This window comes from Coturnix japonica, chromosome 2, assembly GCF_001577835.2.
Source record: "Coturnix japonica isolate 7356 chromosome 2, Coturnix japonica 2.1, whole genome shotgun sequence".
NCBI lineage: Eukaryota > Metazoa > Chordata > Aves > Galliformes > Phasianidae > Coturnix > Coturnix japonica.
The window spans coordinates 5,065,774-5,209,952 of NC_029517.1; the positions used below are offsets into that span (position 1 = coordinate 5,065,774).

Genomic DNA, 144,179 nt, shown 5'->3' on the forward strand with positions numbered 1-144,179 from the left:
AGAAGTGCCACTCTGCTACACAGAGGCTCAAATCCCGGGGGGTTGGACTCGATGATCTCTAAGGTCCCTTCCAACCCGCACGAGACTATGATACTATGATACTATGATGATACTACTACTAATTTATCCACCTGACAGTGAGCACATTTGTCACCTTCCTCACACGGCTAAAGCAAGAGCTGAAGTTTGAAACCGCCACCAGGTATGAAAAAGATGCATTATCACCACTGTACTTTGATGTGTATAACACATGACTGGCTGAGAAACAAACAAACCAGCCAGACAAAAAAAAAAAACAAACAGAGCAACAAAACAACAAAACCAAAGCTGTGATTTCATCACAGTCAAGGTTATAGATGCGTGGGTGATATATGGGATAGCTTTCAAAGAAAGAAAAACCTAAAAGCGAGCATTAAAAATTAGACTCTTTCCCAACCGTGTTCCAAGCTCAGTCAAACAGCAATCAGCTGTACATTTATACTGGAGAAAGAGTGCCTAAATCTTAGAGCTGAACAAGCCAGCATTAAAATATCAACATCTCTTTCTTTTGCAACTCTCACACGCCTTTGAAACAGGGTTGTTATTTTTTGCTTTTTTTCTTTTTTTTTTTAACAGAAGCAGGCTCATTCATTGCTCCTTAGGGAATGGGCTGGACAGATGTATCACTTGCAAGCTGAGGTTGCTGTTAATCTGAATACTTATTTTCAAGGCAAAGTGTTTTTTCAAGAGGTGTAAAATACTGTATTTATTATTTGCATTACACAAGCTAGCATCTAGCAACTGAAAACAACAATAATATGTCATTACAGTAAGGGCAGAAGAGCGTAGTAAGGTCTTTTTAAAACCTTACTATGCTGAGATCCTTCAGATGCGTGAACACATCCTTATAAAGACTAAATCAAGACAAGTAACAATAAATTCACCTCTCAACATGATAGCCTCTCCTGTTTGTCTGTCAGTGATGGTTTCCAGAGCCCATGCATGATGAAATGCAAATCTTCAGAGTATTCAAAGCAAGTAATAAAAATGGGAAGGTACCATCAGCAGTTACACCGTATTCACCTAACGCCTCCCAGATGAATGAGGTCTTGTAATTGATGCTGATATTCTTAGACGGGTCTCTGCAACTGAGATTTAAAGCGATGTGTATGGGGTATTAACAAGAAGCTGCTTTTGAAACTGTCTTTAGTGGAGCACATGCATCATGTAATCACTGCTAACCCAGCAGCATACATACCTACCTGGTACGTAACACTCTTCTTTCCATCATTACTTGTTTGAGGCAAGGTCAGAGGTCCAGAAACCACCCAAACATCCTCAAATCTTTCCGTCAATTCCCGACAATACATTTCCATTCTGAAACACATTTGTTAAACCATTAGATTATTAGTTCAAATGGTTCTACCACATTACTGCATTGGTGTGATACCCTCAAGGAATCAATGTCCCGCAACAGTTCTTCCTGTAGAATCATAGACTGGCCTGGGTTGAAAAGGACAACAGTGATCATCCAGTTCCAACCCCCTGCTATGTGCAGGGTCGCCAACCAGCAGACCAGGCTGCCCAAAGCCACATCCAGCCTGGCCTTGAATGCCTGCAGGGATAGGGTATTCACAGCCTCCTTGGGCAACCTGTTCCAGTGCGTCACCACCCTCTGTGTGAAAAATTTCCTCTTAATATCCAACCTAAACCTCCTCTGCCTCAATTTTAAACCATTCCCCCTTATCCTATCACTGTCCACTCTCGTAAACAGTCATATCCCCTCCTGTTTATATACTCCCCTCAAATACTGGAAGACCTCAATGAGGTCTCCCTGGAATGTTCTCCAAGCTAAACAAGCCCAGTTCCCTCAATCTTTCCTCACAGGAGAGGTGCTCCAGCCCTTTGATCATCTTAGTGGCCCTCCTCTGGACCTGCTCTTATGAACTTATGAAAACTACAACCTGGCATTTTTTGCTAAGTTTATTTAATGCTCTTTGCATAAAAATGGTTAAAAATTAAGTAGTTTCTCCTGAAATAGTAACATCGTTTTCTAAACCAGCTAATTTATATTATAATTTACAGAATAAAATACTCCTCCAAATAAAGAGGTGTTTCTGGATCACACCTATATTTTACAAAATGGGAGGCTATAGCCTCTCTTTGATCTAACATCCCAAACACTACAGAAGTCACATTAAGAGAGTTTCATCTCCTTCTCCCTCTTGTTCTTCATACCTATCACTTGGGTCACCTTCAGAAGTCCTCATCTGTTCATAACTCTGAGTAAAACCAGATAGTGAGTTAACTGAACTCACACAAAGCAGAATGAGCAGGAATCAGACCTTCCTTCCTTGGTGACAGTGAAGTGCCAAACAGTGATAAGCCAAAGCACTGACCACAAGCTACGTTTTTTCTGCTGTCATCAGCTTTGCTTCCAAACACCCAGCTCTCCTGGCTGCCTAATCACATGGCAATACAAACACCACCCAGAATAAGGAAAGAAGGGGAATAAATGCAACAAGGAAACAGACTGCTGCTAGCAGCAACAGGGACAGAGATCAGACAACAGTAATACAAAAATGCATTCAAGACAGAAAATAACAGTGAAACACCACAACAGAAAGAAATCTCCCTATTGGTAAGAAAAGAATGAGGAGTAACTACTAAGGTGCAGTTAGACAACATCATCAAATGAATCTAACAGCTTACTATCCGATAGCTTCCTGAAAGAGTCCTGCTCTCTCTCCTTTCACACTGCTCCCCTTGCTTGCCCCACCTGAATAGTCCTGCCACACCTTGCACGTTTGCTGTGGCATTCATCTCTCCAGCTGATCCAATCTACTGATCCTGCAGAAAGGTAACCAACCAAACGTGATTCAGCTTAAATGGGTTAGTAAACAGAGTCAACTCACCATAGGCTCAGAGAAGAATCAGAGCTGGAATGAGGAAAAGCAGCAAAAATACATGGCTGGAGGGCAAACACCACTTCAAAAAGCAACAGGCTTAAACTAAGCTGTCTGCACCTCAGAAGACAATTCCAGAAGCAAGGAATTAAAAATAGAGAAAAGAAGGACGTACTAAGGCCAGGAAGGATACAACACATGCACAAAGTATTCTTAAAACCACACAGCATCAAAAAGAGCAACTGGCAAAACAAATGGCAGGAATACCTGTTTTGTGGATTTAAACTGTGAGGATAAGGCACTGATGTTGGCAGAAAGAGCTAACAGCAGCTTAAAATTGTGGGGCTTAAAATTGACAGTGCCAGGGGGGAATTCTGAGACGCTCCCTATTATTTCCTGATCAGGCACTGATTCTGCTCAAGAGAAATAAAGAGTGATTCCAGGCCTAAACTGGCTCAGACACCTAGCTTTGGTATAAGGAAATGTTATGCTCAAATACTCGTGGTGTTAAAATAATACAAAAACATCTCTTAAAATGTTATTGCATTTTATTTGTCTATAAAAATAGTATAACCTTACTGAATGCCTCATATGATTTTATATGCATTCTTGTAAAATCAGAATGCAGTGTGTTGTTGAACAATGATGCATTTTTAATAGACTTCTAGTACAATGCTGCACATAGTTTTTCTAACCTTCCCTTGAGCAAACCTTGTAAAATTCATTGTTTTCCTCTCCTGTTTCCAAGTCTTCTCTTCCTATGTGCTACATGAGAAGCACAGAATGACTTCTAGTTCTATTAGCGTGGGGCGTTTTTTTTCCTGCTCTGGGGAAGGAAAGAATAAAACTCTTACAGAAAGAAAGGTAATATTTATCTTCCACTCACTTCACCTCAAAGCTGATCCAGACAGCATTCACAAGATGCAGAGAATTTTTTTCCTGACAGCCCCTTGGAAGCCAGCATTGTAAGGAACACCTGAGCTGTGACCTCAAGCAGTCACAGCTCGGGAGGGTGCACTCAGTTCTTCTATTCAAAGTGAACAAACATCGTTGTCCTCTGAAGTACTACTTTTGGGGGACAGGGAGGGGAGAGAGATTAAGACTAGATCTAAACAGCTAAACCCCTTCTTCACTTTTACTGAGCTTTCCTTAAGGACAGAGAAGTTAAGTCTGGTAACTTTACCCACATCAGACAGAATAAATTGTATTCTGAATACACAGAGATGGCTGACGTGATCTCTACAGATAGCCCATGAAATGCTTTAGAATACTTTGACATGAGGAAGCTTTATAAACGCAATATTTCAGCCTGACGCTTTTCACTTAGTTCTCTTCTAAGTAACTTCTCACCTGTTCCAAAATCCAGCATTATTTTCATAGTTCTGAGGCACAATGTTAGAGAGATAAAACGTTTCAGCCATCGCTCTCTGCATAAAGAAAGAAAGTAGTATCATTTCATTGAAACACCTGAGCTGTAAATACATCTCAGAAGCTTCTGGATCACAAACCATTTCTATGTAGTTCATTCTTAACAATATTAACATAAAAAAACCTAAGTCAGAATATCTAGAAAAACAGATTTGGATTAAGAGGTACATAACTTAAGTGGCAAAGTAAGGGGGTCCAACAGCTACACACACACACACAAGAAAATATGGGAGAAAACAATCCAAAACCTTAACCCAAAATCTTCATAGGTTCTATATGCTTGTCAGTGCTTTTCAGATACTTCTCCATCCAAGCAAAGGGGCTGACAGAACTGCTTAGAATAACAGGCAAACTCTATCTGCACTGATTGAACTGTGGAATTAGGGTTTTACAACACTGCTCGTATTGGAAAGACTGTATTATATCAATGCACTTCAAAGCAGGAGGAGGATCATCCTGTCCAGTTAGCTCACCTGCTAGAAACCCCAGGTATCACAAATAACCACATAAGGACACTTCCAGAAGGAATAAAACAAGTGGTCCCTTCATCCAACCCAATGCCGCTGTCGCTGTGCCCCAGAGTGCAGAGCAGAAATACAAATTCAAACTGCTACTTAATTGACAAATTGCCTGCATTAGGCACATTTCACAAGAGGATCCAATAAATCCACATTGCTTTGTTCGGCAGCCAAGGCATTAGGGCATGCCTTTCTTACAACTCAAACAAACGGCAGGTGAAGACATTTTATAGACCGAAAGAACTATGGCAAAAGAAGGTTCTAATTTACCTTGTGCACACTGCCAGAAAGGAAAAAGCTTTGTAAATCATCCAGTCAATCCTCTTGCCAATGTGGGATAGTACTTAGCGGTACATTTGCATTGCCCAATCTAGTCTTAAATGCCTCAACACCTGTTGGCCAGAATGAAGTCATCTCTCCGTGTCTCCCTTTAACCTGAGCTTCAGAGCTTTTGTGGTTTGGCTGGTGAATGTTCTCACCTTAGTTACACTGACAATGAGACATTCAAGAGGACTAGAATTGTTCAACACTATACAGTACGAGACATGTATCACCTCTGCCAGACATGCTAACCTAGGTCTGATTCAATGAAGAGAGGTGTGGCAACACAGGACAATCAGGGCACTCAATTTAGACACTCAAAGTACGCTGAGAGCATCCTACAGCACTCAGGTCAAGTAGAGTCCAAGTTGACATCTGTGTTTCAACAAAGAGACCATATTCCATCTCACAACACACAGAACATGATATATCACTCCTAAGGGTCATCTGACCCTTTCTGACCAAAAAAATAAAGGAACCTCAGAGTTTTAAAAATAGTAATAATAATACAAAATTCCTACTGTTGAAAATTTGTTATCTCCTGCTGGTGCCATGTGTCCTCGTGACCACCCACTCCCAAGGTAGTCTTCATTGACAGCACTGAACATCAGAGGGATGTTAGGATCTGGTCGGAATTTACAGTGCCTTCGGTCTGCGTTGCCTAAGGAATAACACATACACAATTGTCATCATTAGGTTAACAACAAACATCTCCCCAAACCACCCACATTTAAGGACTCAACCCATTGAACTGATTCTAAATGAAGTATTTTTCTCCTCAAACACAGAAGAGAAGGAATCTCCTCACAGATCCCTGCTCCGGTTCTACATTCCTCCCCACAGCTCTTCCCTATTTTCCCTGATACAGACTCACTAACATGCTTTCTGCTTTACAGAGATAAGCAAAAGCAAAATAGCCTTATCATAAAGACAGATGAATGCTAAAGGTAAGACCACTAGGGATATAAACCAGTACAGAAACTCTCTTTGGGACCACAAAGACACACAGACCCTCACCAGTTCCAATTTAATGTCTGAACAAACTACAAGCATCTCTTCTTCAAGGTCTAGCCTGGAAATTAAAATGGTTGTGTTTCAAAACAGTTACAGTTGGCAAAAGAAATTAGCCCACTCAAAAGAACATTGTTATTTCTTCCTCACAAGCATAGAACTCAGAAAAGAGCTCTCCTATTCCTCTCCAGGATTCCTGTGATGCCTCTCCAGTTATCTGGATGAAATGCATAAAGATGACTATGCCCGAGCCATTTGATGCCATCTATCTTTTGAGATAGAAGGAAGGAGCTCTCACTTCTTTCTTTTTTTTTTTTTTTCCTCTCTCCCCATCACATAATCTAAAAACGCAATGATTTTGTGGCAAACACAACATCAAGTTATGCCTCAAATCTCAGTTTCAATAGTTATCAAATATAAATCTTGAGCTGAATGCCTCGAGATGTTTAACTTCAATTTGCTGTTTGCTGCACCTGATCACTTGGAAAGCATTTGAACAATTCGACTGTTAAGTCCCACTTGAAAGTAAGCCTGGAATTACTGCTTTCTTCTCAGAAAGAAGTGGAATCGATGCTACTTAGGGGGTGGCCATAAATATTTTCAGGATCACCATTTTAATTTTGAAAGGTAATTTGCAGACAATGATTAAGATATATTTAGAGAGGTACAGCTTTCATAAAACATTTTACAATCACACAGTTATCTCCATTATTAATATCTGCTGCATAAAAACTGAACTAATGCAATAAACTTAATTTACAATGACTGCACGCCATTCATATTTCATTCAGCTCTGACAGCAAAAATCACTGAGCATTTGTCTTGCATAAAGAACGAGGCAGAGCGTATTAGATAATGCACATAAGAAAACACAGCAGAACTGCAGGGAAGTAGGTAATGACTGCAGGGAGTAGATATGCATTATCTGGCTCTGAGCAACTGTAGCTGTTGATGCCCTCGACTCCATTTTCACCTCCTGACCTCCAACCCCCACATCCTCTGGCACAACTTGAAGCCATCACCTGAGAAGAGACTGACCCCCACCTCTTCTTCATGCAACATGAAACACCCTCCCTTCCACATGCAACCCTTGGGCTGAATGTATCTTGTAGGCTTCGGGACTGCGATGTACAATACCAGACTAATGCAAACAAGCAAACGAAGTGCCATATCTCTTTCAATTTCACTAACAACATCAACCTTAACACTGTAAAGTAGCTGACACCCACCCAGTGGCCCACTGCCTCTTGTAGTGGGTAGAAAAATCCATATAACAGAATCACAGAATGACCCAGGTTGGAAGGGACCTCAAGGATCATGTAGTCCCAACCCCCCTGCCTGGCAGGGCCACCAAACATACACCTTTACTAGATCAGGTTGCCCAGGGCCCCGTCCAACCTGGTCTTGAACACCTCCAAGGACGGGGCATCCACAACCTCCCTGGGCAGCCTGTTCCAGGGCCTCACCACTCTCCTAGTGAAGAACTTCCCCCTAACATCCAACCTAAATCTTCCCTCTTTTAACTTAAAACCATTTCCCCGTGTCCTGCTATTGTCAGCCCTAATGATTAGGAAGCAAAAGAAGCATGTGCTTCTTTTGTAAGAAGCACATGCACCAATATCAAGAGATCACTACAGGTTATTTTTTCCTCCCAGCATATTCATGGGCCCACCTACTGTAGGCCGCAAATCTCATTCCAGGCACCATAAATGAAAGGAAATAAAGACCCACGTACCCAGCATCTTCTGCTTTGAAATATGTTCAATCACCCATCTAGGCACACGTTTTGCCTGGTCATAAGACAGTGCGTGATTCGTGTAACACCTGGTCTCAGTTCCAGCTTCAGGGAATCCGTATTTTTCCAGCAGAGACTCTTCTACTGGCTCTAAGGAGAAAAAAATAAACAGAAAGCAACGCAAAGATGATCAGAAACGGGGCAGGAAGGGATGCATCTCCGCGGTTTTAAACATGCTGTACAGGAAACTGCTTGAAATTAATGCCAGAATAACACAAACCCACCCCACCGTACCCACATCCCTCAGTGCCACATCCCCACGGCTCCAGGGACGGTGAGCCCCAACCAGCCGGGTAAGGCCGCTCCGAGGGGAGCGCTGCGGGCTCCCTTCAACCCACAGCTCTTACCCTCGGGCAGGGCTCGCTCGGAGCCCGGTTCCGCTTGGCTCTGACTGCGGAGGAGCCGCCATGCAGCCCAACACGACACAGTAACACCCGCCGCTGCACCGCAGATGAAGCCGCCTAAGAAACGGCGGTGGCGGGGCACGGCCGCCATGATGGAGGGAAGGAGGCAGGCGGTGCTGCGCTGCAGCGACCTCTGTCTGCCCGCCATGGCAGCGTCACCTCAACTCCACCACGACGGGAACGAGTTAAAAAGGGAGTTCCTAGAGAGCTGTAAATAACGCAGAGGAATAACGCAGCAGGAAATTAAACAGATTAGTGATAGGTTTTCCTACTACTACCAGCAGCTCATCCCAATAAGCCAAAAAAAAACCTCAGAAAAAACAATCAGTTTAGAAACGGAAACCACCAATGGCTACGAGCTCCCACCATCGCTTGCCTGAAGGATCATAGAATGGTTTGGTTGGAAGGGGCCTTGAAATGTGCCCAGTTCCAACCCCTGCTGTGTGCTGCCTGCCCACAGCCTGGCCCCGAGCACCTACACCTATTGACAGCAGTGCCTTGCTGCCCCCTCGAGTGAAGCTTTTCCCCCCTGATATCTAACCTAAATTTCCATCTTTTTGTTTAATGCCATTCCCCCTTGTCCTGTTGCTATCAGACTGTGTAAAAAGGTGCTCCCACTCCTGTTTATCAACTCCCTTCAAGTAGTGGAAGGCTGCAATGAGGCCTTGTCTTCTCCATGTTGAACAAGCCCAGCTCCCCCGAACTTAATAGCATAGGTGTTTCTGTGAGCACCCTTGTGGCCTCACAGAATTACAGAATGACCCGGGTTGGAAGGGACCTCAAGGATCATGTAGTTACAACCCCCCTGCCTGGCAGGGACACCAAACATACACATTTACTAGATCAGGTTGCCCAGGGCCCCGTCCAACCTGGTCTCCTCTGAACCCACACCAAAACAGCTCTGTGCCTTTCTTATGCTGAGTGAAGGCCAGCTGTACTTCCATTGGAAGCGTCATACCTTTCTGCCTCGTGTTTTGGGAGTTACATAACTCACCAGACTGAGAGAACATTAAGAAGTTCCGTATTTAATGACTTCTTACAATGTTTTTCGAGATCTAGACACCTCTGTCTAACTCAGACTTCTTGGATGCCCAGAGGTGATGAACAGAAGCTCTGCTCCAGTCTCAGCTCTAATGCTCACCCTTTGCTGAGAGCTGGCAGGAGAGAAGACACTAGAATACAAAGTCCTGGCATTGAGCTTAGCTCCCATCACTGCCAGCTGTAGCTGAACGACTGGGCTTGCTATTGGAACAACTTAGCATGCACATAATACTGTTTGAACTGTTCTTCCCTGGGTATGAAACGCACAGAGCTACAAGCTTAGCTATTATCTTAGCTAATTCCTTCTTCCCTTTGCAAACCATGAGGAGAGGCTGAGGCCTCTACAGTCATTTAGCAACAGACAGCATTGAAACACCAAAAGGTCCTTCTATAAGAAGGAAATTGACATTAACATCCAGCCAGATGTCAACAGTATTACCAAACAGCAGTGCTTTTCTTTTTAACGCCGCACCAACAACAGAAGCAATTATTTGTAATTTATTGTTTATTTTCATATACAAAAAGATAAACTTGAAATAGTTCTTTCTAGTTTTTTTTTCTTTATTTTTTTTCCTTTTTTTTATTTTTTTATTTTTTAATTTTTTTTCCTCCTATCTGTTGGGGTGTAGCTGCTTCACAAAGGGCAAATACTACATTCATACTGGTTTATTCGGACACCCAGTGCAAAGCTGAAGCAGCGAAACTCCAACTTGGCAGATCCAATTTCAAACTTGAGACTCGTTTCTAAAATACCACAGTAAAAAGGAACAAAGATCCACTGCAAATTCATGAACTATGATACAATGTTCTTTCCGAAATGTCTTCATTTCATAACTTCAATACAATGGATGTCTGCGTTAGGCCATTTTATACGTACGTTATATATATATATATCTACACCTATTATTTTGCAGAATATATATATAATATACGTACAAAAATCAGCACACTTCAATCCAAAAAGGGGTTACAGCAATGAGCTTACCTCTCTGTATACTTTTTAACAGGATACTTTAGTATAACTTTTGTTAACTCAGTAGTACAAGCTATCTCTGTTCTACATTTTCATAGCTACAAGAGTGAAATATAACCTACAACATTTACATTTCACATATCTTGGTATACAAACAGTACTTATTGAATTTGAGCCAAGGACCAAAAGACTCTTTAAAAATTATTTCACCATCTGATAGAGCTTCCTGTAATTTACACTCAGTTTTATTCTGCAATCTTCTAGATCATTTACGTAATCTCATAGTTTGAGTTTAAATCCATTCAAACTGGAAATCCTGGAGAAACAGGTTACTGCAAACTCTTATGTATACTCTATATATACAAGTTAAGTAACACAGCGTAATAAGACTTAGCTATTTATCCTAAAACTGATATACACATATTTCACTACGCTAGACAAGTCTTAGGATTTTTATTTCTTTAAATAAAGCACAAATTTAGAAGTAGCTGGTAAAACTTACAATAAGATGGTTTCAAATGGCAAATGGTCAGGGTGAGATTTCTTTCTGCTGGTGCCAAAACATTATCTTGTGAGTTTTGTACTATGCTGTGTTGTTTAACTGTATGTGTCTAATGTTACATGCAGAAAGCTCTTTTTCCACGAGAATTGACATCAAACCGTACTTAGGTCAACTTTACAGTATAAAATTTGTCAAACTTAAGGACGAATGTGAAAATATTAACAGGTGGAAGATCAGGCTTTCAACTCTATCATGAGGATCATGCAGAATTCATAAGCAGATCGTTTGAGTAGATTGACAATGGCATTGTGCAGACTTATGGCATAGAATAGAGGTCAAGAATGTTACTTAGTTTGCAGTAACCACCTCCTTCAACTCTGATCCACTAACTTTGCATCACAGTATTATTCCACTGGAAGGCCAACAGCATTGCAAAAGGTCTTCTTTCTGGGAGATGTTAATATTTTTGTCAATAATTTTCCAAAGTTAATCATAAACCACCAACAGCTGTAGAAGCATTAGACGGTTTTGCCAAAGTAAGTCGTTGCCGTTGAAGGCCTGGTTTTATGAGAAGGCTATTGGGAGAAGGGGGAATAGAAAAAAGAAAGGGCCAGATAAATCCCAGGTCTTGCCAATGCGTTTCCTGCTATTCAATAGATTATGGTCATGCTTAGCACACATTCAGAAGGTACAACTCCTCCAGTGTCCTCCTGCTTACAGCTGTTGGTTTTTATTTGGTTTTGGCAGGGGTTCCAATCCAGAAATGCCAGTGACTACTGAATTAGGATTTTAAATGACCAGGATGGCACTGGTTACAATTGAGTTCCTCAAAACATTGGAAAAGTTGAGTAAAGTTTGACCAGTGCCTTCCCTTTCACCAAAACAAAAGCTAATGAAGTCTTCCCAGAATACACTCAAGTTTTGCAATACTAACCTTACTGGAATGTTATATACCGAGTTTGATTGGTTTTTATAACAATTGGAAAGATTAAGAGGCCTCAGCTTCAAAACTGGCCCCCAAAAAATGCAGATACGGTGTTTTAATCACATCCTCTGCCCCATTAAAATACTGAAATAAAAAGGCTGACAAAGGAAGCACTTTCCAGAGAACACTTTTTCAATACATATCCAGCACAATGCCATTATAGAGCTTCAGAGAAGCCCTTTTGGTTCCGATGTTGAAAAACAAAAGCTTTGCTTTTTTCCTTCAGTCCTTGGGGATCGCTTTCCATTTATATATATCTAACACATACACGCATATATGTATATGATACATATATATAAACACCCATACATTAGCAAGGTTCCTGTTTGTGTGTGTTACAATATTGTAGTATCAAGGAGAATCCAGATAGCAACACTGTTTAACATGAGGTTTGAGGTAATTGGTTCTTGAAATACCTGGATCACAGACTGCATCCAGAAATAACAGCTGGGCAATGAAAAGTGGTTTGTTTGCTTTTTTTTTTTCTTTTTTTTTCTTTTTTTTTTAAGAAAGAAAAAGAAACATAAAAACTAGTTAAAGGGGAAAAACAACAACAACAACAACATCTTACAGCAGTTGCTTTTACATGGAAAAATAAAGGCACAACAGAATAGCATTACATTTCAGAACAGCTGGATGGACGTAACACAAGCATGATCTCTTTCAGTGGACGTGTCCCGACACAAAGGATTACTGAGAGGTTATTACTTCAGTCAGGGAACAGAGCTTCATCCTAAAACTATTGTATTAGAAACGAAGTCCCATATGAGTGAGTGAGAGAGTGAGGGTAATGACCAGGAACACAAACACACTCATGGTCCCACTGAATTAGATGGAAGCTTCCACAGGGCCAGGACTTCACCAAGAACACAGAAGCAGAATTCAGCAATGGCAGGAGCCTGCTTTCAATCACTCAAGCACCAATTTCGGAAGGCATGCTGTCAAAAAAGCTTCCAAGCAGCACAGCACATTGCTTGGTTTTATGTATTCTTCAGTAACTCTTACCCTGCTGACACTGTATCGTCAAGACCAGGAAAGCTAAAGACAAGAGCGGCGTTTAGGTCCAACAGGATAAGTCAGTCCAATTGAAATCATTTGCAGTATTTTTTCTTTAATGTTTTGAGTATACCGTAGTTTGGTTACACAAATTAGGAATGCTCATTTTCTAAGTAGGACTCTGGACACAATAGTGCTCTTTTTTTTTGGTTATTTTTGTTTTTTTTTTTAGTGCTTCCAAGCCAAACAGTGAAATCTGCCATTGGGAACACGTCTGCGTGTCCTGGTGAAGTCTGATTATTTGTGTCACTTCAGAGAGAAGGAACTTCTAGGAAATGCTTTTATCAAGACTTTGCTGGCAACAGCTCCTTACAGATCATATTGTCAATGCAGCAGATGCAGCTGCTATAAACGGATACGGCAGCAAGCAAGATCAGCCTGTTTGGCCTCCACAAATTCCTACCACCCTGCCTTCACAACTCACTGCAGCATCACAGCGTATGTCAAGACATGCCGCTCACACACGGATACCTGCATGAATACACGAAAACACTCTTCCTTGTTATACTGAAGATGGTCATAGGAAAGAAATAAGCATCATTAGCAGAAGGGATGTGACATGCAAGACAACCTGTTAAACATAGTCAGTGCCGCCCTCAAAGAGCGTCCAAGTACATCAAGACTTGCTCCTCACACTAAACTTGTTCTATCCTCTAGAGTTTGATGTAGTGCACATTTAATTTAAACGTTATATATATATATATTTATTCGCTGTGCGTACACACGCCCTTCTCCCTTTTCCCTGCAGAAACATATTAGACGTTACAAAAATAATTTGTGGTATAAAAGAATTCTCACACAATGTAGAATTTTTGTTTGTATATGTAACTAAAATATATATATATATATATCTCCAAAAGTAAAAAAGTCAAAATGTCCTTATTTTCCTCTATCATATAGTCTATTTTATTTACAATGTTACCAAACAATATTCTGTATGTAAAAGTGATAATAGTTTGTGGGACACTTCCTGCTTAGATACTTCTCAAGGGGAGTGTGGCTCATAGAAGGCTGCAACAACAGCACTGTCACAATGCTATCAACCAGCTCCTTCCTCTGCAATAAGAGTTTCTTCTGTACTAAGTGAAACCACATCTTTCACCTGCAGAACAGGAAAATCCTGACAGTCTGCCCAGAAAGCAGCACAGGAGGAACAGAATTTGAGCTCTCCAGTTTCTACGGGGCAATGTTAAGGGAGATCAGTATTCCAAATGGGAAAGGCCTATCCAGCCAACCTGGACGTACCCACCAGCAGCACTGCTGAGCAGACCTAATGCTGCTCCCGATGAAATTAATAACTTTTCGATAGAAACAGCTGTGAATCACAAGACCTAAATAATGCAACAGAGATACTGGGGGATGCTCACATCCCTTTTCTTTGAAACAAATGTAAACACAAAGACATGCCATAGGTGTAACTTGACCTAACATAGCTTATGCTGTATGAGAATTTCAGGCAAAATCAAAAGCACTTTTCTTTTTGTCTTCACTTGAGAAAACTCCATGATCAGGACTAGCTAGAATCCTTCAACAGAAGAGTAAGGCAGATGTCATTTCACTGATGGTTAGACTGGTTTATAACCTTCACTCATCAACATGTTTCAATGCGAGCCACGTACAATTAACAGCCTTGTTGTACTAATGCAACTGCTTTAGCAAGTCACAGTTCTGTCATCTCAAGAAAGCAATTTTAGCTATTTCCAACCTCAAAACATGAGCTCAAACTTCCTTCACCAAGGAAGCCAACACAGGCAGCTCAATAAACTCTTAAACATTAGATCAGAGACAGGAGTATCCTGGCTCCTGAAGTCATGGAAAATTTCTAACATTGACAGAACTGCCCACAGTATTCTAGGTTATTATTTACCTAAACTGCTACACAAGAGAAGGAGGTCAACAGTAAAATCATACAGCCAATTTTCCTTAAAATCTGATCAGGGAGTGAAGTTTATAACATAAGACAGGTTGTACCCATCACGTTCATGGGAGTGTTAAGGGGGAAAGAATCACAACTGCTTATTACTGCCACACCTACAGATGTGCCCAATGCTGGCTGGGGAAAAGCCTCCATGATACTGATCAAAACCAAGATCGTGTTGTCACTGTGAGTTCAAATGCTACATTAGCAGTGAGGAAACTATTTGCTTGACAGCTCAAGTATTGAAAGACCAGTAAGTTCATCAGTGCTTTCCTTCATTAATAAAAATAAATACCAACTGAAAGGACCACTTTAGATAAACTGATAGGATTTCGTAAATAGGCAGAAATTCAGAATACCCCTCTCTGCTGGGGCAGCAAGACGCAAAACCCAACACACATTTAACATGTCTATCTGAGCACACATGCGTTTTGGAAAGTCTTTTAAGAATCAGTTGCTGAATCCTGTTGACAAGATGATCTATAAGGAAGCAGTAGACCAGGGAAGTTGGTAACACAATCAACATTCGGTCAAGCTTTGTATGTTGGCACAGCTCCCCACAATCAGATAAGCCACACGCGAGACTTTTTGTGTATGCTTTCTCAAAAGAGAAGGTTTACGACACCGTCTAATAGGCTATTAAAATCATATGGCACTTTCAATAAATATTTTAAAGCTTCTTAAAGAAATCACGATAAAAAAGCAACTGCTGTAATAAGCCTGTTTTAGCTGTTATACAGAATGCTGAAGGAAAAAAAAGAAATAAAAAAAAATCCAGAACAGCAAACAGATATTGGTAGTTAAAAGACAGTACAGCTTTTTTCTTTCTGCAGCAATGTGAGCAAGCTCCCATTCCTGGGGAACACAGAGCACGCCCACCTCAAAACAAGCATTCGCTCAGTCTTAATTCTGTTCTAGACTCCACCCCACCTTTACATCACTTCACTTCTAAAACATAGTCACATTTTTTTAATATAAATCTCAGTGCAGAAATGTATTAGAATGTGAAAAACGCTGATCCTTGCAAACCTTTACGACCATGCTTAACATGAAGCGAGCAACAAAATGTCATGACAGCAGAAGAGCTCCCTACACGCTTCATGTTCAGCATGGGCATGTTGCAGCACCAGCCCAAAGACATCAGCCCCTCCAGCACCATCAGCTGGGCCCAACCAGTACCGTTCTGTCTGCTTTTGTCACGGTGTTCCGAACAGAATCACATTAAGAAACAGAAACTTCCAAACCTACACACAGAAATACAATTACATGTGTGTACACACTAATATGCAATATACATTCAATAACTTGAAAGAATAGGTTAAGACTTTATTCAGATAGACAAATTAAGGCAACTATCTTAATGTCTCTTCGAGAGAAAGGACCGTGTCCTCATTTGTGATCTCTAGGTTTTAAAGCTATATATATATATTTTTAAAGAGATATATTTCAATTTACATTGTCTCCACGTTTGCTCCAATTAGGGATTTTTGTTTGCTTAATAAATTCCATTGTATGTGCAAGGGTCCACGCTGACAGTTTGGCAGCGATAAAAAAATCCAATTCATATACAGACTTTTTACTTTGCTGTTTGTTTTTTTCCTTTTCAAAGGACGATTAGCTCAGGACTGCATTTTGGCTTAACAGAAGGAGATATCTGAAAGTTCTGGCTGCCCAATGGATATAACTTTGTCAGTCTAGCAAGACACAGAAATCAGGTTAGATTCAAAGATCAACAAAATTCAAACAAAATAACAGTTAAAAAAAATAAAGAAAAAGATGTACTGTCCTTTCACTAAAACAGACAAAATTAAAGATAAAAATAAAACACAGAATGGAAACAGCCTTCACAAATAAGTGTGAATAATGCCCAGGTACCTTAGATAGGCAGTTATTCTACAACTGTATAGTTATTTACAACGGTGCTTTATAAAACAAACAAACAACAACAACAACAATGAAAATAAACCCAACAACAACAACAACGGTAGCATTTCCTAAAAGATTTTGGAACTTTTTTTTTTTTTCTTTTTTTTTCCTTTTTTTAAAACTCCCTTGTCATAAAAGCCAACTTACATTAAAATATACTTACTACAAGACAACACAACTAACAAAATATATAATAAAACTCATACAAGTAGAAAATTCTGAGGTATTTCTGGTTTGAGGTGGTCTGTGGTCATGAAGTTTTTAATTCTTTTCTTTCAGTTTAAGCCTCGGAAGCCACGTAATGTGTGTCTGTGTGTGTGTTGTGTGTGTTTCTTTTTTTTTTTTTCCTCTTTTTTTTCCTTTTTTTTTTTCCTTTTTTTTTAAACATTGCATGTTTTTGCAAATTAAAAAAATATCTCAGTGTTGAATCAGCAGCATTAGGAACATTCACTGACTAGAGCGAGTTTATGGCATAATTAATGGTATTTCAGAATATGCACCACTTTAAGACGAAAAGAGTTTAGTCGTAGAGTATGGAGAAAGCAGCGCCAAAGAAACCAGTCTGAGCCGTGTTGAGGATGCTCAGCTACCTCTGCAAACTGTAACTGGGTGCTACAGGAGCCATCTGCCACTGGTTCAGGTAATTTCCACCTCCCTACAACCCCAAATTAAAGAACAAAGAAAAATTACAGAGCCAGCGTTCACACTTCTCCTCCCTCTGCCATCTGTGCTGGTGGCTGGGCTGGCAGATAATCAACCCCGAGGGCAACATTTCCTCTGCACTGACTCACACTTGAAGAGAGAGATGCAAACGCCTTCCCATCTTCAAGTATTTTCCCTTCTAAGAACACACTTTCCCACCTCTCCCAATTACACTTCTTAAAAAGCATTCTTCCTGTTCCCATATGGATTTGAGAAAAAGGAGGTAATTACAGTTCTGCTTTGTTCTCTTACCACCCCCAAGCACTAGATACTGGAGGGCGAACTAACCAGTGCCTTGCTTGCAACCACTGCTTTCTCCACACGCTGCAGCTGTTAATACNTTTAACACTGCTTTCTCCACACGCTGCAGCTGTTAATACTCTGCCCAGAAATGTCCTTCCCCTCCTCTAATGGTTACCTGAGAAGTAGCTCCATAGCAAATGATGTTTCCCCAAATGCTGCCAAGTCCAACGTCGCTCTCCCCACCCCTATTCTACGCTTTCCCCCTTCAATCCTACCACCAAGAATTAACATTCTCCGCCCGGTTACTTTTTTCCATGTTACAATGACACCCGTTAGATCCGTAAAAGACACATCTGCTGTGTTTTTGTTTGTTTGTTTGTTTGAAGCTCACTTCCAAATAAAATAACCCAACACGGAACAGAACCCAGGAACGAAACAGAATGGGGAAAAAAAAAAATCCTTTTGAGGAAGGTGTAATCTTATGTAACAGTCTTAAGTTTCCTCCAAAGTTTGCAGCATTGCGTTTTCTAAGATGATAGGCGGTTTTCCTTTATGTCACAGATGCTCTGCTCAGAAGACAGACTGATAAAGAGAAACCCAGAAAACTCAATTCAAAAAAGCAACAACAACAACAACAACAACGAAACAACTGAAGTGAGTTTGTTGAGGTTCTGAGGTACCTGCACCTTTTCTGCATTCATTAGTCGGCACCTGAATGCTTGCTGAAATGTCCATTTGTTAATACAGTAGAGCAATGTGCTGGTAAAATTGATCCAATCCAAAAAATAATAATAATAATAATAATAACAATAATAATAAAAAGTCAAGATAAAATAGCAGCTGCATTCATGTGTTTGTTGGATTTTTGTGGTGTTTTTTTTTTTTTTTCTTTTCTTTTTTTTTTAACTTCTTTTTCAAATCCACTGAGTCTGGAAAGACAAAAGCAAACCAGGACTTAGATACTGGACTCTTTGGGTGGCAAGTCCACGTTGGTGACGGACGTCACGATGGAGACAAGGCAGTCCGAGGTAGTGCCGTTTACGGATTTGCGGATCTGAGCAATGCGCTCCTCGACACAGCCTGCTGAGAGCCGAGCCTCTGCGTCGTGGTCCCAGCACTCTTCAATGGTCACGCAGAGCTGCGCCAAGCCCTGCGGGGAGAGAAGGGAATGATAAGCGCCTCATCTCTACAGCGTGCAAACCAGCTCTCTGAGTAACCTGATGGAGCTGCGGGTGTCCCTGTTCGTAGAATCACAGGATCACAGCATGACCTGCATTGAAAAGGATCACTGTGATCATGTGGTTTCACTCCCTCCCACAGGTTGGCAGGTTGGCAGGGTCGCCAACCAGCAGACCAGGTTTGCCTAGAGCCACATCCAGCCTGGCCTTGAATGCCTCCAGGGATGGGGCATCCACAGCCTCCTTGGACAACCTGTTCCAGTGTGTCACCACCCTCCACGTGAAAAACTTCCTCCTAACCTCTAAACTAAATCTCCCCTGTCTTAGTTTAAGACCGTTCCCTCTTGTCCTAGCACTATCCACCCTCATAATGTCAGGGGAGCTGGGACCAGATGGGCCTTAAAGATCTCATCCAACTCGAATGATTCTGTGATTCTATCACAAGATTTGTTTTACAAAGTACTCTCAACAGGTGTGTTTTCAGGTGTTTTGGTTTTTTTTTTTTCTAACTTCCAGTTTCTAAGGCTGAGGGCTTTGCTCACATCTGTCTTTTTTCACAGACCCAAAAGTACTTTTTTTTTTTCCTTCCACATCAAAGTACATCATGAAATTGAGCATTTAAATCTTTAGAAGACAAGACATCAAGTGTTACAATTCCCATGATAAAACCACCAGTGCTGGCAGCACTGTATGAGTTACTATGAAACGGTAGTTTTGTTTGCAATCGCTTCTTTAGCAATCCTCAAAATAACTGAATACAACACTTAGACTAGATGTTAGGAAGAAATTCCTTGCTCTGAGGGTGGTAAGACATTGAACTGGTTGCCCAAGTGAGACTTTGGATGTCCTCTCCCTGGAAGCACTCAAGGCCAGGCTGGATGGGGCTGTGAGCAACCAGGTCTAGAGGGAGGTGTCCTTGCCTGTAGCAGGGGGTTGGAATCAGGTGATCTTAAAGGTTCCTCCCAACCCAAACCATTCTGTGATTCTATGATTGAATGAATACTGCTGGAAAAGTATAGCTCTGTTTGAATCCCACTCACCCAGAAACCACCATAGTTGTCTTTACCTGCACCCAGCAGCTCTCCCTGAATTCCAAGCAATGCATTAGTACACCTGAGTCCAGGCAGGAGGAGTTTGGTCCAAACAGAGGCATTTAGCTTCCTACTGATGCCCTGTGAGATTTCACAATCTGCTCCCTCCAGTCTGAAAAATCAGCTCATTTATTAAAAATGCTCATCTGAAATGAGCTACCTCTGGGAAACCCACGCTGCATATTATTTCATTGTCTGTTTGCCTTCACTTCTAATTAATTTTTCCTGTAGAAATGGTTCAAGTCTTGCATGCTATCTAGCTTGCGAGGAATACGTCTCTGACGGTATGCGCCATTCTCTCCTTCTCAATGAATGGGACTTTCCCTTCCGTTATTTCACCAAATTCAACGAGTCCTGAGAAACAAATGTTCCACGACACATTCCATGTTCATTTGCTCTGGCTGATTTTAATCAGCTGGTTTATCCTCTAAGCACAAAAAGAAACAAAGGGAAAGGGGAAGCGTGAAGATGCAACCCTCATTCCCCGACTCTCCCTCTGTCAAAGTTTGTGCTAGGACAGTACCGGATGGTAGCGAGGACATGAAGGTCACTGTGCAGTTTAGTTTGTGCCTTGAGGCTGCCAGAATCCTAGAACATCATTTTCCTGCAAATTTTCCCTTCTCTCATTCCTATCATGTGGGAAAAAACATTTGCCCATTGACCAAAAGGGACATACAGGGTGTTTCAGCCAGTGATCCTTGAAGACGGGGCGCATCTTCTTGTGAACGACCACTTCTTGTAGGTCCTCAAGGGATGGGTGCTGACCTATTTCTTCTTCAAAAGGCAGCATGTATTCATCCACTGGACCTACAGTGCACGTAGAGAACTGGGTTAGTACAGAAATGGCCGTACAGAATGGCTAGTATAGAAATGGGGCCACAGCCTCCTCAGAGCCGCATGTTCCCCAAGCACAAGCCATGGTTCCTCAATCCATCGCAGCAAAACAACCTAAAGAAAGGTTTTGGCGTGAGCATAATTTCACTTCAGGCACTGACTAGCAAGGTCAAGCATACACAGCACTTGCAATCTCTTTTTGACCTGGCTTGTTCTTAGATTTAAGTCACCTCTTACCAGGTAGAGCCAGATGCACTTGTCCCAGGTACTAGCTCCAAAGTGCAAAATGATTTTGGAATGCTTTAGTTCTACCAGTTATGGCTGTGAACTGCTCTGGGCCAAGAGAATGTGAGAACTGTTATGAGTGTCAGTGCTGACTCCAGACTGCAACAATAACTTCTGCTCATCGAAACGTCATTTGGCCTTTGGCAATGTGTAGATGCCCTCTCAAAAAGCACAGCCCAGCTTAACTGATGGACTTCCTCAGGATGCTTGATTGCATTACTTATGGTTTCTCAGCAGCAAAGAGTGACCTCTTTCAGTAGTGGAGATAATTCAAGGAGACTTTTCCAGACTAAAATCAAAGAGCCAACCACTTTAGCTGGTCATGAACTGTGACACCTAGAAAATGTTTAGGTACTTAAAACGAGGAAAGAAACAAACAAAAAACATCAACAACAAGAAAGCCAGTCACTGAAATATCTTATAGTTGTTCTTGTTGACACTGATGCCAGTCAGTGAAACAAACTGAGATGCTCATTCCAACAGACGGCACAATAATGTCTGTGACCTTCCATTCCTCATCCTCAAAGAGGAATCAAAGCTATAGATGTGTCAGTGATCACATAAACACATATTTAGGTACACATCCTAATCATAAGCAAAGACCTCATGATTAATGCTTGAAGTCCAGGTGAGGTACTATTAATTTATGAGCTTGATATTCTGCGTGGAACACCCATATTGACACAGGAAGTTGCAGCTTCCCTGACCAAGAACAAAATCCTGCAAATGGCAAGGATGGCACCAGAGAACCAATGTGCTACTCAGACAGGAAATAAGTCCCATTTTGCAGCATCATTTTAGGACAAAAACCCTGAGAAAGGGAACACCGCGGTGTTAAAAGAAGCACTTTGAGACTCGAACACTACAAAGATTCTTAACCACAGAGAATAATAGCTTACATTAAGAAACAAGCAAATGAAAAACAACTTAGCTGCCTAATGAAAACACGACATTGATTTTTAATTTATTTTCAACAGAGTCAGGCCATTCTCTGGACCAGCAAACCATGCTGAAACAAAGCCATTCCCCGCGGCAGAGGAGATCTTTATTCTTACCATCAACTGCTCTACATCTGGAGACTAACTCCCACAATACCAGTCCCATTGCGTACATGTCTATTCTCAGGAAGGCGTCTCGTTGGAAGTTGATTGCTCCCTCTAACACTTCAGGAGCCATATACCTCCTTGTTCCCACCTACAGAGAAAGAAACAGCTCGAGTTAAATTCCAGTTGGACCCGTCAGCCTCTGTTGGTCAGAGATGAATGACAGCTGCCTTCATTTTGCCTGTAGGCTACTTCTGCTAAATTTGCACCTTACCTGGAAAGCAACTAAAAGTGGGTTGTGCCTTCTAACATCGATTCGTGTTAGGTTCGCTTCAGTCTAGATGGGCTAACTAAAGGAAAGAGCCAAAGTGCATGACTACGTGTGTGATATACATTCAGTGTATGCCATGGGTCTAATTCAGATGCAGCGAGGCATGGTGAGAGCAGATGAAATCCTCTGCATCCCACTGCATCTTGCTCCAGCAGCACATTCTGCCTGAGAAAACGTTGCCTTTGGAGACATGCACAACACCTCAAGGTCAAGGCAGACTCGGTTATTGAAGTCATGGAAAGTTCAAGCCCCTTTCACTAAAAATATATAAAAGAAGAGTAAAATCGATGTATTCTGAAATGGTAGGAAAAAGTGTAGGCATGAGTGCCATGGATAAAACCAGCCTCCTGCATCCACAGGAATGGTAAAGCACAGACCCTGCAAAGCCCACTCAGCCCTGGTTTGGAAAGGATACCCTCTCTCCACCATCGTGCACATCTGGGTACATTCATTGTAGCTGAAAAGCCATACAGAACTCCTTGGACATGCATGGTGATGTACATGGCAGAACTGCAGGCTGTGATGTAGAGAAGGAAGAGCAGAGTGTGGCAGAAAGCACGTTTTAACCATGGGAATTGAAATGTCTTTTAAAGCTTCTCTTTAGGGATTTCTCATCTGATTTTGCTGTTACCTGGGGAAGTGGGGACAAGCTGTGTGGAAAATGCTAGAAAAATCTAAAGGAAGAGAGCAAAAATGAGGAAAGCTATAAGGAGCTAACCTGGGATGAAGGTGATCTCTCAGCCTCCAGTCTGCACCTGTACAAACCACTCTGATACAGGAGTAGCCATGGCAGGCCTGACTTTTTACAATGTTATTTTGAAAGATAATGATTACCTGTCCATGAGTGTCCCCTGGAGGTTTTCCAGGTTCAAACCGTACAGCAAGACCAAAATCAGCTAGCACTGCTGTTAGGTCGTTCTTCAGCAAGACGTTTTTACTCTTGAAGTCCCTACAGAGAGATAAGAAGCAAGTTTGGGAGGGTTTATTACGGCACAAGGCTGAATCAGAGTGCAGTGCACCACACTGTAATCTCTATGTCTAGCAGCCATGGGTGGATCTGCTTCTTTCTTCCTTCCTCCTCCAGCTGCTCCCTGCTGTTGGTGTCTGTAAGGTGCAAGTGGACAGCCCTGTGCTGCTGGGTTAGGACCCATGTGTGATGTGAAGGTCTGTGCTCCTGCACTTTGCAGCTCACACTGCACATCAGGCACATAAACCCCAAGCATCCTCAAGCCATGCCTACCAGAGGAATGCATTCCAACCCTGTCGAGCTGCCCCTCTCTCAGCTCAGATTGGAACAAGGCACATGGATGGCAAAAGGGCAAAGGATGGAGAGAAAGCACAGCCTTGGGGAGGGACAAAGAGACAGAAGTCCTGGGTAAATTACTCCCAAAACAAAAAACAGATGAGAAGATGGATGGTCAGTGAGTTTCCCACCTGCACTCTGAGTAAGACTTCAAACTACTGGATAACTCTGTATCCCTCCCATCCTCCCCAAAATGTGCCAAAAGAAGTACATGCTAAATAAAAGAAAGGCCTATATATTCATCCCATTCCATTCCAAGTGGGAAAAGGCTGTGGGGTGGCTGCTTTGCAGCCTCCCAGTACCTAAAAGGAGCCTATAAACAGGAGAGGAGTCAGCTCTCTGAAAGGGTAGACAATAGCAGGACAAGGGGAAATAATTTTACGTGGAAGGAGAGGAGATTTAAATCAAATGTCAGGATGAAACTCTTAACAGAAAGAGTGGTGAGGTGCTGGCACAGGCTGCCCAGAGAGGCTGTGGATGCCCCATCCCTGCAGGTGTTCAAGGCCAGGTTGGATGGTGCCCTGGGCAGCCTGGTCTAATATTAAATGTGGAGGTTGGTGGCCCTGCATGTGGTGGGTGGGGTTGGAACTTCATGATCCTTGAGGTCCCTTCCAATCCAAGCCATTCTGTGATTCCATGACATCTTCCTGGAAATTAGCAGATGCTGGTGGGTCTCTGTTCACTCACTGCTCCTACAGACTTCTGCCATTGCCATCTATTATACTTATGTTTTAATTGCTGGATCAAACTGCCCTGAGCTGGAAAGCGAGCAGGGGAGGGGGTGAACCCACACTGAGAAGAGCTGCCAGGATCAGAATTTTTCAGGATTTCTCCTCTGCTAGAGGAGGTGGTGGCTCTGAGCTTGAAGATGGCTATGAAGGGACATTTGTGTCAGCTCTGTGCTACAGCACTGCTATTTCAGGGCAGCTCAGGTGAGCCTGCAGGAGCCAGTGAGGAGGAATAGGATCCCACTGAGATGCCTGACCAGCCCAGCTTCGTTCCTTAGGCTTCCTGCATTTTCATCTCAAAAGGAATTTTTGGTAATATAATTAAATTACAGACCTTAGACAGCAGATGGCAATTGTCCTGTATGCTTAGCATTATAATTTCCCTATCATCAATTCACTCAGTGACCCTGCTGATTGCAGGACATTGCAGGCCTGCATAAAATAATTAACAAGGGCAGATACAATTGTTCCGCACTAGAGCAACCTGTCAGAATTCCTTGGGAAGAGAGAAACTGCTGGACCAGAGAGATGGACTGCTGGCAGCAGCCTTGGATGCCAGTGCAAAGCACCATGTGCTAAAGTCATCTCGTGTCACCCAAGCCTTGTTCTTAGCTTAAAACATCAGAAGAAAGGATTTGCTCATACTGAGCTAAACGTGGCACGATGGGCAGTTCTGGCTTGGGGATTTGCATGGGGGAAGTGGGTTTAGTCCCCTTACAGCTGCGAAGAGAACCCCAGCAAACTGCCTCTTGGGGACATGGGGTTTCTAGGGAAACGGGACGGCCTTTTAGAGCCTGTAAAACATTTGTAGATCTCTGTTGCACATAAAAACACCATTCGCCTAATACGTGTTATCTCAGAGACTGACAGCTTCCATGCTATAGCAGTTTTCCCACAGGCTCAGAAAGCAGCCATCACCTAATGACACGGATAAACGACTTTGCTGGGTCGGCATTAGGGGATTACGCCCTCCAGGATGGTACAGATTGCACTCGAGATTCTTGCAAAGCTGTGGCTCAGCCAGGACCTCACAGAAATGACACAGCACTGCCTGAACCACACCTTTCCCAGGTGAAGTGAAATGGAAGCCAGAATCACTGCACCAACACTTGCTGCTCCTGTCTACCTGCACTGCAGTTAGTTACATGTTGATGCAGAATATGGGGATTTCCCTTTATGCTTCTATTTTTCCTCTCACGGAAACATAGAATCAGAAAGGTTGGAAAAGACCACTGAGATCATCAAGTCCAACCATCAACCCAACCCCACCACTGACCTTCAGTGCCACATTTACCATGTGTCTGGAACACCTTCATGGTGTCCCACTCCATCACCTCCCTGGGCAGCCTGTGCCAGTGCATCACCACTCTTTCTGATTAGATTTTTTTTCCAAACATCGAACCTCATATCTTCAAATTTCCCCAAATTTTCCCTGTTTTCCTTCCTTTCACAACCACTCGAAGCTGGCAAACATGATCTCAACACAAATGTCTCAAGGAGTGGGAGAAAGGCTTGATCCAACCCACACCCATATCGCTAACACCATCTCACTCATTGGAAAGGTTCCTAGAACAGTCAAGGATAAAGGAAAGTGCCCTGAAAATGAGAAAATACCCTTTTCAGCGTCATGCTTCAGTCAAGGGGTGAACGGACAACAAGTAGTTTGTGCGTTAACCCCATTTTGACACTAGAGATTTTATTTTCTATTTCCACGTGGGGGCACTTTAGCACCGAGGAGTGATCCCATAACCTCCTGCTGTGCCGGGGCCACTGTCCTACGAGATTGCTCAAAGTCTGCAAAGCTGCGACTCAGGGAGTCCCACCTGGCCTTCCAGCAACTTTGCACATATTATATTAACCCATTCGATGATATCTCTGGCTATGAAAAGCATTCTGTGTTGTGCTTTTGGTTTTTTGGATTGTTTTTGGTGGCTTTTTTAATGCAAAAGAGTGGGGTAATCCAAGGGAAATCCACTATATCCTGAAATCCCCCTTCTGTAGGTATGTGCTCAGCTCACTGAGTATCCCATTCTCCATCTTTTGTCATTTTCTAAATGGATGGGGACTAATGAGCACGATCTGTTGCTTTAAAGCCTTTCTGCAGCTTTTCACCACTCCCCACCCTCAGGAATTTTTCTGCATACACCGCTGCCTTTATTTCATGGGGACAAATGTCAGGGGCACAGGGTCAGCCCCAGGAGCAGCGCAGAGGCAGCTGCAGGCAACCAGCTTTCACAGCTCCCATCAACCTCGAGGTCCTGGGTGAGGGGGGGAACATATGCAGGGACACCCTTGCCAAAACAAGGATTATCTCGCCTTATAGGAAGATGGCCCCACTCAATGGGATGCAAATTCCTGCATCTGGGCATGGGGTTTCAGTCCTTCCTCAAGGCAAGAGAAGGATGCAGGGTTACAGAGGGCTACAACAAGCACGGTTGCAGTGAGGATGGAGTTATCAGTCTTACAAACATAGGAAATAACATACTCCGTAAATACATGTATTGGTTGCCCAGTGAAGTTGTCAGGTTGCTCGAAGAAGCTGTGGATGCCCACTCCCTGGTGGTGCTCAAGGCCAGGCTGGATGGGGCCCTGGGCACTGATGTGGTGAGTGGCAACCCTGTCAATGGCAGTGGGGATGGAACCAGATATCCTTAAGTTGTTCTGTGATTCTACGTTGTGATTTATGAAGCACAGCCCCTTCCAAGGGAGGTTCTGCAGCAACCAGGTTCCCCTCTCCAACACATATCAAGACAGCGTGAGGGCCGAGAGAAGTCCCCACCCTTCAGATGTGTGCCATAAACCACCACCAGCCACACTTAGTATTTCACAGGCAAAACACTGATTACTAGCCCTTTTCCATTTCAGATGTGGGTAAAAAACCCTCCTGTCTTAGCACAGGATTTGTTTGGATAAAAGGCATTTACTTCCCCAAAGCACAACCTCCTTCTCTATTCCACAGCATCGTTTCAAAGAGGTCATAAACATTTGAACACGGCACCTGAAAAGCATTAAGGAAAGAGGCTGTACCTGTGTGCTATAGCAGGTTTGTGTCCTTCACCCTTGCACCATGGGACGTCCTCATGGAGGTAAGACAAGCCACGGGCCATGGTTTCTGCAACATGGCAGAGCTCGTTCCAGCTGATGATATTGCCCTTCAGGTAATCCGTGAGAGAGCCCTGCAAAACAGGACATTGTACATTCTTAATCACAGCCATTGCTATGTGACAGATGTGCAGACTCATCGGTTTCATTTAGTTTTAATGAGTGCTTGAGAAATGTGAACCTTCATTTAACAGGCAAAAAATATAACTAGCAAATGTTAAAAAAAAAAAAGAAAGAAAAAGAAGAATTAAAACCCAGAAGCATTCATGAGTCCTTGGCCCGCGACAGCACAAAAAGTATATGGATATCTAAACTGTGTCCCAATCCATTCATCTGCTTGGGAGGCTGGTGAAGGAAGGGACAAAGTCATCACAAAAAGAGCAAGTCATACAAGCTAGAAAAGAAGAAATATCTGCATGCAAGAAGATGTTGCATCATATCAACTGGTAGTGGAAATGATTGACTCAGTAGACCTTGGATTAAATAGAGGGATAATGCTGCCGGCTCAACCCCTGGTTTGTGTGTGTTTGTTTTATTTTGAGCCTTAGTCATGTTTGATAACTAAAGCAATTCAAGACAGAGGAGGTATGCCCTGAGCTTCAAAAACAAACACGGAGCCTATCTGCAAGGGCTGGGTTGGGAATGCAGTGGCCCCAGCCTCCAGCTCTCCCTGGCTCATCTCCACATGTTATGAGATGGCAAGCACAGCATACGTGAGCTGTGTGCAGCCTATTGCGCCACCTCCCTCTCCCCAGGTCCCACCTTTCTTAATCCAATGTTTGTGCAGGAAAGCCTTGAAGGCTAAAGGAAGGGCCATTGCTGAAGGGGAGACCAACTGGGGGAGCTTCTGGGAGAATATCAGCCACCAAATACTGTGCTTCATAGCCAGCCACCCCTGTGCCACCCCCAAATGAATGTGCAACGATATGTTACCTTGTCGTGGAATGCTGTGATCAGCCAGAGCTCTGTCTCTAGGTTTGTTCCTCTTTTCTCTGCTGCGATAAATTGCAAAAGGTTTTCATGCTTCATGCCAGGAGTATTGAAAATCTCCCTCTCACTCTGCCAAGATTGCTTATCCTAAAGCAGAGAGAAACACACCATCGAAGATCACACTTCCCTTTAAAGCAAACAGCTCCTTCAGCTGCTTGCATCCCTCTCAATACATCCCTCAGCCTTAAGATGTGATGCTCCCCTTTGAAATGAGGCTATTTTCCTACAGGGTAGATGCTAGAAGAAGAAGAATGGAAGTCATTGTTCCCAATCTCCCTTCTCCAAAATTCTCCTAAAGCTCATGTTTGGGCAGGGGGGAGGGATCCAAACCCAACCTCACTGAGAAATAAGCTTTCTCAAGATTTTCTAAGAAAGCAGTCAGGAATAAAGCCTGTGCACACAGCAAATTGTTACGACTGCAAATCCAATCTAGACTGTATTGAATATTTACTAGTAGGTCACAGCTGGCACGGACAGAAGATGTGCAAATCTCCTTTAGCAATGCTATGACAACAAATACAGGGAGAAAAAAATTAACGAATAAGGAGACTGCGGAAGAGCACAAAGATGTTTCAGTCATTCCGCTCTCATTTGACTTTTGATTGCTCAACTCCTTTTATTTGCAATTCCTAAAGAGTCAAGCCAGGAGCATTCAAAGGTTTTTTGAAGTAGAAGATTTGAGCTGACAGACACACTGAAGTGCAGTGAGCTTGCACAGCACCGGGGTTACATCTCTGTGAGTAATAAAGTGTTTGCTAGGTTGGGGGGTCTGGGTTTACAGCCTTCCTGGATAGGACACACAAGGCTGAGCATTTGGTCCTCTGTGTGCACTTCAAGCACTGCAGTCCGATTTCTGACAGCACTGTTTGCAGCAGTGTTAAAAACTTGAAGATTCAAAATGTGCTTGTTTGCCCTTCTTGCAACAACTACTTCAGGAAGCATTTGGTAATGAGATATCACATAGAAAAGGATAGGCGAGGTCCTTAACTATTGCCTCCAGTCTTTGTAATAGTAATGACAACACCTCCATGGGCACTCAGAGCATCTCAACACTGGCACGGCAACCCTGTGAGTGAGCCTGAGGGTGATGCCCTTCTCACCTGAATTGGGAAGATTTTCACTGCTACGTAGTCATTCATCAGCTGAGCCTTCCACACGCAGCCGAAGCGTCCCCTGGCTTTGATCTCCAGGAGCTGTAAAGGTTTTAGGCCAACCAAAGGAGAAGGAGGTGGTGGGCCGGGGTCCTGCACAGAAGAACAACAGTCATAAGCTGTAGCAGGACCATAAAACAAAGCAGGGGAATCAAAGAATCACAGAATTACTTGGGTTGGAAGGGACTTCAAGGATCATGAAGCTCCAACTTCCCTGCCACAATGCAGGGCCACCAACCTCCACATTCAATATTAGACCAGGCTGCCCAGGGCCTTGAACATCTCCAGGGATGGGACATCCACAACCTCTCTAGGCACCTTGTTCCAGCATCTCACCACTCCTTCTGTAAAGAACTTCATCCTGATATCCAACCTAAACCTCCCCACCTTCAACTTAAAACCATTTTCCCTTTTCCTACTATTATCTACCCTTGTAAAGAGCTGGCTCCCCTCCTGTTTGTAGGCTCCCTTGTACTGGGAGGCTGCAATGGGGTCACCTGGCAACCTTCTCTTCTGCAGGCTGAACAAGCCCAGCTACCTCAGCCTGTATTTATAGGGGAATGAAGAGGTGGTGTGTGGCAAAAAGTGCAAAGGATTATGGAATATCCCAAGTTGGATGGGACCAACAAGAATCATTGAGTCCAGCTCCTGGATCCACACAGGACAAACCAAAATCCAAACCCTATGTCTGAGAGTGCTCTTTATGTCCCTCAGGGAAGGGAGCAAGGTCACCATACTGTTAATCACAAATTATTGATATGCAGCTCACAGTGAGAGCAGCACAAAATTCCCTGTTTTGCTTTGTGAGGTATTTGTATGGAACATATATAACAGTCTATGCCTCCAAGTGTCACTTTGTGTGTCAAACTTCTGCCTGTCATCCTCTGGCAAAACCTGAATTCTCTACTGTTTTCAAAGCAAGAGCTATTTAAGGCTGTAAAACATTGATGACCTCAAGGCTGCCTCCTGCCAAAAGTAGAAATATTTTGATCTTTGAGAACCAACAACAAAATACACCTAAAACCTCCAGCTGCTTTGCACTTCATCAGCAGTGTTTACCATAGCCCTAGCAATGGGCAGTAAACAGGTCTATCAGCGTAATAAAGATAGCATCTGCTTAAACTCTGCATTTGAATGGGAGAACAACACAATTCCTACCTACACCTGGTCATGGAGCTCTCTCCTATCTGCTTGCAATTTGAAAGGCTCACAGTATGGTCCCTAAAAGGTGGAAGGATGGCAGTGGTATCTTCTGGTCCCCTCTCAAGAGACCAGAAGGCTCAAGGCACAGCAGAGCCAGTAAAGACCAGTTCTTAATAGCTTTGGGTTGTAAGGATGACCTTCTGCATGCATTCTCTGATGACTCATAAAAGCTGAGCTTCAATAGGGAAAACATCTCCTCTCACCCCATAAAACTGGTAGGAACTTACTTATCTCTACAATTTCCATTCCTCTGCAAAGTTAGCTGAAATTAGGCAATGGGTTTGACAGTTTTGAGGAAAGAGTAATCGCCAAGCAGGGTTGTGTAACTCAAACCTTTAGAAATTACGATAACCTGGTCAGAAAACCCTTCAGCCTCATAACACTGCCTGCTGTAGCACTGACTTCAAAAAAGTGGAGAAGAATAGTTAAGCCACTTGAAAAGTGTTCATTGTAAAGGAATTTATCCTTACGGGGTTGGTGAAGCAGTGGGACAGGCTGCCCAGAGAGGTTGTGGATTCCCCATCCCTAGATGTTCTCAAGGCCAGGTTGGATGTGGCTTTGGACAACATGGTCTACTGGAAGTCCCTGCCTATGGCAAGTAGATGATCTTTAGCATCCCTTCCAGACCACACCACTTTATAGTTCTGTGACAAACTCCTCCATAAAGTCCAAACAGAAGGGATCAAGTTGGAGAACCCAGAGCTTTCTTCCTCACCTCATTGATATCGACGTGCCCGTAGGGAGGCTTGCGGTGCCGATACATCCAGAAGGCCAAGAGGATGGCCACTGACAGGACAGCGATGGGCAGCAGAGAGTACACCAGGATGTTAAGCAGAGAGGGTGTTGGTGGTGGAGGCTCATATATGACTGTAAGGAAAGAACAGGGTAAACGAGGGGAAGGACTTCTTAGGTGTGCTAACACAACATCAGCTACTTGTCCAAATATAACGAAACACTGTCCTTTCTTCTACTCCAAAGTCTTTAAGGCTCAATGGTATGTCTCACATAATTTACTCTTTTCCACATTGCTATTACAAATGATCCAATGGTCCAAATCATACTCTTTGGACTGAGCTTCCCTCTGACCTTTATTTAAGATAGGCATTTATTCTGGCATACTTAAAGCCATAAGATTTCCTTCTCTTAACCCTTCTGAAGATATTAAGCAAACACGAAATCCCTCACAGTGCTGCTTTGCCTTGTACAGTGATTGACAAGATGTCAGTTTTTAGCAAAATGCTGCAGGAGCCACAATCAAATGCACTATTCCCACAGTAGTTCTCGTTCCAAATTACATCAGTGCAGTTGAGATACAAACAATGGGAATACTAAATGGAGCCATGTTGCTATGTTGGAGACAGAGAAGGAAAAAATAGCAAGACTTGCCAAATAAAACAAAAAAACTATGAGAGAAAGAATATTTGCTACTAGGTTGCTACGGGTACGTTAATAACAGGAGATAATAAAAATCATGTAAACAATTAAAAAGCTAACAGGAAAGCCCAGGAAAATCTGATAATGGTCTATGGGGATATCTCGGTATATGCAGGTAGTTGATAGCAAAAGAAATCATCCTAAGGAAAAGATACACCTGCTTTAATAATTTTCATTGAAAGATACCTCTGTGAGCCTACAGCAAAAGGAATAATCATTTTTCTATTAGCCTCAAAAGAAGAACCTGCTATGACTATTTCTTGAAACATATCCAAAAATACCCATTTCCTTTTAATTCCCAGACCAATAAAGTGCTGCATTTTAGCCAATAAAACAAGGTTTTCGGTGTTTGTGAAATGAAAATTATTGAAGGTGTCAGAATGCCTTTATGAGTTTGTGTCTTGATCTACCTTGTCTAAGTTACACTGCTCTCTTCCTTGTGTGCTTGCTTTTGCTAAGAGCCCACTGCAAACCAAGGGAACCGAATCCTCTCTGCTGACGCACGAGATGGTGGTACAATACACTTCAACCAGAGCGAAACGACATTAAAAAGCTATTCTTAAGGAACCTCAGAATATGGGGCTGCATAACCAACTGACCACCTGTGTGCTGTCAGATACGTGTTTGTGATTAACATCCTGCAACCTACAGTCATCGCTAATCAGGTCAAGATGAAGAGTCTCCCATCATCTTATCATCCACAGCACACCTCACCTTCTGGGCCGGTTACTTCAGGCAAGTGGGTGAATTTCTCATTGCAGTAGTTGCCCTCGCAGCAGCAGAAAAACACTTGAGGGTTTTCTTCTGTGGCTACGCACTCCTGCCTGCGTCACACACAGCAGCAAAGGGTAGAGAAAAAACAACGTCAGTCAACTCATGTTTGGGAGCAAATGAAGAGTTCCCCCCTAATTGTCTTCTCCATGTCCCCTTCCACTAGCACAGCCCCACAGGCTCTGCTTGCAGGAAAGTTGGCACTTAAATACCCCAGTGAATAGCAAGGACCCTCGAAAAAGCCATAAAGGAAACAAATGCTTCCATATGTACTGAAGGCATTAGATGGCAAGTAATAAATAACAGCAGGCTCCGCTAAGTGAATGAGAAACAGAAAAGCAATGAAGAGATGCCTCGTTCTCTGAGCTGTGTTGTTCCTGCAGTCTGCACGCATGCTGCCGAGGGCAAAGGGAATTTAGGCATGCTGTAAAGCTGGTGCCATAAAGCACATACGAAGAGGGCTGTGTGAAGGCTGCTCTCACAGGCAGGAGCATCCCCAGCTCCCTAACTGCACACACTACAAGGGTACCAGACACCAGCCGCATCTCTGATTGCTGAAGGCAGATGGGAGGCTGCAGGGCTTTTAGATTCCGTGTTTATATTTCCTTCTGAGTTTAATCTACAGTGCCACCTCCTTCTCCTTTAAAAAACAACCCTCCCGCACAAAGGCCTGTAAGGAATTCAGGCTGCAGCTCTCCTGTTTCTCATTTACCCATTCTCCAGGTAGCTCTCTTAGCACTGAGGTTTCCCTCTGTACTTCCACACGTCCTCCCTCTCCCGCAGATCGATGCAGTGATTTCTGCAGTACACTGGCAGTAATTTCTTTCTGCTTCTTAAGCACCCGCTTCCCTTCCCTGTCACTTTTTGCCAGCTTGCCCTCTGCTTTTGGTTATTTCTCTCCCTCCACAGAGAGCTGTATCAAACTATTTCCTGAAGACCGGCTAAATTATATGCATGACTTCCTTCCTTCAACCACTCGGAGGAAGCAGCAAAACAATCATATGTGTTTGACATTATTACTCATTTATGAACCCACGCCAAGCCTCCCTTTCTGTGTTATCAGTGACATAATGCCATGAGAAGAATGGAAAGGGTTTTCTCTCCAATCATTACGCAGGGTCTCTGTCAGGAACATTTTTTAGGGGGGCAAATGAAGCAGCTTTAGCTAAAATGGCTCACACCCCAGCTGGGAAGCACTTGGTGGGCTTGGGGGGGGGCTTTTTCTACTTCAGCTTCAAAGAAGAAAGCAGCTACTTGAGTCATTCAAATGGACAAAGATATTTCAACAAGTTAAGCAGCGCTTCCAGATGCTTTTCCTGAAATCAGATAACAAGCCTTTCGGATTTCACCGCATCAGTATCGGAGCCTTCAATAGCAAAGACATCCTTTGCTAAATCTGTTGCTTCAGAAATCAAGCTAATGAATGAAAACAGCCTGCTCTGCATCTGCAGTTCATTATCCCTGTCCTTCAGTTGGTGTGCGCTCAGGGCAGCCATCCAGGTACATATGACATGTTATACTTAGCAAATATTAAAAACGATACTGTGGGAGAGAATGCAACATTACTCTGTGGCAGTGAGCACACGTTTTGGAGCAGTTCAAGTGGTCTTGAAAGGAACGTGAACACAACCTCTCCCATGTACATAAATGAACAGCGCACGGTTGATGTTTAAACAGTCCCTTTTTCCCTGTAAAATCTGAGGAAGGAGCCATCACCCTCGGCATCCCAACTGTTGCATTCCTGCATTTGTCACCTTTCTGTGACAAGATGGAGCAGCTGGCACATCTCACCAAGTGATGCTGATGCACTCAGCCCAGCAATGCTGTGGGAAGACAGAGCAGGGCCACGTCCTAACAGCTCCAGGAGCATCACCCAAGGAGCTCAGCATCCCACACAGTCGTACTCTGGGTAAAAGGCATCAACACATCACCGCTGATTGCAAAAATCAACTTTTAAGCTGTTATTGCCATCTTGGGATACAACACTACCTGCACGGCTGGAGAAGGCACTCAAGGGAAAAAAAAGAAGAAAGAAAAAGGAATCAATTTAAACCGCCTTTATTTAATTAAAGCTAACCTTTATTTCAAATGCTGCTTTCAACATTCGCACCGTTTCCTAATTCTCAGATCTTTTTGCTTTGCCCTCAACTGTGACTTTGAAGAATCAGGCTGTGGGATAATGGATGCTCAACCCCACGGTTGTAAAAAGGCTGGTGAGAAGCCCTGGAAACATTGCACCGTTATAACAGAGCAACATGTTATGACAAAGATTAAGAAGCACTACAGCCCCGTGCAGAGACACTCAGTGACAATACAAGTGTCACTGCGTTACGAGAGCAGGCACTGAAAGGAGAAATCTGTTTACAGTAAACACTTCTGCTTGCAAGTAGGGAACTGGAGCGACCTTCTGTTCTCAGAAGGATTGACATTAAGATGACTAATAGGCCAAGAAGGATTGATTTATCAGGAAAGAATAAAAGTTTCACTATATATAGAGCTCAACCATACAACTGGCAAGGGAATAGGTGTGGTGGGAAAGTAACCCTGGCGCTAGTAAGAGAAGGAAGAGGACAAACTACTCACAGGCAGAACAAGCCAACAGGCACAAAACCAGGGCTGGTGCACAATGACTAAGGGAAACTTACAGCCTTTGGACAAAGCTGGTCTCAGTTTAAGTCCCATGACTCAAGACCTGATGTCCTAAAACATTTGGAATCAGAATGTGCAGTGGTGGCTGACTGATTGGGAAGGACGCTGCAATTGGACAAAGGCAACAGCATCTTATACTGTTGTGACACCAAGGTAAACCCTTGAATGTTACGTTCTATTAAGCCTTACTGATGGGGTTGGGTTTTGTTTGGTTGGTGTTTGTTGTTTTGTTTTTCTTTTAGCAAAAGCCCCTGGCTGAGCCCAGAACCACCGAGCATTGTCCTTTTGAACCACGAAACTTCACAGGGCCATTTTCTATAGAGCAGTTATTTCCCCTCTGTAGAACTGCATCAAGGGGAGTGAGAAAAGACTGGTTTATTCTCCCAGCTATTTAATGAGGCTGGAGGCCTCACACTACAAAGCTTCTTTCCTTCTCAACTCACTACAGGCAGCAACACACAAACACACGTTTTGCTTTCACTGCCCCATTCTTTCTCCCTGCTTGTCTCTTAACTCAGCCGAAAAACAGCAAAACTTTTTGCAACATCACAAATGCCAGAATATCTCAACCTCTAAAATACCCCCAGATATCTGTGTGTTTTGTGTGCTTTTTTTTTTTTTTTTTTCTAGAGAGCTCCAAATGATTCCAAGTTTTCCTTTGTATCGCCAAATGCTCTTGGAAGAACATATTGCTCTTCATTTGATGGTACAGGACACGTTTTTCACAGCATGCCAGAATTATCAAAGCTTGCTAAGGGAAAAAATAAAATGGAAAAACACAACAAAACTAAAACTGCATTTTGCAGCTTTTATTTAGAAAGTAATGTGACAATTCTGAGAGCTGCATTAGCAACAGAGGTAATTACTGGGAATGAATGGGCCAATTGACTTGGACTCGCTTTCGTTTCCTCCATGCAAAAACCATGAGCCTCTGCACATAGAGGAACAATTAAAACTGCTTTCAGATAAACCAGTTAGGCTATTACCTGTCATAACAGTTGAAGTCATCTAACCAGCAGCCTTTCTTCACCAGCTCAATGGATCCCGAGTTGTTTCTCCAGGAGGCGTAGCAGTGGAGCCGCTTGTCCTTCTCCCCCTCGCAGCGCTCCACACCACTCTGGTTGGTCTTCTCCAGCTCCCAGTTGGCGTTGTAGTAAATGCATTCCCTTGTCTCTGCCTCCCCGTGACCTGGTCCTGAAGCAAAATTCAAAGCCTAAGTACGTTCAAGCAACATCATTAACAGATCTCAGAAGACACAGCTCCAAGGGGCTTGGCTTTGGGTGATGCGCATGTTAGTATTGCTCCCTCCCCTGGATAAAATAAGCGTCTCACAGATGTAAGCTTCAGCACAGGGTGTCCTCCTTTGCCAGTGGATGTGAAGAACAGAGATCAGGTTTGCCTTAGTTCACACCAGGACCTTGTGAAGAAGCCAAGAGCCCGACAGAGATTCATAGGTCTCCTCTGGCCCAAGCAATGCACAGAACCCTAGCACAGGAGGGTACAAGGTAACCCATACCTGTTGTGTTTTAACCACAGAAATCCTGTTTAGGAACAACAACCTCCCAGCTTGCTGCTTGCTGGGCTGTCATACAATGCAGTTACACACTCTCTCTCCAACCCTATTTCAGGAAGCACCGCCTAAAAATAAACAGTTTATTATGCAGATAGGACGTAACTGGGAATAGATAATATTCAACCTGCAGATGAGAGCCAGACCAATGCTTATTCCTCACTCCGATCCTGTTTCAAGCTTATTTTAGTAAAGCGCTGCTAAATGCCACATTTTAAGTTGCAGTTGCCATGGCTCATGCCCCTTTCTACCCAAGCAAGATCTTAAGCAAACGCAACTCTGTTCCCTGAACAACTTTGTCCACACCAATGGACCTTTAGCCACCACAGACCAGAGACTCTCCAAAGCCTTTTCTTTGTGCTAACCATGTACCAAGAAGTTCTTCAGGCCCCCCAGGTGAAGGAATTCCTTCACGGCCACCAGGCTGCACAGCACAAATACAATTACAGATATTAGCAGCTTGAAAAAGGAAACAAGCAAGAGAACGCTGGTATCTCCCTGTGAAATATTTTGTCTTAAGTCTTAGAAATTCTCCCTTCATTTGGAAATACTCTGCGTTGTGACATTTTGATGATTTGTTTAAAATGAGAAGAAGGGACCCAAACACGTGAGTTGGAATAGGATGCCCTGAAACATCACCATGAAGCCAATGACTTTGTGAATCCTGAGGTCCCCTGCAGCCATCTCTCTTTGGCATTGCCCAACCCAAGGCAAGGTCAGACCTGGCCATTATATTGATGGATTGCAGTCACTGAAAATGTAGGTATCTCAATGGAACGTGTTGACAAGTGGGTAAAAAGCATGATTGGCTCCAGCAGGATGGCAAAATGAAAGTGCTAAGCTCCAAAAAGAGCCAGACCTTTACAAAACACGGAACTACTTTTCTGGCATGATAATTTTTTAGTACTTCCTTGACTCTGCTTTCTACAAAGGTATGCAATGTTCAGTGCTGAGATTAAAGCAGCCAGGGCCATGTCTGGACAATCTAAATGCAAACTTCTCTGATTACTGCTCAACACAGCAAAGCAGGCATTTCGGAAAGGTCTCTAAAAGATGGTTGATTCAGTCTGGCCTTCAGGAAACACCAAGTAATGAGAGAATACTCAGTCTAGGACTGGGAACCAGCTCCTAGCCCTGAACTCTGTAGCATTAGTCGTTCTATCTGAGCACTCATCTACCACCAATTTAAGTACACTCACAATACCCAGCCAGAGAAGGAAGCACTACTCTAAGCCCGAGAGCTGAAGCATGAGGACTAAAGGACTTGTTCCAAGTGAACAGGGAGGAAGCCTGACCTGTCTGCACTTTCTGAAGCCACTACATCTCCAAACTGTTCCCAGAATCAGCTTTCAGTTTTGCAGGGATCAGAAGTGTGCAGAGCACCTTGGAGATGCCACTTGAGCTAAAGAATGTACTCAAGCTACTGTATGCAGCCCCATCTACTGCACCAGTTTTCAGCTGTCAAGAAGCAGCTAGGAAAGATGTGCACCATGGATCACAGGATCCTTAAGGTTGAAAATACCTTCAAGACCATCAAGTCCAATGTGGTTACTGAATGGGCTGGGGGTGATGTGCCCAACCTGCTCCTGGTGCCAACACCTGGCCTCAGTGATGGGTAACTCATGGTATGGAACAAAGACATCAGACTAGAAAGGTCTCTTTGCCTTCTGAAGAGGTATTAGATTCCTCAATAACTCTTTTTCAGGAAGAATGTTTCATCTGCATCGTGGGAGAGACTGGAAGGGAGGAGGGGTAGGAGCAAGTCATAAAGCTGGTTTCAGAAACTGGAAATTATATTCAAAGCACACACGAACAAGAGCTCAATTTCAATAGCACCTGCAGGTTTTATCGGCGCTCGCAAAGCTCCATCTGAGTTTTCCTCTGACAAGTTGCTTACTATAATAAAACCAACCTACCAATATCCCTCAACACGGAACAGTGTCAATATTGACACTCCTTGTTAAAGCCTTGATATTTGTTCTGCTGATACTTACACCACGCTTTGTTAGGGCAGATTAGGGGTTTTTGCTAAATAAGAGTTAAATCAGCAGGAAAGCAAGGGAGCATTGTCTTGTGTGCATGGGGAAGTGGTATCTTTTTATTTATAAAGGCATAAGTAAATATCTTAGCTTCATTGTAATACTTAACATGGCTTCCAGCTGATACCTAACACTCACTATCGCCTTCTGGTTCATTCCTTGAAGCACATTTTCTAATATCATTTCCATCAGCCCAAACCAAATCCTGCTTCAGCACTAGATGGAAATTTCCTCTCCCTCTCCCAACCAAATCTCCCAGAAAGGAAGGGATTTAATGAACCGTTTGCCTGGGAAGCAGCCCCAAAACCTAATCCCAGCTCAGCTACCTCCATCTGTAACCTCAAGCAATATTGGGCAGGCTCTGCTTTCTTCACCTGAGATGAGGGCTGATGCAATGCACAAAGCTGTGAGGAGAATTGAGGTTTCCACTGTGCTTTGAAAAGAGAAATTTCAGCCTGCTAAATCCTGAGCTCAGCCCAGGCTCCCTTCCCCCAAGACAGTTGTCTTTTCTGGAACAAGTTTCAGATTAAGAGTAAGATCTGCTTGCAAACACACAAAAACCCAACTCTACAAACAGCAACCACGCCAAGAAAACGGCCTTTCACAGTCTTTTCCCACTATCAAAGTTGAACAAAAGCAAGCACAAAGTTTTGGATGACTAGTACATGTCTGTTTTCCTTAACACCACTCCCAAGGATGCTTGCCTTCAGGAGACACTTGATGCGCCTGCGTGTTTCCTACCCGCTTTCCAATCTTTTTAGCGTATCTTTTGGTGAGCATCCCCAGCCTGCTGGGTGTCCAGAGCTGCAGGAAACCCTTCTGCTTGTGCTCAAATGGCCTCAGAAGAAAAGAGCAGGACTCTGCTTGCCTCTTTTTCCCTCACTGGGTTATGGGGACATACGTGCCCATTACAGAACAGCCCCATGAGGTCTGCAAGAAGAATTGGATGGGATTGCCCCAAAATGGGCACAGGAAGCACTTTTCTCCTTCCACTCACACACATCTAATGAATTAATGCAACAAGGGTTGGCTCGGAGCAGAGTGGGTGTCCCTCCATGCATAGCAGCAACAACTGGTTCTAATCCAATGACTCACTCATTTCAGGAATAAAGACTCAAGCAATCTGACTTCTGGGTCATCCTGTGTAGAGTCGGGAGCTGGACTTGATCATCTTTATGGGTCCCTTCCAATTCAGCATATTCTTTGATTCCAAATCCTTCTTGAAATCAAAGAAGAATTAAGGCTTCACAAGAGCAGCTGTGCTTTTGACATCCCACTGCATGAAGCATGAGCTTTAAGGATGCTGCGGAGCAACACTCAGTATCCCAACATAATGATGACAGAGGGAAGCCACCCACCACCAGCTTCTTGAACTCAGCCCAGAGAAGCTGTTGTGAGGTTGGTTCCCTTGGGTCCAAGTCTGCTTCAAAAGAGTGTAGCATCACAAAGGTTTTGCCGGGCAGGACCAGCACCCATCAAGGCAGGTAATGATGGGAAGAGGACTGAAGCACTGTACAACCTCTCCTGCACCTGGGAGCTGCAAGCACAGAGGAAGCTCATTAAAAAGGGTCCTCTTGAACCACAGGACTCCAGCCTTGGGACCTTGCTGTTGATCTGAGACTCAAACTCTGCTCTCCTAACGTAGAGCTGCCAACAGATCAGCGGGGCTGTGTCATTATCCGACATCTGCTAAATTATAGCCGGGATCCAAGGTAGCAGCTCTGGGTCTAGGTGTTAGCAGTTGCTGAGCTCCTAGCTCATAATTAGATACGCAGGGAATATCTTCCCCAAGGCTGAAGGCTGCTATAAATCTCGGCTTTTTATCTCTGCCTATCCCCTTTTTAAAAACTAAAATGAAAGTATATACAAGAAGATGGGATATGTCAAAATAGTCTGCATAAACACGGCGTGATTTCCCAGACAGCCTGTTTGCCTAACTGTCAAAACCACCGGGCTTTATACACAAAACTGTGTATGCAACTGAAGTTATTTGCAAACACTTGGTTATGTCCCTATATAGCTATTTGTACATGTAATTTTATAATATAAAATGACAGAGATTGTACACTGAATTGGGGTAATTGCCCTCTAATTTGGAGGGTAATTGCATGTAGCAATTAAGCAACTGCAGATGCATTCTTGCATGTGTGATTATGAAAGTCGGGCCCTTTGTTTGAGGTTTGGTTTTGTTTTCAAGAACTATCCCTCAAACCACAGTAGCATTCGGATGGGCTGGGGAAGGAAAGGCAGCTGGTGCTCACCTGGCCAAGCAGCACCCACTGGCCACATGCCTGCAGGGACACTCAGCTCGTCCCACCCCACTGGCCCAAAAGTTACATGCAAGACTGCAGCTTACAGAGATTCAAGTTGTTGTTGATAGCATTTCAGATCACAAAATCAAGCCAGAGGAAGGCTCACAACTGGGAAAGTTTGGGAAACGTTGCTCTAGAGAGACCACCCAGTTGCATCTCTGCAAAGCCTATAATGAATCCACAATTAGTACGTGTTGCTCAAGCGCTTATTCCCCAAGCACAATGATTTCATTTCTGCTGTACTTAAATAATAAGCCTAAATACATTTTTAGGCAAGGCATCAAACCAGCGATGACATCTGCGGTTAAGTACATAACTGTGCATGAGGATTTAAAAACTCACTGCTTATATCCCTGGCTCTTTCACAAAGCTTTGAAGCAGCACAACCCCAGGTACCAGAAATGAGCTGCTCCAGCCAAAATTTCACTGCACCTTTGGGTTGACAGACCATCCACATCGCCATGGACACTCAGGCGCAAACCTCAGGCTCATCCCTTCTGGCTACATGGGTGTGGGAGATCCTTTAGGGCAGGAAAGGGCAGCCCCCCAGCTAATTAAATATCCTGGTTAAAAAAAATAATAATCATCAACTTTTTCCAAAATGTTTTGGCTTTTAAGCCCGATCAGGTAAAACCAGTCCATGAAGAACTGAGAACATCACGCCAAGGGAGGATATTACTTTGAATTCTGTTTTCTGTCAATAGATTTGGCATATCCCACGATAAAAGAGCTTGGAGTTTTCTAGTCAATCAATGGTTGTTAATCTATTATCTCAGCATCTATTGCCATGGTAACCTGCAATGATGCCATTGACAACCAGTCTCAAAAGGACAGGAGGCTTTAAGTCATTTTCTTTTAAAATTAAAAAAGGAACTTTAATATTAAGAAATACATCCTCCCAGCTCACCAGGGATGACAGCTCAGGGCTTCTATATTCACACCATGACTCACGTTTCACAGCTTCCACGGACATCTGTGTAGCAATCCCCTTCCCATATATCTCTTTTTCAACTTGGGCTTAAGTCGGTTAAAAGATAACAAGGAAATAATTTCAAAGAATTATGTCTTTGTTGCAATTTTCCTCCAAATTGCTAGTGCTGTGAAGCAGAGGAGGGTGGTGGAGTCACTGACCCTGGAAATATTCAAGGAACATATAGAGGTTGTGTTGACGGACATGGTTTAGTGAGAGCTATTGGTGATGGGTGGACAGTTGGACTGGATGATCTTATAGGTCTTTTCCAACGTTGGTGATTCTATGATAGAGTGTTTTGCGAGTCATTCCCACCAACCTGGGGAAAGGATGCAGTAAAGATTTAATTCTTCTGAATAGTTTCCCTGGTACTTTAGATTGAATAGGATGGATAGAAAAAGGTTCTGTAAATCATTTCTCTGGCCAAGAGGGATCCAAGGAGGTTTGGCCAGGACAGGGGCAGGGCTTGCATGCAGTAGGACAGAAACACCACCAGCAGTTAATCAATTTTTGGAAGTAGTGTATTTTCTTTTTTTCACTAGAACACAGATGGTCATTCTTATATATTTTATCTAAAGAATAGATATTTTAGCTAGCCATTAGAAAAATCCTATTTTGTATCATTTCAGTTAAGGACAAAGCCAAAATGTAATTAGATTTCTCCCTTTGCATTGCTAACTGTATTTGTCTCCCCCAAAATGTTTTAGTTCTTTAATAAAGCCATCAGGGAGATCAATCAGAAGCATTTAATGCCATGGTGCTTCTGCAGTTCATGTTTAAATGCACTCTGGGTCACAAATGAGGCAATTTGGGCAGCAGCGCTCAAATCGGATTAGTAACAATATACAAAAAAGGCCCTTTTTAAAAAAAATTATATATATAGAGAGAGAGAGAGAGACATGCACACATTACTCTGCTATGCCCAAGAGGATAAAAACAAAATCACAGGATCACTTGAATTGGAAAGGACCCTTAAAGGCCATGTAAGCCAACTCCCTTGCAATGAACAGGGACACCTACAGCTCTATCATGAAAATGAAGCCATCCTCAATCAACACGGAGCTTTGCACCAAAACTGGGCCCAAGTCCCTGCTAGGCATGACTAGATGTGGAGCCACTTGTCCCCAGCATGCTGCCACCCCAAAGCAAACGTGTATACAGGATCCTCACCACAAATCCTACCTGCTGATTGCAGACTGTTCCTATGCTGACCCCACTCATTAGGAGACACCTCCTTGGTTCCCCTGTAAAACCACACCAAGGAAATGCTTTTCTCCCTATAGGATTTCCATAAAGGTTAGTCCAATTTTTCCCTCCAGACCGTGAGATTTTGAACACGCACATTGTTTTGGAGGTATTTTTTTCCTCCAGATTTGTACATTAAGTATTAATGCATTAGTTTGTGCATTACGCAGCCCATTTATTTGGCTCTGGATAGTGACAACTACTCTCTGGCATGAAAAAGGACCCTCATGGGGTGTGCACTGTGCAAACAACCTACTCAGAACATTGTCTCAGCCCTCAAACTTTTCAGCCTAAGTGATAAAATATTAGATTTCAGTGACAATATAAAGATATTTCCAACTATACTCCTGAAAAGATTTTGGCCAGATGCACAAATCACTAAGTAAAATACGCAGTAAATTCTGAAATGACATTTAAAACACAATCATTTGTTCTCTTCCGTGTTCCTGGGGAGACAGCATGAGGTCTCAAAAGAGCATGGGAGAAAGAAGTGAAATTGTGTATGTTCATAAATGTTTTCTCCCTACACACTGAAGTTCTGAAAAGCTTTCAAAGCAAGTTCTGCTCAAGCCATTTCCTTCAAGGCAAAGGGGTGAGGATATAAGTACATCAGCGACATCAGGAGCAGCAATAGCCACAAGGTGCTACCTTTCCAAGCAATTTCACACGTGCCTGCTCCATCCCACCATCTTCATCCTCCCTTGGATTAGTAGAATCAGAGAATATGTTGACCCATAAGGATCACTGAGTTCAACTCCTGGCTCCACGCAGGACAAACCAAATTCAGACCAAACACCTGAGAGTGCTGTCATCTGTGGAAATGACCTTTTAGAACTCCTTATTTTTAAGGTCTCATCCAGACATGGGCTGATGTATCTAACACACCACATACACCTAAAGTAATGGTGGAACAGCATAACTGCTAAGAATTTTGGTACCCAAACAGCAGCATCTTGATTCATAATCTACATGTGGTCCTCTGAGATTTATCAGTAGGGACATTTCAAATATGCTTTAAAATGTGCTGAGTCTACTAAGATTGGGCCCCAAGTGCTTTTCTATTGATTCTGCTTGACATTTCCAAATACCACAATTCCAAATTTAATTCACTGGTAATTGGAAAAACTGTAATGCATGTAAATGGACAAGATGATGTTGGAAGTCCAAAAGGTCAGGCATCAGGAAAGCATGCCCCCAAGAACTAAATGATGTTTGTTTGTCTTCTTGTCACCCTCTTCCACTTGAATAATCAAAAGCTTGGAGTTGGGTAGTTTTCACAGCAGGATGGAAGAAGAAAGAAAATAAAACAGTACAGTCTTTCTAAGCTGCCAGGACAGGGTTCAAAATCAGTTTTAAACTCCATCGTCAACCAAAATCCAAATGCACTGTAGAGATGACTCACTCTGCCAGCTGATGACATGAGTGAGTGTTGAATTCATGAAATAATTAATCTCATAACTCTTTGTCACTAGATTGTTTTCAGGGTGGTGAGGCACTGGCACTGCCACCCAGATTGACTGTGGATGCCCCATCCCTGGAGGCGTTCAAGGTCAGTTTGGATGGGGCCCTGGGCAGCCTGAACTGCTGCGGGTAGCTCTGCCCACTGCACGAGGGTTGGAAATGAATGTCCTTAAGGTCCCTTCCACCTAAGCCATCCTATGATTCATCTAGAAATCAGGTTGCCTTCCTGCTACTGTACAGGTACTCATCTTCTCCTCACCAGCCAGGTGAAGGGCAGAGAATGGCAGAATACAAGTCTTACCAGGTCTCTCCCTTTCCAGTGCATAAGGCCCAGCCTCAATTCTACTGTGATGATGAATGCTGGTAGGCTGATCTCACCTGGAGTCTCCACTTGATTTCCAAGATGAACCCCAGCTTGTCTTTCAGAGGCACAAAGGGCATCAGAAAGAAGAAATGCTGCAGGATCACGTGGAGGATCTTTATGTGGAGCCATGGATTTCAGCTAAGCCCACAGCTCCCTCAGCCTGCTTGGATTTGCATGGTCGGTGTTTTGATGGGTAATTAAGCTCCTTGGGGCAAAGAGCATTCTCATATAATAAGACATGCAGTATGACTGAATTCCTGTATTCGTACTTATGTGAGACTGTGAGACTGTGAGGTTCTGGTCCAACCTGCAATCACCAGTGTGTGAGCAAATCACCAATGCTCCAATGACCTCCTACACGTTAACTCAAAGGGTAAAAACATGACACAAGCAATAGCTCATTTTATAACTGGTGTTACAAGGATGAAGGACAAACAATTCATTAACACATCCTAATCAGAATTTCCTCTTTTCTGCCCATGACAGTATGTATGAAAACACTTGAAGCAAATGATATCTTTTACATTACTTCCTAGATGTTCACATCATTCAGGCTTTGCAAAATAAAACAGAATAAATAAAATGAATAAACCTGAAGGAAAACAAATAGACAGAAAACAAATGCACTGCCTTTTGAAAGCCTCTTTCCCGGAGTGCACTGGTACTTGAAGAGTTAACAGGCTTCAAGTGAAGAAGGAGGAGGCTGAGCCTAGTGAGAAAGAAAAGGGAGGCAGGAAGAAAAGTGATTCTCTAGCCTTAGCAATCACACACTAGCCTTAAGCCCTCCAAAAGGAAGTAAAGACATTCCTAAAATTCTTCACAGGATGAGAAGCCAGTTGTCAGCTGAATCAGAAGTCCGTTTCTCCAGCCTTTATTGTCCTAATGGCAAATCCCAAATCAGCAATTTCAAAAGCCTCTTTTACAAAGCAGTATCTCCCGAGTGACTAAAGCACATCTAGGACTTGTCTCGTGTTTACAGAAATATACCTTTTTCCTTTGTGTCTATTAAAAAAAAGCAACCATCAAATGACCTGAGGAAGGAATGTAGCACAATCCAATAGCATCATGCAATTTCCACTGATTGTTTCTGTTACAATAATGAGAGGCACAGAAGAAATGGCTGGATAACTACAGTGATTCTCTGAAGGCAAGTTATACAAGAGATGCTGAAGAGTTATTATGTAAAGAGAGAAAAAAAAATGAAATCACCTTATTAGCTTTTATCTTGATTACACACTCACCAGCATCTGGATTGCACTCTGAAATAAATGTATTTCTGAGCAGAGTTGTCCCATAGAACTGAAACTCAGCCAGCTCCAGAGGCAGAAAGCAATAAGATAACTGTGTACTCTTGGACAGTTACTCTCCTTCCCAGTTGTTTTGCAGTGTTTTCAAGCCATAAGAAAGACTGAAACACTTTGGACCACAGTGCACACATGGCATGGAAGGAGGAGCATTTACATTCCATCTGTGTCCAAGCTTTCTGGATGATGCGAGCTCTACAGCTCCACCCTGGAAACTGGAGATGCCTCCTCTCAGTTTGCCCCTTCCCAAGGTGATGTGAGCTCCAATATTACCTTAAATGACAGCGCAGTAGTGCACTCCCAGATTACTTCCAAATCACAGGTAGGTTTGGAAGCCTTCACAATCCCCATCTCTGAAGCTGCTCCCATGTATACAGATGATGACATACGAGAAAAAGGAAATGGAGGTGTTCTGGGCACTTAAAAGAACTCCATGAGCATTTGGAAGGGTTTAGCATTAGAAATGCAATGAGAAACAAGGGGCTGCAGACAGCTGGGTCTCTGACAGGAAAACAACAATATATGGTTGGCAGTCTTGATTGCACAACTGCTGTAGTGATGAGAAGGTCTCGTATCATTGGTGATTCACCTTACATCGAGCTTTACTAGCACTGCTCTACTGCCTGGTTTCACCACAAAGCACCAGCTGCCCTAAGCCATTTTCTTGACATGCCACGTGCCTTGGTTTACCTGTATATAAATCAGCTGGCATACATCTGTGAAGCACTATGTAAGACGTGGCTCAGTTTCCAAACTACACACAAATCTCCCCTTTGCTAAACTGAACAGTCAGTGAAGAGACCTCTCCTGCTATCAGAGAGTAGACCTTAACAAGGCAAACTATTTCAAAACTTGAAGATATTTGACATTTCTTTCCCTCTCAATTCTCCAGAATTCAATATGAGGGCAACCAAGGACCAATTCCTCCTTGTTTAAACTATACTGCAAAAATCATTCAAATACTCCCTCCAGAACATGCAAGATGTTCATATCAGGGTGCAGCTCAGTCCTCTCCTTTCTCCTCAACAGCATCACATCAGCAAAATGCAATCATCACTCATTGATTTCTCACGAATGGGAAAGGCGCCTGCAGGAGTATGTACATACAGGTCTGGCAGCCACATGTAGATGAGAGAACAACAACCCTGAACACCTCACTGCCTCCCCAAGCTCACACACACCCAGGGACAGAGCCATACAAAATATTCCCACTTCTCTAATACAAAGATACAGTATGAGACGTTGCTGTGCACTCAGTGGGAGAACAAACGGAAGACGCAACATCAATAAATCCAGTTTTCTCTAAATAAAAAATTCCAAGGAAGTGTCAAAAGTTTCCCTGCAACAACAGCCAGTTGAGCAATAAGAGCAGTCAGTTACTAGGTTTGAACGTATGGTTTTTCAGCCAATTTTTGTGAACTTTGGTAATGTGCTGCAGCTACCCAAGAAGAGCAAACAAAGCATTAGATAACTTTTCAGAGAGTGCAGGACTGTTCATCTGTTTCACATGGACAAGCAGGTGAATGTATCCGACCCAAGCAAGCAGCTCCAGGCACTGCAGCACATGGAGAGCTCTGCAGCTTTCCATATCTTTCTTTTTAAGGTCAGAGGAAAGATAGCACCATGGGAGAGTTTCAGCCCATTGACACATGTGGACATTTCCCATGGGGATCCATCACACTTCAAATATTTCAATATAAATACTCTAGTACATGATTTACGGTATTTAATACAACAGCCGCAGCAAAACATGATCTATTCTTACAGCTATCCTAGGGCTTCATGTGAGCCCAAAGATACGCACTCTTCTTTATGCTGAATAAAGAGTGGAGCAGCTTCTCAGTGGGCAGAGCTTTTGCATGGGATTTTCAACTGTTCACTGGCATTTTCCATCTTAACCACTTTGTAATGTTCTATGCAGCAAAGACGGTCCTTGCTTCATTAAAGAGTAAAGTATGCAACAGTCATCAACAACAATGCAATATACATTAACAATACATCATAAATGACCTTTACACTGAAGCTGAGGGAGCTGCTTGTGCCCACCTGACTGCATCATTCATACAATCACAGAATCATAGAATGGCCTGGGTTGAAAAGGACCACAAAGTTCATCCAGTTTCAACCCCCTGCTATGCGCAGGGTTACCAACCACCAGACCGGGCTGCCCAGAGCCACATCCAGCCTGGCCTTAAATGCCTCCAGGGATAGGGCATCCACCACCCTCTGGGTGCAAAACTTCCCCCTAATATCCAACCTAAACCTCCCCAGTCTCAGTTTAAAACCATTCCCCCTTGTCCTATCACTGTCCACCCTCATAAACAGCCATTCCCCCTTCTGTTTATATGTTTCCTTCAAGTACTGGAAAGCCACAATGAGGTCTCCTCGGAACCTTCTGTTCTCCAAGCTAAACAAGCTCAGTTCCCTCAGCCTTTCCTCATAGGAGAGGTGCTCCAGCCCTCTGATTATCTTAGTAGCCCTAAGATATTCTGGAAGAAGATGCTGGCCAAGAGTTGGTCAAGTTGTTGTCCAAGAGTTTGAAAGGGAGAAAACATGCTTGTGCAGGGGAGCCAGCCTCGTCTGTCTTAAAAAGGTGTCTGATTCTTGAAGGGGGTTAAAAAAGCTCAGAATGTGTCAAATTGGATATTCTTCATCCCACTTATTTTTTTCCTGTAGGATGAGGACTATGTGTTAGTTGTGCTGATATGAGCCACACATTTAGTGGAAATGTAACTCCTGTCCCCGTGCCACTGTTTTTTAGGAAGGAGAAGAGAACTAGTCCCATCTTTAAGCTATAGCCTCAGGCACACATGGATGCAGGTAGGAATCAGAGCCCCATGTACAGGTGTGAAAAGCAGAAACACATCGCATGCAAAGTCCAGGCAGCAGAATCACTCGTGAAGTAAAAATAACATGTGCATCCGTTTACACTGTACAATTACAATTTCAAAAGAAAAAAAAGGGTTAGGAAATGTTTTTGAAGACAGCCAGGACCGTTTAGAAAGGATAGCTGACTCAAGCCCTCGATCTGACTGTTCAGCTGATGACTGAAAAACAGCCCCAGCTATGTTTATTCTTTAGACAAAGTCCGGCTAAAAATGCATCCAGCCTTAAATAATCTGTGTAACAATGACCTCAGAACCCCAAATACAACATTGCATTATATGCAGGTTTCCCAACAGCACAAAGCATTGTCAGAACTAATCCCCAGCTTTCCCCTTTTGACGTACACTCCGCCAACATGGCGTTCTCCTCTTTGCACCATCACGGCTGCTTTTGGATGTAATACACTATTCCAGTTCCATTTGCATTTCAATATGGCCCCAAGGGCTTAACTTACATCTGGTCCTCACTGAGTTATGGTCTCTTCCGAAGAGGCTATTACTGGAACAGAGCGAGACAAAGGATTCTCCACACAGCCTCCTGCATCCCCATCTGAACCTCCATGTTCCCCTTGCAGCTCTCTGTCCCAGCACTGCTTAACAAAGGGCAGCATATGTCCTTATACTGGTGTCACGGGTGCGGAGAATGGGAGGAGGAGGCGCAGCTCCAAGCCCAACATTACGCATCGGATCAGGAATGAGCCAGTAGGAACATGTGACTCGTCAAAGTCAGAAGATCCCAAACTTTCCATGCTATAGAGTCAACAAAAGCTTAACTTAAGACACTTTAACATGGCTTGGGAAGTACAGCTGTCGCCCACAGATTTCTGGCTTTATATCCATCCTTCGTTATAACTGCCCTTGCATCAGCCCCATGGATAAGGTGAGCATTGTCTCTGCTGGGAGAGAACTTGATGTGTTTGTAAGGAGTTTTGCAAGGGCTCAGCAACATAGAATGTAATTTCGTCATCTCTCCATCTTCAAAATAAATATATAATATTCTCAGCAAGGACACATTTCAAAGAGCACAGGATGCAGTGCAATGACTCATGCAACCGGCAAAGTATAAAATTGGCTGCATGCATGCCCGCATAGGGCATTCTGCAGCTCTTCCTATAATTAGTCCTTCAGATGCTAGAGGGGAAAGTAAGAAATTCAAAGAGGTTCCACTTCCCAATTATTCACATATTTCCAAATCAAATGGTTGTCTGTCAGAGAGCAATATGCCATTGCCCTAGGATATCAAAATGCAAACTGAAAACTCTCTCCAGGAACAGGATTTGCTTTCATTACATTTATATCACCTAATTCATTTTAAGATTATATATAATTAGTCTCTCTTTCCATTCCTTCTCCCTTCCCCCTACCCAAGCTCCCCCCCCCATAATTCAGTATTCTCTCCTAGGCAATTTCAGAACATACCACACATGCCAATGGCTCTTCTAAATCTCCTGCCTTTCAAATGATTTGAGGGGGTTTTTTAAAGCATTTTTTTTTCCCCTTTAAATCCTGAGACCTTTCAGGTATGCGCTACACTTCTGTGAGGTTTTACTTATTTGTTTGAAGCGCACACCTCTGAGGAACTTTTACCTTCACTTTTCATTTGTCTGAGACCATGAATCACCCTCCATAACATTTCAGTGCTGGTTCCCATCACCCTTGGACCAACACACTGAATCTCTTCACTTTCATTTCAAATCCTCCCGAACTGAGCAGCTGCAGCTTAACAGAAACACAGCCCCAGACTCTTTGTGATGCTGTATGCATGCAGGCCCACTGTGGCTTTAGCAAGGATGCAGATACCTGCTGCCAAACCACAGCCCTGGGAGCTCATAGGGGTTATAGTCGAGGCACAGTGCACATTAAACCAAGCAGGTAAACCTGCTGCAGAGTTTGACACAAGATCATAGAAGCTCAGAATCATCTATGATGGAGAAGACCTTCAAGATGACCAACATTCAGCCCGGCCTACCTGATTCCATCACTAAACTGCGTCTCTTAGCACTATGTTTACACATCTCCTAAATCCCTCCAGGGTCAGACAAAGCCACTATGCCTGGATCTCTTTTTCAATCTGAGCAATAGGTCATTGCAGCATCATTCCCAACAAAAAACACTTTCCTTGCTATAGAACAGAGTGAGCTCTTTATCCTATGCAAGGCTTTCAGCAGTGCATGAGGGGACTCCTGAGATGCTCGAGTTATTTCTGACCAGCTATGAGTACAAAGGAGTTATTTCAGGACTATTAATTTTTTTTTAACGAGGAAGGAGGAGGCTCTTTCTCTAGCAGGGAGAGATGGCATTTGCTGCTGCTTCCTGCTGGGCTTCAGCCTTCTGCTGAGATTTCCCTGAATTCAGGGGAAAGTCGCATTGATCAGCAGCCGTTTTAGTGCACATCATGTTGGGGCCAGATGAAAAGCAAAGATTTCTATTGGATGTGAAGCAGCTCAGTACTGAAATAAGGAATACACCTGGTGGGCCACCACCATCATCCCACCACCACGGTGCCACTCTGCCCAGCCAGGTAGCTCTCAGTGAAAGAACCCAGCAGGTTTTACTAAGCCAAAATTAGCCATTCTCCTACGGCAGGGACATGTCACAGGGATGTGATGACTCTTATCATTCTTGGATTCTATTTCCACCTCCTCCAGTCTTGCTCGTTCCCCACCACTCACACTGTGATGGATGGACACCTGAAACCTTCCCTTTCCAGGGCAGCAAAGCTTGGGTAACTGCACCCTTTAGCAGCAGGGTTGTGGTTTTGAAGAACAAGCTCTTGGGGTTCTTCCAATTTGTAAAAGCAATTTATACAAAATACCCCAAGAAAACATGAGAAGTACCACCTGGATCTCAGCTGACTCCAGCTGTAACCTCTGCAGTGTGTACTGGGATGGGTGCTCTTTAGCACCCGGTTTTTGGGCCTCCTTACATAGCCAGAAGAAAAACACTGCAGCTCTGAGCTCGGGTAACTCCCAGCCTGGATGTAGAAATCACTGGTGTTTTGCAAACTGCTTGCCCTCGACTGGAGAGCAAAGGTGCTACTATCCCTCCCTCCCAGTACTCAGATATGACTGACACATCAGCTGCAAGGGATTTATCCATATCCATATCAATATTTATTCCATATCACGGACTCCCTCTCCAAATCGCAGCACGCAACTGCTGGTTGCAATCACTCGGTGGCTTCTATGCACACGGGGCTGTTGCAGCAGCCGGATATCCACTAGCAAACATGCTTATTTTAGAACAACACTGTTTTGTTGCAGTTTACCCCCATGGGCAGATTGTGATGAAATAATGAAGATTAAAAATAGTAAGCCCACATTTGCATAGTCATTTTGGAGAAGCTATTACCCATTTATTTTGTATTTCATTTTATTTTCAATAGCACATCTGACCAAATCATTGGTTTCAGCGCTCAAGAGCAGGGAATGGAACAAGTTCCTGCTAATAGTTTCTGCATTCGGGAACTAGTAAAACTTTAAACCAGGTAGGCAAACATGAATGAGAGCGTTACAACAGCAGTCCAAAGAGCTCTTCCTAGGGCAGCATCCAAAGCATTTCTGGCAGCAACACGTTACGTGACACATGCAACATGCTGAAGATTTTCCTTCCAGGATCAAAGCCAAGGTGAGATGGGGAGAAGGGAGGCAGTATCAGCTCACTGGTGAAATCTGGAGGCTGCTCACACTGAGGCTGCAGCAGCCTGGTCCCACTGCAGCAGCAGCACTCCCACAGAGACACCATAGAGCGCATCACTTGAGGCTACCTTCTATAGCTAGGCTGAGCTAAATCAAGGCCAGAGCCAATTAAGAACAAAGCACACAGCTCTTGGGCTTTTATTTTCCCGAGTCTTTCCAACACTTCCAACAGTGCTGTTTCCCTGGGTTAAGGCATTCTTTGTGACTCACCCTACTGCCTTTCCAGGCATCACAACAAACTACATAGAGCATGTCAGGTCACCAGCTTCTAGCATACAAACACCTACTGTTACCCAGAGCTTATCTGTATAGGAAACCCCAACCCCAGCTCCAGGGATGCTGACTTCATCTTTCCACCATACAGCCAAACAAGATGGTGTCCAAGTTGCACCGAGTCTTTCATTTCTAGCCATCATCACTGCAGCAGGATAACAAACGACAGGCTGCTGCAGAACTGAAGCACAAAGCCCCCAGGAATCCCGCCTCTCTGCTGCTACACACACAATCGTGATTTCAAAGAGCAGCGTGCAGCCTGATCAAAGTGTGCCTGCACGTCCCTGCAGACCTGAGCAGCTCTGAGAGGGGTTTCCCATGGCCCTCAGCAGCTATCTCCCCTGGCTGCTGGAAGCAGGGCTGACTCAATCCCGAGTGCTTTAGGGAAATCCCACCTTGCAAGTCATCTGCCTAAGGGACAGGGAGTACAGAGCATGGCACAGCAGTGCTAGAAAGCAAGCCACTCTTCCTCATGCATTTCAATGCTCAGTAAAGCTCAATGAAGGCGCAATGTGATTTCTACAGCACGGCAGGAATCCCAAACTCAGTGCATCCTCAGTAGGAGATAAGGAATTGCCTATTTTTTTCCCCTAAAGAAGTCATATGCAGCAGTTAGATACGACTTCCACGCATCCCCTCCAGCTGCAACACTCATCTTTCCCCCATTACCCTAAGACTGCTACCTCCCGATCTTTGTTTCCATTCTCCATTTATAGATGCATGATACAACCCCTGCACGGTTCCTCTTGGAAGCACACAGACTTATCTTGCTGGAATAGCAGGAGAGCTCAAGCAGACGGTTTTTAACTCAAACGCCAGCACGGATATTAGATTTCACTGCAGTCAGATTTCTTGGTCCCACTCCTTCAGCAAAGCTTCGCCTCGGCAACAACTGCCTCTGCCACATCATGGGTATCCCCACAGGATTTGGAACCGATACACCAAGTATCATTTTGCTCCTCAGCCAACCGTGCTGTTTGTAGCTCTACTGAATGCTAAGCAATCTTAGAGGCTTAAGAAGATCGCTATCTTGGAACAGACTTTAAACCTGAAGAGTACCCTGCAGAAAATAGGCTGGCTGAAGGTATCCAATGATAAAATCCTTCATGCTATGTAGAAGGTTCAATTAACACATCACAGCCCTCCTCAACAACCTTAAAACTACAGAAACTCAAGTCCATTGTACTAAGTTTCTCCTTTTGTCATCTGAATGCTTCCCCAAATGGTCAGCCTATGGCTTAGGATCCCATGGAGTCTTCCAAGCACACAAATGCACCACAAATCCTGCTTAAGATCCTTCCTACTGAGGTTGGCCAGAGAATGGAGTAAGTTTGATTGCTTGCATTTTAGCTCTGCTTTTAAAATGTACTTACCATAAAGTAAGTGAGAAATACACATCCTTCTCTCCAAAGTGAGGGCACATCCCACTATGTGTGTGAACTAAGAAAGAGAAAGGAGTAGAAAGGGAGTGGATGAGTAATCTTTACTCTTTCTGTCCTTTTTTTCCAACCAGAACAATCCACTTCCATCACTACTGGCAGGGAAGGATGATCGTGTACTCTTCATTCTCACCCGAACAACTGCTCAATTTCAAGAGGATGAGAGATGCAGAGGGTGAAAGAGATACAGTCCTTGTGAAAGAGATACTGTCCTTGAAACGATGGCTGCAATGAAGTATGTCTGTGAGACAAAACCTACCTTGAGGGATATCGTAACAGCAGGAACCCAGGCACTGCCATGCAGTGACAAAGGGACAACTGTGCTAAGATGGTCCAATTGAGGGCCCTATGCTGAGGGGTACTGAGGCACCCATCTGCCACCCAGCTGACCTCTCTAGAAGTTTGCTGCCTGACTGGGGACTGTATTTGGGACATCAGAGGAGGCTACCAGGTATGATAAAACCAGAGGGCTACTGTCTACTCCATCTCTTCTACGCTGGGTCACACAAGGTTACAACTAGGAAACTATAGAAGATTTTAAAAGATTTTACACCCCTAGGGAAAATCTTGAAGGGATCAGGAGCACAGGTAGTGTTCTCCTTGATTCGCCTGATTGGAGAATGGGAACCAGGCAAAAGAGAATAGACCAGCTGAATGAACAGAAACACTGACGGTGATCAATGATCAAAGATTCACTTTTGAGAGACTGGTTATGTTGATGTTGAATGGGACACAGTTGACCAGGAGGAGAAAGAATCTGCTCCAATGGGAGTAGATTCCATGGAAGATAAGCAGGAGGAGACTGAAAATGTGGCGCAATTAAGAAACTATTATCTAACTGTTATCACAGAAACATGGGGACGAATCACACAACTGGAAGTGGATAGACTGCAAAGATCTGCCTGTGAAAAATTTATCATGAACAGTTAAGAGTGTGAGGGTTAAAATTCAGGACCCGATAAAGTGCATCTGGTGGGTGTACTATAGGAGGCCTTTTTAATTCTCCTGATGGCAGAGTTCAACCCACAAGCAAAACACCTTCCAGGTTGCTGGCTGCCTGCACTGGATGCTCCAAAGTCAGGCTCTGCTTTACCTATACCCAAAAAATAATAATAATAAAAAAATACCATATCTTTTTTCTCACTAACAATCAAACGTTTGTGACCACAAGAATCCATTCTCCATTTCATTTAGAGCACACTTAGACTGAGAGTCACTAACCAAACAAAAGCCATCAACAGTCTAGAGCTCAAAGCACTGGAGGGGCTAATCTTTCTCTGTATTATAAAATACAGAGAAATCATTCCCATAGACTTATTTTAAAAGCAATCTCCATCACCTTCCACGTTGCTTTTTGTTTGTTTGGGTTTTTGTGTTTTTTTTCCCCCCTTCTTCTTCCTTTCTTTTTAGCTGTAACTAAATTCCAGTGGCAGGTACTATGAGTATTTCAGGTTCAGTAGGCAATGACTGCATGCTGCATTAGTTCACCTCTTAGCGCTAACACAGCTGGCTGTTTTCCCATTCCAGCTGTGTCAGGACAATATGCAGACACACCTCGCTAGGACAGGTCACACATGCAGGGTATACATCTGGCAGCATAAATCGACAAACCAAGAGGTTTTTGCTTCCATAAATACTTCTCATCCTATTTTTGTCACTATAAATGGGATGGTGTCACTGGAAAGCACTGACTCCCACCAGGAGAGCCTCAGTCCTTGCTAAAAAACAGCCTCAATGCATTGGGTAAGGTAGATTAAACTGCAGCAAGTATTGAAGAAATTAATGCAAAGGCAGCTCATACCCATAACAGGAGGAGAATACACGGGGATAGAAGCAGCACATCTGCTCCTACCATCCTCAGTGTATTCTTCAAACAATGGAAAGAAAAGCCCAGAGAAGCACTGACCCACGCTTCATTCAGAGAGTGCCCCTGCTCAATTCATGAAAGTTTGCCTTTCCTTTTCAAGTGAAAAGGCCAGAAGAATACTTGGGAAACCAAAAGATCCCTTGGAAAAAAAAAAAGAAGAAAAATCACTTTAACTACAGGAGGCTTCAAACCATCAAACCCCATAAACTTTGTTGAAAAGATTTACAGCAACTGAGGTGATGAAGATTGCATTATTATTTTTTTCTTCTTCTTCAGTATTTAAGGAGCAAAGCAAATATGGGTGGGTTTTTTTTCTGTTGTTGTTGTTGCTGTTTTTTAACCAATCCTTCCACAAAGAGATTTACAGCGCTAATGTGCTGAAGCATAAACTGATACAGTGACAAACCCTCTTTTCTCCTGAAATGTGCTAATAAGGTTGATCCTTTCTCCAAAGCTTTGTTCTTGGGAGGTTTCTGCAATGAGTTCACGTCTTTCACCAGCACAGAGCCCTTCTCATGTGGAAATCATCGGGCTGAATGTATTCACTGCCTCATCTGCCCTTCAGCACCAGGTCTCAATTGGGAACGGGGCAGTGGGCGAATGACCAACCAGCAATGCAAAAAGAAAAAGAAGGGAAAAAAAATGAAAGAAAAAGGGGGGAAAAAAAAACCACAACAGAGAGGAGGGGAGGGTTGCTTTTACAATGCAAAGTAAAGCACTATTTAGAATATCTGTCTGGGACTGGGAGCAGCCAGCACATGGCATCCCCATCCTCGCATACAACTTCCCACTGCCTCAGTGAGACAAATGAGGGCATGAATGGTCTCTCTGTCATGACAGCCAGTAACCCTCCCCCCCCCCCACTATAAGATTTAAGGAGAATAAAGGAAACACTAAGCGAAAATTGCACCTTTTTTCAAAAGCGGCCACAAAAAAATCCTTGAAGAGATTCCTCTGCTTGCCCTCCACAATGGAGGTTTGCAGCAGCAGATATTTAAGCTGGTATTTAACACTTGTCATGAAACAAATGTGAGGATAAATATCACTGCAGACATTTAATGGAAAGATGGGGATTTCCTTTTACGTCTCACATGCTTCAGCTCCTGTAATCCCTCTTCCTCCATCCTTTAAAGAGAAGTACCTCCAAACCCCTTTCACTTGTTTCAGTGCCCAATTGGCCAGTTCATCCCCATGCTCCCAGCAGGTAAATCTGTATTAAACAGACCTCTTCAAAATCAAGTTAGAATGGGTGAGAGGAGGCCACACAGATGCCCTAACCTCTAACTCCGCTCCAGGTTTCCCATCCACACACCACTCCACCCAGCTCTCTCTCCTAGTGGCTGTATGGATGGGAACCACTGTTTAGGTTGGAAAAATTTCTTCTCAGAAGAGTGGTAACGCATTGGCACAGGCTGCCCAGGGAGTGGTGGAGTCAGTGTTCTTGTAGGTGTTCCAAAAACATGTAGGTATGGCATGGAGGGGCAGGGTTAGTGGGCATGGTGGGAATGGGCTGATGGTTGGACTAGATAGTCTTAGCGGTCTTTTCCAACTTTAATGATGCTATGTTTCTATGCAGTCCTTGGTAACGGGCTTTATCCCATGTCAGCTCCTTCTACAGCCACTCCTGTGATCCAGCTGCCCACCATGCCCTGCAGCTGATGATGGTTAAGGAGTATTTACAGCACAGATTTTCCTCCATAAAATACACACAAATGACTTAGCAGCACAAATGCAGGCTGGGCACGCAAGGCAGAGTATAAATAACCTGCTTACCCTTAAAACCTTCTTCCAACTCACTTATGCCAAGTATTTCTGCAGAATCCCTCTCTTAATTTAGAAACCAAGTGTGTTTGAACAGGAGTGAGCAGTGAGCATCTCCGGGCCAGCACACGGGCTGTGCCAGGGCTGCTGAGTAACCAGCATGGAGCTGCTTCCTTCCAGCTCATGGTTTCACCTATCCCCAGGATGATACAGCAGAGAAAGGCAAGGAGTAAAAGCAGAGATGAGCTGTTCTGTTTGTTATTTAGATATGCCTTTTCTTTCAACCAGGACCTGAATAGGCTGCCTAAGCAGGTTGTGGAATCACCATCCCTGAAGGTTTACAAGGAAAGGGTATATATGGCACTGAGATACATGGTTAGTGGACAAGGTGGGGATGGGCTGATGGTTGGACTGGATGGTCTTAGTGGTCTTTTAAACTTTAATGATGCTATGAATGCAACCAAGAAAGACTATAAGAGTTGGCAATGCCACCCCTGGCATCACATGTCCTCTGTAGTACCAGGGCCAGCCAACCAAAGGGCTGCTCCAGGCAGAGCCAGGAGCCTGACAGCCACTTGCGTGCCAGCTGTGCTTGGAATTCAGCCATAGCTAAGGCTCTTAAGGACACGAGTTCAGCTAATCCAGGCTCATCTCGCCCAGAGCCACCCTAATGAACTCAACCTATGGGCAAGGTGAATAAGATGCTGGAGCATCCAAGCACAGGGCACAGCATCACAGTGACTCTCTGAGGCTGGCAGGAACCAGAGTCCTTCTGGTCCCATCTTGCCCCAGAAGGGCCACCCAGAGCAGAGTGCCCAGACCCACATCCATGTGGCTTCTGGAGATCTCCAAGGAGGAGACCCCATACTATCTCTGGGAAGCTTTTAGCAGGGCTCTGTCCCATGCAGAGCAGGTGCATCTCAAAGCCCCTGTCAAAAAAAATGAGTGCCCTGGATGCTTTGGAAAGCCCAGCTCTCACAGCAACCATGCACATCTATCCCACATGCCTTCTGGGCTGTGACACAGTCAATTGTATGCTCCTAGCAGAGCCCTGTTCTGACCCAGCACAGCGTGGATACCGAGATGGGCACAGCTGGGCAGAGCTGCTGGAGGTGGCTCAGCATGCCTGAATTTTTGCCCCTGGTTGCAAAAGGTGGAAGGCCAAAACTCAATTTATACAAGCTGAAGTTCTCTTTACTTATGCAACAGGAGATGAAGGGGGCAAGATTATCACAAGATAATTACTCCCTTGATTAATTATAAAGCAAAGCCAGCTGCTTCCAATTCCTACACGGAGCAGGCTGCTTCCCGAGGAGCCAGACGGTAAGAGAAAGTTTCAATTGCTGCACTCTTCAACTGTTTAATTCTAAATGCAAGAAAATGATCACACTGCAAACAGTCCCACATCCACCATCCGAAAGCGCTCGGTGCTCAAACTGAATGGATTGCTGCTGAAACACGAGCAACACAGCCGCACAGAACCCAGTCATTCGAGATTCATCTGCGCTCAATTAAAGAACACGGGAGAAGCTGATGAACACGTTTACAAGGCATTATTAAATTTTACAGGGAAGGAAAAAATAAAACAAGCTGAGAGGAATCCAGATATTCAAATTTAGCCAGGATTGATTTTTATTCTACACAAACAAACAAAAAAAAAAAAACACAACCCAAGCTGCAGAAGGTTGTTTTGCCTCACCAGAATTGCTAAGTGCAGCTATCAATAATCACTGCAATAAATAAAACACTTGCAGGAAGGAAAATACCTGCATAATGATAAATTCGATGAAAGTCATCTTTCTTGTTATGGATGGTGCTAAGCATCAGGCAGGCCACCAGGCAGAGATTATTCAAATAGCAAAATACGCTGGGATTTGTAGTCGGGAGGGAGATGTGGGAACTACAACTGTGAGAGCAATGGAAGTGGGGGCAACTGGGATGGGTTTAGCAGTGTTCCCACGTCCTGTGCTATGAGAACAACAATGGAAACCATCCAACCTGTTGCCCTTTTTACTATGGAAGAAAAGCTGACAGTTCCCCTGAAGCCATCCTAGGAGGAGAAAATCCCCCCTTGTCTCATTCCCCAGGCAGCCCTTGGGGAGCTGCACAGAGGGTACCAGGGTGCTGCAAAAAGGAATTGCATCCTCTTTGCAACCCAGGTGCTGACTGCATCTTCCCAGGGCCTTGCTGGGTGCTGGGCTGTCCCAGCAGCCCCAGAGGGACACCTGCAGCAGGTTGTGTGACCGTGAATTCACCCAGAAGGCTACATGACACTTGCATGAAAGGCAACCTGCGCCAAGGAGCGATTGCAGCAGGGATCAGGTGAGAGCCCTGGAAGCATCCCTGCTCGTGTTTCCTTAGCAACTTCAGCTCCTGCTTCCCGTCACACATTCCCTTTCTCTCACTTCAAAGTAGGGCAAAACGTCTCCATTGCTCTGCCACAAAAAAAAAGAAAGCCAAGGAGTCTGGTGAGCCCCATCTGCATTTAGGACAGGTTTCAAGCTGAATCCTGTTTCTTCCTGTGTGACTGCCGAGCTCCTCTCTGCAGATAGAGTACAAACCCACATAAAGACATGTCACATCCCAAGCCTCTTAGCACTCAGTAAAAAGCAAGCATGAAGATCATAGAATCATTTGAGTTGGAATAAACCTTTAAAGGTTATCAAGTCCAACTCCCCTCCAAAGAACAGGGACTTTTACAGTTAGATGGAGGACCAAACTCAAATGTGGATGTACCTGGGCAGATACCACCAAAGGCAATTATCAGCAACACCCTTTGAAAAGCCAGCTGGAAGGTTCACATCTGCCTTGTGTTCACAATGTTCACATGATTTTTTGGGGATGGATGTCCACAGCATCTTTCCCATCATGGAGGACAGGGGATAACTGAAGGGGGAACCCTCTGGACCCCAGTCACTCTGCTTCTTGCTCTCACCAACCCCAACATATCACCAGTTAACCCAGATCTTTCATAAAAATTAGTAAGCATAAACACCCAAACCCGAGATCAGGCATTGATTCACTTCCATCCATTCATATCTACCCCATAACAAAGGAATTAGTTCATAAAGCAGCTACTTAACCAACTGAATTTGTGCAGCTTAGTAGGGACAGAGCACATCTCCTTGGCCACATAAGCACAGATGGAACAGAAAGGTTTATGTGCCTGCTACAAGTGGAATTCCAGGAACATCAGCGTAGTGTGGGAAGTGACACGACAGTTCAGAAGGACTAAAATCCTCCCCACTCCAAGGCACTACATAAGCACATGCTCAACTGAGACTCAGAGATGCTCAGCTGCGGGGCTTAGTGGAAGGAGCACGCTGAAAGAGAGCAAAGCCAACAAGAAACAGAGCAAGAAATGCTATGGGGGAGAGGAGGCAGACAGCTTTCCTATTAGGGAAAGACATACCAGATTGCAGCTGAAGCTAAAGCCATGCTGCAGGAACACATCTTCCTGAACATGAGTGCAATTTTTCGCCCAAACCAGTCTCCCAAACAAATGGATCAATCTAAGGATATTTTCTCCTGCTTTTGCACTAATGCAGCAAGAAGAGTCCCAGCCGAGCTCTTTTGATGCAGTTGGCTAAAAAAGAAAATCCACTGCAGTGCTGGGGAATTTGTACTGCAGGCACAAACGCTTTGCCAACCAGAAAGATCTCCAACGTGCTCAACAAAATACACTCATAACCTGTATGCTGCAGCTAAACATCACCCAGCTCAGAGGCAGAAAGCACTGCTGCCATGGGGAAAGCGCATCAGTGGGCACCTTCAAATGAAGCTCATCCATTCATCTCCTAAAACACACCAAACCCAACATGCCTAGAAATGGAGTCACAACAGGATAGAATTAAAAACAAACAAACAAACAAGAAACCCAAACACACGGAAAAAGGCAACGTGTAAAGGTTGGTGACATCGCAACAGTGCTGGGCATGTCCCATCAGCCACAGGTCTCCTGATCTGTCCACATAAAGTAGGGTTCACAATCCAAATTGTCCAGATGGGAGAAAATACTTGACAAAATATGACAGAATCACAGTTCATACAACCCAGCAGTTTGGGGGTTGGTGTGTTTTTTTTTGCTTCCTCGGGGTTAATGTAAAAAGACTCGGTACCTTCATAAAATTCATCCACTGAGACCAGAGCAAGTGGACACACAGCACTACCATCCAACATCTCCATTAGGAAACCTCTTGGGACAAGGAGCACTCATGGTGAGAAACCTCAAACCATCAAGAAATTATTTCAACAACTTTGTCAAAAAATCATGATTTTTCAGAACATTTATTGTCATCTGCATCTGGATACACAAATGTGGAAGATGAAAAACCATGTCTGTAAGCATTAGAAAAGCAGAGAACTATAGGAAGAGTATTTCTCTCCTACGCTCCATCTGCACACGCACCTCAAAAACAGCCTGCTGAACATCTGGCTGATGTTATTAAATACTCAGATTCAGAAGAACATTCAGGCGTGTGTTAGCCCATATCTTTCAGGTAAAGGCCTTAAACATGACATTCGGACAATATATATAAGTATACGATGAGTCTAAACTGGAATCGCAAGATGTGCTCCATTGAACTGGGGCCAAAACTGGGACATGGGAAGTTTTCAATCAAAATCTCATTTTCTTTGAATGAAATAACTGGCTTCAATGGTGTGGAGGAAAAAAAAAAGGGGGGGGAGAAAGAAATTTTGATTTGGATAAAGCAAAATGCTTGGCTCCTTGGAGATGTACCACCAGGTAGCCCTGCAGGGAATGATCATCCTTCACTGAGGATGCTGTGATCCCAAAAATACAACTCTGACTGCAGCAGCACAACAGGCACAACATATTTCAGCTGAATTAAAACACTAACGTACCATAAGTAGCGCTGGCAGTGAGAATGTGTTTATTTTATATGCACATATTGTATTTATGCGTGCATGTGTATATAGGCAATCTTTTTAGAATCCAATAGTATACCTTCAGGTGGCCACAAATCTCATTTTTTCCAACAAAAATGAAGCATTGCTCTGGTTAACTGGCCACAAATCTCTGCAAATCTTTACTTTTCTTTAGCACAAATGAAGTACAGTGCACATTCAGAGACGAGGGCTGTGGATCCAGCCTGGCTACATCACATATGCACCCTCCGAGCTGAGGAACGCTTTGCATCAGCACCAGAAGGTTATACAGGAACACGATTAGTAAGGTGACATCTCCCACATAAATAACTTATGAGAAGCCTGCCACTTAGAGAAGAGACAGCAGCCAAAAGGTATCCTAATTCACTGTAATAACGGATTAGAGAGAAAACACAAATACCTGCATGAAACGTTAATCTTGGAGCTGTCAAATATCTTTTGCCAAGAGGCATCCGCACATCTACCTGGAAACGACTCTGCCTTTTCTATTCCTATTTCCCCTCACCCTTTCTTTTGAGTGGGACAAGGAGGGGGAGGGGATGAAGGTGTGTAGTTGAGGTACACTACAGGTATTTTTACAGGAGGAAAGTTTATGGGGAAGGTCCAGGAGCTGCAGATAAACTACTGAATGGCAGAAAAATCTATATATTGCTCTTCCAAATAAACAGATTTACTTTCGATCTCAGTGATCTGATAATTCTTGTACACGAACATCACCACTCCTCCTTAAAAAAGACCTTAAATCCTTTATGTATCTTCTACAGTGGATGTTAAACAGTTTTGAAGTCATTTAGTTTGTAGCAGAACTGGTGTGTTTCCATAAGGGGCATTCCCTTAGCTTATACCTGTTAGCCCACCATGCTCTGCAATCCATCCTTATGCCCAAGAATACAAGCCTGCTTCTCCCTCTTATTCCCTCCAGTATGACTATATTGCTTCCTCAGCTTGCCCAACATGAGGATGCATAACCTCTACAGCAACATTCTGCAGTCACTGTATGAGCTTCCAGTGATGCCTCATCCCTTTGCTGGTCTGTGGCTTTAAGCAGGTGAGATGAGAGCTGGTGGGAGGGCAAGGAGAAACCTCCATGAGGTCTGACAGAACATCTCCCCTTATGAAAGAACCTAGAGGCACATACCACAGGGGTGATATATTAAATCTGCAGCAATTACATGGAACAGTTTGAGATTATCTGCTGTTTTATAACAATGGAGAATGGGATGCTCTGGCACCGCTCCCACTCTTCAAGCATAACGAACCCTGAGGATGCTCAGGCTGTCAGGTGGCTGATTACGTGAAATAAAACACTGCATTTGACTATTAATTAATATTGACTTCACTGCTTGACCCCTAACATGTAGAAATTTATAGGATCGCTGTCCAGGTTTATTAGGGCCCAATTAATAATCTGATGTGTATTGGAGTCAATGACCTAAAGAACCAAAACCAGCTCTTTGGTATGAAGCAAGCACATCATCTCAGGCTACTTTTGGCTTGGAAAATCACTTGGCTAATATTCAATTTGTCGAGCGAGTCCTTGACAAGCTGGTAACATGCAACAGAGCTGACCCATGAGAATCTCCCATGAGCTCCTTCACAGCAGCATGACATGGGGGTATTGCATGGAGCCAGCTAACAACCAGGCAGAGCAGCAGTCACTATTTGGGTAGATGCTCTGCAGATGAACACGACAACAAGAGGTAATGCCAAAACATCTGACATAAAGAACAGTTTCAATAGCAAGTCTTAAAAGCATCTCAGTTTCTTGCTTGGGTTAAACTAGAAGAACTACATTTTGGTTAGTTTATTCAGTGACAAAGAGGAGACTCACAAAAAAGTCTCTAGATATCTCGCTTCTAAGTCATCATGTTGTTGACAAAACTCAACATGCTCGTAGAAAGGCCAAATCTGTAACCATCAATCTCCAAACATTAAAAAGGATAAATTTAGTACGCCTGCTCTCCCTATAAGAAATAATAACAAGAATATGCACTGCGATGACTAACAGCCTCCAGCATTTTATCTCCTAAATCTATTTGTGACTTACAGATGCTTAAAAGCAAAGGTCCAAGGCCTGGGAGCACTGTGCTGGAGATGTTAAAAACACTTTAAATCCTTCAAACTGCTTTGAAAAATCTCAGCACCGCTCCTGTGTGTGGATGTTTTGCACTCCCAGCCAGGAATCAATGTGAGCATTTAAACTTCCTTTTGTCAGGAATGACTTACAGGGGAGAGGACAGCGGCTCGTAAACAGAACTGCTGACACCTTCTGCTTGCTGCAAGTGAATCGTGATGCAGCAATGCTAAGGGGAGTGATTTTGGCCCTTCACAAGTGGCTCAGCACTTCTGGGCTGCTCACAGAAGGGCTTTGCTGGGTGCTGTGGAGTTATCATAGAATCACAGAATCAGTAAGGCTGGGGAAGACTACTAAGATCACCAATGCCAAACACCGACCCATCCCACCATGCCTATTATGCTTTGTCCCTCAGTGCTTCATCTTCACACTTGAGGAGTGGTCTGTGCCACTGCATCAACACTCTTTCAAAGTTTTTCTTAATATCCAACTTGAACCTCCCCCAACACAACTTAAGACCGTCATCTCTCATCCTATCGCTGTTATCTGGGAACAGAGGAGAGGTAGAGAGGACTGAGATCTCCTCAAGCCTCCTCTTCTCCAGACTGAACAACCCCAGCTCCCTCAGCATCTCCCCATCACACTTGTGCTCCAGACCCCTCACAGCTCTCTTGTCCTTCTCTGAACGCTTTCCAAGCCCTCAATGTCTTCTTGTAGTGAGGGGCCTAACAATGAACACAGCACTTAAGGTGCTAAACTAGGGGGAGGACTGTGATATCAGGAGACCTGTCACCGCGTCAAGCTTACAATACAAGGTTTCAGTAGGGAGGGTGGTCTCTCTGAGCAAAACCCAATAGCTGTTCCTGGTCAGATCAGTGCCAGCTGCAGATATCCCAAAAAGGATGCACCGCTGGGCAGAGCTGAGTCATGAGTGATACTTGTGCCTCTAGGAGAACAGACTGAAGAAAGAGGCTACAGCCCAGGAGAGGCCCAAGGAGGAGCAGGATGTCCCCATGCAGCCCATGGGCACTACACAGAGCATATCTCCACATGCAGCCATTGAGGAGCCCATGGTGCAGCAGTGGATGTAGCCTGGAGGAGGTACAGCCTATGGAGGGCCTGCTTACAGCAGGGAGTTTGGAGCTGGATGATCTTTAAGGTCCCTTCCAACATAAAGCCATTCTACAATTCTGTTTATTAAAATGTGTGCTGTGCTAATTGATGGGGGGGAGCTTTTTGTTATAATTTATAAAAATAAATGACAAAAAAGCACAGTCTGAACCTGTGCCCATTTAATACAGCCAAAGCTCTGATTAGCAGCGAGCAACCTATTTTTAACACCATTCCACTAATGGAAAGTGTTTTTCCTTCTCCTTTTAACCATATTCTGTCTTCTCCATTTCTTTTTATTTCTTTATTTTATTTTATTATTATTTTATGTTTTTCTTCCAGCAGGATCTAGAATTCTGCTTGGCACTGGAATTAACTCCCTACTGCCTCATTTCTGGTAGAAACCTGTTAGCAGGAGCGCTTCAATCCAATCAACATCACTGTTACTTGCTTTCGCAACTCAAGGCGCAAGACCCCCCCCTTCAACTGTCTCTGAAAGCAAAATTACTAGTTTTTTTCTTAATTACACCGCTGGTTAATGCAACCCCTGACAGAGGGAGAGGTTGAACATTTAATTTGGCAGGGTTTAGTGCCAATCTGCATGAGGCCACCGTGCTTTCACCTCCATCTCTGCTCTCCTAATGGCTGCTGGCCCTGCTCTACACATCTCATCGGGGATTCACATCAGCTCAGCCCCAGCCCCCTGTGCCATCAGAGCTCAGAGCAGGCAGCAGGGACACTGTGGAAACAGCACACTGACACACACTTTTTCTGATCATTATTTCTGATGTCAGAACCAAGGCTTTCATTAATTAGGAGGGTAATTACACTGCTAATTACACTGCACACCTAAATACACTGCCATGCATCTCTCAGAAAGACAACGTGGTACATCTCACGCTACAGTATGAGTTTCAAATAGAGAAAGCAAACATGCTATAGGAATGCTTGCAGCCCACTCTCTCCAGTGACTATAGGCATTCTTCAGTGAACTCACGGTGTTATGTTCCTGAAATAACCCTGCAAAACCGTGTGAAGAACTTCCTCTAACACCTTTTCCAGGATTGCAATGCATGTACATATAAATATACACAAGAAGTACAGTAGTGAGGTAGAAGAACAGTAGTAATGAAGAAGACTTGCTGATCAGGGATGATGAATCTTGTCTTTTGCATACTGAACATGCTTGACATGACCTGGCAGTTCTTCAGCCCTGCCCAAAGTGATAAAACCTGATCGCCTAAGGAAATGAGCGCCTTATATACGTGTGGTTGCAGCACAATAGCAATTTCTTGTACGCATAACCAGGAGCTAATTTCAAGTAGCACCTGCTGGATGCATACATAATCTCCACGTTATAGTCTGAATATTGTATTATTTTCAGCCTCCCAGTGCAGAACTTTCTATGCATACAAACTGGGAGCAATCCATACACTCAGGGAAAAATAATATTTATTTATTTAAATATATATAAAATTTAAGAGGTATTGCAACATAATACGCCAAATTCTAACCTCAGAGCTAGCACTAACTCCTACCAACCTATATTTTCCATGAACTGTACAGCCCAGGAGTGCCCTGAGCTCCATGTGAAGCCAGCAGCCCCTAGAGTGCTTTCGGTGCTGGATTCTCATGCAGCACCTTCCATCACTTAAACGTCCTTATCTGTTATCTCTCAGTTATTAGAGGACAACACCTTCCCATCAACAACCCACACTGCCACAAACATGCAGATGCCCCAAGGAGGGAGTGCCAAGGGAGCGGAGCAGCAGCACTCCAACCACCTTGCTATGCTCAGGCTCCTTGAAACATCTGTCCTGCTCCAAACAGTTTAAATGGTGCAAGGGGAGAGGGCTGTCTGCCAAAAACAACAGAAGCAGAATTTCATCAGAGAGATAAGAGAGTTTCCCTGGGTAGCAAGGTCTTAGCGTGGAGAGGCTCTCCCGAAGCATGGGTGGAAAACTCCCATAGCCACACATGGTGCCAGAAACCATAGCTCACAAGTCTTCGAAGCTGCCCTGGGACTGCAAGTAGTGCCTCCACCTCCACTTCTTTGCGGGCACCACGAACTATTGCTCACAGACTCCCTCTGCATTTGGTCTCTGACCTCAGAGAGCAAATCCCAACAAGCCGAACAAATTGCCTGCTTTGAACAAGGGAAAAGTCCTCATCCACACTTCTCAGCATCATCCTGGAGAGCTCCTGCAGTTCTGCTGCCCTCCATCGCTTTTATGCCCCTAATGGCATTTCCAGCTGCAGCTCCAAACCTGGCCCCTGCCTCCAGAGGGTCCTCCCTGAACTGGCCAGCACAAGGAATACAAGGGGCTGGAGAAGACCCCCTGTCTCCCAAGTATCCCTTCCTCTTGCAGCATCTCACATATCACCGTGGGAGATCAAAGCATGTTACAGCAGTACAAGGGAAAACATGGATATTTCACATTCTCCCCCTCCAGAACATGCAGACATGGCTACAGCACTTCTAAAACTTTCCACCTCCTGCTACAAAAGCAGAAACTACAAAACACAAACCCAGAACTCCATAAAATAAGCCTCAGCAATCCATGCAAGGGAGACTTTTGGATTTTTTTTTGATCCACTTACTCTAGCTTCATAAATCAGCCCATTAAAAATATGACTGTGACACAAAGGGCCAGTCATAAAAACAGGCCGATTAATTTCCCTCTAAACATTTCAAATAAATAGCATGCCATTTCTGCGTTTTGAGACTATTCAATTATGGAAGAAAAAATTATCCAGCACTATAATGCGGTGATAGCAAGTGAATAGGTATGAAACCAGAAAGAGGGAGATTTATTTATTAACTAAATTACTGCTGCACTATCTATACTGTGGGATCGTCGATGTAATAGCATGAAACACTCAAAAGGAAAAAGTCCTCATGACAGAGTAAACACCACAGCATGTGGCTCCTCTGAAGCAAACTCCATAGGATCTGGGGATATTTGGAGTGGGAATAGTTCCAGTGACATCTCTGTCATCGCACAGCAAAGATGACCATAAGCATTGCAATGGTTTGGGCCACCATATAAGCAGTTATTAATGCATTACCAGCACTACTAAAAGCTCATGCTGCCTTCATCAGCGTATCAGCCAATCCCTCATGTCCTGATAGCTTCCTTGAAGTGCTAATTGATCAGTTTTGAAGTTTTAGGAAATCTTACCCAGTTAAGTAAACCATTGGCCATGCTTCTTGAAGGATGTAATTTTTTTTTTCAGCAGAAACATTCCTCATTATGTTTGCTGATAATAAGGAGATAATAGGGAAAAGGAAGAATTAATCAATTCCCTAGATATTTCTACTTCTCATCACTATTTGTAATAGCTTACAAGTCAGCAACCTCTCCCTTCAACCTGCTTCCCTCCAATGAATCTAACCCGTACTGATGGCAACCATTCCTAAAAGCCCACTGGGATGGCTTTAAGAATGGCACATGAAAAGGTCAGGATTTATCCAGACCAGGTCAGGGTTGCCAAAGAATAGAAACCAGCTTAAGCTGCCCAGGGTCCCATCCAACCTGGTCTTGAGCTCCTTCTGGGGCACCCACAGCTCTGCGGGCAGCCTGTGCCAGTGCCTTATTGCCCTCTGAGTAAAGACAACTTAAAAAGACATTCTAACACATAACCTAAATTTCATCTCTTTAGTTTGTCCTACCACTATCTACCCACGTAAAAAGTTGATGTTCCTCTTGTTGATAAGCTGCCTTTAAGTATCAGAAGGCCGCAATGAAGTATCCCCAGAGCCATCTCTTCTCCAGCTGAACAAGCCCAGCTCCCTCAGTTACATTAACAGTGTCATTTAATCCATGCACTTATATGGCACTTAAAGGTACCTTTTTAATATATATATATATATCCATTCATATAAGATTTTTAAAGTAAGAAATACCAATTCTTTAAAGGGAAAATATGTAAATATTTAGGCTTTGAGTACTTCCTTGCAGTGCATTTGCACAGCCCCACTCACACCAGCATCCTCCCAGCAATGCCAGAAACCCTCCCCACCATTTCCAAAGCCGGGTGGCAAACAGGAACCTTCCCCCCTCCCCCCTTACCCCCACCCTATAGCTGCACCATTCCTAAATCTAGCCCAGCACCTCTAACCGGAGAACGACCATCTTTCTCCTTCCCACGCTACCTCTGAGCGCTCGGCTGCTGAAGCAATGCGCTGCTTGGCCAACAGCCAGCTGGAAGCCAAAAGGGGCTTTTCCTTTCCTGCCGCTCAACCTCATTCAGGCGCTTCTTGCTTGTACACAACGCTATTTATAGCTGCTGGCGTGCAACCAGGCGCAACTCCACCGCAGAGCCCCAGCGGTTCCAGAGGAATAAATAAAATAATAATAAGAACAATAACAACAGCGAGAGCAAAACAAACGGAGCTGGGCTGTGGTTCGGCTCGTATCGGCTGTGTGGCGTGAGGGTATGATTGCAGGGAGGGGAGAAGCATGGCTGGGCTGCTCCCAGATAAAAATAACCCGGTCAAAAAAAAAATCACCACGGGGAAGAGCGACCTTTACTACTACTACAGGAAGAGAACGCACTGCAGCACGGCTGGCAGCTCTGCAAGGCAGCGTTCAGTATAAATGCACAGGGGAGAAATGCGGGGGGAAAGATAAAAAGATGCATGAAAAAAAATATTTTGATATTGCCCCCAGAATAGGATCGGTCCATTTCTTCCCATCTCCAGGATACAAAACTCTGTTCCTTTGGAAATCTCTTTCAGAACTTTGATTTTTGGGGGTGGGGGAGGAGAATGGGAAGAAGTAGGTTGGATAACAGGAAAAAAATCCTTCTCAGATAGACTTGGTAATGCACTGGCACAGGCTGCCCAAGGAGGCGGCAGAGTCACTATGCAGAAAAGTGGAGATGTGGCACTGAGCGACATGGTTGGCGTGTATGGTGGGGACAGGCTGATTGTTGGACTAGATAGTCTTAGAGGTCTTTCCAATCTTAATGATTCTATAATTGTATAAGTAGCTTATTTTCTTGCAGGATAATTGCATTATTATTATTACGGATGAAAGATGCAACTGCACTCAATGCAGACCAAAGCTGCAGCGGGGCAGTAATCTTCCCCCAAGGGTCAGATGCTCATAGTAGGTAAAACCTACCTCCCTTTTACATCCATTTTTCTCCCAACTCATATTTAATTCTAATGGAGAAGTGCTGCCCATGATGGAGCTGTGGTCAGCACTGAAGTGGGTGAGTGCTGCCAGACTTGGACTCCCCCTCTATTCCTCTCCTTCTCCCCTTATTTTTTTATTCCCCTAACTGAAATCACTTTGATTTTGCCAAGACAGGTGTTTCAGATACAGCTTGAAAACTAATTAAATCATATCTGCAGCTTGAAAACTAATTAATCCTTTATTCCCTATTATAATAGATAATTACAATGCATGATAGGAAACGACTTGTCAGGTTTTCTCTTTAAAATGCTTGCACTTTTATAGAAAATAAAATAGGGGAAGTGGTTACAAGGCCTTCCCATCCTCCAGGAGCCCACCAGTTGAGACTGCTGCAGGGGTTTTTGAGACATGGTGCAAACAAAACCTACACTTGCTGAAAATATCTTTGAGAACAAAAGGTGACAGTAGGTCACATTTCTTGGGTTGCTCTCGTTCATTCCAACAAATGGTCAAAAGGCTCCTGGAAGAGTCCTACCCCATTGTAAATGAGAGAACTGGTAAAATATTTGTAATTAAAAGCAATGAGCAAGGAAGGATTCAAAGCCTTCCATCAGGCCATGTTGCACCCAGTGCTTCATTACACTGTCTTCCACCTTCTTGCTTACTGTCTACTTTTCTCACTTTCTCTAAACTGCATGATTATTGCAGAGACTTGAACCACCTCCTAACAGTTCTTCTTAATACACAGCTACAGAGAGGATCTTCATCCAGCCAAGGCACCCGAGAACCCACTTTGCCTTCAGATTTCTCTTAAACGGTCCAGCATCTTTGCTCCCACTGTGAGATAACAAGTGTGGTCGGGCTGAAAGTTGTCACAACACCTCTGTAACAAAATAAAGTTTCCAGTTTTCCTCTGCATTTAAAAGAAAAACCCATCTGAGACACCATCTTTGAGTTATCTCAAAGAATTAGGAGTTTCAAACTGTTGATGCATGGACTCTGAAGGAAGCAGAGACTACTGATGAAGGAAACAAGCTCACAGAGCAGGCCTGTTGTCAACATAATTAAAGATGTTCCATGAGACCTGTAAATCAGCAGCAAAAATGTGGAAAGTTCCACAAGGCCACACAGGATGAAACCCATTGGGTGCCAAAGGAAAAGCCACGTCAGGAGCCAAAGAAAATGACTTCATGTGCACATGGCAGAAAGAGTCAATCACACCATCATGCTGGATGGCCTGTTTCTTTGAAAACCTCAAACTAATCCCACTCTTTCTGCATACACTTACATCTTCTCCTCCACCTGGGTGCTACTCTGTATCGTGAACTCTGTGCAACGTCATGTTGTCATACACTCCCATTTTGGGGCAGCCAGAAAAGAAAATAAGGGATAGTGATGCCACTCCTTGTTTGTTTGTTGTTGTTATTGTTTTACACTTTTGGTTTTGCTCAGCTTTTAGAAACAGATTTTGCTAAAGCACTCCTGGCAAGAAACAGCTTTAACCTCCTGGATCTCCCACAGCACCACCTCACATCTCCCCCAGCAGCACTGACAAAATGATCATTGCTGTATAAAATGATCTAAAAAATAAGCAAGACTATGTATTTCAAGGAAACCTAGTGCTGCTCATGAAAATTTCCAGCTCAGTGTGCCACTGGCAGCAGAGAAAGGCTGACACAAGCAATTGGCGGCATGGACAGAAATCTTCAGCGTGTCTTGGTGCCAAACGCACTCATCATATACTCCTTTAGCAGAATATCCTTAAGAGAGATTGCCCGGAGATTGATTGAGTCCTCATGTACCATGTTAATGAGGCTAATTATAAACTCTGTTACCAGCAGGGGGACCAAAGAGTGAGAAAACAACTTGAAAGGGCCAGCTTCCCTTTTCTTTCCTCAAAGAAGATGTAACTGGACTTGGTTTTCCTCTTTTCCCATGGTGATGACCAAAGTTCCCACATCCAACACTCAACTCATCCAACCTCATTTCATACCCTTCACCCGCATAGGCAAACCAACTCCTCTATCTCCTGCTCCCTCCTGAGCCAGCTGTCACCTTGCAAAGCACCTCCTCCTGGTACCAAAAAACATCCATTTGCTGCCCAATTTAACTACAGATAATCTGTCGCCAACGGGATGAGTGTGGCTAGATATCTGGGGAGGGGAAGATGAGAGGAAAGGAGGGGAAATAGGTTTTCAATCCACACAATTAATTGTTTTGGTATTTGTACATATATTAGATTAGTAGACTCGGAGGCAATTTAGTATCCCTGACAAGAGGATGCCCTGTGGCAAAGCTTACCATTCTCCTGCTGTATGTGAGCACAGAAAAGATGTGAAAGAAGGGAAGGAAGAAATTCCAGCATTTCGGATTAGGTTTTGATAAGACAAGAACACACGTCTAAAGTTTGCACAGCAGGTTAGAATATTAAATTGGAAATAATCCTTTTCACTTATGCTTTTCTTTAGAAATATGAATTTTAAATAACAAAACTAATGCTGTGCATGAATAAAGATTAGAAAAAATTAAACCATCAACCTTATTTCGTCTACACTGATTTATTTTCTGTTTTTAACCCCAACTCAAAGTGATGTTCTTCTAATAACATTTAATGAAACCCACAATGGGGAGCTGAGTTTCTTCAAGCGTTAAATCTTCTGAGGATACTCTGACCTTTTATATATCCTAGAGCCCATCACCAAATCTCATCTCTTCACCTGTTACTAACTTTGTTTTCATTGCCACTGTCAACATATCATAGACTTTTCCACCTATGCAACAAATACACCCTCCAAGGCCACTGAAGCACAGCTTTGGGCACAGATTCAAAATACCATTGAGGTTATCTCCTAGTTTTGATTACTCAAGCACAGCTCTCCCTCCACTCCCGTATTAATCTCCACCACAATCCTGAACCTGTTTGTCACCCAAGCACTCATTTTCTACTTTTTCAGTAATTAAAGTTGCAATGGAATGGCTGGGCAGCATTTAATAGTGTTTTTATTAATGCTGTAATGACTCAAGTTACAAGATACCGAGTCATTTTCATGTTTCTGCAAATTAGGTTAACAGTTCCCCATGCTGCTGCTGGGTTTTTGTTTCTCCATAGTGCCATTCAAAATAACTTCTAGATTCCAGTGCGAAGTAGGCATGGCCCAGAAGGCCTTACAGTGGAACTCAGCTCCCTGCACAGTCAGGGAACAGATCAAGACTTTTCAGAACTATTTATATTTACAGCCTTGATTTTTCCAGGTGTCCAATTCATCCAACCTTTAAGAGATCCAGTTTTCTAAGAGTGCTGCCTCCTTATCTTCTGAATAGAAAATCCTTATTAAAAGAAACCTCAAAGGCCCTGAAGTCACCCACAATATTTGCCAGGCGGTGGCCCTACATCTTGCTGTTATGATGAGAGATACTCAGAGGCATCTCTCTTGGTCAGTAGCAGCAACATTTTCTTTAAGAAAACTTAGAAGTGGTTTCAGGCAAGTTACTAGACATATTAAATATGACACGCCATCTGCTTCCAAACGCGATGTTTTGCATTGTGTAACTAAACCAATTTAAGAGCTGAAGTCTATTTGACATCTAATTAGTCTGTTTGGTAGCCTGATCACTCGTAGATGTTTTGGAGGGGAAGAAACACTCTTAACAATCTTGACCTCTGTTTCTAGTAGAATGCAAATCTAGCCATCCTTAGTACCTTTTTTGGGGCATCACAGAGTTTTACACAGCTCTGCGATAGAGATGGATATATTGGGCTGCAGAACAAAAGGCTCCATCGTCAGTGTCCAATATCACACAATGATTTGCCAGGTCATTTGTTTGCTTGCTTAAGTTGATTGTATTTCTCAGGAAATGCACGGTCACCTCAAGAGTAATTTATCCTGGTAGAGTAGCACCAGTGTTTAAAAGTGGCAGGCACAATCCAAGTAGAAACAAAACAACTCGTCCCTGTGCACTTAAAACTCAAAGTCTAGGTGCCAGCTTGTGTACTGCACCAGCTTCCTCACATTACAACAGCAGAAAGACTAGGATTGCAGCCAGTCAGCAACGTGTCAGATCGCCAAACAACAAAGCAGGTCAAACTCCAAATCAGAAGTAGTTGGTGGCATTTGCTCACTGTAGATGGGGATGTTCAGATTCATGTACTGACCACGAAAGCACATCAAGAGGTGGTTGTTGAGCACCTCTACCTGTGTCAGCACATAAGGCAGATGTTGTACCAAGGAGAGAAGACTATCTTCCACAGATGCACAGATGATGGAAAATGAAGTACATTTAGAGACACAAGAGAATCACTACGCACACTGCAGCATCAGCCATAGGCAATTGCTCACAGAAGCACAACACTCCATGCATCATTTGCACAGGAAAAAGAAAGGAGATAGACATCGAGCCCTAGATGTATACAGCTTGAAGGTATTTGGGGTTCAGAGCAAAGATAAATGAACAAGATCTACAATTAGAAAAGAGTGACATTGCAGAGAAGGTCAGATCAGGTCACTCCCAGCGGATGTTGTTACTGGAACCCACGCAGTTATGGTTCGCAACCTTTACCAGCTCCCACAATGAAATGCAACCACTCTTCTGACCCCTCTTGTTTTCCCAGTATTATTTTCTATTGCTCAGTACTAAGCAACTGTCAGCCCTTATCATTGCTGCCCTGGGCCCTTGTGTTTTCCTGTCACCTTTCCTTGTGTGCACTGATTTTTTTCTCCCTTCGCCTAGATGGGAGTTTTGAAAGGTGTGATGAGTTCCATAGCCTGATCTAATCACCTCCTCCCCAAAATGAGTTAAAAAGAAGGAAAAAAGGGAAAGCAACAAAAAACGGAGATTATTTCAGTGTAGCATAGCAAAACGGCTCTAGTTAAACATGCTGCTGCCCAGGAAAAGAGCTGGAAAGAGATGGGGGAATTTGCTAACTTTCACTCAACAGCGGAGCAGAGCTGCTTTCAATGTGCCATATTGACTTACCGCTGCTGGAGGCACAATAAAGGCAGGCCTGGGAGTCAATGCGAGCTCCTGCGGCTCTGTGTAAACTCTGCTTAAAATGTATTTCAAGGAACTTGATCTATTGACATGGCAACTGTGAAAACTTGAGGCCATTTGAAATTTAAATAGCATTTCCACCCCTCTCTAAATGCCAGCCGCAGGGTGGGCCCCACTGCCCTTGTGTGGAAAATGCTTTCACTGGAAGACATCTCCCCCAACAGAATGCCTCCAGACACAACTGCTCTCCTCAAAAGCAGCCAGCAAAACTGATTGGGACCTCTTTTTGATGCAAATTCATATTATTCTGTTGGGGAACAGCAGGTGTTCAGCCATGCTTCCCTTTGGAAGAACCTTGCTTTCTCCCCCCTCCTCCTCCTCCCTCTCGCACTTGGCTCCTGCTTGGCCCCAACCACTCTCATAGGGCCCATACTTGGGTGGCTCATGGGCCTACCTAGGTGGAAATACAGCTTTTAGGGCAGACAGCAACAGCTCCATGGTGAACATCCACAGTGGACAGCGCCAATACAAAAGTTGAGATCCCGCACAATGTGATTTTGGAAGGCTGCAGTTAAGTATGAGGGAGTGTTGTTCAACTAATTCGGTTTGACTCATGGAGTTGGGCAACAATATGCCCTACCAGCTTGGCCCTTGCCAGCATCGGTACTAAGTAATCTACTCCAGCTTTAGGAAGGGCCCTGAAGAAAATGAAGTGAGCTATTGTTCAGTATCACAAGGTCATTGTGGTCTATGCGAAGGCCAGATGAAAGCTCTAAGAGGCAGTCAATGGACTGTGCAGTTGGGGAATCACACATGACACTCAATGGGAAGGGCTATGTTAAGGTTGTGTCCAAAGATATGAACAGGATCTAGCCCTCCCTGTGATTGGAATCATTTAAGCATGCAAGAAAAGATTCTTGCCCTTGCTCCTGCTTTGCACTGCATGTAATTTGCAATTTCAATTTGAGGAAAAAAAAAATAAATGGGAAAGGACAGCACTATAGACAAGAAGAGAAATCCAAAACAAGACACATGGATAATGTGATTTTACATAGGCACTACCTAAAATTCATGGGGATTGGCAAGTCAGTGCCCCCAGCTTCATGATGGAACCATCTCTCCAGAATTCCCTATATGATCTACTTCATCAAACGCAATGGGCCTTTCTCCTGGCATGCGTGAATACCAGCTCTCTTGGGGAAGCAGGGAGTCTTAAAGAACAATTTGGAGGAAGAAAAAGCAGCTTCACAAATTCATGTAAGAAGCACACTGAGAGAGCAGCCTAGAAGAGCCAGACAAAGGGATGGTGAAGGTCAGCATCACACAAGCAATGGGCAAAGTACCCCATGACCTCAGCAACCAGGAATGAAGCCACAGAAAATCTTTAAAGACAAGGAAAAGGAGATTAAAGAAAGATGGTGTAGCGTTAGGGGTGGAGGAATCACGTTGAAAGGGGAAAGAGTAGGGAGAGGATGCTCAGAGAAGCGATGCCATGGAGGGAGCTGCTGCAGGGATGCAAAGGGCTTTGGAAAGGCCTACGGAGTAAACGCCAAGAGCTGCAACATAGGGGCACATGCAGCATCACTACAATTTGCCCTTAAAAAACAAAATGATAACAACCAATAAAATAAAATAATAAAGGCTGTAAATCTATGTTTGATGTGTCTTCTACTCAAGCCTCTGCTGAAAGCTGCCATTTGCTGTTGAAAGCACATATTAGAAAGCCAACAGTACCAACATGTCATCCGAACACATTTAAAACATTTTGAAGCTGATGTTACAGTCCTCTTCACTAATAAAAAGGCAAGAGAGAAGAGCGATAGGCTGAAGTGGTTTTATTTCAGCTCTTCAGAGTCAAAACAAACATCGTGAAAGTTGTGGGAACATTAGTCTAATTTAAGCCTTCGATTACTAATTTGAGATCCATTTATTTAAGCCTACTGTAAGAAAGGCATCTGAAGTTATAAAATCACAAGACATTTCCAGTGATTTTGCCAGTTTTTATTGCCAATAATGATTACTGTCTCTATTAAGGGCTCCAGATAGGACTCTATTATACTGGACTCTTTATAAAATACAATTTGTACTATTAAAAGTCTACCTGGCTGCCTTACAGCAGCTGCTTGACACAAAGAGGAATAGCTAATAAAGAACTGAAAGGAGGTTTGAAAGTCTTCTATTTTCTTTTAGAGAAATTTTTAATCAAACAAACCATTACTCAGTGGCTGTATCTGCAACGCTAATAAATACACACATAGGCTGAATGTACCACATTAAACTAGTTTTTCTCTTTCCTCATCTGCAGAAAGCTCAGCAGGTCTATGTGGAGTCGTTTGCTGTAGGTATGGAAGCAGAGCTCACAGAAGCAGTCACAGCAGTTTAGCAGAGATTAATTTCATAGATGGACACAGCCATAAAGCAAAGATGTGCAAAATGCTAATGCAAACCAACTTGTTTAAAAATTATTTTAAACCAACCCCTCAGTATCATGCTTTTAGCTCCCATATCCCACCATGGGATCAATGCTCAAATCTTTCCACAGCTTTCCTTAGTACTGCACGTTCTCAGTGTATCAGCAGAAGGCACTCGGAAACAGTAGGGCATGTTTCAAGTAAGGAAATAAAGGCAGAAAGCCCCTAAAAATGCTTCTTGAGGAAGCGCAAGGGGTTTTGCTGCTGATACTCTTCAAGACAAACGAGTGCGCAGTGTTCCCCCCACCTGCTCTGTCAGGATTGCTGTGAGCAGCGTATGTGGAAAGGATACAGAAAGAAACTCAGGTTGCTGGGAAGAAATATGAGATGTAAACGTAGTACTGAAACTGGAAGCTTTACAATAAAAGATGGAGAAGAAATACACGTGTACCCCATCCATTTCATTCACGTGCCTCTGTTATAATCTCCTGTAATGAAATAATGAAATATCCTCTGTTCATCTAAAACTCTGAAAGAGATGCCGAATCGAGGTCGACGTCAAAGCGTAACACTTGGCATTTGTTTTCCAAAAATTAGTTATTGGCAGCATCTGAAACGCACTGTACCACCCCAGCTAATAGCTCTGACAAGAATTACAATCACAGAATTCACTTTTTAGCTGCTCAGATCAAGTACGACATGCATGTGTTTGTCAGCTACACCACGGCTCGAGCTAGCAGCATTCCTGACATCCGATTATGTTTCATTCTGCCTTTGGCAGAAGTTTGGAGTTTCCTTCTTGAAGTTGTATAATAGATACTTTTGATTCGTAATTGAATGGAAGATTATAATCAACCTTGGGACGTTTGCTCGCTGATGGAATAAAGCCACTAGGTCCACTATAAATATTTATATTTTTTTCCACATTTGTTAGTATAATTAAAGGGAAGGAAATTCAATGCAACAGTTGGGGGAGGGAGGGAAGTAAAACCTGTTATTTACAGTGTCCTTTAAAATTAAATGTATAGGCATTAATTGCTTATTATACACACTGTTATTCAACCAGCAACAAGCAGAAAACCGAGCCAAGGAGAAGAGCCTACAGCTTACAAACACCCTTCAATAATGTGTCCTGACCGGTCATTCAGACAAGAAAAGGCACAGAGCATCATGTTCATTTCCACCAGCAGACACTACAAGATGCTACTGCAGCAGCTCAGTATTGTTTTACAGCACCGTGTGAATGACTGTGCAGCGTTAGCTGCTACCAGTCCCATTTAGGAACATTTTATACTGCTCCGAGACAAATGCAATTGGCCCCGTTATCACTGCATATAAACCACCCACGAGTCCCTGGCAGAAACGCAAGGGCACGTAGTAGGGAGGGAAATGTTGGCTCCAACCTTGCTGCTCCTCTTGGAGAACAGCACCCATCACCTGGTAACTACTTCACAGAGGCAGACAACAGCCTTGTCCCCAGCTGAGAAATTCCCAGCTTACACTGCAGTTCCAGAAGAGGAACACTTGTTTTCAAAAAGGTTGAATATTTTGGCTTAAGGCTTTTAAATGCTCATCTTCAACAAGAACAGGTACTGAAAGGACAAAGGAAAAGAGTGTTAAAACTAAAAGAGGGGAGATTTAGATTGGATAAAAGGAAGAAAGTTTTTATGCTGAGGGCGATGAGACACTGGCACAGGTTGCCCAGAGAGGTGTTGGGTGCCCCATCCCTGGAGAACTCAAGGCCATGTTGGACAGGGCTCTGAGCACCTGATGGAGCTGTGGGTGTCCCTGTTCATTGCAGCAGAGTTGGACCAAATGATCTCTAATGGTCCCTTCCAACTCAAATGATCCTATGATTCTACAATTTTATTCCATTTCTGTCATTTCTTCCTTCTTCCTTTAATAATACATGCTTCTGTTAAAAAGAAGCAGTGCTTTATTTTTAGACTATCCTATAAGAAGGTATCTGATAGTCTTTAATTCTGATAGTGGGAAGCTTCAGGAGGCTATAGCAATGGGGTGCAGGCAGGAGCTGGTCCCAGTATACCCAGAAGGATTTGCATGCTCAGAGAAAGTGCCGAAAACACATCCAGCTTTCTTCAACAGCTTGAAACATGCTGCCAGAAAAGTGAGGAGAGGAAGAAACAAAACAAAAACACTGAAGTGCTATTGCCTGGAAACCACTTTAATGAAAGTCGCTGCAGAATATGACAAGGTACCTAACCTGTGCTGACAGAGGAAACAGGGAAATGAAATCCACACAGCCACTTTTACGTGTCCTCCGCTATAAAAATAGCTGGATAATAACCATTTTGCAGCTGAATATGTTTGAAGGATCTGACACCTCTCTGAATGTAAAGACTGTTGTGGTGTGGGGAGAAGCCCTTCTGGAAGCATCAGCTTTGAGGCAGGAAGATCCTTCTCCACTGCCGCTGTAAAGGACAAAGAGCTTACTGGAATTAAGGGATGTCTCAGTCCCTTCTCAATAAAACACTCCTTTCTGTTTGCTTTGTTACAAATAGGCTTCCAATTTTCTTTCTTTCTAACACAGGAGCGTGGTACATTTCTAAAGGATGCTGATTTTTGGGAGGCACCACGCTCATTGCCCAGCCTCTGTCAGCTCCCTGCCCTGGGAATGAGAGCAGGAACCAACTACCATCTCTCTAATTTCTCTCAAATTCATTCCTCTGCAAAAAGGAGTTTCTCCTTTTGGCGCTGAAACTGAACTCCCGTCCAGGGATTTGATAAGCAGTGCTGAGTTAGGCTGATAAAACCCTGACTCCAGCCGGCAGCGCGGGGCAGTCAGACGGCAGGATCACATCAAGAACAACAGACGTGGAAAAGGTCAGCTCTCCAACCTTTTCCCATTAAGCCCTTCTAGAGCCCAGCATAGTTTGCTTGGTGGATATAGCAGCATCCCCAAAACCACGTCAGTGATACATGGGCTTTAAAGTCCACTGTTGAACCTAACACAATAAATGCTACGTCAGATGCAGCAGAATATACCGAGGGATATTTTGCTCAAATAAAACCAAACACATTTTAAAACCACCTCACTGGATAATTATGTCCACCTGGCACTTGAGACCTCTCCACTGCCTGCCTGGGAGCAGAGTCCTGCTAAGCAAAAAGAAAAGTCCCTTGTTTGTTCCACACGCAAGCATTGAGAAGTTAACCAGGACAACAGCATGCCCAGAAAGCCCAGTGACAAGTGGGCAACATGGAAAAACAAGCACAGACCTGGAATGACTGCTCTCCAACCAAACATCTTAATTTAACCCTGCTGTACAGCATGCCCAGGTCACACAGCCAAGCTGCCTTCAGATTTATATCCTAATCCCACCTTTGTTCCCTTCAGATCACGCACTATTTTTGAATGAAATCACAGTCCTGTGGTCCCACAATTTATGGGGGAAGGCTGTCACTCTGCTGTTGTTCCACCAGAACCACAAAGTGACCCAGGTAGATGCTAGTACTCAAGCCCAGCCCCATTAGCCCTATTGCTAATCATCAGAACCCATTTACTGGAGGATTTGCAGGTATCACTGCAGTGCCTCTTCCAAGAGGCTACAACCATATGCTGCACTTTCAGTTAAAGAAAGAAGCCAATTTTTCCTCTTTTTCTGGCAACATACAGTACACGTGGAGTGCACTCTGTGGTCCTGCCAATGTCAATCACTCTGTGATGCCATTTTGTAACCTAGAAGACACCATCACAGCATTCTTTACATGTGGGAAGAGACCTGCCCTGCAGCAGTACCATCCTGGTACCTTATATCCTTATAAGATCCACCAATGCTCCTCATCCCTGAGGAACAAGAGAGACTCAGCAGAACAACACCAAATCCCTTCCAGCTGACCTCTGCTCCTTGTGATAGGATGAGAGGTAATGGCCTCAGGTTATGCTATGGGAGGTTCAGATGAGACATCAGGAACAATTTCTTCTCAGAAGTGGTAATGCAATGGCACATGCAGCCCAGGTAGGTGGTAGAGTCACTGACACTGGAGGTGTTCCAGGACCATGGAGATGTGGCACTGAGGTACACTGTCAGTAGGCATGGTGGGATGGCTTGGACTTGGTGATCTTAGAGGTCTTTTCCAATCATAATGATTCTGTGATTCACACTCTGGACAGAAATCAAGGGGCACCTGGCCCGACATCACTGCAAGCAAACCAGAGTTGGGGCACTAGGAGTGGAAACGCTCAATGAGAGCATCTGCACTGCCATATCCACAACTGAAACATTAACCTGGATCAGGACCAACAAGAAGCCAGGCCGCCCTGAGGCTGCTTGGCAGAGGGCACCAGTGGAAGGCCCCATGTGCTGCTCGGGGTGTGGCTTCTCTACTATTTTCCCCCAGCCAGAGATGGAGAAGCAACAGAACAGCTGCAACAGAGAGGAGATGGATACATTTTTTCTCCCCCCTTTTGGTCCAGTTCCCTATGATAGTGTAAGTAATCTCTGCTCTCATCATTAAGAATGCTTGCAATGACTGCAGAACAGAAACCTGCTTTTCTCCATCAAATCCCCCTCCTCTGTCTTGCGCTAACATCTATTTTAAGCTTTTATTTCCTGGCCAGAGTTTTCATCTTTTGTGTTTTTTAATTGAACCTCTCTGTACTACACACAAGCCTTCCACGTAATGAAGTAAACAGCACCACAATGCATTCCTCAACACTAGCTGAACCGCTAAATAGCTGCTTGTAGTTGGAGGCTGGAGCAGCTGGGTGTTGGATTACAAACGAAAAACAAATGCCAAGGCATGGCCATAGTATGTGCAATACATTGATGACCTACAGCACCAAGCTCTCCACGCTTAAATAACTCCTCTGAAAGCAGGCTGCCCCATTCAGAATGTTTTACAGCTAAGAGAAGGGAGCTTGGTTTGTGCTTGCAAGGCACATTTTAGAAATGCACGGGAAAGTTGTTGCATGATTTTTGCACGAGCAGAACTTAACACTGGAGTGGCAGGGGGGGAAATTCATGCTGCCAGGGCAGAATTTCACGCTTATGAACCGCTTCCAAAGGGTCCCTCCCACTTCAGCCAGTCTCCATGCAGGCAAGGCAAGGATTTCCAAGGCCACTTGAACCCCCACCCCCAACCCTCTTTTTCCAAGCCTACAAGACAGCAGTGCTTTTCTGGGTATGCAGAGTACGCAACCGAGAGCTGCAATCAAACAGTACACGCAGCCCTTTCAGCATTGTATCAGCATAACACAATCTGGAGCACACCTAGTAGAACCAGCTATGTAGTTCCCCGGGTGCTTTCAGGTTTCAGACAAAGTATGCAGGGTCCCTGACCTTGCATGCTGTGGAAAGAAATGGGTGTTTTCTCTCAACCTATAACTGGAGCTAAGTTAAAGCAGCTAAGAAGTAAAATCTGCCCCAAACCTGTATTTTTTTTTCCATAAAGTAACAACTGCACAATGGCTATAAACCACTCTAAAATCATACAAGGAAAGCTTTCTCCACAGTTATGTGATGCCCGAACACATCGAACACAGCAAAGTCAACTCACAAAGCAGGGAGGACAACTGCAGGTAAAAATGTGAAAGTGCTTCCAAGCCAATCTACTCAATGGACCTAGAGCAACTCACTCATTTTGTAATGACAGTTGGAGAAGTTGGTAGCACCACTTCCAAAAAGGAAGAAAAATCTGGATGAATTTTATAATGCAGGCTTACAGAATAGAAGCAAGTTCGGTTCAGCTACAACTTCAGATCAGAGAGCATTCTAAAACATGACCCTGTAAGGACAACAGCAGCTTTTTCATGCAGGGATTTTAAACCAAGTCACACCAGCAGCACACTAGGAAAGGTTTCCCACAGGATGTGGAAGGGATGGGGCAGCAGCCATCTCCCAAGCCAGTTTCTGAGGTGGGCAGGAGCCACTCTCCTCCTGGAGCAAGGTCAATGGAAGCGGACATAGGTGGACAGTGGAAGTCTTTCCTGTAGAGTAAAAATAGCCTCGTTTTATAAACCTGTCATTCACCCTCAAGATTAAGATGTCGCAAGAGAATGTGGCAACCCAGAACTAGTCCTTCCCATACAGAACCTCCTCTTTTCAAAGAAGCAAAACGTCAGGTAACATCAGGTCAGCCTCAAATGGGATTTCTCTTTCCCTGCTCTGACTGCGAGCCACTTACCCGGCTTACCTCAAAGGACACGCAGCACAGATCAGCTGAGGTGAGGCCTGACAGGACAAAGGCTACACCATTCCCTTCCCAGGCAGCAGCTCTGAGCACACACACCCTGACCTTTGCGTTCTGCAAAAAGATGATTTTTTGACTTGAAAAGGAAGGAGGGAGGTTGCAGGGTGCTTGGGAAGGAAAGTAGCTGTTGCTGAGTTTTGAAGCAACATCTCCATTGCAGAGACCTTCCCCGCACCTGGTTTTCGTCTTTTCTTGGCCGACTCGAAGGCAGGATTTCCAAAGTTTGCACTTCCAATGACAAATGAGGGAATTAGCTCATCAAACATTTTCAGGGTCAGCTTAAGTCCAACTTACAGCCCTGGCTAGAAGCCATCAGAGCTCATGATGGTAGTGAGCCCCATGTCTTTATGGCTGCAGATGGAAATAGTAAAAATAATTTAGATAGCGACTTCTCATGCTAAGATACCAGCCTGAGACATCTAAACACCTTTAAAGATAACTCCTCCCCATGCTTTTCTGAGCCAGGGATTCCCATGTGGTGCTTGAGGATCCTACAGCTAGTGTAGATTTCCCACTATATGTCTGAGCACAGATACGAATTTACCCATGGAAACATCAAAGGGGGCATCAATGTCCTGGAACTTTTTTCTCCATTACAGAATACTAACACCTAAATTCCTCCCAGCTTTGGCCCCGTTGCATCAAATCTATCCCCCGCTGAGCTTGTACATTAAAATCTGCAAGAAATTCTATGCAAATGGATCCCCAGGTGCTCAGAAAAGGGCTATCCATGCCACCAGCCTTCCTGCTTCTCCATAAACCCAACGGTTGGCTTGCTTGTCCAACCAAAACGCCACATGCTTTTAACAGGAATTTAACAGTTGAGCAAACAAACTTGCAGGAGGCGCAGCTATCAAAAGCAGTAAGTTGCATGATGATACCAAGATCCAGAGGCAGAAGAGGTGCAGAAACAAAAAAGCAAGGGAAGTGGTGAAAGGAAACATCAACAGCCTGCCTCATCTCTCTTCCTGCAAACCTTTCAACTACTCCACTCCTTCCTCTGCAAATCACACTGATGTTTGGAATTCCTAATGGCCCCCTTCCTGTCTCCCCCTGGGAACCCACAAAGAAGGCAATTAAGCAAAACAAAAACAAAACAAGAAGGCTATTTATTTATTTATTATTTAAGGACTTTTGTATGCTACTAAACTGCAATTTCATTGTGAACATTCACTTGCTGCCACTCGGCCAGCTTTGGCAACAGAAAGGAACTGCTCTTTTCCCCTTTCAGATTCCTATCTGATAGAGAAATGCAAAACAGTCAGGCAAACATCTATTTCCAGGCTATGCCTTTTGCTTTTCTTGAAGAATCATTTAAAAAGAAAACCAAAAAACATCACTTTTGTGACACTTTGAGCCCACAAGGCCTTGGTAAATATTTTTTTTTAACATGAAACTTGCAAGAAAAGATAATACTTGAGACTTTTGTAGGGCTTTGTAAACATAACACAGAAGTTCAAGTGGAAAAGACAGAGTGATTATTTCCCTCATTTTCCAATGATAGAACAGAAGAGAGGAAAAGAGATGCCTTAACATTTCATTAAGAGGAGATTTCCTTGGGAGACCTCCCTGAGAAGCTCCCATTAACTCACTCCTCCAACTTCTCTGAAGCGACATCAACAACAATAATTTAATTTGCAGCCTGGATAAAAGGCACTTCCAAAGACACGAAGGTAAGAGAGAACGTTGGTAGGGCACTGCCAGCTTAATTCAGTGCAGTTACCTTCTGCCTGCTTGTGGTTTAACTCCTGATAGCTCATCCTCCCCAAAACAGCAAACTGCTGTGGATAACCGTGTGTCAGATGCTACAGAGGCAGAGCAGGGAGCAATTAGTGTCAGTGTCTGTATGTGTGAGCAGGTCCTGCAGCACCTGTAAACTGCAGATAAAATGCATGGGATCACAGCAAGCAAAGCCCAATCAAGGTGGATGGGGGAGCTGCTCCAGGGATGCAGATGCTCTGGCCCCATAGGGTTGGTAAAGCTCCTTTTCGGGGCTCTTTGAACATTAGGAGGAGAAGAAGAAATATGCACAAAGAATTGCAAGCATCTGCCTCCAAACAGCCATTCAGGAGTAAGATAAATAAAAAGCCTTCAGCACACATAGTCTTAGGGAATCCTGACTAACAGCAAGCGATTTGTCACTCAGACTCTGAGAGACTCAGAGAGGGTCTTCCCTTCATCAGGACAGGGATGGAGGTGCTCCCCTGTTTGAGAAGTTCCTCCATTCCCAGTTGGGTTCCTCCAGCCATGAGGAGCAACAAGTGTGAATCCATAGTGGGAAGGACAAAGGAGCAGAGTTCATTGTACAAGCAGAGCGACAGATATAACCACCACCGCACAACTCAGCTCTTGCAATGGAGAAGCTGTGAGAGCATCCCTACCCACAGCACCCATCACCTCCTCTAACAGGCAGGAGGACAGGTCCATTGTCAAAGGTGCAACAGTTGTTACAGCTGTCATCTGTGCTGGACTGACTTCAGGCTATCCTACACTGCAAAATGGAAATAAACACCTGCAGAGATATGTAATCAGTAAAGGAGCCTGGATCTCCCAGTTCTGCTTCTGCTGACAAGCTCAGCAGCGCTGCCCATAAAAACAGCCTGACACATTCCCAACATACACATGCACACACACAAAAAAAAACAACACCAGGCTCACCTGCTTTTGTTCTGACAAGTGAGAAAATGTTTACTGAATTCAGAACAGAAAATTTCTTCCAAAGACAGAGGAAAGTGGAGAGAACACATCCAAAGAGAAGCAGTAAGACATAAAAACAGACAAGCTGCATGAGAAATGTTAAAAGAAAAAAAGGTTAATTAAATTAAAAATAAACACAACCTGAACCATCCATCTATCACTTGTTAGTGGCTGCATTTCCCATTAGGAAAAACCTGCTGCAAAACCCCAATAAATAGCACTCAAACTGGATGTGTGGAGGAGGTTACCAATACGAAGTAGAGCCCCACATTGTGTAGGAGGTGCCTGATGCTATAGAAGACCTATAAGCTCCACCCAGAACCACCCTACTTGCAGGTATTTTTCTGGCAGAAAATAGGGATGATGACTGGGAATCTCTCATTGGCTCAGGGACATCAACTATGTTCCTTCATGGAAACCATGCCCTTCATTGAAAGGCCCAAATGGACCAAAGCTGCTCATAATCACCCATCCTTCAAGCAGCATGTTAACCCACTGTGATAAGAAGTTGCTAGCAACTGGGCTGCAACCCCCAAAAACCACAAAACCAAACAAGATCTGTTTGAAGAAAGAATGCAAGGACAAGCTTGATGTGTTGCTGTGTCCATCTGACAGGTGTCACTAGCCACCAATGCGCATTCTCACACTTGAAACCCTGAAAGCAAATAAACACAGACCACATACATTGGTCTCTGTTTGCAGTTGCCAATATCTAAAGCCACGTCGGTGGGTTTTAGCAGGAGGGAGGAGAGCAGGACAACAAACTCATCGTTTTTAACACTGACAATAACCTTCTGCTCAGACCTGTACGTCCAATGCAGCAGTGGGATGGGAAGGAGTGGCAGTATTTCATGCTCCCAGACCCATGGTCTCCATCTATAATCAGCTCTCCAGTACCACCACACACTTCAGAAGACCCAAGGAGATTTATAGGAGGCTGCTCCTGGATTATAAGTCCCCAAGGAAATTTTCCTCCCAACACCCACATGTCAGAGGTAGATTTATACCCAACATATAATAGACTCTATTCCTTAGAGACAACTCCTTGTCTTCAACTCCACTACCATTGCTGAAACTGGAGGTTCCATTTGTTTCAACAGTTGTAAAGTTTATAAATACCGAAAGCAGCACTCAATTTAGGCTGGAGACAGTTAAACCAGCTCAGACCAATAGGACACCAAGTGGTAAAGGACAGTAATGAGATGATGACATGTTCATAACCTAAAGCTTTCATTAAAAACATGCAGCCTGAGAAAGCTCTCCTGTTCTGAGCAGAAATATTCGCTTCTCCTAAATACTGGAAGAGCAAATTTTTGTATGAACCAGCAATGCCTGGGGAGAGCTCCTGCAGAATAGCACACAGATCTGCTCCACAAAGTGGGGAAACACCAGGCAGGGGGGCTGTAAATGAGGCGATACACAAAATATTTCAGCCACCACTCAACACTATGGGATGCATCCACGTGGCAAGAAGCTGCTAACGGTGGTATGACTGTGAATTTGGGAGTCCTCCGAAGCCAGTGTGGGAAAAAGAAGGATTCCTGAAAAGGAGATGCTGATGCCACACACCCCTGTGCAACATTTCTCTACTTATAGGCTCAACGCAGTCACTTCTCTAAGTGATGGTATTTTTACCTTTAAAAAACTAGATGGTCTTTAATGTCCCTTCCCACCCAAACCATTCCATGATTCTATAAAACACTGAGAGAAGCCATGGCATGCAATCTAACCCACTGCAAAAACAGGAGCTTGCCACAGAACCTGAGCTGGAACTGAGGCTACCTATATGGAGAATTATTAAAACAATAATAAGTGTAGGCATTTACTTCTCAAATGCTTTTCCTGTCCTAACATGCAATGGGAACATTGAGATGATCTAGAGGGAACAACTCCCTGCTTTAGGCCATCAGACCATGGACTTCAGCTTGCCCAAGCACCAGCAAGTGGTGGTGCTCCCACAGAGCACATCTCTGCTGCGATCCTATCTGTGCAGGCAGAAAACAGCACATCCATACCCCACTGGTGTAGTACTGTGGGATCACCATCTTCACGATGTCCAACAGTGAAACTGGCACTGTAGAAAAGCAATTCATTACAGGGATGATCCAACAGTGCTGGTTCTGCTTCTACAAGTTTCTAAGCCCATGTGAATATATCAAGAACAGCCACTTCCACAGCATCACGTACCCAAATAAAGGTTTTGTTCTCTGCCTCCCCCCAGCAGCACAACCAGAAGCAGCACCGATCCCTCCAGAACAGCCACTCCTGAGGTCTTTTCAATGGAAGAGAAAGAGGTGGCTGAATCAACTCTTTACAAGGGTATATAAAGTCAGGACAAGGGGAAATGGTTTTAAGTTGAAGGAGGGAAAAATTTAGGTTGGATGTCACGGGGAAGTTCTTCACAAAGAGTGGAGAGGTACTGGCACAGGCTGCCCAGAGAGGCTGTGGATGCTCCATCCCTGGAGGTGTTCAAGGCCAGGTTGGATGGGGCCCTGAGCAGCCTGGGCTGGTATTAAATGGGGAGGTTAGCGGCCCTGCATGCAGCAGGGGGGTGGGAGCTTTGTGATCCTTGAGATTCCTTCCAACCCAAGGCATTCTATGATTCTATGAATGCCCCAGCTCTAAAAAACCATGGCCATGAATGGGAGCGTTCCCCACAAAGAGCCTCACAAATGGGAGACACCAGCAACCAATCCCATCTTCAGACCCTTCTCCTCTGCAGGATCCACAGATGTGAAGAAAGGAAAGCTCTGACAGAAATTCACATACAGTCATACATTTAAGAAAGCTAAGCACCAAGATTGATTAGAGTGTTCCGCTGCTTTAATAAAAAGCCTAATGATGTCCAAATTACAGCGGAGCTCAATTGTGTAACCAAGGAGCCAAGATTTCATCCCTGATAAGGACATGGATTTCTGTCTCGCAGGAGAAGCCTGCAGTTCACTAACAAAGATGACCTTTTATATTATACCCTTCAAGGCCACAATTAGCCAGAGAAATACTGTACTAACTTGGCAACATGAGTTTTTGTACACTGTGCTAATTTTTAGCAGAATCTTGCCAAGACCATTTCCTAACAAGGGGGAAAAAAAAAAAAACAACCTACAAATACAAAACCCACTGCTCTCCAGACCCAAATTACTTTCCACAACTCAATGCAGTTTTAATTAAGATGATTCAATTACAGCAAAAAAAAATGATTAAGATGATATCCCGCAGCAAACCACTAAAGCTATAACACCTTAATCCAGAAGAAACTGGCATACGCGTATCCACAATAAAGTATTCATGAAAAGCTCAAGTTTTACACATGAACCAATTTTACATCACTCAAACAATACCTTGGGAGATATTTGTCAAGAGGAAAAAAACCAGTGACATCCATCAACAGAGCACAGTTTTTCTTAGACTACACAGAAAGAAATCCACACAGAAAAATTGAAAAGGCTACAATTACTTTGACAATGTTTCTACAGCTCAAAGGAATTTGGGGGTTGAAATAAATGGTTTCCTTCTCCTTCCCAGGGCTCCCAAAATCAATTTTATATATAATTATTTTTTTTTTTCCCCTTTCCTTCCCTTTTTTTTTTTTTTTTTATCCTTTAACAGAAGTCAGATCAGAAATACATGTGAAACCAGGTCGCTGCGATAATCACGTACATGGTACATTTCCACTCTTGCCTATTAACTATGAGGTTTAAATGAATGAGGAAAATCTCAGATCCATATTTCACCAGTGGAAATTATTAATATAAACATAGCGCCGTTCAGCTTTAAACCTTGCAGTCCTACTGGGCCTCTTCTCCTTCAGACTAAGGGTAAGAGGCAGAGAATGCAGGTCTCACGAGGCCGCTGTGCGGAGGGTTGTACCCATTGAGTGGGCAATACTAGTGGATGGATGGTTGGACTAGATTATCTTAGAGGTCTTTTCTAACCTTAATGGTACTGCTCTGTTGTAGGAGATGTGGGAAGCAGTCCACTACACTTCACCTATGGGACTTCTTGGGGGGCTGGTCACTTATTCACACTAGCTGCTAGCTCTCAGAATGGACAGCAATGGGGGAATAACATTAAAAACCCCTCAAAAATAAAGGGGAAAGAACAAAAGCAATCAGCGTGAGATACCAAAATGGCTAGACTAGGAAGGCACTAAGGGCCCAGTAGAGTTACACAGGGGCTTGAGATCTCAGAACACAAAAAAAGCTCAAGTGTTCTTTAAGGACAAGTGCATTAGCGACACTTGGAGACTTTTTTTTCTTTAAAGATAACTCTGGCTGCCCAGTTAAGTGCTGGCTTCCTCCCAGTAGTAATTAGCCAGAGCCAGTCCAGGTGAGAGGTTAACTTTGTATTTTTCTTTAATAGACGGAGAGAAGTCTAAATGGAGAAAGATAAAATTCCACCATAATCCTCCACCGCGGCTGCTATGAAATAACTCTTTTGTTTAATTATTATGAGCTGGATGGGCAAACACTGGATCCCGATGGACAGCGAACAGCTGTTACTATAACAGAAAGACATTCATCTTCCCTTCTCAGGACCCTGAAACTCGACCAACAATGCCTGTAAAACGACTCTCGCCTCCCTCCCAGTTTTCAACTGCCTTTCAGATCCAGGCCTATTTTTAGCTGGCTTTATCTCATCTCACTGCTCTTCAAAGTTTTGCACGTTGGCTCTTTCGAAATCATTTCCGTGCACAAAAAGGGCCGGGCAATAACCAGCCTGGTTCTCCTACAGGTTTCTTCTTTCATCAGCATTCACGTTGGAGGAGCCTACACGTGGTAAGATGTAGACTACAGCCAGATGGAAAGATGTATTGGCATCCAGCTTACCCACCAGGGTAGGAGTGGTCTCAGCTCCAGGGTTTACGGTTACCTTTGAAGGCCTTCTTGTGGCTGTTATTTACAGAATAAATAATCAATCCATACAGGATTGCGTGGGAAAGGCAGCTCTACTGCCAGTCAAAAAAGGTTTTTCATGTATGCTTTCAGCAGCACGACCTACCTCCATCTCATTAGACAACAGCAGAAGCTACCTATGGAAAATTATCTACAGCCATTAAAATTATCTATAAAGGAATTCCCCAGCTATTTCAGGTACAATACAAATGTTAAAAGGCCCCAGGGGAAGGGACACATGGGGATAAACTCCCTGCTGATGCTAGCAGGCACTGTGCCAGGCAGCCAACAGAAACATTGGTAAAAGCATTTATTTCTGTTCTAATACTTTTTTGACATCTATTACCTCCCCACGAAGGCAAATGGATCTTTGTGCCACCTGTTTTGGCCCGGAGGGGAACTGAGCTACACGGCAACAGCAAGTCCGTCCATCAGACCTGTGTCTTAATACATTGCTTTTCCTATCATAGGATCACAATCTAAGATCACGAAGTCCAACCATCAACCCAACCCACCATGCCCACTAACCATGTCCCTCAGTCCCACATCTGCATGGTCCCTGAACATCTCCAGAGACAATAACTCCATCACCTCCCTGAGCAGCATTTGCCAGTGCATCAGCACTCTTTATGAGAATGTATTTTTCCTAATATCCAACCCAAACTTCCCCGATCACAAATTAAGGCCATCACCTCTCATTCTATCACTGTTACCAGAGAGAAGAAAGCAACTCCCACCTTGCCACAATCTCCTCTCAGGAAAGAGCAATGAGGTTTCCCCCGAGCCTCTTCTTTTCCAGACTGAACAACCCCAGCTCCCCCAGCTGCTCCCATCACACTTGTGCTCCAGACCCTTCACAGCTCCATTGCCCTTCTCTGGACACGGAGCAGGGCCTCAACATCTCCTTTTAGCAAGAGGCCCAACACAGAACATCACACTTGATATGCAGCCTCACCGTTGCTGGTACAGAGCAACAATCACCTCCTGCTCCTCCTGGTTGCATTCTCTCCGATACAAGCCAGGATGCTGTTGGCCTTCTTGGCCACCTGGGCACACTGCTGGCTTATGTTCACCCAGCAACCCCCAATCCATCTTCACCCAAAGGCACATGTGGCAGTCCAGACAGAGATGCCCCAGTACCACCACACCCCACAGAGCTCCCTCCCCAGCTATCAGTTGCACCATCTGCTCTCCTCCTCTTCGCTAAGCTGCACATAGAAATTCCACACCAGGGCATTCCTTAGAGCCTCCATCTCCGCGTTGATGCCTGTTGTCACTGCCTCGAGCTCACCTTATCAGCTCTCCCAACACTGGTACCAGTCTCCTCACAACTTCACTGAAGGGATGCTCAGTTTTCTGCCTCAATATCAATTTTGTAAAGCTTGGATGCACTGGGTTTTTAAAAAAAAAAAAGAGAGAGAGAAAGTATCAATGGCAAATAGAGCCACTGGAGAGCAGCACAGTTTGCCGGGCTCAGCAGAACTGCAGAGAGCACGAGCCCATAGGAGTGACCCGCAAATTGCAAAACACCAGCAGAGCACAAACAGGGCTCAAAAAGCCTGAAATGTCCTCATTTTATGCACCACTTTTTAAAAAGGAGATGGAGCTCAACTGAACGTCTCCTATCTTCTGACCTATGTTCACCTTCCCAGGAATTTAAACTCATCTGCAGAGGTAAATGAGGTGCACGCATGCTATTCCTAAAAGCCAAACTGAAAAGTTTCGCACATTATACAACACATTTTAAATAGATAATGCTAGAGGGAGGAAGGGTGAGCGGCCCAGATTGACCATTTGATAAATCAGGAACAACTGGAGCTAACTTTATCCCTCTCATCCACTCAAGAGGCTTATAATCTCACACCTTGGAGCAATAAATTAGGAGTAAGCATTGCATTAGCACTGCAGGCTCCGCATAGAAAAGCTCAAAAGCAGGTTATATGATGAGAAAAGCTTTAAATTTAAAAGAAGAAAAGTCAAGACAGTTACAAGTCCTTGGATGCTACTGTGCAGTGGCAGCTATGTGCATTTGTTACAATGAGAGATTTTGCTGCTGTGGTGGTAGATAATTCAGCACAGCCCTGGGATGTCGGATTGCTCTGACAAGTGCCACGGACACACTCTTCTCTCCCAATTTTCTTACTTTCTCTACAAGACAACAGCAATACGTTCTGCTTGCAGCTTTACGGGAGAAGGATTCATTCACTGCCTGTGTTGCTGTGAGCCCCTTCTTCTTCCATTATAACACAAGGGAAGGAATCAGACGTGAGGAGCAGAGTTCAAAATATAAGCCTTGATTTGATCAAGCATCCATTTAGACGGGAGATTAACATAGCTCAGACTGCAAAGTACTGCATCTCTTCATGAAGTCACTTTGTTATTTTTAAATAAAGAGGACCACATATATGAATGTGGTGGTACAAGGTCCCTGTCTCGTGGGGTATCTAAACAACAAATGCACGACTATTTGGTACACTCTGGATGTGTCATAAACTGAGATACAGCAACACGACACACACATCCACAGGTTTAATTTCTAGCAGCTCCTGCACCAACAGTTTAATTCCCTCTGCCCCATTCCTGCAGGTGCTTAAGGCCAGGTTGGATGGGGCCCTGGGCAGCCTGACCTGGTGGGGAGGGGCAGCTCTGCCCATAGCAGGGGGTTGGAACTGGATGGGCTTTGAAGTTCCTTCCAACCCAAACCATCCTATGATCCTATGACTCTATCTGCTCCCTTAACCCCATCAGTGAGCCAAAATCAAGGCTTTGGGTCAAGCCACTGCAGCCCCATCCAAGAAACCCCCCACTCAAAGACTCTTCGCCTCCCAGCAGAAATCTGACCTGCCTGAAACATCACCAGGCTGGGAATTATTCATGAGAGCAGACAGCTCACCCTTTCATGGAATCATAGCATGGCTGGGTTGGAAGGGACCTTGAAGATCACCCAGCTCCAACCCTCTGCCATGAGCACAGTTGCCCTGTCAGATCAGACTGCCCAGCAACCTCTCCCTGTGCTTCTGCCTCCCCCCCAACTCAGTGTTTTGGGAGCAAGGACCCACTCTCCACATGAGCATCACTTCCTGAAAGAGGAGCTGTATTTCTCCAGAGCACCTAGACATCAGGAACATGTATTTTTCCTTAAGTACCACGATGGATGGATGCCATACACAGTAACATAATCAGAGCAGCAAGACTCAAATACTGGCAAAATAAGAGGCACTTGTGTGCTGGAAGGAAGTATATTATTATTTTACAGCGTACACTGACAATTGGTGCTCTTAACTTTTAGTTTGAATTGAAACTGTGCTGTACTGAAGGAGGATGATGACAAGAGAGAGAAGAACATGAAATTGGTTAAAAAAAAAAACAAAAAAAAACCAAAAAAACCAACACATATTCAAATCTAAGCATAAAACGTGCTGAGTCTGCAGAATGTGGGCAGTGCTTCATCTTTAATTTACTTCTCTGCCCCTTTGACTTCAGCGGCTCCAAAAAGACTTACAAGGAAGATTTAGGAAAGCCGGGAAGAAAGTGATTTTTTGTTTAATATACCTTAAAGGAACAAATGACTAATGAGAACCAGAAGTATTTCAGAGTGAAGGAATAACGAAGATACTAGACATCAGCTGATCCTCAGTGGTTAATGGAGGGGAAAGGCAAGGGGAAGGAAGAGCATGCATTGGTGCAGGCTGCGGCCACCAGCACCTCTCTTAAACACATCCAATTGCACTGATGTGAAAATCTCCACATGAAGGAACAAGCGAAAAAGAGCTTAAGTGGGAGTAGGGCGCAGAATGCCAAGTGCTGCACTGAATAATTCAAGTCCAGGCAGCACCATTGGCCAGGCAAGGAAATCACACCCCCCTGCTAGCTTTAAAATCAAAGGCCAAGGAGGGATAAAAGGGAAAAACACCACCTCTTTAAAGCAGAGATTTTGTACTGTGGTTCCCACTTCCCAATATACTTTGGGACAGCGGGTGCTGCAGGAGCCTTTATAGTGCGCTGTCTTCCTCCTGACATCATTCCTCACCCCAAAAGCAAAGGAAAGTCCACCCAAAGCAGATCTGAAGCTGTAAAGCTTTTACATGTAAAACACACTTCAGACACTGAAGTCAAAGCCCCAAAAAGGCCTTCATTTGAGTCTTGGTTACACCTAAACTCAATGGGTTGTCACCTCCCGGCTTCCATCCCTCCCAAATCACAGCGCATTACTCCAGCCCATGGGGATGGGTTCCCTCCCAGCAGGGTGCTGCTCCCTGTAGAAGTATTTCCAGCAAACTGCCCTGCCTCATAAATTCATACAATCATTATGGTTGGAAACAACCTCTAAGATCACCTAGTCCAACTGCCCACCCACCACCAATACCATCCATTAAGCCACATCCCTCAGTGCCACATCTCCATGCTTCTTGAATGCCTCTAAGAGACAGTGACTCTACCACCTCCCTGGGCAGCCCCTGCCAGTGCGTCACCACCCTTTCTGAAAATATATTTCTCCTAATGTCCAACCTGAACCTCCCCTGACACAACTTTAGGCCATCACCTCGCATCCTATCACTGCTACGCAGCAGCAGAGGCTGACCTCATCCCACCACAACCTCCCTTCAAAGTGTTGTAGAGAGCACCAAGATATCCCCTGAGCCTCCTTTTCTCCAGACTGAACAACCCCATCTCCCTCATCAAACTTCTGCTCCAGACCCCTCAGTTTATCAACTTCTGCAACTTTTACTGCGCAGTTATTATGCTGAGATAAAAATAATGCTCCTAAAGCACGTTGGGTTTTGAGGTGTTGGATTCTGGCAGGCCTGAGAGATGCAGTGCTGATGGAGTGCCACCTAATCATGATTCTACTCTAGTGTGTCTCCAGGTGTGTACTGCTATTAGCAGGATGTTTTACACATACTTCTACAACTCAGCCCTGAAATGTGACAGTCAAAACACTTGTCACTCCAGCACCTAGAAGCACAGCAACTTTGACTTCTTCCATTTATTTATTTATTTATTTGTAGATCTCACTTTCCTGATGTCCAGGCTTCCTATGAGCAACACCACGTGCACAGAGCACACAAGGCCACCTTCCTGGAATCATAAAGGCTGGAAAATACTGCTAAAATCATCCAGCCCAACCACCAACTCTTCACCACTACACCCATGCAGCAATTGGACAGAAAGAGATGATGGGAAATGGTGTTTCACTGGAGGTATATAATGAGGGAAGGATCAGCACGATAGAAAAGTGATATAAAAGAAGGGAAGAAGATTGCTCATCTATATCAGAAGGTCACAGGTTTGCAGGGAAAAGTTTCACCAGGGAGGGATCTCCAGGAAGAGATCCTTCCTCAGTAGCAGTCAGCCCTGAAAAGAGGTCTAAGAGAGGTGCAGCCAAGGCTCCACCCTTTCCAGTGACACAGGTGAATTGCCTTCACCTGTGCTCTCAGGGCTGACCCAGTCCTTTCCCAGGTGCTCAATCATTCAGGCCACAAATCAACAGTTCCCATTCAGCCTGCTGCCCCACATATCTTAGTGCTGCATCCACCTTCTCACTGGGTGCCCAGCATCAAACCTCCCTGCTGTCCCCTTAGGTCTCAATCAGTTAAAACAAGGATACTGGTTCCTTCTCACCCACAACACTTCTGTGGGGAACCCAGCCCCGGCAAGCCCCAGCACTGTCACCAGCTGCCACCCATCCATCCACAGAACGAATCACAGAACCATAGAATGGCCCAGGTTGAAAAGGACTTCAATGCTCATCTGGATTCAACCCCCTGCTATGTGCAGGGTCACCAACCAGCAGCCCAGGCTGCCCAGTGCCACATCCAGCCTGGCCTTGAATGCCTCCAGGAATGGGGCATCCACAGCCTCCTTGGACAACCTGCTCCATGGCACTGCACTGGTCCCTGCTGGCATGGGGAGTGCCGGGGAGTGGAAGATAGTAGGGGGAGAAAGGACAAATAAATAAAAAGAAGGAAAAAAAAGTATTAAAAAACAAACAAACAAAACCCCACAAATCAGGCTGGTCAGTTTCTTTCTTTCTTCTCCAGCATCTATTCAGAGGCAGCAGGGGAGGTCTACAACTGTTGCGTCACGCCAAGCACAAAAAAACCTGACAAGCGTGTTTGAGCTGATGGAGAGCAGACTGGACAGGAGGTTGGTGACAGCTTTAACACAGGGAGCAGGAGCTCACTGCTTTAATTGGCCAAGGATGGGCTGCTCAGAGCCACGAGAAATGGCAGAAATTTCAGTGTGTAAATACTTCATCTCCTTCTGGTCCATGGATCTGGAATCTGTGATCAGCACTGAGGGCAGAGCGCAGAAGATGCTCTGAAATGGGGAAGGAGGGGGAGGAGGAGGGGGGATTGCGCTGTATGAATAACACCCCTGAAAATAATGCCTACTCGCATCTTTACCGCAGCATTTTCTTCTCCACGGAGCTGTGACAATGGTTATCTCTGTGGTATAATTATCTGGATTTGATGACAGATTAAAAAAAAATATATAGATCCCAACACCTGTTCAAGAGTTTTGTGTTTTTAAAGGCCATCGCCATTAACCTTGGGCCACGCACTTCATTGTGTTTAATTAGCAAGCTAATGAAGCCAGTTTTATTCCCTTTCTCAAGCACAAGAGGATAAGTACAAGACAGTGAAAGAGCAGGGCAGATCCATTTGCAGCACAGTTCATTGCTGCACGGCATTACTTAAACTTGCACCAAAATAAAAGTAATGTAATGGCTCGGAAAAGCGCCTTAGCAATGCATTCTGCAAGACAAATCCTTTTACACCTTCTGTATTTTCTACAGCTCCGAGATTCAAACACGATTTGGGAACATTTGGGCTGCAGAAAATTTGCAAACAAAGGGCTAAAAATGAACATAATGTTTTCCTCAATGAATCCTCAGTATTCCAAAAAAAAAAAAAAAAAAAAAAAATTAAGCGTAACAGATTTCTTTCCTTTATGTTTTTGTGGGTTTTTTGACTTATTTCTTTATTTAGATCAAAGAAGAGCGGGCTGCGCTGGCTTTGTCATGGGCAGCCAAGGGAGCACCAACAATGGAGGTCAAAGTGGATTTCGAAAAGCCCACCACTTTTGCACAGCCCTATATACACACACATACACACACACACACAAAGCCTGGCTGTGCAACCCAACAACATGCTCCAACCTGGGGCACAGCGACTCGGTGCCTTTCTTCTTAATTTAGGAAAGGGAAAACCGGACAACGAGGATCGTGTCAATAAATGCTGGTCGATAGCACAAGAAATGCAGAAAGGGCTTTAAAAGAGAGGGAGGGGTTTAGGGAATTGCTCCAGCTCTGATTGAGTGATCCGAGGGGATCCTTCCAAACAAACTGAATTGCGATCGTTTTCGGGGCTTTCTTTATCATATTTTTGGGGGCTGGTCAGTGTAGGTATGCTCCATCACATTATCCTTTTTATAACCTGATCTATTTAGGAACCTTTAGGGGTTAGTTATTATTTTTTGCCATCAACCACTTTTCTCCTCCAACTCCGATCTCCTCACAGCCATAGGAACGTGCTGAAAAAACCAACCCCAACCCAACCAACCAACCCAACCCACCCCAAACAACAACAAACCAGCCAACCCGGAAGCCATCCCTTGTATCGAACCACACCAGATGAAAGGATTCCGAGACCTACAGAAAGAAAACACATCGTCCATCCACCTCTTTGCTGCACGTAATAGAATCCTGCAGCCGGGAGAGCGCCTTCCCGGTACCTGCTACGTAAATACCCTCACCCCCATTCCATGCACATGGAAACAAAGCTGCACACAAGTGTCCCAGCGATGCGATAAAACCCCGAGCTGCCTTCGCTACCCGCTAATAAATTAACGTGATCTTTCATTTTTTAACCCCCTCCTTTCGCCTTTCCCACCCTCCTTCCAGGTTTCGGCGCGCCTTAAGAAATAAAGCCATAACGACGCTGATAATGACAATTAAGCGGCGTGGCACCGCTCGCCGTGCCACAGTCAGGCGGTGGCAGCGCATATTTAATGGGCACTCGGAACAAAGGAAGCGGCAGCGGGAGCGCCCCGGGGCCGGCACCGCTCCCCCCGCGGGTGAGAGCCGAACCGGGGGGCGTGGGGTGGGTGAGGGGCACGAGGAACCCCCACCCCCCCTTTCCCTCCCTGCCCCCAAATCCTTCTTTGCTATAGGATGGAGGGGAACTCCCCGCTCCGCGATGGGCACGGCCGCAGCATCGCTGCCTCCCACCCACACGCTGCACCCGCTCAGCCTCAAAGGTGCTCCCCTCACCCCACCCCCCCCCCCAATATACGTATCCCCCTTATATGTGTGTCCCCCCGCCCACCATTACATATTTTATATATATATGCCTCCCCCATCCCTGCTTATGTGACCCCCCTGGGGCTGCAGGGAACGTAACAAGTTACTGCCCAGCACCCAGGTTAATGAGGGGGGTCTGTACAGGGATCAAGGTGGGGTGGCCGGAAGGGGGGGGGGGGGGCACAACAAATAGCCGTTGCCCATGAAGAATATACAGCAGTCATAAACAATAAATAAAATAAGAGGAGGGGGAAACGGGGGGAGGAGAGGGGGTAAAGGGGCTTCAAGCGTGGCCGTGCTTGCAGTTGTTATTAGGATGTGTGGGCGGGGGGGCTTACAGGGTTCTGCCCCTTCCCCCAGAGGGCTACGGGATGCTCTCCTCTCTCCCAGCTGCGTTGCACCCCCCCCCGCCCCCACGGCCGCTTCGGAACTTCACCCCTTGCCCCCCCCCCCCCCCCCCCCCGGCTGAATCTGGGGGCAAAGCGGTTCGATTAAGGCAGAATTAATCCAATGAATTAAAATGAATGAAAACACAACTAACGCTTTTAGTCCCCCCCTCCCCCCCCGCCCCCTCAATGCAACAGAAACCCCTCTTGCATGGATGCTCCCCACCACCACCAACACACACACCCCCTTTTGCCCAACTTTCTCCCAGCAGCGCCGAGCAGCCCCATGGGGCTCGGTTGGTGCAAACAAGCAAAGCCCTGTAGGGCTGAGGGGAAGGGTGGGGGGTCCCCATGTGGTTTCTTTTAGAGGGGAGGGGGTCTTCCCCCAGGGTTAAGCTCCCCGGTAGGAACGGGGCGCACACACACACACGCGCGGCCCCAATACCTGAGCGGAGCCACCCCCGGCTCCCCAACTTCTGTGTGTGTGTACCCCACTCTCCCACCCTTTCCAGCCCTCCCCCACGAGTCAATGCCCATCGCCTCAAAGTTTCCTCGATCTCTCGCCGTGTTTACATCGCCGCTAATTCCCACCGGCAGCGAAGGGAACAAAAAAAAAAAGCGGCGGCAGCACGGCAAGGCTCCGTCCTGCCAGCACAGAGCTCGGGGAAAAAGGGGGGAGGTGAGAGGGGGAAGGGGGCTAAGAAAACAACCATATCAAAGCTTTGGGAGGGGGGGAGGAGGGAAGGGGTTCAACCCGACGGGTCTGGGGGTTCCGCTCCGCTTTTAAGGCTGTTCAGAACCTCACCGGCCCATTCAATGGTGAGGTCGGGAAGCCGAGCGTAGAGGTAAACACGGCGGAACGCGCTTACCTGCGCCCAAAGTTGCACAGAGCACGGCCAAAGTCAGCCACGAAGCGCTCATATTCCTTCACTCGGTGTGGTTTTGCGTTTTGGTTTTTGTTTGTTTGTTTCTCTCTGTCTCTCTCTCTCTCCTCGCGTGCCCCTCTTTCCCAAGGGGAAATATAAAACGTATTCAAAATAAAGAGCTGGAAGCAGAGGGGGAAAAGGAGGAGGGAAACGACGCGGTGCTTCTTCTCGAGAAAAAATAAAAATAAAAATATATATACACATATAAAGAAAAATAAAGAAAAATAAATGAGGGGGGAAAAAAAAAATCCTGAAAAATTGGATTTAATTCCTTCGCAGTTGCAAAATGTATCCAGTGGAGAGGAAGAGCCCGACCCGCTCCGCCCGGCCCCGCCGCTCGCTCCGCGCTTTCCAAGAGTTTCTTTTCGCTGCGCTTTTGTGCTGGGAGCGCGGCGTGCACCGCACACCGCCTCCCCCCCACTCCTCCTCCTCCTCCTCCTCCTCCTCCTCCTCCTCTCTTCTCCTCCTCCTCCCAACCCAACCCAGCCCCTCCGGCTCCCCCAGCAGTAAAGGCCGAGCGCACACGCCCCCCTCCGCTCGGCTTTCCGCGCAATTCACGCGCAACGCACAGCCACCCGTTTCTCTTTATTATTATTATTTCCCTCTATATATTCTTTGTGTTTCCCTCCTCCCCCCCCCCCCCCCCCCTCCTTTTTTATTTTCCCTTCCCCCACCCTATAAACCTCCCCCCTGAAGGAGAAACTTTGCGAGGGGATCCGCGTCCAGGCAAGAGCCCGAGGAGGGGGCGCGGGGCGCGGCATCGCGAAGGAGGAGAGAGATTGGGGCGGGGAGTTCAATTAAAAATCAATTAATAAATTGGGAGGGGGGGCAAAAAAATATATATATCGGGGAAGGGGGTTAGAAAAGGTGATTTTTTATTTTTTTTTTTTATTATTAGGAAAAAAAAAAAAAAAACTGAACCGAGTCCAAAATGGCTTCTAAAAAAAAAAAAAGAGAGAGAGAGAGAGAAGCCAAAGCGGAGCCAGCGAGGGGGAAACCCGGATGTTTGATACAAAGAGGGTTGGAGGGGGGCGGAGCGGAGCGGGGGCTCCGCTGTTCTGAATGGGGCGCGGCGCTGCCCGTCAACCCCGCGGAGCTCCGCGCACCGCCCGCGGCTCCTGCAACCGCGCTGCGCCGGGAGGTGCGGGGCTGGGGGTGCGTGGGGAGCCCCTGCGATGTCCTTGTTAGGGCCCTTGTGCTGTTAGCGGGCTTCTCTCCATCGCCAGCGCTGCGGATGCTGAGCTCCGCCCGCGATTTATTGCAATTATAATGAGGATCGTGCGAAAATAGGGAGCCCGGAGGGGTCTTAAGGGGGAAGAGGGGTGGAGAAACTGGATGGTCAGCTTGGGTGCCCGAAGCTCTGGGGAAATGGAAATCGTTCTCTGCAAACTTTAGAAGCGCTTTGCTCCGTGGAGAAATTCGGGTGGTTTGGGTGTTTGGTTTTTTTTCACCTTTGGGAAACAACTTCACCTTAGAGAGAGGTTGTAACCTCTGGGAAGGTGGTTTTTGTGTATGTATAACAGCCATGGAATGTGCTCTGTGCTGTGAGCAGGATCCCATGTGGAGCTGCTGGGAACTGATGGCCGATATCCTTCATGCTGCCATGCCTCGGAAAGGGAGGGCACCCACAGAACCTTACATACATGGCATGGGGAGGTCATGGGGACTTTGCAGCCAGTACAGCTGCAGGAAAGCATCCAAAATAATACAAATATGGAGCAAAATGCACTGAAACCAAAGCCCACGGGGAGTCAGGAGAAAGCAAGGTGTGTCGTGGCACCTGGGTAAGTTAAAGCGCGGCTGGGAAATGAGATGGAGATGTGTTTGTGAGAGGTCAGAGCTGGGGGTTGATCCCTGCTCCTTGCATTGACGCAGTGTGCTCATGGAGGCAGTGGGGTCACTGACCATGGAGGACCTCAAGAACCATGGAGATGTGGCCCTGGGGGACATAGTGGGCATGGTGGGATGGGTTGGTGGTTGGACCAGATGATCTTAGAGGTCTTTCGGTCCTTAATGGTTCTGTCATTCTGTGATTCTGTGACTGCACACAAGTGCAGTGGGGCTGGACATGGGGGCAATGGAGAGAGAAGGGCTCCTGGCTGAAGCTCAGGGAGTGTCACAGCTTCAAGAGAAGAAAAAACATGAGCCAACATCTCCTACTGGGCCACTTGTTTCATTGGAGGATAAACTCTGAAGCAGCTGAAGAACAGAGAAATGGGTGAGACAGTAAAATATAAACATGCTGACACCCATCAGCGTCCATCCTTCGTCTTCAGCTCTGACCAAGAGCAATGCAGCCCTCCAATCAGGCTCCCCAAGCGCTCCCTACCAGCACTGCTCCTGTTCTCAATCACAGCACCATAATGGAGCCCCTTTCCCAGCACCTCATATAGCCCCCAAGGTGAGTTTTGCCCCCTTGTAAGCAGTCCCCCTGATTGTCCTTTATCCCCTGAGCACCTGGGCGGCAGCCCGCCTTGCTTACATTGTTTCACAGGGGGGTGTTAACCCACCTGAAATGCTAAAATGTTGTCACCTCTTGCAACGTGAAAGGGTATGGCGGGTGGGAATGTTACAGCCTGGGCACGTGGACACTTGAAAACTTGCACCAACCATCCGGAATATTGGCAATGGGGCTGCAGGGGTTTAGCGATTAGGGTTAAGGTTAGGTGCCATCATCGCACGTCGCGGTCTGAAAGCCCTCTGAAAGCCATCTATCCAGGATGGTTTTGTGCTGCTCACAGTCATATGACACTCAATCTTTGTCGTGTGACGGGTTGGAACAAGTGGGCTCCGTGCATCCCAATATCTTGCATGGGAGGTGCTGGTGATGAAGGTACTGGGATCACTTAAGCCGGCACAGAGCTGCGCTGCTTGCGTGTCATTTATCTTCAAATCCTATTGTAGCGCTGGTGAGATGTAATTTCTGCAGTGAATGGCAATGTATGCTGACAGGGGTGTTATAAACATGGAAAATACAGAGGGAAGGGACCCAGCGTTTCCTTTACCTCCTCCTGTATACGCTGATGTGGATTTATTTTGCATGTTGCAGGGCAATGATGCAACCGCTCTGATCGCTCTGCAGCCTTGTGAAGCAAAACCCACATTGCCTGCAACAAGTGAGGAGCACAGACTGAGGGACCCGAGGCAGCAAAATGGTGTTCTGGCTGCATTCCCTATACTGGTTCCTAAAACACTGCTGTGGGTAGGATAGGAGGCACGCACCATTCTGGGTAAGAGAAACAGAAATGTGTACATGAGTACGTGTGTATGACTTTATGTGAGTAACCCTGAGCAAATAAATTCTCACTTTCCCTGTCGTGTCATCATTAAGTCCTTCCCAGTAATGCATTCTATGGAGCAAGGTCTTAATAACGCATAGGTTGCTCCAAAAGTAATGCCTCTTATTTATTCCCATGGAAACTACAGCTGACATAAAGAGCGCAATAATATTATTTGATAGTGCAAATCCTCAGCTACAAAACACCATTTTTTCAGCATAGGCACCATTGTTAGCCGTGCATTTTGACCAGCCATGAACAAGTCTGCATGCCACGCTTGTGCAAATCTGCACCCACTGTTTCACAGCTGCTATGATGGGGTTATTGCAGGGAGTCTAACTTTCACTGTGCTCACATCTACCATTGGGTCTCCATAACCATTCAGCAAGCATTGATAAATGTCAATGGCTGCCATTTTTTCTGCATGGAGGACCTGAATTCCACACCTCTGTTTCACAGACGCTCCTATATCAGACACCATTCTGTCCAGCTGCCCCTCTGCTGCCATCTGTGACATGGAAACAAAATGTAATGGAATATGGTTGGGAAGGTTCAACCTCTTTTGCCATCCTACCAACATTCACCTCTGACATCGTGGGCCAACACCACAAAATAGGAGGCATTACTTTCGGTGCAGCCCTTGTATAACAGCGTCCTAAGTTGTCAGTCAGGAGCTACAATTAACTTCACTGGAATTTCTATATTTGCAGCAGCTCTAAATGAGAGCCAGGACCTCCAGACGCTGCTGTGCACCGTCCCTGCTGCTGTCTGAATAAGCTTGTGGGTTTTGCACTAAAAAAGCCAACCCCCCGTGCTGATAAATCTGCCCTTTGCAGTCTGGCTTCAGCAAGGCCAGTAAAAATAGTGAGGGATGGGGCAGACACACTGCTGCTTTCAGGGCTTTTCTTAGCTCTGGGATACAGAGCGAGGCATCAGGTGCTGACAGTTCAGGGGGGGGGTACAGCATGCAAAGGGGTCTGCTCCTGAGATATTGCCCTTAGACCCATAGTTTTGGGAACTGCCATATTTTGCTATTTTCTTTGGGGTTTTTCTTTTGGTTGTATTTTAAATAGCAGCAGGCAGCATCAGTGCCACACGACAAAGCCTCCCAAAAAAAGCAGAGTCCCAGCCTTAATCCACACCCCAACCCTGCCAGCAACCAGGAACCAGAGCATGTCCATGCTCAGCATGGAGATTTCTGTGCTCAGACAAGGAGGATTATGGGCATCATATGACTGACTGCAATGACGGTGTGTGCCTAATTGGTGAAGGGCTGTGTTTTCTATCTTTAACACAGGACTAAAAGCCAGCAGGCTGCCTCATGCACAGGGTTCCTTTCAGGTGTTTTCTCCGCTGTACTTTACCCAGAGAGCTGTGGATGCCCCATCCCTGGAGGTGCTCAAGGTCAGGTTGGATGGGGCTTTGGATAACCTAGTCTGGTACGAGAAGTCTGCCAATGGAAGGGTTGGAACTGAATCGGTCCCTTCCAATTCAATCCTTTCTATGATTCTGTGATTCTGTGATGATGCTGACACAGCTGAGCTGGAGGGCAAGGCATGAAGCATCTCCAGGGCTCAGTGCATGCTTGGATCAGGTCAGGGCAGCATTAAATGCTGCACTCCTTTGAATGCCTGCCAGCAGATCCCATGGGGTTTTGCAGTTTCTGAAGCCCAGGAGTGCATCCTTCCTTCAATCAGAACACATTTGGTTGCTAGTCCTGCCATCCACTTCAGTTACCATTTACTCTGTATAGAATGGTGTGTGTTGGAAGGGACCTCAAAGCCCGTCCAGTTCCACCTCTGCTGTGAGCACCTCCAGAGATGGGTGCTGCCTGTGCCAGCACCTCACCACTCTCTGAATAAAGAATTACTACCATCTAAACTAAATCGGCCTTCTTTTAAGAACATTCCCCCTTGTCCTATCACTGTCAGACCTTAGATTTGCTCACATTGTCTTTGTCTGTTGTTATTTGACCTGAAAATACAGCTACTCTACAGTGTGTATGGTGACTACAGCAACACAGAGCCAAACACTCATCTCTCCAGCTCCCTCGCCTTCCTCTTTCCCTTGATGTTCAGCTGGCAGAATAGCATCATCCTTCAAATTCCAAGTTTTATTTAAAAAGCCGGACTTGGCCTTTTTAAACCATCAACAATTGAACAGTGAGAAGGTTCATATGGAATCATCGTGCCACTGAAATTCTCCACGCCAGCAGGGATATTTCAACCAACCCCATCCCTCCTGCTGCCATCCAACCTCTCTGCAGCCAGCTGGACCACACTGCAGCTTTGGCTTTCAGCTCTTACCTTGTGCTTTCTGACACACTTGAAGCACACGTAGAAGGACCAATAAAACATTTCCCAGAGCATCTTGTCCCAGATTGTTGGCCTTTGTCCTGAATTTCAGTGGTAAGAGTATAAGAATGCCCAGTGGGGCCAAATGCATCCTAGATTGCACTCCTGAAGGCTTGAATCAGGAAAAATACTCTCCCAGAGAAGGTAAATAATGATGTTTTTGTGGCAAATACTCTACTGCCGTTAGCAGGAGATGATAAGCATTCAAGACCACAGTATATATAGAGCAAGGCAGATGCAACACTGCTCTTTTATGTTGTACTGAGTAATGAACTGGGTGTCACTGGTGCAGTCATTTTTCTTTTGTTTGTTTTGGGTCCAGGCTTTTCTTTTACACCATGGATGATAGTCTTTGCCTCCTGAGAGCTAAATTGTCTGGAGGAGACCCATCTCCAGATGGTGAGGTGCGAATGGAGAGGTGGCAATGAAAGGGATCTTCAGGTGTCACCCTGTCCATCCTCCTCCCTTTGGTAGTGTGTATCGGACCTCTCTTTAGTCTCACTCAGCCAAAGGAGGCCAATTCATCTGTCCTCTCTCTGTTCAGCCCTCCTGGTTACACTGCCAGACCTTGGAATGCTGCAGGGCACCCTTATGGGCTCATCCAAACAAGTTTCACAGGCACCCACCTTGGTCTTATTGGTTCGCCCTCCTATTACCTGCTTTGCACTCTGGTTCCTTATATGGTGGGTATGAGTAGTGCCTCTCTCTCAATGGGAAGAGAAGTAATTGCTTTAAGTTGTGCCAGGGGAGGTTTGAGTTGGATGTTAGGAAGAACTTCTCTGAAAGAGAGGTGAGGTGTTGGAACAAATTGCCCAGGGAGGTGGCGGAGTCACTGTCCTTGAAGGTGTTCAAGAACTGTGAAGCTGTGGCACTGAGGGATGTGGTCAGTGGATATGGTGGGGTTGGGTCAGGGGTTGGACTTGGTGAACTTTGTGGTCTTTTCGACCTTCATGATTCTATGATTTTCCCCATGGATTTCAGAAGGACCAAACAGAAGTTGTTTTGCAGTCAGTCTACAGGTTTTATCTACTTGTAGGTGTCTTGGTGTACAATAAATTGGGATTTTGTTCTTCAGAAAGAATGTTACACTTCTTTTCTCAGCTTTGCTAGCCCCATATCCCCCCAGCTTCTCTTGCTTACAAAGGCCTCCAATCTCATTCCTTGGTTTTGTCACCAAATGTCACTCAATTGTGTTGAGAAACAGGAACAGGCAGCAGGGAAGTTACCACTAATCCAGCAAGTGACCAATGTTTCCCAGTTGTATCCTGACTGTACTGAGGGATAGTGCACAGACACTTAATTATTCTCCTGTCAGAGATTAAATAGATTGCAACTACTAACACCAGATCTGAATATAAATCAATAATAAGGGACAGAGGAGAAAGATATAAGAATTATGCCAGTGGTGGAACAGGACAAGGACAAGGAGGGTGAAGGACATGTGGCAGAAGTACAGTATGGGATTGTTCTGGTGGCCTGGGTTCCTGCTCAAGGTTCTCCAGGATCTCTTATAGGCTTTGCTTTACTTATCTCTTAAGTCCTGATCAGAATGGGAACAATGGGCTTTATCCACAGAAGTAATTAAAATGTTGCACTCCTTGGCAGGGGAGTTAAAATCAATTTCTCCAATACAAGATGAGGAGCAATTGGCCGGGCTGCTGCCAGGCAGAAAGGATCCGTAATGTTTACGAGTTCTGTGGGAATCCAGCTCTGCCAAAATGTCACAGTGGTGCTGGGATGCCTGTGCAGAGAGGAACCCTGCAGGAGGCACAGGACAGTCTCTCCATTCAGCTTGGCAATAGTAGGACCTTGGCTCAAGAACAATTTCCACACCTCGGGAAAAATATGGCTCAGCTGGGAAAAGCCCAGAGAGGTGCAAAGAGAAAGATTGGAGGTGTAGAAAATCTGGTTTTGAGGAAAGGCTGACAGGGAGAGAAGTGTGTGGTCTGAGGAGGGGAACAAGGGGAGACGAAGCAAGCTGCCAAACACATGTGAGGCAAATGCAAAGAGGAGTGGTACAATGTGTCCTTAAGAGGGGAGATTTAGATTGGATATAAGGAAAACTGGATATGAGGGTAGTGAATCACTGGCATGGGTTGCCCAGAGAAGGTGGTGGGTGCCCTGTCCCTGGACACACCCAAGGTCAGGCTGGATGGGGCTCTGAGCACCTGATTGAGCTGTGGGTGTCCCTGTTCATTGCAGGGGTTTTGGATTAGATGGCTTTTAAGAGTCCCTTCCAACTCAAACCATTCTATGATTCTATGACCTTCCACAAGTAGGGTGAGTAAAGGGCTTATTCTTCAACAGACAACATCAGGAGAAACTTCCCAGTGCTATGAATAGTTTATCACAGGAACCCATCGCTATTTTCACTGCAGAAAGCTTTAGTCAAAGGGCTTGCAGGATGGTTTGTGTGCCATTGGTACCAGGGGCCTCCTGGAGAGCTTTGTCAGATTTCCTTGTTTTGTTTCTTACAGTTGCAAATGGAATCATTAGAATTCACTGCTTGAGTGTTTGTGAAGACCTGCAATGAAGGAGATTGCAAGAGCAGTGCTGTGCATACTTAGCCTATGTGCAGCTCCTATGGTTGGTGGTACAGACACAGGCTGGCAAATACGTGTGCCGTAACCACAGAAATTGGTTATTCTACAGCATTACAAATCCAACCTATCTCTGACAAGCAAACACTGCACAAAAGCAGAGCTTTTCTGTGTGAAATGCTGCAAAAAAAAAAATATATCAGTTATGTTTAGTGTTACAGTGGCACAAAGAAAATCTCATTAGAACACACTGACAATGATCTGCTATAAAAGGAACAGAAGCAATTTGTAAGCTCTATGAAAAATGCATCTCTGTTCTGCCCCATTCTCACAGTCTGCTGCTACTCTAGGACAGATTTCTAGAGAGTCGGATCTGTGCCTTGTGCCTTCTTGATTTGTTAGCTCTTAAATACCACGTTTTATTTGCTTGGAGACTTGAACAATAAATAGCAAACACTCTTGTCCCTATTTTAAACACACGGTAACTGCAGTACGGAGAAATGAAATGACTTGTTCAGGGTCACAGAGCAATTCTGTGACAGGGCTAAGACCAGAACCCACCTCCCTCATTCCCAAACCCATATTCCAGCCTTCAGCTCTTCACAGACACTGGATTTTAATCACCTTCCAGGGAAGTTGTTGGCCTCTTCCAGTTGACTTGTGTGGGAGCAGTGCCAGGTATCAAATGAAGCCACTGGGATGCAAAAGGAGCCAATATTAGATGCTAGGAGAGAAGTGATGGAAGGGAAAAAAACACACACAGATTTTACAGAAAAAGAGGATTAAGTTCTAGTGTCAATTCCATAACATCATTCCCTCTTTAATTTGTGCCTGGTCAAAATTAAAAAATAAAAGAAAGAAAAAGAAAAAAAAAAAAGAAAAAAAAAAGATTGCTAATATTAATAGATGAAATGAATCTTGAATTTTATAATAATGGAGGAAATGAAAGGATGAAAATGATACTGTGTTGTTAACTGAGATTTTAATAATGATTCTGTCCTCAGTTGGTGCATTTGTTCCACAGAAAGTAAATCATTAATGAAGAGAGACTGAAAAACAGTGTTATGGTGATAGATTTTGAAAGAAGAGTTGAATTTTGCTGAACTCCTAGAAGGTCTGTAATATACCTACAGCTCCGAAAGGGAAAGACAAACATCACAATAGCAGCTCCCATAGGTGGGTTTTGACACAGTGACTTGCAGTGCCGAGGGTAACATGGAGTTCCTGTGGCTTCTCTCCAAGAGAGCAGAGGTGGATGAAAGAGTTAGGTTAGAGAAGTCATTTTGGTTGGAGAAAGGAAGGTCTGAAATACTTAGCAGAAAATCAGAAACAGAAGGAGCCCACCAAACTGGACTCTTCCCATTCATTTTGCTGGCTTTTTTGAGGTCTTCTTTCCACCGTGTCTTCCACAGAGAATGGATGGTCTCTCACCATTCTTGAACCTGTAAGGCCATTTGATTTCCTGGGTGAAGAGAGAACCTGCCAAGGTCACCTCATCCAATGGGAGCTCTTGATCTTCCCACTGCTATCTTCAGCCACTCCAAGGATTCCCAAAACCAGGGCCCCTTGGAGCAGCAGCTTATTTCATACCTTAGCTTGAAATGTCAAGTAGGGGGAGGATTGAATTCTCAGAACAGTGGAGAAAACCATGTTGGTAGCTGGGATTTGGGGCCTGAGAAAAAGCAAGTGTAGAATGTACATGCCTCTGTGTGCATGATGGAGATGGGGTTAAAGACAGAACTCCTCTGATTCCTTAATCAACAAAGCACCCCAAGGCTGAATGCAGAAATTTGCAAATTAAACAATCTTTTTTTTTGTATTTAAATTATCAAATCAATAAAGAGACGCAAACATTAAACAACATTATATGAGAGCCTGGAGTGTCACCACAAAAATTAAGACTGTGTAATTAAAAGTACAATGCAATTTATTTTTATATCGCTCCTCATTCAAATCAACAAATGTTATTACTTACCCAAAAATGTAAAGCAGTCTGCAAACTAATTTAAAAGATAAAGACAAAGTGACTATTGAAGAACCTATGCTTCTTGGTCCCTTAGATCTGGCAGCTGTCATGATTTAATATTTTAACTACTGTAATAGGTTATAGTGCTGAAGAAAAGTGCATTAATTACTATGGGAAACCTAAAAAAAAATATGAAAATTAAAACAAAAATCTAATTAAGAAGAGTGAAGTCATTTTTATTGACTGGGAAAAATAAGGCTATGTAAAGGGAAATGAAGGATGAAAAAAATGAAAACACAAATGCTAATAGATGTGGCCAGTGCAGGATAGAAAACATAACTCTGCAGTTGCTGGGGGGGTGGATTTGAATCTGGAGAGAGGCCGTGGTTTGCCATAGCCAAAGGACTCCTCCAGTATCTCACCCACTGGAAGCATCTTCTAATTACATGCAGCACAGGCACTGGTGTTTGTTCCAAATTCTTCTCATTGTATCCATGCAGATCCAACCCCACTGGCTGTTTCTGAAACAGCAGCCAAGAGCATGAGATTGCACTGCAATCATGGGTAGAGTATGGGTAGTAATACAATAACCTCAATAGCTGCCATCCTTCCTAAAGAGTCAGAGAGGACTGATGTAAGAAATCAGCCCCGTGTCCCAAACCATGTAGTACATTGTGCCTGGGGACATGGGAAGGTTGGAGCTCCATTGGCGAATGCAAACCTCTCAAAATGTCCATGGATGTTGCAAAAGAGGGAGATGATGCCATAGGGTCAGCAGCTACACTGAATATTTAAACAAATACATGCCATGTAATTACTTCAGCTGATAATGGTAGCATTTGCACATTTTCAAGCCAGAAGTTCTGCTTTGATCATTTGTACTTACTCCACATATAAAATAGACTGTAGCAGCTTGGCCAGTACAGAACCCAGGAATTTGTAAATCATTAATACCTCCAAATATGAAAAATTACTGGCATAGATTTTGAACAGCCCTTCAAGGATTACAAATCTTCATCAAAGACAAGATGACTTGTCTGAGGAATGACTTCAAGATTCAATGATCACGTACCATGCCTGAGAGGGAGAAACTAAGTGAAATCTTTGCGACAAATGATGCTATTACAGATATGTGCTTGCACAGAAAGCCAGCAAAAGGGCACTGCAACACCACGGCTAGGTTCTGGTGATATTATTGACACCCACAGTCACACAACTCTTTGCTCAAAGGTAAGCATGTTCTTCTTTCCCACCTTCACCCGCAGGAAACAAGGTCGCAAAGCAGTAGATGTAGGCAGGGATGCTTTGGAGGGGGCTTTCATTGACTGGGGGTCATTTCACAGCACAGAAACATCACAGCAGCAATAGCTTTTGATTAGCAGAGAACTTTTATGTCAAATCGTGCAAAACACACAAGGATTACTCATGAAGGGTAGGTATCACATAGACTATGTGTGAGAAATCAACACAGGGGTTACAGAAACAGCCTCTAGTTATGAAACATAAAAATAAGTGAAGACTAAATTCACATCTGAGAGAAAGATAAAAGTTGTTGCCGTTTCAATGCAGTAGTATCCACAGGCCTTGGCTGCATTGGGACCATAGAATCATAGAATCGTTAAGACAGGAAAAGACCACTAAGATTGTCTATTCCAACTGCTCACCTACCACTAGTATCACCCACTGACCACATCCTTCAGTGCTACACCTCCACAGTTCTGGAACAACTCCAGGGCAGCCTGTTCCAATGCATTGCCACTCCTTCTGAGAAGAAATTTGTCCTAATGTCTCACCTGAACCTCCCCTAGCTTAACCTGAGTCCATTACCTCTCATCCTATTGCTCTTACCTGGAAGAAGAGGACATACAGGATATGTGGACATAAGGACACTGAGCTCCTGCATGACCAGAACCCAGGGCTGGTGAGATCCCCATACAAAACTCAGAAGTTGCTTTTTGTGCCATGTGTTCACAACACGTGAGCAGATCATGGAAGCTCCAGAGCAACTGGGGCTGTGGATTCTATCTTTTAGCCAAACAAATGTGGGTCTGGCACCACTCCTTGCTCTGACATCCCTCAGCTAACTCCATGCACACCTTAGTGTACAAAGGTATAATGATAAATGCTTGAGATGAATGTGGAGCTTCAGAGCAGAAGAATGTCACAAGGGCAGTGGTGAGATTAAACTTGTCTCATTTTGGGAATCCACAGAGAAGACATTTCCATCAGGCTGCCACTAGGCTTTCAGGAAGTAAGAAGAAATAAGTCTTTTTATTGTGCAATTCAGCTGCTCTGTTTTAACTATCTACTTCAGGGTGAGATGAATCACTGTAGACACCATTGACTGTATTGAGTGGCTCTCCATTGACTAGCAGAGAAGCCATGGGTGGCCGGCTTAAATACAGATTTTTGCTTTAGTTGGGTGAATCTGCCCAGTTCTTTATGCCATGGTGTAAGAGTTGGCTGCTTGAGTTGTGGCATTTCAGTCAATAACTTCCACAGCAAGCACAGTATTTCTGGAGAAGCAACACCAATCATGAAGAGTCTGCAATGTAAACAGATATAAGAAATAGTAGTTAGCTAACTGAGGTGCTTTGTGATCAAGGTTAGACAGTAGGAAACACAGCCTACACCTCCTGTACCACACCCCTGAAGCTCTGCACCTCTTTTATAGCAGTTTTCTATATATTCACAGAGAGACTAGATCAGATATGAGCTGAATTTTGCATGGATACACTCTCTGTCCAGACTGGAGAGATATCTAATAGGGCAGGAAGGTGATTGTCCCCTTCTACCGCTGTGAGGCTACATATGCAGTACAGCATCCAGACCTGGGTTCTTCAGTACAGGAGGGATCTGGAGCTGTTGCACTGGGTCCAAAGGAGGGCCATGAAGATGATCAAAGGGCTGAAGTACCTTTTCTATGAAGAAAGGTTGAGGGAGCTGGGCTTGTTTAGACTAGAGAAGGGAAGGTTGTGGAAAGATCTCATTGTGGCCTTCCAGGACCTGAAGGGAGTTTATAAACAGGAGGGGCACTGACAGGTAGATAGTGATAGGACAAGGGGGAATGGCTTTAAACTAAAAAGAAGATAAATTTAGGTTCGATGGGACACTGGCAGGGTCAGCAGGTAAACCTAAGCTCGAAAGAGTAAAAAAAAAGTCCATCTATAGACTCATGTGCTGCTAAAAACAAAAACCAGCCTACACGCAAAAGAGTGGCAGCCCCTACATTGCAGTGTACGTCCACACACAGCCCGTTGTTCCAGAAACTCCATCTCCCTTCAGCTGTGATCACTCCTGACTGTTTGCAGTCTGTGTGCAGTGACGTGCGTGGAATATTACTATGAAAATGTGCGTTCTTGTTAATAGGTATAGTTTAGGATGATTGTTAGCAGAGCATAAGGCCTTATTGATTGAAAGTGGCATATGGAAAGGATGTATAATGATTCACTTTGGCTGCTAGTTTGAAATCCTATTCATGAGAGGGGAAAAAAAAAAAAAAAGAAACCCACAACACTCTCCTTTGCAGTCAGGCTTCATTCTTTCTGCAGCATGTTTTTCAATCTGGGCCATTTTACAAGTGATCCATAGGGGAGATTTCCTGCTCTCCTGGGTGTGTGCTCAAAGCTCTTTTCAGTCCGGCAAGGGCAGGTCAGAGGAACAAAAGCTGAAGTTATCACACGTCTCTCTAGGAGGGAAAGGTTGGCTGTGCTGCAGCTCTCTCCTCTAAAATTCTTTTCTCAGGGAATTTAGTGTTTGTGAAGGGTGAAAATCTGATGCTGACATTTGTACCCAAGGTATCTTTGACAGACAAAGTAGCTTGGCTGTGCAAGCTGCATAGAAGGTGAGCATTTTCTGGAACCAGTTTCACCAGGGGGGAAAAATACATGTCCCTACATGGCATTAGCAAAGACAAAGTAATTAGCCAGAGGTAAAATCTCAGCAAAGGCAAAGCAGCCAGATTATTAATACACGTGAGCTGACAGAGACGAGCCCTGAGGACCTCATCCATCTTCCGTGTGCCAGCAGGTCCAAGTGAAGCTGGGTCCGTCTCCCCTGCTTTGGTGCAGCACCCACTGCCCCCACCAGTGCCAAGAGGGAAGGGTCTTTCCAGGGCTGGCTGAACAGTAACCTCTATCCCTGTAAGGTGATCTGAGCTGTCCTGCAGCCTCCACCATGCAGGGAAAACTCAAGAGACTTGAGTTGAACTGCTCAACTTAGGGCACCTTCCCTTAAGGTCCTAACCCAGCTGGCAATCACCTCATCTGGGGACCTGGCTGATGGGGAGAAGGAGCACGATCTATTCCTACACCTGTAACCCTTCAGACCTCCCCAACATTTAGCTTGCTGATTTAATAGCAGCGTGATGTTTGGTGACATCTGGATATTTTTCTTGGCAACAGTTCCACAAACGGTTTAAATGGCATTTCCCTCACTTCTGGAAATACAGCCCTTATGCTTTCCCCCAAGCAGGAGTGACGTGTTCATAAATGGGAAAAAATTGATGCTTTCTAGGAATTCCATACAAGGTGCAAAGTAAGTAACCCATTTGATTGTCATCCAGAAGCCCCGGGTTTGCTACATGGTCTTGCATGATTCTTTTTTTCCAATGAAATACCTCTTCAAGATGGTCTCGAGGTTTTGCCTGTGGTAGGCATAACAGAGCTCTCTTGAATAAAACTGCTCTGAACAAGCAAATAAACTGAATGCCTTTCATTATACCTGTCACCAGTTTATTTACTCCATGGCCTCTTTCTGCCATAAAAGTCTTGAGTGATTTCAGCATACTAAAACATCTGCACTCATTTTCAGAAAATAACAATGGCTGCCAATGTATGAAATCACTATTTTCTCAGAACATCTATTGTTCGGTGTCCGACCCACATTGTTTCTCATCCCTTGCAAGTGGTTTACGATGAAATCCGCTTTATTTACTGTGGAAAGCAAAGTGTATCAGAGTTAGACAATTGACTGTAAGCTTTCAGTCAATAACCATTTATTTTTGTGCACGCTGCAATGTAGTTCATTGAAATTAGTGGCAAAAATCCCATTTGGAGGTGCCTGTTGGGTCTTGTGCCAGATCCCAGGCACCTGCTAAGTGTAAGCTGGTGTTCCTCATCATGCCCCTTCTAAAGTTGAACCCAATCTGCACAGACTCTTTCTGCAGGCTTCATGAGCCATCCTGCAGTGAGCACTCAAAATTTAAGACCTGGTATGAATGCAACACTCAAGCATCACTTAACTGGAGTGCTGATTAGGAACTTTTGCAAGAGATTGAGCTATTGACAAGTGAATCATCTCTGCACCACAGTGTCTCAGTCTTGATTCTTGGTCTGTGGCCAACATCAACTCCCACTGAAGGTATTTCTTGTACAGTTTTCTAGTGAATGCTTTGTATGGGGTCATCATATCTCAGAGACAAACACTGAGGAACTGAAGCATGCTATTAAGCTTCTTAAAACATTAGAAAGACAATCATTTCAACAGAATTGATGTTAATCACACTTACATAAAAGCTTTTCATCTTCAAAGCATTTAACCAACATTAATTACATGTAATTGGCTTTTCCACATACGTCATGCAAAATGCACCTTTCATGTCACTTGTCACTGCTATCTTACCTGGGATTACTGAGAGAAAACTGTGCCTCCTCACTGCAGCACAGCTTCCTGAAGCCACCTGAGACCTCATCTTGCAAATCACAAAGGGCAGCATTTAAAACAGCAATTGTACTGAATAGAGACGCCTCAGTTGAACCGAGCGATCTGTGAGAAGAAATGATGCCATCCCACATGGGTGCCTGTAAAGTTGTAAGAGTCTCGATCTCCATGGCAAATCTTCCTAGGAGACACCTTGAAGTCTTGCCGTTCCCTGTGTCTGAGCATATCTTGTTTTCATTAAGTTAATTTGGGTCATAAAATGTGACCTCCAACTGATGCTTGGCCCAAAGTGTCCTAGACAAAAGGCAAGGAATCCTCTGGACTCCAGTAGCACTGCATTTGAAAGAGTACAGTGAAAAGAGAAGGGACCACATTTCCTGTTGTAACCTTGTCTTCAGGCACTTACCCAAGAGACTGAAGGCCTGGGTCCCTTCCCTCAGCATGGATGGCCTTTATATTGTAGTAACTGCTGCTTTCAGCCACAAGGAACTTTAAAAACTTAAGATTTTTATTCCAATTTATGACATGTTTGAGAAAACATAAAAATTCTTGCCCAGTGAACTGTCAGGATTATGCTAGGAAATATGAGTTCCACATGGCCTTGGAAGAGCTGGTTAATATTCAGTTTTCATAGTGTTCATGGCTGAAAAGAAAGGATTTTGGAAGAAGTCACATAAAATAAATTCCACCAAAAAAGATACTGGTGCACTGGGAATGTTTCATGGATATGAGCGCTGGGTTGAAGATAAGATTGAAAAAGCAGGTGATAAGCCAAACTGAAGCACTAACAGCACTTGATCAGAACAGTAGGACCTTTACTGGCAGCAAATGGGGCAGGTCCCAATAGAATCATAGAGACATGAAGGTTGGAAAAGACCACTAAAATAATCTAACCAGAAACCCATCCCCACCATGCCCACTGACCACATCCCTTAGTGCCACATCTCCCCACTTCTTGAACACCCTCAGGGATGGTGACTCCACCATCTCCTTGGGCAGCCTGTGCCACTGCATCACCACTCTATCTGAGAACAAATGTTTCTTAATATCCAATCCTGAACCTCCCTTGCTGCAGCTTGAGGCCATCACCTCTTGTCTTATCAATAGGTGTCTTCCCTCTGGCAATCTTTCAGAAGTCAACATTGTGGGTGATATTATTCTTGCTTTCATACTGCATGTAGTGCTGTTTCCAAGTTGATGGCCTTTGTCCCTGTCCGTATGTGTAGCTAACAGAGCTAAAGGATGTTTTGTTACTTCAATGGCTCATAAATGGATGAAAGCTTCACCTGGCATTCCTGCACTGTGTTTAAGTAAATGAAGATGCTTTCCCCAAAGCCTGTGATTTTCTTAACCCTCAACTTTTATTCTTAACCCTTAGTGACTACAAAGACCAGTGTGAGTTACCAGCTGAGACGTTTGGACCTGAGATAACAAGCTGCAAACCTCTTCAACTGCCTCACGCGCCAAAAGACTCTTCATCTGTCATTAATATGCATCAAAGATAAGGATGCCTATGGGTCAGGATGAGCAGAAAAACAGTCCTGCTCTGCAAAAGAGAATTCAAGGAGCCCAGGGACCTAACCCAAATAATCTGGAGGGAGATTTTTAGAAAAGCATTTAAGTGGCAGGTTCCAGTGCAAGTCAGAATCGTGCTTGTAAATCAACAAGATTCTTTAAAAATCCCACCGTGTCACCTGCCCTCAGCATCTAGAGTGGTTGTTTATTTTGCAGACATCTTCACAATTCCATTCTCAAGATTATAATTCACTTGGTGGTACCGCAGTTCTCGCACCCTTGAAGTTAAGTAAATGGTTAAGTGCGGTGGTGGTTCAGAGCTAGAAGACTCTCTACCTTGCAGGATTGAGCCCTTTAATCTATTCTTATTTCCTTTTCAATTTCTGCAAGTAACCCCAAGCAAGCTGGAAACACTAAGTGCAAAGTTACGGGAGATGACTGTGGCAATTTCTGAATGACAAGAGCATTTAAAAGAAATGTCAAGAGTCTGTGGGCTGCAAGCTTTTATGTTTCAAGGAGAAACAAAAAGAAAGGAGGGACAATAAATCAAACACAACAGCTTAGCGCACTCCATCTCTCAGAGTTAACCTCTTGAAAGCCATGTCCCCAGCACAGGGTGGGCCACACTCTTTGATGGGGTCCATTATTCTTTGCAAAGCAATAGAAGTGGCATGGTGGGCTTCTCTGTGCATGCCCAGGGGCTGTGTACACTTCGCCTTGCTTAACATGTGCTCTGCATTTATAGGTTAACATCAAACATGAGCTGATTTATAATTTTTAATCAAAAAAGGATTAAAACCTAATAAATCTGAATAACATATTCTGTCTGGATGTTATGTGGTGTAGTTGCATAATATACTGGTAGCCTTGTTCTCTTATGACTGGAAGACTGGGCAAAGTTTTATACTTGTCAGTAAACTGTTCCCCTTGCTTAAATGGATCGAGACCCTTTAAGCACCATGATGCAAGTGGTCATCCCTCTGAATAGAGTTTTTCCTGCTATAACAAGTTTTGAAGTACCTAGAAACGTGTCAGGAAACTTGCTGCACCTCTGTGCACTGGGTGTCTCATCTCACTTCAAAGGCTCAGTAGTGCTGGTTAAGACCTAACTGTTGGCCATTAGCTGAACCTAAGCATGAAGCATATCAAACACGTCATCGATGGTAGTCAGAGCCCTAATGAGACTTCAAGAACTAACTCACAGAGGCTAAGTGTCAGTTCGTATAGAGCCTTTGCTTTCCAAGTTAACAACTCTTGTCACAGAGGAAAAGGTAACCCTCTGTATTGGATTTTCTGAATTTTGGATCTCCCACCTACTCTGACAGGTATTATTGCAGGGAACCTGTAAGTAAACCAGACCTGCCAATTATCTGAGGAGGCTTCTGAGCCTTCTGTTCCCAAAGAATGATCATCTTCTCTCCAATCCATACTCTGTCTCCCAGCAGGTCTGTTCTGAAGATCGTTTCACTTCCCAGGAGACCTAATTAACGCTAAAGACTAATGGAGGCTTAGTGTAGAGATTTTTTAGATTATTATTATTATTTTTTTTTTTTTTACTGCAGAGCCACTTGAGAAGCTTCTCTTCCCTGCTCTTTATTTGCACACAATAGCTAAAACACCACAGTGGGGATGATGTGGCCAAGATACTCGTGGTAGTTTCAAACTAGTTATAATTATTACGCTGTTGCCTTGTGCTTCTCTTCTGTGTTTGCACCCACAGGTGGTTTCAGCCTCATCTTATAGGTACCTTATAGCCAGGGATGGCATCTTTGTACACAATGCAAGTTCCTGGCAGGATGAAGCCCAGTGGCTCTTCAATGAGCAAGATCTCAACAGAAATTCCTCATCTTGTTCCATCTTCCACTGGGAGAGCATGGAAAGGACATTTGTTAGAATTGAGCTCAGGCTGGATATTAAGAATAGTGGTGATGCAGTGGCACAGGCTGCCCAGAGATTTGATTGGGTCACCATCCCTGGAGGTGTTCCAGAACCGTGGAGATGCAGCACTGAGGGATGTGGTCAGTGGGCATGGTAGGAATGGGTTAATGGGACTAGATGATCTTAGTGATCTTTTGCAACCTTAATGATTTAATGATCCTATGATTCTGTGATCCACAGATTTGTAACAATTGTAACAATTTGGTTTGGAATGTTTTTCAGAACAGCTACTACCTTGAGAAGGCACCTCTTTTGGCCTTCTTCCATTGGGCTACAGCTAAGTTTCCTCAGAGCTCAGATGAAACAAGCCTAGGCTGACATCATTACTTGCAGTCTTATAATTTTCTTCATCAGTAGGCCTTGGACTTAGAGATTCATAACCCTTTCTCCTTAATCCATCTCTTTTTGAAGTACTAAAGTACCACTTCTTCCACCATTATTTGTGGAAGGTGGGCACACAAAATGTCTTCTTTCACTTCCAGACTCAGAGGTAAGTGTTGGCTGTAATTGATATTGTACTAACATTGACTATATTGATATAATAAATGCATCTGTCCAGTATTTTGGAAATCTTTGGGGAAGTAATAGCTGTGCTTTCTCAGCCTCATTGAAATTCGAGATGAAAGGAGTGACTCCCCATCTAGGTTTCTTTCTTTGCACAGTTCAAAGACATCTCCTACTCTCCATTTCTCAACCTGTCAGAGCAATGGGGCTCTGGCAGAAGAGCAGTAAGTGAGCTGATGTGTTGATGGGTGGACTAGAGGATCTTAGTGGTCTTTTCCAACCTTAATGATTCTGTGATTCTATGATTTTAAACACAGCCAGCATGCCGTTCCTAGCAGCCCAGAGAGGCAACCAGGCTGCTCACAGAGTAAGATGTCAGAGCTGAATGCATTTCCTGGGAGACAGGAGGGGCCATGCAAGCAAACAAGAGCTCATCCAACTTCTCAAAGGAGGAGTTTTTCTGTAACCAGTGTGAGATTTATCCAAAATCTCAACCAAAAAAAAGTGCACTTTTCCAAGGACAAGACTCACTGGACTTGGCAGAACCCATCAAAATTCCTCCATTTACTCAACTGCTGTAAATGAAAAGGAAAGATAATAATGTTAAAAAATCACAGTTGCAAGCAAAATCCAGCAACACAGCAGAGAAATGAGAAGCAGAGAAATGAACTTGATTCAGACAAAATGCTACAGATACAGATCAGCCTTGCTCACCACAACCATTCCCCACCACCAGAAACGTTCTGGTTTGAATAAATAAGGGTTTGAATTGTGGGTAGTTCTCAGATCCAAGTCAGCTTTTAAATCTGCCTACCTCTTAGCAAAACTCAGCTCTTATCCTGGTCTAGGCAAATGGATGTTAGAAAAACAAAAGCATTAAACAGCTTCCTGATCTCCTTCTCACCCTCTTCCTGCTCTCCTTCTTTCCCCTCCAGCCATTCTTTGCCATATCTGCAGCATCAGGCTGTGTTCTTAATAGGCAGCTTGATAAGTCTATCCACTGTGACCACGATCTTTGCCAAAGCTGGAGGCTTTAAAGCCTAAAATGGTGCGCTGCCACTTTTGGGATTAAAGACACCAAAGGCTGTCTGGATGGATCAGCAATAGATCGTTTCTCTGAGGATGAGATAGCAAGAAAGTAAAGAAACACACAGCGATGTTTCCTACCACCCATCTTCCTGATACATGCTCTTGAAGACACGGTACAGGTTTTGGGGAGCTGGGATTCTGGGTTCACAATGATCCTGCTCAGTGAGGCTCAGTGAGATGGATACTGGCAGGAATACCATCAAGATTTAATGTGGCAGTTTTAGATTCATAACCAAAGTCTGCATCTCTGTTGCCGATCTTGAGGAGCATATCTGGTTTTACAAAGTCACAGCTCCCATCACGAACTTCTTTAATTGCACATAAGCCCTGATTTTGGCAGCTCCACTTTTATAAAAGTCTTTTTAGCTCTTATTGCCTGGGGCCATCTGAGGCTTCAGAATTGTCCCCAGTTTTTTGAAGACCTGATTTTTCAGCGGCGTTTTTGTGTCCCAAGACTTTATGAAAAAAAAAAAAAAAAGAGAGAGAGCTAAAGGCGCTAATAAAGAAGTGGCAATAATTAGAAAACGTCTTGCACAGTACAGATTTTATAACTCCACAGATACCACGGTATTAACATTCTGTTTGTCCACCTGTTAGAAGAAAGAGATCTGAAGAGTCATAACTCTAAAACAGTGGGTGACAATTTAATGAAAAATTGAGCTCTGCGTTTAATTTCCTTTTAAGTTCAGTTGAGCATTCTACAAGATCAAAGGGGCTTTGTGGTTTGCAAATGATCTACGATATCAGAGAAACAGATTATAACCCGGCACAGTTTGGTATTTAAGTAAGTATCCGCTTTTAATACCAATGTTTAAAGTAGGCTAATGGAACTAAAGCGCGAGTATAATTTCCTATGATACAAGTCTATAATCCAGTTTAATATATCAACCGAACACTAAAAGCATATTGTGAATTTAATTCTGTGACTTGGCCCTGTTTGCAAAGTATCCTGAGACATCATAAAATGCATCTAACATAAAAAGAGGCCCTGACTTAGTTTGTAACCTTTAGGGCTTTTTGGGGACTGAGCTCTATACGGGTTTGGAACCTTAAAAATAGATAAGCAAAAGTAGCACTACACGTTAGGGAGGAATTTTCTGGTTTGTTTTAGCCTAGATGCTGGAGATTTGCCTAGAAGACATCCTACAGCTGACTTTTCCCCTTTCATGTCCATGCAATGCTACTGTGAGCAGTGGAACTACTAAAACAAACAAACAGAATCATAGAATGGCTTAAGTTGGAAGGGACCTTAAAGATCATTGAGTTCCAACCCCTGCTGTGGGCAGGGCTGCCAACCACTAAATCAGGCTGCCCAGGCCTCCAGCAAACCTGGAATAGGGTTACACCAGGTTAAAAGGTACCTCTGTGGGTTTTTTGTTTGTTTGTTTGTTTTTTGTTTGTTTGTTTGTTTTTGTTGTTTTTTTAAATTTTATTTTATTTTCTAGACAAGTTCCTGCAGTGTCAGATTCCTCATCTCCCCTTTCAAAAATGGTCATGCTCCAGCTTCTATCTAACCAGATTTTTCCCCTTCACAGTTCTACAGGGACTCACTTCTCCTGCCACTTGAACGCTTCTTCCTACTTACTAGTTTATATTTATGGCCAATTCCTTCCCATTTATTCCTTTGGTAATGCTGTCCTGCAGGCTAATAGGTCCATCCCCCTTGATGCTTACCTCCCTGATACATTTATAAGCAGTCATTAAATACATTTGTCTTTCTCAGACTGAAGAAGTGGAATTTGCAATCTCCTCTGGTAAAGCAGTTTGCTCGTTTCCCTGATCAGTGGTCCTTCCTGTTTCAATCTTAATTCATCAGACGTGAACACCGGCAACGGGAATTGTACATGCTGTTCCAGGAGAAGCTCATCAGCTGCCTGTACGATGGCATTAATACAGCTGTATCTTTGCTAGCAATGTGTCTCTTGATACATGTCAGCATTGCATTAGTCTGACATGACGTGACATGACGTTGGTAGCTCAGACATGATTAAACACAACATTCAAGTATTTATCCTCTGGAGCCTCAGTGAATCCGTAGAATTTCTGATTATGGCAGGAATTAGTGGAATGTGCAAGGTCATACAGCCAGGATTTTACAGTTTCATCCCATTTCCATACAGTTTCAACTTGTGAGGTAATCCAGGCTTTCCTGATGGATATCTGGAGCCCTTTTGTTATTGACAATGCTTCTCAACTTTAGGCCACTGGGATATTTCATTTTCCCCCTTTTACCCTTTGTGTCTTCTGCCTCATGGAAGAAGTTTCCATCAGCAGAGCTGATGGTCATTCATTAGTTCAAGAAATGTGGAGCTGTGGTACTTAGGGTTGTAGTTAGTGGGGCAATATTGGTGGTAGGTGGACCATCAGATTAGATGATCTTAGATATCTTTTCCAACCTTAATGATTCTGATTCCTCCTCAGAACAGTTCTTTGGCCTTAGAGCCTGCTTCTCATTCTTGTTTTCTCCAGCTAATTCATCATTTTCAACATCACTGCACAAAAAGCAAAATGAGAGGGCAGTTTAGGTTGATGGGGAAGCACTGAAGGTCTTATGATCAAAGCCCCACTTAATAACATATTCAGGATTAGATGCATTTTAATAATGCCCAGAAGGATTAATCCTTATTTTAGGATACCAGTTGTCTGCCATGAAAGTAACAATAAAAAATACGCTTTTTCCTGGTTAGAGACAGATTAGAGATGTTGATTATCTTCTCAGTGTTATGCAGAGGTGAGATTTTTTGCTGGTCTTGCCATTAAAGCAGGTGAGACTGCTGTGGCCAGTTTGGGATGCCATACCGTTGATGGTATGTGTAATGATATTACCTCAGATTGGGACTTGGAAGAAATATGTCTGTTGTCTTCAAATGAACTCAGAGAAATAAGCTGAAAGTTGGTAGGAATTGACACTTAGCTCCTTTGCTTTGAAAGTCTAAATTTGTATCCAGAATGCTTCCACATCCCCATTTCTTTTTCTCATGCCCAAGACATTCACAACATCAGGATGGAGCTGGTAGATACGATACAAGATCTACTCATCCTCCTCAGCAGAAGGTGGGAGATGTTAGACCATCTCAGATGTCACTGGACACCTTTCTTCAGGCAACTGAACAGCTGTGAACCACTTGCTTCTACTGGCTAATGGAAAGGAGGAACTTGGAAGGAATCTTTTTGGACAAATGGATATATACCTAAGTTTCAGAGGGAGGGCAAGACTAAAGATTTAAGGGCTGCAGAGTCTGTAATACAGGGAGAAAGATGGGATTCTGGGAGCAGACTAAAAAGAAGGAAGGGTGAGAGAGACCCCAGCTTACATACCCAAGGAATTTTTAATATCATTGACCCCAGTGACCAATTTTTAACTGAGTTCACCTTTCTTAAACTGGACAGACTCAGGTCAGCAGCTTTGCTTAGACAGGAGAAGCAGGTGAATGGTGATTTAGAATAAACTGAAACAGAAAAGTAACAAAATTAGGTCATCAGCTCTAGTATAATAGGATAGATGCTTCAGTTTTCACCTTGTTAATCCACTTGCCCCACTGGACAAACAGCTCCGTCTTGTACTTAATCTTCAGATAAATATGCTCTTAAAACCCAGTGGGTATTTATCCAACATAGGATAACTGTCTTTAGTGGATCTGAATGAAATGCTTTTAGCTAAACTTAATTTAGCCTCTTGCTGGAATGTTTTCCTTAATGAGGTGGGAAAGTGGAAATACTGAGCTCCTGACCAGAGCAAGGATGGCACCAAAGGCAGCGTGAGACTCATGCTGGGGGCCAGCTCCTCTTGGGAAGCTCAGCATGCATTGTGTGACAAAAGAATACAGGTAGTTAGCGCTTCTGGGGGACTTTTTTATAGTATGTAACCCAACTTTCAAGAATGGTCAGTTCCTCTGTCAATCTTATTAGATATCTACAACACTCAGTGGAACTGAACTTCACAAATCCATCATATTTCTCACAGTTACATCCTACCCACGGCAGAGGAGTTGCCACTAGAGGAGTTCCCTTCCAACTCAAACCATTCCATGATTTCTCATTAACATTTCATTTCTTGCCTTCTACTCCTTTATTTCATGCCTTTGTTTGGAAGTTATTGAAAAAATAACGAGACCCCTAAATACCTTTATTACTGCTTCTGATTGTGCTCCCTTATACTCTTTTCTCCACCCTTTCTCACTCCTTTCCAAGCAGGCTTGGTGGCACCACTGCCCATATCTCCTGAGTTCCTCTTCCCCATTCCCCTACCACAGCCCTGACAGCATGAGCTTTTATCACAGCTCTTCTTATTTAGCTCCCTTCTACTGTAAACACCACTTATCTTTTCAATCTCTCACCATATAAGATTTTTATTTTTTTTCTCAGGTCTCAAATTATTCTTGTCATCCTTATCTGAACATCCTTTAATTCCCTTGGCAGTGACATATAGCATTCCAGATGAGAGAGGAGCCTTGGTTTTATACCACGCTGAAATTTACTCCATTCTATTTCTAACATATCCTAGCCTTCTGTTGGGCTGTTTGATAGAAGGGTGAGAGAGATGAGTGCAGTAATGATTCTGATATTTTTTTTTCTGGTCAATGTTGTGACTAGGATGCTTCATTGTTTCTCAAGCTTTCTGCATTCCCTTTTTTTTAACAGATCTTTCCTTGTGCATTACTCCAACCAGGGAGCTGCTAGCTCCCTTTCATCACTGACAGCAGCTCTGATTCTCCAGGTGGGAGAGGATGAGACACCTGTAATTAGTGGCTGTAGGGATAAACATTCACTAGCCCCTGCAGAGGACTTGTACTGAGCCAATATAAGTCAACATAGCTCAGTTTGTTTTGCCTTAATTAATGCTTTTTAATTAATGCTTTTTAATTAATAGAAGATTTTTAAACCTCCTCAAGTCAATCTTTGAATTATCTCTAGATCCCCTGCCACTTATCATTACAACTCCTATGTTAGGGCTGCACCTGTAAATAGCAATGTACTGAAATTCCTTTTCACTTTTTATATGGATGGTTTTACATTCACCAGTGGTTTAACTGAAGGATAACAGTGCAAGGACTCTCACCTTGAGCTGGGTTTATATGGTGCCTAGCAAAGTAAGACCTTGATCCACAGCTAAGCCCACAAAATAATACTACTGGTAACACTAACTTGTCATGTACCTTCATGCTGTTCAGTCACCTAATTCAGTTACGACCTTCAGAAATTCTTTGTCACCTATTCTGGACACAGAAGTGATGTGAGTTGTAAATTTTACCACTGTGCTTCTCCATTTTTACTTTTTTTCTTTTTTTCTATTTTTTTTTTCTTTTTTTTTCTGCACCACAATTTCTTCTCTTTTATTTTATATTTTCCTGCCTGTTGATCTTGGTCTCCAAGTTGTTTCAGACCTCTCTGTTCCCTCACTAAATGTATAGCCTAAAATGTTATGCACTCTTCCAAAAATAAATACAAATGAATAGCACCTTGTCAGATGAACCATCCCACTGAAGTTAAGAGAACTCCTGGTGGAAAACAGGACAAGATAAATAACAGCCATAGAGTCTGTCCCTAAGAGTTTGTCCTCATTAAAAGTACAACTACACACATTAATAATTTACATCTGAAAGGGTTATGAATGTGTAATATTTAATTACAGTAATACAAAAAGGTGATATTTGGTTTCCAGCACCCTCCTGAATGCTCAGCCTGTGAATTTAGAAATAGCTATAGCTGTGTGGTTTGGACTATCATTAAGATTTGATTAATCCCTAAAGCTCAGTTTAACTTAGATTAGATGTATATTGATTTGTATTTCTTTACCGTTACATTCTTAGTACAGCAAATTTCTCTGTTCACAGTACTAGCAATAGAATTAAGGGGTCTGTCTGATCTCTGACTAGGGCATCATTAAGCATCCTACAGGAAATGTGTCCATGTCTAGGAAAGGCACCCAACTCACTTGTGCTTGTCATTATGAGAAATGACCAGTGGGATCTGAACAGAAAGAACTATTTCTTCCAAAATTAGCCTCCTCGTTTGAACTGCATGACATGAATCACAAACTACTGTCCATCAAAGCCAAAGAGAACTTTTTCTACTTAATCTCGAAGACGTGGCTATGGGTATTTCAATGAGTTTACCTTCACACTCAAAAGGCAAAAAGCCGTTATGGCGTAAGGGTTTAACTGCCAATGAGATGTGTTTACAAGGACTAGATGTTATAAGGGCTAAGATGTATGCAGGTGAAGAACAATGCTTAAACTTCACAAGGGAGGAATAGACCAAAAGTCTTCACATCGCCGCTGTTGAGTATCTCAGTAACAAGGTCCTTTGGGGATCCACATCCTTACCACATCCTTACAGTCATTAGAAGGCTAAGAAATCTTGAACCTATTTTAAGCGAGTGCAACTTTCCTGGCTTTAGCAGAGCTGCAGATGATTGTAATGGCTTTCCCCGGTGACCTCAGTACCCAGTCATGCAAAATCAACATAATGGGATGCAGACATTGATTGAATCATAAAAGAAATACTGAATGATATTGTGCTTTCCCTAAAATATACAATAATGCTTACACAATTAGATTAGGTAATCAGAGAACTGAACTTTCTTCTAATTCAGACAATAGCACTGTCCCCAGAGCCTGCGACTACTACTTTACACCTTAGTAGCAGAGTTTTGGCCTGTGACTCATCTCTCACAGAATCACAAGATCATAGAATAGCCCGGGTTGGAAGGGACCTCAAGGATCATGAATCTCTAACCTCCCCAGGGCCCTATCCAACCTGGACTTGAACAACGCCAGGGATGGGGTATCCACAGCCTCTCTGGGCAGCTGTTCCAGCACCACACCACCCTCATAGTAAAGTACTTCCCCCTGACATCCAACCTAAATCTTCCCTCCTTCAACTTAAAACCATTTCCCCTTGTCCTGCCATTAACTACCCTTTCAAAGAGTTGACTCTCCTCCTGTTTGTAGGCTCCCTTTAGGTACTGAAACGCTGCATACCCAATCTTGCTGTCTTAGACTTAAAAAAACCCTCTGTCCATTCCTCTTCCTATGGTTAGAAACCTGCCTGAACGAAAACTGTAGCATTTTCTGATCTATATATTTCCATATTAAACATTACCTTTAGTTGATCAGGCTCAGGGACTCAGTCCAGAAGTGTGATGGGTTGGAAGGCTGCCTGAACACCCAACACATCCTTACATGACTGCTTGTCCAGTATCCAATAGGCAGCTCTTCTCACCCAGTTTTTGAAAGAAGCCATGTGTTAAACAGCTCCCCAGATCCACATCAGCTCTGCGGGTGCTCTGAAATTACTGTTACAGAGAACAAATGCAGCCAGATTTTAAACACGTTATTAGGAGGATCTGTGATGATTCCACAATATCCTAGAAATTCTGCTTTCTGGAATTATTTGGCAGAATATTTATTTTCCTGGACCCGCTGGCTACCTATTAGCAGCATGTTACTCTGAAGTACAGCTTTAAAATAGCTCATTCACCTCCACAGAGCATCATGCCCGTGGAAGGTGAGCAACATTTATTTCCTGTGTAAGACTGTCTGGTAATGACAAATTGCTATGGCCATCATGACCACAATGGCCAAGGGTTAGACTCACACTGTTAGATTCACACTCTCTTCTTTTTCCCTGGTTCCTTCTCCGTTTTACAGGAGGTTTCAGAACCTGGTATTTAACCCTCTCTACATCATGTCTACAGTATCGAAGTCTTTGGGGATGAGCTGCTCTCCATCAGGTGATGCTCTGCCCCAGAACCAACAGGAGAGACAGTGCTGGGGAAATAATGCAGACAATCTGTGGTGTGTTGGTTATAAAAGAAAAAGCCTGATTACTACAGGCAAGTCAATGCAGTGCACGTGGTATGGCTTTAGAACTAATGCAGCATGCCATGCAGCCTGCATTAGTTCTAAAGTATGTTGCATGGGGTGTAGGACCGATCCCATCTCGTACATCAAGCAGGGAGTGATGTCTCCAATAACAGGGCAATATTTTTCCTTTTTTTCTTCTTTTACATGATCCCAAGCAGACACAGTTATGGAGTACCAGCACACACCGACATCCAGGTTCAAAGAATCTGTTCAATTGGGGAGGAAGATTTAAATGTTCCCAGTTTAGGTATGTAGAGTCCTGGGAAGATCAAAGCATTTAAGATATAAAGAGTTTCAGTTTGGGTTCCCTCTGTTCTTTTGGAGCCTGAAATGGCGCTGTTATAAAAAATTTCACTTTATGGCCTCTCTAGTTTTAGGGATCTGACCAAAAGAAGTTACTCCATATACAGATACTGCATCCATGGTTGCTCTCCCTTGCTGCCTGCAAGGCTCACGCTTTCTGTTGCTAATCAGGGTGGGAAACTGGGTCCTGAGCATGATATTTAGCTTTTTTGGATAAAGATGGTAATGCCACATTATAACAACACTCCTGAGCCATGCAAACACCTTACACAGATACCAGAACAGAGTAAGAGACCTGCAGGAACATGCTTTCACATGCAGAGCACGCTGAAGATGTAAGCCATGTCTTTCCAGAGAGACCCAAGCACTATCACATGTCCTCCTTGATGTTTTGTTCTGCATTCGCTGGAAAGTTTTAGTCATAGTATTCCTCTTTGCTTACAGAAGTGCCCTTTATCAGATAACCACCTGAGATGTGTCAAGGCCCTTCTTTGATAGCTTGCCCTGATATCTATGAGAGAAGTCCAACCTAGAACAATGGGCAGTAGCTAACCGCCATCCCCAGAGACCTTCTTAAGAGATTGCCCTGGCTGGCCATGGTTATTTCTGTTCTGGGTATTCCTTTACGTTTTCCTTAACATTTCAGATCAAGAGAGAGCTTTTTGTTTTGTTTTTTTTTTGTGGTTTTTTTTTGTTTTGGTTTTTTTTTTTTGTTTTGTTTTGTTTTGTTTTTGCAGAAGTGAAGGTATGTTGTAGTTTGGCAATTAAAGCAGCATTCAGAATGAGAGTGAGTTTCTTATCACGTTTGCATGCCACAACCACTAATATTAATGCTGACCACAATAGACACTCAAGGCAAAAAAAGAACAATGTGGAAATTCCGTTCTTACTACTGTATCCAGGACTTCTAAGCCATCAAATGGCCTTTAAACCATTTACTAGTCAAGAGGGACAAGAAAGCTAGTGGCATCCTGGCTTGTGTTAGAGAGGGTGCAGCCAGCAGGATCAGGAGGTGACTGTTCTTCTGTACTGGCACTGGTGAGGCTGCACCTCAGCGCTGTGTTTGGTACTGGGGGTTGTTCAGCCTGGAGAAGAAGAGGTTTAGGGGAGACCTCATTGCTCATTAAACTGCCTGAGAGGAGGTTGTGGTGAGATGAGAGTTGGCTTCTGCTCCTAGGTGACAGTGATAGGATGAGAGGTGATGGCCTTACATTGTGTTTTGGGAGGTTCAGGTTAGATATTAGGGAAAACGCTGATAGAGCAGTGATTCACTGGCACAGCTGCCTAGGGAGGTGGTGGAGTCACTGTCCCTGCAGGTGTTCCAGAGCTGTGGAGATGTGGCACTGAGGAACATGGTTAGTGGGCACAGTCAGGATGGGTGGACAATTCCTCATTTCCCTAATTCATTTCCTTACTGAGAACATGGAGCTCCAGAACAAGTACCTGTTGGTGATGAGAGGGAAGGTAATAAACGCTGCCAGATAACCTTCTCTGTTCCCCGTGCACCGCAGTTACCCAGAAGCCCAGCCACCTAGCATAAAAGGAAACTACCCACTTTAATTAGCAGAGCAATCAAAAGGCTCTTATGCAGGAAAGCATTTATCACCAAATAGAAAATGAATGGTACTTTAAAATTAGAATATGCAGAATTTGTAGCCAAAGGCACTCAGGGGAACAGGAGCTTTGCACCAAACCAGACGGGGATTTTTTTTGGCTTCAGTCTAATGAACTTTTACAATAGCTATCAAATTCTGTCTGGCAGCACATTTCAGCAATGGGTCTGATTTTCAGAAACACTTTGCAGCCCTCACCGGTGTCAGGAGGAGGAGACCAGCATTCAGGAAGCCCTTATTAACCCATATTCAGATCTCAAAGCCAGATCCACAGAAACCTATTTTGTAAAAAAAAATTCACCTGTACTTCCAAAATACAGTCCAAATACACAGCAGGACATTTTTATCTTAATTGGCCATGCTGATGAAGGCTTCATTGTGTCCCACTTACAGTCAAAAATGCCACTCATCGCAGGAACCAGACAACAGTGTATTTCATTATCAGCAGGATGAGCAAAGCTTGAATTCGAAGAAGAGGAGGATTTTTTTTTTCTGAGTCTTCACTGTATTTAATGAAGCAATTGAATTGCCCCAAAGTAAAGGGAAGTCTAGAGATAAAAATCCCATCCTGTCACCTTGGAAGTTCACAGGGATTTTGAAGTATGGGAGATTGGAGAGGTTCTGAAGACAGTAGGAGATGCTGTCGCTAAGTCTTCCTGGAGATAATTAAAATGCAAAATGCAGAATTTCCCATTGTCTTTATGAATCTCGTCTTGTGAGTACGCTGAAAGCTGAGAGGATGGAGGTGTAGCTCAGCCAAAATGCTTCCTACCACGGAAATTCTGTAATTGCTGCAAAAAGGCAACTGTAAGTCAGACGGCTACAAGCTCCCAACCACAGATGGGATTATTTGATTGTAACGTTTCAAAATGCATTCTGATTCTGTAACATTTCAAAAGCTTCTGTTCGTATGAACACAAATTATGCAAGTCGTCTCAGGTCTGCAGTGTTAGGATCCCACAAGTGGTATCCACAGGAAAGCTGAGATGAATGCTGAGTAAAGCCATAACGACAGATTTACTCACTGTAACTATTCAGCCATTTGAAGCATAGAGAGCATGAAGGGAATGAGACAGGGTGTGAGTCCTGATAAGCAGGAGGGAGACAGATCAGGAAGTCGACCTATATTCAGCCTCTTTGTTTCTGCTTTCTTCAAAGGTTCTCCTCTGTTTTAAAAAGATCTGTGACTTTATAGACCCCCTGCAGCTGCCATCATCTTCAGACTGTAACTTCTAGGACCCGGCTTAAGATAAACAAAAATTGCTTTGAACTGGAAATGTTAGATGGGACCCCATTATAATGCTCCATCTGCATATTCCTCAGAAATAATATTCTAGGAGTGGTCAAGAGATAAAGGTGCCCTCGTTTACTATTTGGAGTCTCTCAATTCTGCTTCTGACTATTGTTATAATAAGGTGCTCACATGACCTGACTACAATGGATTGGCTGGCTCAAAAAGAAGTAACACAGAACAGCGTAAACAAGAAGGTCCTTGTCTGAACCCAGCCTCTCTTCACATCTCCATGTGATGAAGCAGCTCTAATTCCATCTGCTTCCAGTTGGTACTTGCCTTCTGAGTTTGGTATTCAGGCTATTCTGTGCTTCAAAGATACAATAACCAGCAAGATCACTCTTGAAGTTTTATGCACAAAAGAATTAAATTTGTATACAGAGACTTTAGATGCAGCTAATAAAACCTATTACCCCATTGCATACCTAAATTATCTGATACTGAATTACCCTTGGATGTCAAAGTTCCAGGTGTCAACAAAGATAGGCACAGGATAATCTAAAGCAGTGTTGGCGGCACAGTGACATCTTAGTAGCTTAGCTGAAGATCCGGACAGCTTTGTTCACCTTGTTCAACAAATGCTTCTACCTATGGTAGCAGCCATAAGCCACTGTCCCATAGTGGAGTAAGGAGGAAGGTGGCTGGGTATATCCTTGGCCATCAGACCCAGTGCCATCTGCCAGCTTCAGAATAGCTTGGGATGTAAAATACATTACCATTTATCCACCTATGGTTTTGATAGCAGTACAGATGGAAGATTTACAACATCCCAGAGAGGCGGTGGATGTCCCATCCTTGTAGACATCCAAGGTCAGGCTGGATGGAGCTCTGAGAACCTGATGGATGCACCTGTGGGTGTTCCTGTTCATTGCAGGGAGTTGAACCAGATGGCCTTTAAGGGTCCCTTCCAACTCAGCAGATTCTGTGATTCTATGATAGTTTGGGTGGCCATATTCTACTGCTGATTTTTATTGTTTTCAAATTTGGATTTAAATATCCCAAGAAAAAGAGCTACCAACCACTGGAAATCAGTCTCTAGCATAAGAGATCTGCCTGTCAAGAGATTTCTTGACTGCCATTCCTTTGGCCCAGGCTTGCTCTTATTAGATTGTCTTATAAACACCAAGGTATGGGCATGTGTAAAGTGAGATACCTAATGTACTTCTGCACAATCTGGCTTCACTATACAGCACTGGGCAAAACACATTGATGCACCAGCTTGAGTTAAGTTTACAGTCCCCCCAGGAGTGTGGTGGACTGTCAAGGCTCTTCAGGTCTCCATCTGAGTTGCAAACCCTTCTCCAAATTTGCTATAGACTCTCTTTATCTTTCTAAACTTCTACTCTCTGCTTTAATAACCTCCAAGGTTATCAGTAGAGAGACAGAACAAAGCACATATCTTAGCACACCTTTTTCTTTTTAATTTTTCCTTTTGTGCCTTTGTATAGACCTCCAGCAGAAACAGAAGCAATTAGAGCTTGAATGGTTCCTACCTCATTGTGAAGTGTTGTGTGCATCTCCATGGTGAGTTTGCACTGATTTGATAATAGCCTGAAATAAAGAGAACAGAGATCCACAAAAGCAGTGGTTTAAAAGTATACAGGCTATACACAGACTTGAAAATAGCAGGATATCTATTTACAGCATAGAATGAAACACTGAGTTTCTGATGATGGTTCACATACATGGAAAGGAGAAGAGAAAGCCAGTTTTCATAGAGGAGTGGTGGTAGCTGTTGCTAGGGGAAGGGTAGAGTTGCCCATACAGTTCCTGCACTTGCAGGAAACTGTGATCCTAAGAAGTGAGCACTTCTTGGCAATCCCATTTGCCAGGCAGTAGAGACAGTGGAGTCCAGGGCACTCTTCATATTCATCAGAAGGGTCGCAATTTCTTAAGATTTGTTTCTCTCCCTTCCACAGTGCATAGTGACTGGATCAGGGGAATATCAACAGTGCAGACAACAAAGGTACTTTGAGTGGAAGTCATATTTTCTGTCACCTTGGAAGAAGATTTAGGAAAGGATGGAATCTGAGGAAAACTCAAGAGCTGAAACGAGAGGTTGATTAATATATAAAGAAACCATAATTAATCAAAAATATTCCACAGGCTGATGCAGGTGGTCAAGAGTGGTGTGGGATGCATTGCTCATTGGTTTCAGCAGCTCTAAGACAAGAGGAACCATTCTGCTCACTTGGTGCTCCCTCTAATATAACAAAGGCTAGAGATCCCCACAGTGGGAATCAAGCACCAGGCTTGATTTAGAGCTGATTTACAGCACTACAAACACTTCCAGACTTGATTTAAAGATGTGAAATGATGAGGAATTTAAGCAAGTTGTTCCAGTAGCTTGAAGTCCTTATGGTTCAGAGCATACACTTGTTTCTGGATTGAATTTTGAGAGATTTAGCTTTCACTAATGGATCTCACTGCATGAGAAGTAATCCACCGTGCCCCAAATGCAAGATGTAAACATATAGCAGACTGTACTAATGCTCCTTGTAGTAACTCTTCTCTTGAGAGAAAATTTGCTCCACTCTGAAAGTGAAAATGGTTCATTCCACACTGAGCTAGGGTTGTTAATGCACACTTTACCTTCCTGAGCAACAGCTTCCCCAGGTAGTCTTTAATCTGCAAGATGAAAGAGCCTTCTCATAGCATATCAGGAAATTTACCTACACACTGTGATTAAGTTTTGCTTAAATTTCTGTTTGTTAAATTAAACAGAATAAATATTTCTTTCCCTCCCTCCTCACTTGTGGCTAGCACAGGAATTATGGGATGCTCCAAATCCCAGGTAACCCTGATTGTTCTCTGTCCCAAAGGCATCTACTTGTTTCTTCCTTAAGTCAGAAACTGCTAAAGATGTACATTTTAAGATATACTGTGGACAGGGATTATTATTTTTTCTACACTACATAAAATAAGGAGACACGAACAGAATGTCTATTGGGAACTCATCTGATATGAAAGTATAAAAATCTTCTTGTTGTTAAAGACAATTATAAGATCCTTAGGATCACAGGCTATTTACTCTAACATCTCTGTAGAAGTTGTGGAAGCTGGCAACATTAAAAAAAAAATAAAAAATACAGCAGAAACAGTGTCTTTAGGGACTTCTCCAGTGACAGCTCTTTATTTATGACTCCATTAAAAAAAATTTAACTCAGTACATTTATTTGCCTGTGATGGGACTGGCTTCACCCCATCTCACATGCCTTTGTAGTGGAACAAAGGAGTGCCAAGAGCTAGCCTTATAGCAAATGATCCTGTGGGACATGCTAGTGCTCTCTCTCCAGCGTTTTTCCTACACTTAGAATGGGGAGAACAACACAGCTTGGCAAACAGGAAGCCAAGGCCTGATGTGCAGGGCTATGCTCGTGAAAAGTGAGACATTAGGGTAGATGTGATACTGAGGGACATGGGTTAGTGGTCATGGTGATGATAGATTGATGGTTGGACTTCGTGATCTTAAAGGTCTTTTCCAACCTTAATGATTCTTTGAACAGTAAGTGATGCTCAGGCCAACTTTCAGCAACATGGGGACTCCAGTGCAAATTTCTACAAGGGAAACAACCGCAGTCACAGACACCTTGTTGACAGAAAGCAAACTCAGGCACTGCCAGCTTCCCAGATATGACTATGCCTTTTGAATCACACTCCACCATGGATATGGATCACTCCCAAAGCCATAAACAGGAAACTATTCCTTTTCCTTGCCCCCTAGAGGAAAAGCCTCAGGCTCTTTGAGCAGGCACAGAGATAGAATTGAGGAAACCAAAAGCAAGTCAGTCTGGGAAAGTGGAGGGAAGATGTGTTTGGTCAGCATGGAAGCACATCACTACAAACTGCGCCCACTTGAATTTCCACAGCTGCTCAGCACTGAAAGTATCACATCTCCAGAGGCAACCAAATCTAGGTTGGATGGGGCCCTGGGCAGCATGATTTGATGGGTGGCAGCCAGCCCATGGCAGGGAATTGGAGCTCAAGGATCTTTAAGTTCTCTTCTAACCTAGGCCATAGATTTATGGTTCTATGATTCTGTGATCCACTACCTACACCAATTGTTGTTTGAGATGCCCAGAGGAGCTTCTAGCAGGGAAGCATCAAAGCCTGTTGTGAGATTCTCCTATAACTTACTACCTCTGAACTTTGTGGGAGTAAATAGGTGTGTGTTTTCTGAATTAAAAATGAAATGGAAGGGTTTTGGATGCACTGGATTTGCATCTGGCTGCAGGACAGGGTTGTTTTAGAGAAACTTCACAGTGCTTGAGAAGGGATTGTGCAAAGGCATCCATGCCCCTCTGAAAAATAAATGTTTAACTGCTCTGAGCTTTGTTTCCCCATTGTCTGCCTTCAGCAGCCCAGTAATCCCACTGCTTTGCTGTTTTGCTTTACCCTATTCAGAGAGAAACCCCTTACACAATAAGACCCCTTTGGCAAAGGGAGAACATTGGAGGTGCTGAGCTGTGAAGAGATGTGCCAGCTGTAAGTCTGCTCAGAAGCAACACGGGTTTTTTGTCCCCAAAATTGGATAGAAATGGGAAGAAAAGGAAGGAAAAGGGGAAAAAAAAAAAAAAAAAAAAAAAAAAAAAGGCAGGGTTCAGAGGACTGTGAATATTGTGGTATACTGTGAAGTCTAAATGATAGGAGGAATGCCCTGTTTCCAATTGGAAACTCCAGAGACCTCCTGTATGGGCAGACAGGTGCCTCCTGGACTTTGGTCTCAGGGATGTGGTTTTGCCATTCAAGGCCTGAACATGAAGGTTGAATGTCTCCTCAAAGCAATATGGATGTACCATGCCAGAATGAGTCTGGTAGGTGGATTTTACAGAGCAGCAGGGCCAAAGCCAAGGGGCTGTTTTTTTTGTGTGTGTGTCTGCATTCATCTCTCCAGGCAGGTCTCTGAAATGTATACTGTCCTTTAAATGATTCCTTAATATTTAATATCATGGTAGGATGAAGTCTGATTTTATGGTTAAAAATGTCAATTTTCACAGCTGATTGAGCTTGTTTAAATGGCAAGCAGTTTACTTGTATTGAAAACCATATAAACAGATCAACTTATTTACTGACATTAAAAGAAGAGGATACTTTATACTCCAAAGCCTTTCAGTTTTTGAAACTGAAAATGAGCAGAGATGACTGAGTTCATTTTGCAGTTTTTCCCCCGGTGGCAGATTGATTGTAGTTTATAAAACAAGCCCATGCATCTGGCAGCAGAAGGAATAGCTTAAGATGCTAAGCCACCCTTTCAAAAGTTCTCCATAATTAATTATTAGCTGCTTGGAAGTCCATCCTGTTTTTCCTTTTGTTTGTATTATTTTAATGGTGACTATAATGCACATATAATGAGAAAAGCAGCATCTTGTAAACATACAAATAAATCTTAAGACTTTAAGCAGGATTAAGCAAGCAAAAGACAAAAAAAAAAAAAAAAAAAAAAAGAATAACAACAACAGCAACAACAAAAAAACACCCTGAAATCCAGATCCATAGAATCACAGAAATCAGCTTTGTTAATGCTTTCCCATCTGAAGCCAATTAAAGCATACATGGACAAGAAGGAATGAGGATTCATAATGGCACAGATTCCCTCTGCCTGCTCTTAAAAATAGCTGCAACATTCAGACTCATGTCTGCTCTAATATACATATATATAAATATTATTTTGATTCAAGAAGAGCAGGGAATAGAAAGTGGCTTAGACATGGGTAACATGTCTCATTCGTGGGTCAAAGGACTCTGCTCACAGTTTGGCTTGAGTGAGGAACTCAGTCTGAAATCTATCCATTAGAGGGCAATGCACTATCCACAGTGACAGAGTAGCAGCAGGAGCTTGAGGAGGGGGCAAAGAGAAGGGCAGAAATGATAACTGAAGAGGTAATCCAAGAATCAGTTCTGTGAATAGGATGGTGCCTAAAGAATATGTTGGAAGATGCATGATATGAGGCAACAGCAAACACAAGAAAGCAGGGTTACATGGAGCACTGAAACCCTGGCAATATGTGGCTGATGGGAACTGTGGGTTTGTCCTCAGAGGAGAACAGCTCAAGAGGGTTATTCCTGACACACTGGTCATTGTAGAATCACAAAATCATTAAGGATGGATAAAACCACTGAGATTCCCACATGCAGCCAACACACTGCCATGCCCACTGACCACATCCCTCAGTGCCACATTTCCACGTTCCTTGAACACCTCCAGGGACGGTGACTCTGCAACCTCCCTGCGCAGCCTGTGCCAATGCATCACCGCTCTTTCTGAGAAGAAATTTTTCCTAATGTCCAGCCTGATATCCAATCATCTCAGCTTCCTCTGAGGACATCAGTTCCTGCCTCCTGCCTATCATCCTGGTGGACCTGCTTGTTTGGAGGCTTTCCTGGGAGCCCTCAACAGGCAGGGAATGACTGCTTTCCTCCCTGCTATCCATGCAGACCCCCAGAGTCACTGCTGTTAGGAGGACACAAGCTCAAAGCTCAGCAAGGTTACGCGGTCACTGTCCCCATGACCATCTTCCCTAGCAGGTATTTGGCTGGGGCTGTTCTCAGCAGGCAGCTGGGATGTGGCCACCCTGTTTTCCAGATAATGATTGGTCCATGGCCATCATGCCATGCCAGCTGGCCTGAGAATCACGGAATGGACTGCAGCCTTCTGCCTTCACTGATACAGGCATCGCCTTGGGCTGTGCTGGCTGGGAGCAAAGGAGCTGGGCTATAATTGTTGTTTACTATCCACCTCTTCATTGCAAAGCAGAGAGCTTTGAATGATGGTGCAGAAATTGTTCAGTGAAGAGAGAGTGAAGAAGGCATTTGGATATCACCATGACTGCTGCTTTCAAGAGAAGAGTAATTTGTCTAATACACAATCTGTCATCCTCCCTTCATGCTGAAAAAGTGAGGAGCTGCTGGAAACTAACCACACATATGGTGACATGGCTCTGCCATTAGCTTGGGCAGGAGACAAATCTCCCTACATCACTGGCATGCAGCACTGGAAACACTTATCTCTTGGGCTCATGCTAAGGGCTGGCCAAGATGCACTCTTCTTTCCACCGGTGCTGCTGTGACAACAGAGCCTCTTCCAGTAAGTAAATGTTTCTCTTAACTCAAAGCAACTTATCCATGGTAAAATTAACCTGTTATGCTGGGGGCCTCTGTGCCATACATTTAACAAAACAAAATTTATTGTATATCCATATACATTTCAACAATTTAAAATGACCGTTTAATTCTTCTCTAAATCAAAATACCATAGAATCATAGAATTGTTTGAGTTGGGAGGGACCCTTAAAGACCATCTAGTTCAGCCCCCCTGCGATGAACAAGGACACCCACAGCTCCATCAGGTGCTCAGACCCCCATCCAGCCTGACTTTGAGTGTCTCCCACAATGGGGCATCCACCAGCTCTCTGGGCAACCTGTGCCTGAGCTAAGAATATGTCTCAGAAAAGGCATTTTCTGCAGTATGTTATAGAGTGCAGTAATTGCCTTCTGGGTGGGTACTGATATTCCCTTTAGTACCTCCATCACTGCAGGGATTTTCCAAGACCTGCCTCCAAACTGAGATCATTCTTATTAAGGGGTTTTCCACTGGCTGCATTTTACGGGACCAGGGAGGGCAAGATCTATTGGTTGTAATAATAACAATTAAGTTATCAATTCAGATACCATGTATACTAATGATAACAATAGCCTGCAAATTGTTACTTTAAGGACCAGATCATTGATAGAAATTCTATGGCAATCTTTATGAGAATACCTAAGAAATCCAGCTTAATAGGAAGAGAGATCTTCCTGACAGCACTGAAATGCTTGGCCTACTGGAAAGAAATACGCACCATGTTTGGAGTGGTGGGATTCTGACATCAGCCCCATTATTACAGATTTCCATCTGTGCTGCTGGGAGCAGAATCAGGATGTAAACCTTTAGCAGAGCATATAAAATAGTGACGCATACACCCGAGGTACACTGAGCCTTCACATCAGTATTCATTTCCAGCCCTTCTCCCTTTCCCATGCATTCAGATGTATGGACAACCTCTGCTGAATATTCTAGTTGTATTGCACATAGCTGAAAAAGTTTATCCTAAGTGGGAAATGGTCATGTGTGTGAACACACGCCATTTATAAGGGCCTTTGGATTGTGGTGGGGTTGGTTTTGCTTTCTAGGGTTGGCTGCCATACCCGATGAGCAAGAAAGTGTTGATCCCATCTGTCTGGCAAAGCTGGCAACCAATCTTTAAAAGGTTCCTGAGATGCAAACCCCAAATGAGACCTGTTATAGAATCACAGAATCATTAAGGTTGGACAAGACCACTAAATTATCTAATCACCAATACATCCCCACCATGCCTATTAACCACGTCCCTCAGTGCCACATAGCCACAGTTCTGGAGCACTTCTAGGGATGGTGACCCCATCATGTCTCTGGGCAGCCTGTGCCAAGGCTCAGGCTCTTTCTGAGATAAATGTTTTCCTAATACCTAACGTGAATCTCTCTTGGTGCCACTGGAAGCCATTAAGGAGGGATGATTGGCTGCTGTCTCTCTGGCCACGGCGTTTTTCTTCTGAGGTAGACCACAGAGTAGGTATGAGGACACAAGACCACTCTAGAAAGAAACTAAATGATATCCAGGACTAGATAAATGATATATATACATATTTATAATTAAGGATTACAGATATGATAGCAAAAGAGTAAAATCATTCCATCCCCTCAACCTTCCCCCAGTTTCCCCTTTCCCAAAGCCCAGTACAGCAGATAGGCTTTGCTGTCTGCCTATGAAAACCATCTCTCAAGTCATTATACTGGAGCACAAGCACACTGAGGTCTGAGGAGCTGGTTCACCTGCCTAAATCATGGATGGATTTTTATTCCACTGAGGCAGGTTTCTCTTTATGCTAATCCCTTGTGCTTCAGGATGTCACAGAGCATAGGAAGCACAAAATCATGCTTTATGAGTACGGTCTGCCTGCAGACTCAGTATCACTTCCCTCTCCATCTTACCTGCCACAGCCAGCTAGGGATCATAAATACACCCCTAATGCCACAATTAGCATACGCTCTTGAAAGAAAATTGTGCTTGTAGCAAGAGTCCCCAAGGGCCAATATCAACAGAGAGACATTACAGAGTAGAAAACGAAGAATCAGGGCTGAGCTTTCAAGTACGTGCTCCCTCACTCAGCAATGGTCTCTGCAGAGATGTTTC

The 144,179-nt window shown here is 44.0% G+C and overlaps 2 protein-coding genes and 2 long non-coding RNA genes across 6 annotated transcripts in view; 1 reads left to right on the forward strand and 3 right to left on the reverse strand.

The window, feature by feature from the left end:
* Positions 1-8,527, reverse strand: part of EXOG (exo/endonuclease G) — a 20,144-nt gene extending 11,617 nt beyond the window's left edge. The window contains exons 1-5 of the mRNA XM_015852887.1: positions 8,306-8,527; positions 7,899-8,048; positions 5,674-5,813; positions 4,236-4,312; positions 1,242-1,356 (exon numbers count right to left, since the gene is read on the reverse strand). Coding sequence (XP_015708373.1) covers positions 1,242-1,356; positions 4,236-4,312; positions 5,674-5,813; positions 7,899-8,048; positions 8,306-8,510 — 687 coding nt within the window. The 5' untranslated portion in view covers positions 8,511-8,527. The remainder of the gene's footprint in view (positions 1-1,241; positions 1,357-4,235; positions 4,313-5,673; positions 5,814-7,898; positions 8,049-8,305) is intronic.
* Positions 8,528-18,071: 9,544 nt separating this feature from the next.
* On the reverse strand, positions 18,072-103,472 carry ACVR2B (activin A receptor type 2B). Its single transcript, XM_015853039.2, has 11 exons — positions 102,994-103,472; positions 36,788-36,995; positions 33,096-33,205; positions 31,663-31,814; positions 29,694-29,837; positions 28,537-28,680; positions 27,529-27,677; positions 23,305-23,419; positions 22,152-22,290; positions 20,654-20,784; positions 18,072-18,858 (listed from the first exon to the last, which is right to left on the reverse strand). Exons 1-11 carry the CDS (start codon positions 103,043-103,045, stop codon positions 18,664-18,666), a joined length of 1,539 nt encoding a protein of 512 aa, XP_015708525.1. The 5' UTR covers positions 103,046-103,472; the 3' UTR covers positions 18,072-18,663.
* On the reverse strand, positions 84,732-86,271 carry LOC107308863. The gene is made up of 3 exons (XR_001552951.2): positions 86,017-86,271; positions 85,785-85,895; positions 84,732-85,578 (listed from the first exon to the last, which is right to left on the reverse strand). It is a non-coding gene; the product is annotated as an uncharacterized LOC107308863 (long non-coding RNA).
* Positions 103,473-103,999: 527 nt separating the features above from the next.
* On the forward strand, positions 104,000-109,494 carry LOC107308866. Of its 3 annotated transcripts, none has more exons than XR_004306363.1 (3): positions 104,004-105,451; positions 106,100-106,280; positions 108,260-109,494. It is a non-coding gene; the product is annotated as an uncharacterized LOC107308866 (long non-coding RNA). The 3 variants fall into 3 exon arrangements; XR_001552955.2 differs by having other exon boundaries at positions 104,008-105,451; positions 108,315-109,494; XR_004306362.1 differs by lacking the exon at positions 108,260-109,494 and having other exon boundaries at positions 104,000-105,451; positions 106,100-106,380.
* Positions 109,495-144,179: the final 34,685 nt, after the last annotated feature.

Excerpts from the sequence above, each read along its gene's own strand:
- ACVR2B (XM_015853039.2), bottom strand. The coding sequence starts at position 103,045 with ATGAGCGCTTCGTGGCTGACTTTGGCCGTGCTCTGTGCAACTTTGGGC. Across the intron at positions 33,206-36,787 it reads GACTTCAACTGTTATGACAG|GCAGGAGTGCGTAGCCACAG; the intron begins GTAATAGCCTAA and ends TGTGTGACGCAG. Across the intron at positions 31,815-33,095 it reads TGAAGTAACCGGCCCAGAAG|TCATATATGAGCCTCCACCA; the intron begins GTGAGGTGTGCT and ends CTTTCCTTACAG.